Here is a 144179-nt window from a genome sequence, read left to right as displayed (position 1 = left end):
ATCCTTTAAAGTGTCACTTTGAAGTGGCTTTTGAAAATGTCTTTTTTTCCTTCAGTTCATGTAAGACTTTTTCCTTCCAGCCTCTGATTAGCACTAGAATTTCTGAGAAACCATAAGAGAGACCACTGTTCTCTTAGTATTTACAGACAGGATCAAAGTTAGAAATGGCAGAAGTCTTCTTGTGAGACCTTCCATCCAATTTTGCAAATGGAAGAGGTAAGGATAAACTATAAAGCATTCTGATTTTTGAATACCTATTCAAATCTCTTGCATGAAAGGACTCTTGTCTACTTGGGACCTGCAGGCTCTCCTGTAACACAAATCTAAATAAATAATAAACCAAAATGTTGAGGTTACCCTTACTATTTGTAGATGGCTTAAGACTCTAGCAGAGTAAAGGTCACAGTTCCTGGACCATTTTGAAACTGGATTTTACTGGTGGGATGAACAGCTTTTGAAAAGAATTGCCAAATAGGCATTTCTTCAAAATCTTGCTGCTTGTAAAGCCAATTAAAGAGAAACTGTAAGACTATCAGTGACAGTGCTATCTGGTGACTGCCAAAATGTTATAGTGGGGACCAGAAAGAAGCCAAAACAAAGCCAAGGAAGAGGAGAATCTGAAAGGGAAGGAGACTGAGGGAAAGGAAGTAACAGAACTCAGGGAGGAGAGCAGGAACCTGACAGAACTGTAAAACGTATTCCATGAGGTGGGGCACATTCATGATTTCTGTTTCTGGTTAAGCCTGTCAGCTATAATACTGGAAACAAAGTAGGGGGTGGGGGAGAGAGAGAATAAGAAACAAATGTGTGAAACATAAGAATAAATAATACTTTTAAATAATCTAGGAAGCATCAGGGATTGTGCCTAATAAAGGGAATTTAAACATTTATAGAAATAAAAAAATTAAATAGTATTTTAAATTCCTTTAATCCCAGGTTGAGATTGGTAGCACTGCTGAAGCATTGGTGTTAGCTGGGAAAGGGTCACATGACAGTCAACATGAAGGGCTTGTAAGATGCTGAGCATTCTGACCCCAATCAAACAAAGCATTTAAGGACGTGCTCAATTTTAAGCATGTGGGTCAGTGGGATTACTCACATGTCTAACATTAAGCAAGTCCCTTCATGCTTTGGAGAATCAGTGGCATCACTCACAAGCTTAAATTTAAGCATGCAGTTAAAGTGCTTTGCTGAATCTAAGACAAAGTGCTCCGTACCTTACAGGATCAAGCCCAAATTCCAGAAGCTGCAGCATATTTAGGGCAAAGACCGTTTTTAACTAGCAGTCTGTTTCTAGAGAAGTGCTGCCATGTGGATTGGAAATGTAACCGTCCAGAGGCTATAATAACCAAAGCCTGCAGGTCTGGGAATGGAATATCTGTTGGTTACTATTTCAATCTAAGAGGCAATAGTCCTTCCACTACAAACCTGAGCTCCAGTCAGTTCATAAACATCAATAACAGGAGAAAGGAATTAAAGAGAAAAATAGTTCTGAATAAAAAATGTGAAAAGCTAAAGACAAGAGATTTGGAGAGATAGTAACAGTCTACGCCCACTAATTCAGTTTTGGCTGATGCACTGGAATAACCTGCTGAATCTGAGATTTGGACTCCTAAGGGTGGTTACGGTAAATCTATCTCTGACTTTCCTTTTTCACTATACTTGACATTTTTTGAGGCTGAGCTGATTACCCAATGGCAGTGCAATGGGAAGATGAAACTTCAGAGAAAGACTATATACACATGAAGAATTGAAAAGTTGAAATTACAATGTTATATTGTAGCTGACTGTAGACATGAACTGGTATTGTAGTCAAGTCAGTCCCAGGATATTAGAGAGAAAAGGTGGGTGAGAATATTTTTCACTGTACCAATCTCACCCACCTAGTCTCTGTAGAGATGAAATTAGCTATGATATGATATATGATAAGTGATAAGGTGATAAGCTATGATATATGATAAGGTACCACACAGGATTTCAAGCAGCTTGTTGTGATGTATCAAAATAAAATTACACCTGATGAGTCTAGATCATGACTTTAGTGACCTAAAAAAAAGCTATTTATTTCTATTTCTTCTTAACTTTGCCTAAAGGATATTCAGTGACTTTGAATCACTGCAGCAAGTTGTAAATGATGTATGAAATGAAAACTCTCTTAATCCATTGTAGAGAGAAAATGCAGAGTGTGCTCTTCAATCACTTTTGAACTGTGCTATTTGCTGTAATATCAAGCACAGCCATATTAAGAAAAGGCTACCAAACTTGTATGTGCATGCTCACACATACACAAGAAACCACTTATTGGGAACTTATATACAGTGAAACTATCCACAGTGAGGTAGTGTGAAAGTCCCAAATCATTCCAATGCATTGAAGTTTCCAGATGATAATTCTAGTTATGGTGAACTTCTGCTGAAAGTGAAATTAGGGTGAATAAAATGCCCATGTAAGCTGTTTATCCTGTGCAGTAGGCTATACTACGCATTTTGATAGAATTGACCACTATGGGGTATGCTGTACATCAGTTTCCATTATAACTCCTTGTTTGCACATATTGACATATTTTCCATACTATGTCTCTGCCCAAAGGTAACTGAAAAAAACAAAAACAAAGAAATCACCACCCTTTCAGTCTATTATTGAGTTTTGATATAGAGCAGTGGTTCTCAACCTGTTTACCATTGTGCGCCACATATGCAGCTCTCTGTGTTATGTGGGCCACATCCACACACACAGTATATATATAGTGCTGTAGTGCAGGGAGCAGTGTGCATGGCCTGTGGCACACAGCAGCTCTGTGCCCCTCTCACCTGGAGTTTATCTGACGTGGGGGCAGAGCCCTGCTGGAGACTGCCCAGCTGCTATCTCTGTGCGTGGTTGAGCGAGCACTGATCTCCAGCTGGTGGTAGTGACTATGGATTGGGGTGCAGCTAGGATAAAGGGGGCTGCTCCAAGTCCCGCTCAGTGCAGTAGGCACCAGGAATGTGCACTCAGCCGCACATGTGACTCACCATTGGGGTGCTCTCCAGGCCAGTGAGGGTCACTGCTGTGGAGGGCATTAGATCTCTGGAGCAGAGATTGCATTGGAAGAGGAGGGGGAGGGGTCTCTTCCCACCCTGCCTGCAGCAACTGTCTTGATGTGCACATCCTTCCATGCCTGCTCCCAGACAATCAGCAGCATGGGAGATCCCATTCCCACTGACCGAGCCATGGGGGACTCTAGCTCTCTGGGAAGCCACCCCGCACCAGCTCTCCCCCCACAGACAGGACTTACAGGGTAGCCTCCTCCTCTGCCTATGTGCAATAGAGACGGGCAGGTGGGCACTGCCTGCAGCAGACAACCCAGTGTGTGCTGCAGCCCGGAGCATGCTCATGCACCCAGGCAGGGCAGGGGGTGCTCCAGCAGGGTTCCATGGCACCGTCTTCCCCTCAGCCAGACCTGCCCCTGTCGAGCCCTGGGAATGAGGCAATCTGTGAAGCCTATGGCTTGAGAACCACTGAAATAGAGAGAGGGGTTTACATTGTTTTTTCTCTTTTTCCTTTCTTCTCTCATTTTCTTCCAGCACTTGGCACAGGGAATTCTTCCTGTCTTAAACTTTCCCTATACAGCTTCCTCAAAGTCCACAACATAAAATGGGTAAATAATGGTGCAGATCTCCTGCTGGGTCAACTGGCACAACACAATTGATTTCATTGAGGCTTTGCCTGCCTTACTTCAGCTGGGGATTTTACCCATTCCCCCCTTTTTTTTCATTCTTACATTTTCACATTAATTAAGCAAACTTTGCAAACTTTATAAAAATATATTTTCTGTTGTAGATAGCATGACGATCACTGTGGGATAGATAATCAGAGCTAATGACCAATTTATAAATTAATATGGAAAGAAAGCAGTTACTATAACCTTGCCTTTCATGACAAAGGGAGCATTTCTCTGCTGTTTTGTTTGTAAGTTCTCTGGTTATTCAAATATTTTTTCTGATAGTTTTTCAAGTACTCATATGTTTAAACTGCCCTCTTGTGTTCCTGCTGAAGTCCTTGATAGTTTTGTCCTTAACTTCAATGAGAGCAGCCATGGCTCTCACATGGAGGGGTATTACTGACTGCCTGAATCACATCTAGACTTTTGGCATATTTTTTTAGGTTTCTTCAGTATATATAATCAGGGCCCACGCATAATTTTTCCAGGTCCAGCACAAACTTGTAACATGGGCTCCCTCCCACAAACATACCACAATCCCTCATCCCATACATACAATCTCATGAGCCATGAACAATTTTTTTCCTCATGATAATGGCGGTTGCAGCCTGGGCAAGGCCCCCTAGGGCCTCTGGGCACAGGTAAAGTGTACCCTTTCCCCCTCCCCCCTCCCATGTGGGGGCCCCATATATAATTATTGGTGAATACATAAGATTCAGACCTGCTTTTAAAAGTACACCACCAAAACTCACAAGATACTATTAATTCTTTTAAATTTTTTCTAAGTAACGTTCGGCTAAATGCTATTGAATTTATAAAGATGATGATTAACTGGGAAAATCCAATAAAAGTGTTTAACATTTCATGTTGAAAAAAATTTCCTTGAATTTCTGGAAGTGTGGGGTAGAGGTGGAAAAGTCTTTGTCCTTCAGTTATTCCCTCCTGCTACTAGGAGCTACTCTCCCTGCAGCTGAAAAGCAGCCTGCAGCTGCCTTTCATTCTTGTGCTCACTTTTAACAAATCCATGTGCTCCAGAAACGGACACGTAATTAAGAAGTAAATTACACACACAGAGAGAGCTGGCAGGCCGAGACTGGAAAGAAGGGACCCAGACAGGGAGTTAAAAAAAGTGGCTGGAGAGAAGCGCAGAGCTGGTGTTGACCTAGTGTCTGGAAAGGAGAGACTTTTGTAAGCCTTAATGCCTTGCAGACTTATTGTAACTGACCCTACTGTGGGTGTTGTGGTACACCAGTCTCTAGGTGAGTGGTGTCTGTAGCGTGTATAGGCCCTAACCTTCAATGGATTCTGTAAACATCTGGACACTTTGAGTAAGAGAATTCCTTTATTAGGGCTGCCAGGAATAAACTGTGCAAATACCCTAGGCACATTTATGCTACTGTTACAATAAAAAGCAAAACAACAATTCCAACTTAGTCCCAGGGTCAGTCCAGTAGAGGGTTATAAAGGTAACCTTTTCCTCATGACACTTCCATACACACAATCCTCTTGCCTACAGGCATCCTCCTGCCTTCCATTGGGTGAATGTTGAATTAACGATTAACACAAGCTACAGTCATGAACCATCTGGGATTGAACTACTACAGAGAGTAGGGAGAAGACGCTGGTGGAGGTGATAGTAACCACTACCCAAGATTTGTGTGATAGGTGCCTTGGGACCTGCATTCAGGGACAAATGGCTTTTCTGGGAGTAGCTGAGCGAGAAGCCTGGAAGTTGGAATTAGTTGATGGGAAACAGCAATATAGGAGTTTAAGCCCTTCCACAGCATTTTGTCAGCTCTCTTTCTGATGAGCACTCAAGGCAGTTAGGATCAAAATTTTAAAGTCACCTCTAATTTCAGGATCTGAAATTTTCACTGTCCAATTTTGAGACACTTAGGACTTGATTTTCAAAGGTGAGAAGCAACACCAGCTTGCATGTTGGTTCTGAACATCACTGAAAAAATCAGGGACCAGGTATCTAAATGCGGGAATTCAAAATTAGAGGCCACTTTTGAAAATTTAGCCGTTAGAGACAATTGTTTTTAAAAAGGAAGCCCTTCATAATTTCACAAAAAAGGGGTTATAATTGCAACCATTGCCCTGTACAAGCAAAGTGGGTAATTGCATGTTTACATGAACATTTAGATTCATTACTGGACTTTTGGGTGTCACATATCTTCTTTGTGATCTCAGTCACAGTAATTATATACACAAATCAAACTGCATAATTAAGTGTGTAGCTTCTCACTTTTAAAAAACTGGTTCTTACAATACATGAACAAAAATGCTCAGAATTTGAAAACTACCACTGAGTTATTACTATCAACAATCTACTTCCAGTCACATTTATATTTCTTCTTGTTTGAAAGCATGTACATAATGACCTGAAAGTTGCTTTTTAGTTCTTGGATGCTAGTTCAGCAAAGGAATTTCTGTAACATCTTTTTTAAAGGTGTCTTAAAGTCACCATACTTCATCTCATCTGTTTTGACAACAATTTCAGCAGAATTCGTATCAGACAATGAAGCCTAAACTTCCATTCTTAATACTATCTACATTATGCTTAATCGTCTTTTATCTTACAGCCAGACATATCTATGAGCCCAGTCCTGCTCTCATTGATGTCAGTGATAAAACTCCAATTGGCATAAATGAGAGCAGGATCAGACAAGAATCAGATTAGAGAAAGAATGTAATAGTTACAAGCTATGTCCACAACACAAACCCAAGATTATCTACTTATCTCATAATGCCAAGAGGACATTTCAGTAGAGAATACTGTACAGATCGTTCCTAGCAGCTTAAATTTGGCCTCCAAGACCTCTATTCTATCCTTCCCTATATCATTGGTACTTACATGCACTTTGATCACCAGCTACTCACCAGTACTACACGTAAGTCTGTCCAGATGTCTCGAGAGATCTTCAACCTTTGCACCCAACTGGCAAGTCATCATGCAGTTCTCCCAGTCATCACAAACCCAGCTATCTATGTTTCTAATGATTGAATCCCCCATTACTATTATCTTTCTCTTCCTAATAACTGGAGTTCCCTTTCCCAGAGAGGTATCCTCAGTGCAAGGGGATACTATGACATCACTTGGAAGGAGGGTCCCAACTATGGGATCTTTTTCCTTTGCTCCAGTTTGATGTTCTCCTTCCCTGAGACTTTCATTCTCCACAACAGTACTGAGGCTGTCAGACTGGGGATGGGACCAGTCTACTATGTCCTGGAAAGTCTCATCTATGTGCCTTTCTGTCTCCCTTAGTTCCTCCAGTTCAGCCACCCTGGTCTCCAAAGCCCATACATGGTTTCTTAAGGCCAGGAGCAACTTCCACTGAATTCACACATATGCCACCCACCCATAAGGAAGGTAATCAAACATTCTGCATTTAGTGCAATAAACTGGATATCCCTCACTCTATTGATGGACTTCTGCCTGCATTCGCTTTTTACTCCTGCAGATCTTTACTTTATTGTTGTTTTGTTTTTATCACAGGGTGTTTATTGTCTTTAGTTGAAACAGGACAAAAATAGTGAGGTGGCAAAATTTGCAGATGTTACAAGACAGTTAAGTCCAAAGCAGACTGCAAAGAGTTACAACGGGATCTCATTAAACTGGGTTACTTGGCAAAAAAAATGGCAGATAATGGCAGATAATCAATGTTGATAAATGCAAAGTAATGCAGATTGGAAAACACAATCCCAAATATACCTATAAAATGATGGAGCCTACACTAACCATTAAACCAAAAAAGAGATCTTGGAGTCACTGTGGATATTTCTCTGAAAACATCCATTCAATGTGCAGCGGCAGTCAAAAAAGCTAGCAGAATGTTGTGAATAACTAAGAAAGGGGTAGATAATAATACAGAAAAATATCATATTGCCTTTCTATAAATCCATGGTAAGCCCACATCTTGAATACTGTGTGCAGATCTGGTCACCCCCATCTCTAAAGAGATATATTGGATAGAAAAGTTACAGAAAAGGGCAACAAAAGTGATTAGGGGTATGGAACAGCTTCCGTAGGAGGAGAGATTAATAAGAATGGAACTTTTCATCCTGGAAAAGAGACAACTAAGGGGGGATATGATAGAGGTCTATAAAATCATGACTGGTGTGGAGAAAGTAAATAAGGAAGTGTTATTTAATCCTTGTCATAACACAAGAACTAAGGGTCAGCATATGAAATTAGTAGGCATCAGGTTTAAAATGAAAAAAAGGAAGTATTTCTTCACACAATGCACAGTCAACCTGCGGAAGTATTTTCCAGAGGATGTTGTGAAGGCCAAGACTACAACAGGGTTCAAAAAAGGAGTAAATAAGTTCATGGAGGATAGGTCCATCAGGCTACTAGCTAGGATGGGCAGGGATGCAAAAACATATTCTGAAGTGTCCCTAGACTCTGTTTGCCAGAAGCTGGGAATGGGCATCAGGGGATGGATCACTTGATGATTACCTGTTCTGTTCATTCCCTCTGAAGCATCTGGCATTGGCCACTGTCAGAAGACAGGATACTGGGCTAGATGGACCATTGGTCTGACCCAGTATGGCCATTCTTATGAGCTTCATAATGAGAAAATTCTGCCACCCTTACTCAAATCAATAGTACCTTACACTGCGGGGTTCCAATGAAATTAATGGAACTATCTGAGTAGTAAAGTGCTACCCAACATAAGTAAGGGTGAAAAAATCTGGCCCAATATGATCATCCGTCTTTCTTGCATGCTTTGGTCAACAGACAAACAGTTAACAATGTTGACCTTAACGTTATCTTAATTGCACTTCAAAATTAGCCCTCTTAATTGAGATAAATATGGGAAATACACACTTCTTAGAACTATGCTTTTGTCTGTCTGTGGTCTCCAGCAGAAATCACTGCATCGATTTACATTTGGTTCATGTTCTGGAGTTTATCTTTGCAACATCCAAAGGAAATGTACCACTTTGTCAAACTGTCAAGAGATGACTTAGTCTGAAGGATTGGGCCCTCACCAGCATTCTGTATGATCCATTAAATAGTTTCTAAAGCTTTCCCCATAAATTTATTTTTCCTATTAATCTTTTAACTAATAATATAGTCTTCAGGGATATTTCTGGAATTGAGCGAACATTAATGAAATTTTTGTTTTTAGCATTCTTAGTTGTTTCAATTCAACTTATTAATCATTAGTACTAGATCTTGTGAACTTTAAAGAGCCTCCGAATTTTTAATGATTATTTTTCATACTAACTGCTCATGTTCTGAACTTATTATTTTATTCCAAGAAATTTGATCTCTTATCTCCTAAAGCCCTTATGTTTCTCCTTCATTTGCAATGACAGATGGCAAACAATTAACACTGGTACAATAGCTACAGTATTTCATTTTCTTCTCTCTTTACTTCTCTGTAATTAATTTACCAAGACCAGTCTGCCATTCGTAATTTGTCAACGAAGTATATGTAAAGTCTTGGCTGTTAATCCAAATATATTGTGATTTTTGATTAATGTTCTTCCTTTTTACGTGCTGTAACTTTATGAAGACATTCATTTCTTCTGTCTTTATTTAACAATATATTACTACCTTATTTATGACAACTAGAAGTTATTGAACTGAAAGTAAATTTTAGTTCTTTTAAATGTTCCTTAGATCCTTTCTGCTTTTCTATAAAGAGATTTCTTAAGCAGTTGAGTAAATTCTGATTAGACAAATCCACAGTATTCAAACCTACTTATTTAATGAACAGACATGTTTCTCTGTCTGCTGACTTCATTCACATTGATTCCAGAATCATACAAACTCCTTATCTAAACCAATTTGTTTTACCTGAAGATTTTCAGATAATCAAGATTCCACTGCAGTATTCTCACAGGAATAGGAAAATATAGAAATTGCTATTGCCATATGATACCTCTAATCTGGTGTCCTATTTCTGATGTCTCTAGTATCAATGGCTTCAGAAGAAGGTGCAAAGTCCCCCTTAATAGACAATTATAGAATAAGCTACTTTAATGGTTCCTGCCTCTCAGGTCTGGAGAGAGGCCATTCTGCCAAACTACAGCAAGCGGCAACAGTCTGGGTTCTTCCCCCTGGGCGGGGCAGAGCAAATAAATAGTCTATAGATCTCAGCCTGCTGGCTGGAGCAAGCAACAACAGTCTGATGCAGGCCTTCTGACCTGTGGTGGGTATATATTCAACCCCAGCTGTGTGTCAGTGGCAGGGGGACCAGGCCCACCCTACTCCACTGGGTTCCAGCTCAGGGCCCTATCAGTCATGGGCAATCCTGCCATTGGGTCAGTGGAGAAAGATAAGATCATTGCCTTGCATCCTGTTAGCACAACTGGAGCAATGCTGGTTTCCTGGGCTATTTCTTACCCTAATCTGCTGGGGTCACTCCACTGGCACCCGGCTTTGGCTCACAGATATGCAGTCGGGCAACACTTCTGCTAGTATCTTCCTGGGGCTTTCCATCTCCTATGACAGTAGGGCACCTGGAAACCTTTGACCTTCCTACCTGCATTATTCACTCTGGAACATTACCAGAAAGCCCCAAAAAGCAGTCTTAGCAGGAGAAGGACTTCAAATATGATTGGGTTGGGTTAGGTTTGTGAGCTGAAGGCTATTTTGGACATTTACATTCACCCAAATCTAATTATAACCAAGCCCCTTGTAAATGAAGACTATGTTCATAATTACTTAATGATCTTAGGCATCAGGGAACAACAAGGTGTGGCAATACTATTATAAAATGGGCTATGAAGAGGATGAATTTTTTTAGCACTAACAAATGTTACCTTTCAATCTATGCTGATGTAAAACAAAAGACTTGATAGTCAAATCAGGTTCATTGCATCTGTACTCCCAAGAAAACCACTTCTAAAGTAACTAAAAGCAATGAATACTCAGTAACTCCAAGGAGCTGAAGTGCTTAGTATTAGCAGAAATTGGAAATTCTGGTTTTATCTTCAATATCATTTGCTTTGACATACCTGTAACTGGGCTATTCTCTGCAGAGAAGTTGATTTAAAGGATTTTTAAGCCATCAGTTTCTCTTTGTTCTGAGCATGTCCCATGGATACTTCAAAGACAAGAGATACTGTGGATCTCTCCATGGCATCTCCTGTCTTTGAAGTACAATACACATGGGAAATGTTCTCAAAAAAGAGTTACTGTCAGTTTTTAAATGTAGCCTTCAATGATAATTACCTCATTGATTCACTTTAATGGTTTAATAGCTGGCCTTTTAAAGTGTATCAGTGCACTTTCAAAAAAGGATTATAATAAAGCTACAAAGTACACTGGAGTCCAGTAAAACACCTGAATGAATTGGGCATCATTATCAAAATTCTGACAGTCAGAACAAAAATTGCTTTACGAGGGATTGTTCCTTATAAAAGCTGTAGCAGTAACTAAAATGAGAACCAGATGCAATACAGCAGCAACAAAAGGCACCAAGCAAGCAAACACTAAACCACACTTTGTACCACAACACAGTAACTGCATAGCAGCCTGCATCAAGAAATAAGTACCAGCCAAAAACCGTTTAGCTGTCTGCGATATGGATTCTTTGCAGGGTTTTCAAAGGGCTGAGAGATTGTGTTCTTGATAATGAGCGGCCCAGTATAAAATGTGCTATTAACTTCAAAGTGCTCAGGATTGCACCTTGGAAGGACAGGCTGGCATTTCCCCAGGTGTGAGGAATGTGAGGAAGGACCAAATGGAATTGCCTGTGGGTGCAAGGCTCCATAATAGCACATCTACTTGCAGAATCTTGACCTCAGACACCACTTCCAGAGCCTATAACTCAGCTGATTCTTGGGAATTAGGGCTTATTCCTAAAACACTAACGTCAATGGGTGTCTTTCTGTTGATATCCATGAGCTTAGGATCTGGCCCTCATTGCGAGAGTTTAATCCCAGAGCCCCCTAAGGGCACCCCATGTGTCACTCTCATTAGTGTTTATGAGAGTTGCTGTATGAGTATATTTGTAAGGAGAAATATACTCTGTTAATATTAAAGGAAAAGGGATATCTCTTCACTGTAATCATGTTTTAAACGAAGGGTACATGAATTATATTTCTTGAAGTAAAGATATTTCTAATACTCCACAACCCAGCAGAAACCCACTATGCACCAAAACCTTAAGTTGTACAACTTCTGACATTTCTTCTGCAAAGAATATTATCAGCATATGGCCAATGATAATATAAGAAGAAGGATCAGAACTGATTGGTAAAAGGTTAACATGAAAAGCTTTTAGCTCTATGGTGCTTGCTTTTTTCTGAAACTCTCACCTATCCAATGCAAAGGGACCACAGTGGGACACTGGAATTAGTCACCCTTTTTTTCCAGCAATTAATATTTTACTTTAATGATGTACTCAGAAGTTTTGAGGGTAGAGGAATTCTCAATCTGTCATGGAGCTTGAAAATGTCTATGACAGCTCACCAGCAAGTTGGCCATTTAACAGTACGCTGTGAAAAATCTTATAGGTATTTTGAGTATCTGAAGAATGAAATTCATTCCAAGGAAGCTGGGGGATTTGAAGTGAGGACAAAAAGAGCCCCACCACAACCAAACACATCTCTTTTGTGTAAAATAAATCAGTTAAGTCTGAGATGTCCTCAAAGGATCACTTCCTTAACATCCTCAGGAAAATTCAATGCAAAGAGGTGAGGTTATGATAGATGGGATTTAGCTATGTTTGGGTGTGTGAGACACACATATACATAAACCTGGTTTTTCAGGGTTGTCCCAAAATGCTATGACAGATCAGATGAAGATGCACTGCCTGTGGAAATTAGTCATTCCAAACAGTTATGCTTTCATTTAACACTTCTGTATTACCTACAAACACTACTTTTATCAAAACTCTGTCTTCCTCTGTTCAGTACCGAACTGAGCGCACAATCACCAATCAGTAAATAATTGTTTCCACAGAAAATACCTTTTTTATAACTCAGCTGAAAAAATACTAAATACTATTAAAGGAACACAAAAGATAGGCATTTACCAGATTTGGACATTTTTTGTTCTTTTGTCTATAAAATGGCTTTTATTACAGATAATAAAATATCCTAATTCACAGGCCCAACAGTGCTTTTGAATATAGCTTCTACTGATCTCAATGGGAGTAATTCATGAACATCCGAGCACAGAATTTGGCCCCATATTATTTAAATACAACCTGAAGAGAAAAACAGCTCTTGAAACAATATTATATTATGATGTATATAAGAGAAGGAATGAAAAATACCTTTAACAGTTTATACCTGGGTATATTCCTATACTTATAATATCTACAGAGACTGTACTGCACATATTATAACAAAAACCTAGAAATTTAATCTTCCAAAGTTATGAAGATGAAAAACAAGTACAACGTGAACTTAAAATTATATTTAGTTTCCTCCTTTCACACTAAGACATTCAGGTTCCAGTGCCACCAATGAACACTGGTTCAGACCTATAGTCATTAGATCCCAGGAGTTAAGGTTGTCTCTCTCCTAAGTTTCTGGGAGGTTTTGGAATCCCATTAAAGATCACTCTCATGACAGTGGCACATATGCACAGATGGCAGAACAGGTTGCTAAGTGTATAAGGTCTGATCCTGAACAGTGCTTAGCAATCTCAACTCCATATTGGTCACAACTATTAAAGTTCTGGCTCCAGGCCTGATTATGCATTTGGGATCCACAGTGGAAAAGATCTCTCCAGGTGGCTTTGATTCAGTGCTGACTTTCCCCACTTTTGCTCTTCTCATCTTCCATGACTCCATGCTCTCTTGCACATCGATCAGCTCCTTTAATGCCCTCTTACCTACCTTCTTCTTCTGTCTTATCTCACAACACTCTTCTCCATTCCCCCCTCTTCAGCTACAAGGACTTTTCATTCCTCTTCTTTTCCTGACCCCTTCCTAATCCTCTCTCTTCACTGCTCTCTCTGTCTGGTCTCATTCTAGTTTCTCTGCTGTCTACCCTGCTAATTCCTATGCCTGAACACTCTCCCAGTCCTCATCCAAACACACTCTTATACTCCTTCAGATCATTTTCTAACCCCCCCATCATTTCCTTCCTTCCCTCCCTTATCCAATAACCTTCATGCCCTCCATTAACTATGGTGCTGTGTCTTGCCTTCCCTTTATCCTGACTTATTCAGATTGCAAGTTCTTCCGGACAAGGAATATATCTTATCTATGCTCATAAACTGCCATGTGATTTTACAATGTCAAATAGCAATAACATGATTAATGCATGAGACATTCTCCTGCTTCCACTGAAATCAGTTACAAAAGTCCTATTCATTTCAATGAAAGCCTCCAATTGCACTATATATTTTTGTAGTTAAGTGTTAATTACAAATTTAATACTCCCAATGTTTTCTAGATAAACATGTACATTAGCAAAAATTTTAATATATAGTCATTACAAAAGCTGCAATTTGAAATGCAATTTGTTATTGGTTAACTGTTGCTTTTTTTCATTTTCAACTAATATGGATTGAGTAATCCTTCCCATGGCAAAGATCATGTTGCTTCTAAAACAATTGCCCTGTATTTGGATTACATAAAATCAATCGCACTCCTGTTGTGCTTTGTTGTTCAATTAAGTCTGTATCACGTTGGCAAGTACATTGGTCAAAAGGAATATACTCACACCCAATGGCTAAATGCTTGATTAGCAAGGGTTGGTTTGTGATCTGAAGGCATATGGGAAGGGTTTATAGCTGAAATCTATCATCCTGTTTGAAGAGTCCTAATTTATTGTTAGCTTCCCTGGTCATGAAAAAACAAATTGCAGAGACTTCTGAGAAATATTAAACGTTCATTTTCCTTTTCAACTACATTTTATTATTGTGATGCCATCAGCCATACTATGGAAGGCAAACAGTGTTGAGTAGATCTTTTGTATATTAGTGGAAAAAGTGTGCGCGCAGACATGCACACAAAAAGCAGAATAGAGGGTTACATATTTCCACACATTGAGACACATTCTGTTGCGCTATTATAGACAGAACTGGTAGTGCTGCCTTTAGTTAAGGTTGCCTAATAAGTATTTGCTACTGACCCTGTCAGACACGACATTAGATTAGATCAATCTTAGGCCTGATCCATTAAGGCAAGTTCTATATTTTCCTATGACCAGTGTTTTTCCTCATAATACCTCAAAAGCCATGGGTGTCTCAAGTTGGGCACCCAAAATTAGTGTACACTTCTGAAAATTGTTCTTAATTTTTCTGTGCTTCACTTCCCCAGCTGTATAACTGGGAAAATAATATCACCTCAGCTCACTATGGTGTTGTGAAAATAATTTAATTAATATTTGTGAAGCACTCAGATAGTATGATGGGGTTTGTATGCTGTATGTTAAATAAGGCCTAGGGCCACATATTGAATGAAAAGGAAACAAAGATACTGAATAATGCAGGAAAAAATGTACGTGATCATGTAGTTAAGACCACATCATAACACACTGCATGGGCAACCTTCTCGCTGGCATTTCCTAGCTTTTAAATGCTTACTTTTCAACCTTAAAGTTGTTTTAACTTCTTTTAATATAGGGTTTGTTTTGAATTTAACATCAGTATAAAGTTATCCAGATTTCCTCTGTGTACATGAAATCAGAATTTGATCTACTGTACATAGCCCCCAATTTAAATCAGCTCTGCTGAGTGACGGGAAGTGTGATAGGTTAATTGGAATTAGAACACTTATAAACAAAGGGCCCATCCTGCAAGGTGCCAGTCGCTCTCATCACCCATATATTTCCATGGAACATACCCCTTGCAGGAGCAAAACCAAAATCTTCAAAAACATTATGATTTCTGTGCAAAGGCAAACAAAAAAGGCCTTGAAACAGTAAGAAATGGAGAAACACAATGGTCACCTTACTTTTTAGCTAAGCCACATCAGAGAGTGTCATACAGCTATTCACTAAAAGCAAACATGCTTTTTAATTAATTATTTTGGATACAGAAATAACAGATAACTCATTTAACATCTTAACATATGCACTGGAAATAGATTTTACAGGTAATATATTCAGTGTTACTTCTGGGAATGTACTAGTGCAAGAAACATTGGCTGCTTGGCACTATGTCACAGTTTTTGGAGAAATAACATCTAAGTTTCAGTAATTCTGTAAATGATGTTAAATACAAAATGTTGTGGTGCACATAGATCTGACCCGTTCTTACTGTGGTATCTGCAAATAGACAATGGTACTGTATTTTAATACCCAGACATCTATTTATTAATAATAGTAAAAGTATTGTTTAGTAGTAGTAGTAGTATAAAAGTAGTATGCAGATAACTATACAAATGGGCAACAAAATGATAGCCTCCTGAAATATTACAGTCACCAAAGCTTTGAACTGTTAGTCCAATTCTCAAGGGCAATACCAAGAAAATCCAGTCAATTTAATTCTTTGACAAATACTTACTTTTATGTTGTCATTTGTCCTCATTAAATTGTGCCTAGCATACATACATAAAATAAAATATTTTAAATGAAATTAGCATCAGTTGAATAATATTTCTGAATAATGTATTCAGTGAAGTTTTCCCATCAGTCATCAATCTAATTATCATCAGATATGTGCCAGAGAATGGAGCTGCTCCAGTTTATACCAGATGAGGATCTGACTCAGTAAATGTATTCATTATATGACTAGCTTTAGTAATAATAAAGGATTTAGCAGAAGCAATGAACTCTAATAACTTGCTCTTATATAGCACTTTCCACCAGTAGATCTCAAAGCACTGAACAACAGAGGTCAGAATCATTATCCCCGTTTGACAGATGGAGGAAAAAAAGGCACACTAGAGGAAGAGATCTGTGCAAGTTCACACAGAAGGGCACTGGCAAGCCCAGCCTAGCGCTCTATCCACTAGGCCAGAAAATGCTGAGAAAGTCAGTAAAATAATGAAGCTTGATTATGCTTAAAAGAATACAAGGAAAACTCATTGGTATACCAAAGAATACCTGAATTTTATGATGAATGTCTTGATAACTTCTAATCACTAGCACCCTAGCACCAATCCAGAGAATGTAAATAAAGCAATTAGCATAGCTTTATTGCCTCATGCATAGCTCTGAGAAACTGAATGCTAAACCTGGCATTCAATTTAATAAATGGCATAAATTGAACTGAGATGTTCATTTCCTTTTGGTATTATTAAAATGTTTCCTTCACATGTTCTTCTCAAGTCCAGTGTGTATATCTTAGGTGTTTTAGACAAATGCTCTGGACTGCAGAGTTTGTAATTGATTATGTAATCCCATATTAATAAACTAATGTTCCAAAAATACTATCAATATGCTAGAGAAAAATAAAAGAGCATTCACAAACTATTAAAATGGTTGTGAGCACTGGGAACACTGCTCTACATCACAGCTGTAAGACCCACATTCACATTGCGACATGGATGGAAATATTGGGAGGCAGTAAGTTAGCATTTGGAGGAAAAGCAAAAGCCCTATGTTGCTCCAGCCATTTAAGGAGCAGAGAGTTTCCATTCAGTTTTCCAGACCTGGAAAGTTAATGGCTATAGCATGAGGCTATAGCAATAGTAGAGAGTAAAGTGGGAATAATATGGGTATCTTATGGGAACCTCAATGAGTAAAAACACTCTTGGGGAAGGAAAAATTGTTGAGTCCTTAACTATTAACTATTGAATATGGTGCTAATGTTACTTGGGTTTAGCTGAACCCAAGGCTATGGTAACTAATCTGTTTTCCAGGTGATGTCAGGACATAAATCAATGGAAACACAGTTCATCGATCTGATAAATGATTGATACACGCATGAGTGCTTCCACTCAAAAATCCTTGTTTTTACAGAGTACAAAGCACACATGAAAACTAACAATAATCTAGAAGCACCTAGATATAGTTACCCAAAGTCTGAGGTGGTATTAAGTGGTAGCATCAAGGTTACAGTGGCCAGCCTTCCTCCTAACTGATGAGGAAGCAACTGTCAGACTTCAAGCTCATAGAAATTCTCTCAAAAGAATTTCCAGGCTTCTCTAAAGTACACTCTCTAATTAAACTTTTGTACAGGTAATTCAGAACAAAGCATAACTCAAAGTAACCCCTAATGAGCTGACCGTTTTCCTAGAAACAGCAATAGTAACAGCAAAGAACTCAACTTTTCTTATCAGCAAATTAGCTCTAGCAAGAAACTTACAGACATAGATACCAGACCAAGGTCAGCTATCCTTGGTAGTAACACTGCAGCTGTTTTTGTCTGCCTCAGCAAGGCCAAGTTCTCTTTTGCCATGTGGTGTCCATGCTTCCAGCTTGTGGTGGCTAAGTGCACAAGATGGTTACGGGTTATGTCAATTCCAGTTCTCGTAACACTAATGTGCCGTTATATTAATGCTGTTTTTCCTACACCAAACTTCAAGATATTCAGAGGTTTGATTCAGTTAGTCATCTGAGTTTCTTCATCCTTACTGACATTATTTCCATCCCTCACTGACAACTGGCTTGTAATTAGAGCTGTCGGAAAGTTTTCCATCAGTAAATGCTGATTCCACAAAATCAAAATGTTTTGTAGGAACATATCGATTTCATTAAAAATTTTGACATGAAATTATCAAAATGTTTAGTTTTAACTTTATCATTTGACTATATTATTTGTTATATTATGTTTATTATAACATAAAATTTGAACTGATAAAGTCAAAGTGAAACAGTTCAACCTTAACATAACATTTCTATAAAGTCATGTTGATGTTTCCAAAATAAATGTTCATTTTTCTGTAAATTTCAACTTTTCACTATGATCTGAGATGAAAAAAAAATCAAAATTTCAGAATTTCTCACAGAACAGAAATTCCAGTTTCTTACCAGCTCTACTTGCAACTAATTCTCCCTCTCCTCTATTATTTGTTGTTTTCCCTATTAAAATATTATTATAAGTGTGGCATCATAAAAAGTAAAGATTAGAAAAACACCTTCCTGGGGAGGGTTATCCTCTGTATAGTTGATTTTTCTAGTCTTTTGTCCAGGCGTCTTTTCAGTCTTCCACATACTAGGACTTCCAAGTTTTCCCAAAGGAGACTCATTTATGCTAACTGAACCTGATCCAAAAGCCCATTGAGGTCAACAGAATGGTTCCCATTGACTTCAGTGGGTTTTGAATCAGGCAAAGTAATGAAGAAAAACAAATGCTATTATATGGAGAAATGGTTAGAGAACATCAAAAATAAAATAATTTTGCTAAAACAAGATTATGAGCTTTAAAAATGTACACATCCTTAAACCTCACTGTAGATTAAAATCCTACTTTTCTGTAGTTAAACAAACTAATAGTGTTTCTCATATTAAAGCAAAGTATATGGGTGGAGTAGTAGACTATGAAAAAATTCAGGCAGTTAAAAATATTATAAGATAAGCATTTATCATAGTCTAATTTAATGTCAGTCCTCCTATAAAAGTCCCAGCAGGCGCCAAAAACAGGTAACAGTTAAGATGGACTGAGCACATGAGATTTTGTCTGTCAAAAAGATAGACTGTGATAGAGATTTTACTAGGATTTAAAATTTAATAAGAATCCACTGTATAGCATTAGTGTGAAAATAGTAGCAGATTTTATGAAGTTGATCCATACTGAGGTGTTCACCTGACATTTTAGAAAATTCATACAGCAAAATATAGAGTTCCTTTCTATACAAGTTCGGGTGATTAAAAGCAAAAATAATTTCTCTGCCCTCAGTAGAGTTTTGCTTTCATATTTTCCCACTCACTAGAACCATTTTTTCTTCAGGTATAAGAAATGTTATACATACATACCTGATGCTCAGTAATCTACTGTTTCTTGACAATCTACTTTACTTTTAAAAATTAAATATGTTAATAGATATAAATTACGAGGGGTTTATTTAGTTATTATTTCTAAAATTTCAGCACTCATGAAATGTGCTAAACTAGCAGACCAGTAGATTGAAGTTTTCTCCTTATCCAAATAGCAAATATACCATGGAAAGCAGCAGCATGTGATTCCTCATAATTCTCCTGTTATGTACCTCAACATTAAAATGTAAAAAGATCACTTTCTATGTACATTCGGTTCTTTATTTTTCTGTGCAACCAGCTAGCAAAGACAAAAGTTTTTTGGCAGTTTTGTAATGTAGAGACACATCTATTAGGATCTGGACAGAACAACCAACTCATTTCACATATGCTACCAAACCAATATTTTTACGGTAACTTACAGTTTCTATTAACTTAGGTCATTTATATCATTGTTAAAGAGTGGAGGCAGCCAGTCTTTTATATTCCATAGTTTTTAAATAAAACACTACTAAAGAGTGATAAACAGGATACCAACATTCCCCACATAGAGAAGGCACCAACATTTGCTCATTTTTTAGGTTTGAGGGTCAAACTGTGAAGTCAGAAAAAAAGTTTGTTCATTTCAACCTGACATTTTTGTTTTTTCTCAGTGAAATGAAAAAAAAAAAAAAAAAAAAAAAAAACCCAAACAAACAAAAAAAAATACATTTAGGATCTAAAAACTTTTTTTATTTTTCATCTCATTTTGGGAGGGCATTTTTCAAACTGATGAATTTATTTTGGTTTGGTTTGGTTTTCATTTCAGTTTTTTGTTTTGGTTTTTCATCTTTTAATGAATATAGCTAAATTGTTAAATGAAACATTGTTTCAAAATAAAAGGTCTGAAACATTTAATTTTGAAATAGTCTGTTTCAACATTTTCAAAAAAAGTCCATTTTTTCCAGGTGAAGCAATTCCCCAGATTTGACCTAAAATCATGGATAATTTTATGCCCAAAAATCATTTTCATTTAATTTACTTTTCACTGAGACAAGCCCAGCTCTACCAATCTCAACCATTTTCTGGTCTGTGATTGGCCAGTTTTGAGGAGGCAGTGTACCCTACTGGCCTGCACTGTGCTCAGCTGTGTGTATTTCAAAGTTCTTCCTGGGTGGCTAAGCCAATTTCTGGTGCCTCTTCCAGCTTTCACCTGCCGGATCCAAGTTTTGTTTGTAGGGGTTGTTGCTCTGCTGTATTTCCTGGTATGCTGAGGAATAGTGATTTGCTATTTGTAGTCAGTAAGGATTTTTTTTTCTACCCAAACTGGCTCCCGTTTTGCTTTCCTCTCATCACCCAGAAGGATTAGGCTTGGGAGATGGTGCATGTTTCATATAATGATAAAATGTTGTCACAATTTAAGCATATGTCTTATGTGGGTTTGGCTTGTTAGCAGGTTCCAGTTTAGGGGGCTCCAAAACCTTCGAGGAGGTCAAAGGGATTGGTCCTGGGCCTTGGATGTGCAGGTTGTGGAGGAGGTGAACCTTCATCTGGGTTCTTAACACTCAAATGAGGAAAGGGCTGTAGAGGATCTTGGCAGCTGATGCAGCAGAAGAGTGCAGGGGTGCTCTGCCCCTTCACTTTCTAGTTGTGGCCATCATGGCCAGTTTGTAACCACACCAGACTGGGAAGATTATGCCAGTCTGGGAAGATTCCATCATGCCAAGATTATGGGAGAAATAACTAACTCCTTGTTTAGTTGCTGGCAAAAAAGTTAACAAGAGTTGCAGTTATTAATTTGATGTAAATTTTGTGTCTTATTTTCTCACTTGTCTGGGTCAACTGACAGTTGGCAGTAGTAGTTACCCAAGCAGTGGGAATGTGCTTTAGTCACTCTGGTATGCTATATTTGCAATAAACAGGATGCAGTTATCTCACTACTGAATTTACAATATTTGCATGGCCAAACTAGCAGAAAGGACGTCATTATTCACTCCTTTATTGCCAGAGGGATGATAAACCTTAATATGATTTTCATGTTAACCAAAGTTTTCATGTTAGCCATGGAAGTACTTTGCACTTTTTCTCACATGCCTGGCTTGAGTTTTTGGTTTCAGTAGCAAGTGATTCAAGGAAAAAACTCATATCTGGCATGATGTTCTTCTAGATAATGAATTAATCTCCTAAATTAGCATACATTATAAAAATAACCAATGAGAAATATTAAATTTAAAAAAGGAAATGTTCTGTGTGACGTGATATTTTAGCAAGAATTTAATTCTATGGTGTAATTTACACGCTGTTGCATATTAAGTTCATTAACAAATATTTAAGATTCAACCTTTTGATCTATGTTCCTTCATCTGGTTGACCATTATTAGAAATAAACTTATATGTAAGTGATCTGCATTCCCATGCCCCAAGAAATGGAGGTTTTGCATATAGATCCTAAAAACTAAATTAAAAGCTTTACCTTCATCCATATTTCCTGTAACTGGATGCATTATACTGCAAAGATACAAATGAAAAAAAAATCATTTTTTCAGTAGTCTTCCACCAGGAAAAATACAGTTAATGAAAGAAGAACAGAGCCTTGCTGCAGGAAAGAAAACATTTAAGGTTTGTTTCCTACAGCATTTTTTTTCATTTAAAATTGCTTTGAATAAATTACAGGATCCTGGATCTTACAAAGGCACAGTGGCATGTTCCCCCCTTCTACTCAGCCTGTAGCATCTTTCACAATACCTGCAGTTTATTTCCAAAGTGCACTGACTCTGAAGGCAGTCTTTTTAAAGTTGCCTTGGCAACTTCTGTAGGGTGCCCCCCCCCCAACCTCCTTTAAGTTTTTGCCTCATTTCTAAAAGCCTAAATGTTAATATTTAAATTACAACACAAAGTGGGGGAAATAACCATTTTTAAATGTATACTGAAGGGGCACAGCTAGGGATAATTCTAATGCACATGTCTAGCTCTGAACCGTGTGTGCATACGAGCATGCTCATGTAGGAGAGAGTAATGAGCCATGTGTTTTGGTTTGCAAAAATCTCAATGGTCATGTTTAGATTTTGCAAGGACAAAAGTACAAAAAACATGAAATGTTTTACAGTTTTCAAGTTTTGCCTTCCCACATCTGACTGACAAGTCCAAATAGTTTATGTTACCTGTTTGAACAATTTCTGTTCTACTTCTAGAACAAAGAGCAAAATAAAATTAAAACTATGTAATCCCCAGGGCTCAACAATACTAATGTATCAAGTACATAGGAGCATGCAGTAAACATCAGCCATAGCCTTATCAAAACACACATTCCTCTATCCAGTCATCTAATGTTTAGCAAAGCAAAAATGTATACAGGAACACATGTATCTAAGTCCTACGATTACAAAATGTATATAGAAACAAGCATTCAATCAGAATTTAGCACTGACAGATTCCATATAGGCACATGTATTAAATGCACCCACTTCATTGTGAAGATACATGTAAGAGCAAAAATAAACCATCACACAGCAATACTGCAGGATCATGCATCAAAACAGTCTTGAGTGGTAGCAGCAAAAATGCATTTCTGCCGGGGCCTGGTTTCCAGCATGCTCTTATGTGTTCAGTTGTTATAAGGATATACAGGAATCCCACCCCAAGTAAATGCTATGCCTGTAAAAGCATGCAATGAACTGGACTTTATATCAGTATTTCCTCTACTTTTTTTTTTAAAATATGTTCAGATGTCTGCCTGAGCTTGTTTAAAACCTGAGGGCAGTTTATTCCACTCTCATTCCTTTTTCTCTTATTCTATGCCTTCATTCCATTTGCCCTTCATTCACTCATTCCCTCACTGTTTTTATCCTCCTATCCCATGTCCAAGTCTTCCTCTCCTGAGATTGTAGGGACCTCCTACATCCCCAAGAGCAGATCTGAAAACAAATAGGAATTTTCCTATAGCTTTAGTATTTTTACCTATTTCATTTGTAATTAAATTTTCTGACCCATTACATAAAACATTCAGCTAGTTTTCAGGAATACGTTTTCTATATAACCCACTTCCATCTTCCATGCTTCCAGTGTTATTTCTTTCTATACATAATTTAAATTAATATTATACATATAAGTCTCTGTGACTTCATTGTTTAGTGGTGTTCACTCACTGAGATTCCCGAAGACATAGCATCCAAGTTAATCCATTATGGGCAGATCCGTTTGCTCCTCAGTAGCTGGGAAAAACAAGGGAGTGACAAACTTCTGACACTTTGTGTTTCTGACTATATCCTAAGGGAAAATGTGGCAGAGATTTGGGATTGGGCCTGTTAGAACGTCACTTCAAGACAGCCTGACAATTGTTTGAAGATTAATTACAGCATTTTTCATAAGGCAGCATTTTTTCCCTAAATTCTCATTTTGCCCATTGGCAGACAATCCAAAGTCTCTTAAAGTGAAATAAAATGCAATTTTATTATAAAGGTGATGTCACTGCATTCATCATTTGAGACTAATGTTGCCCATCTCTCTTCTTCCCCGACTACTTTTATTTCAAAGGAGTATGTTTGGCAATTTTATCTTCAATCATTCAGATGTTTATAAGCTAAATTTATGTATCTGTACTTTATTCCATCTTGCATCTTCCTAGTTAGGATATAAATTTCTGTGACAATTGCTGAATACGGCAATAGTGAAACTCTTGGTATAATGAAATGTTCTTGAGGTTAAAAGCAGTTTGCTATAGAAAGGTTTTTCTGCACCTTTTCAAAAGACAAGCTTCTCTTTAAAAGAACTTTAAGGGGGAAAAAAGTTATTTATGACTTGATTTTATCTTTATTTCTACCCTAAGTCTCCCTTCAAACACTACTCTCCTTCTGATAGCTGCTTAAGGATGATTGCTCTGCATTTTCATCTTAGGTAATTAAGGATTTAATAATCCTTTTAAAACATCTGTAGTTGTAAAAGGTTTAATATACAATTTTGTTGCTAGTTCAAAACATTTAGGAACATAGGAAATGCCATACTGGTCAGACAAATGGAAAGTTATGTTGATATGGGAAGTTTCTTCCTAACTCCATCAGTTAGTGGTTGTCTGTCGCTCTAAAGCATTAGGATTTATTTGCCTGTATTTTTTACTCTCTAGTATAACTATGAATGTTCTTATTATCCAATTGTCTAATCCTCTGATTAATTGAGTTCTGCCTCAGTAAGGATTGCACAATTTGACTCCATCAGTATAGCTGTGAGCAAAATCAGATTAACAAAATATTTTAAAAAGGGTGCACGAAAGTATATAAATGATTGCACCACAGAAACCACACTTTGAGTTCATTCAGACGTGCTAAGTAAACCAAGTTTAATCAGCCCTGCTCAGTCTCTAGAAGATACAGCTGTAGTCTGTCAGAAAACTATTGTACATAGTTTATCACAATGGAGCAAACTCAGCGTCTGCTCAGTAGACCCCAGAACTTGGTCATTATGCACAGTGAATTACGTCCAAGTCAGGGTTAAATGGAGTGATGTAATGAATGTATATATCTGCTCTGTGGATAATGTAGCCTGCAAATTCTCAAGCCCTTCATCTCTATGAGCAGAAAAATAATCAACCAGTTTACACAAAACAAACACCATTGGCATGTGCTTTCAGAAAATATCTCGAAATATTCTCAAACTTCTATATTTTAGGTGGTTATATTTCAAATTTCAGTGAAAAGAAAATGAGTTTAGTAAGTCTGATAGATAACAGTATAGGAAATACCTATTGGCTGGGATGGTAACAGAAAAAAATTTCACTTGAGGAAAGAAAACAGTCCTTGAGATTGTGGTACTTATATATTCCCTGGATCAAAGACAAGCTATATAAGCCCAGCTGGTGGTACTATATCTACTCGAGGCATTTTTAAATACATTGCTATTGCGTCTGGAGAAAGTCTGTTTTCATTCTATTAAGCTTCTGTTTTGCCAGGTACTTAAGCACATATTCAGCTTTAAGCACATGACTGAGAACAGAACAGAAAGGTGTGCTGTTTGCCACGAACTAAGAGAGATGTGGACCTCAGGCCAAAGAGGATCATAATGGGAGTAGAAAAGAATCCACTGACTGTCCTTCACATGGGCACAAATGATAGTGCTAGATTCTCACTGGAATGCATCAAAGGAGACTATGCCAGGCTGGGGAAGATGCTTAAAGAAATGGATGCACAGGTGATCTTCAGTGGGATTCCTGTCCCTAAAGGAGGAGAACAAAGGCGAAACAAGATAACAATGATAAATAGATGGCTCAGGCAATAGTGCTATAAGGATGGCTTTGGGATGTTTGACCACTGGGAGGCATTCATGGACAGAGGACTGTTCTTATGGGATGGACTCCACCTAAGTAGATAAGGAAATACACTTCTGGGATGGAGGTTGTCACAACTGATTAAAAGAGCTTTAACTCAGGGGAAATGGTTAGGAGATGCTCATGTAATCTCCACTTCTAATTCTAATTTTGAGTGGGAGGAAAATCAAGTATGAGAAGATACAGAAATGGAGAAAGGAACAGCAGTCGGTAGGAGAATAGACATTAAGAGGAAAGATAATGCTGATACCAAAGGAGCTAACAGTTGAGTAGGCGATACTACTAACAGTAGAATTACTGTACCCAATCAGGTGAGGAACCTGGGCGAAGCCGAGCAGAAACAACTAACATGTTTGTACACCAATGCAAGGAGTGTGGGTAACAAAATGAAGGAACTAGAACTACTGGTGCAGGAAGTGAAATGAGATATTATAGGGATAACAGAAACATGATAGAATAGTAATCATGGTTGAAGTACAGATATTGAAGGGTGCGGTTCAGGAAACACAGAAATAAAGGGAAAGGTGGTGAGGTAGACTGTAAAGAAATTAGAAGGGATGCAATGGACAAGACAGAGCCTGTTTGGGTCAAAATCACTTTGGGAAAGCTACCAGAGGTTCCCCTGGGATAGTGCTTGAGGTGTGCTACAGACCCTCAGGATGCAATTTGGATATGGAGAGAGACCTCTCTAATGTTTTAAATGAAATAAATACTAGTGGGAATTGTGTGATTATGCTTGATATGTGATAACTTCCCAGATATAGAATGGAGGACAAGTGCTAGCAGTAGTATTAGGGCCCAGATTTTCCTGGATGTGATAGCTGACAGATTTATTCACCAAATATTTGGCAGACCAACAAGGGAGAATGCCATTTTAAATTTGGTATTGGTGAGTAGTGAGGACCTCATAGAAGAACTGGTTGTAGGGGACAACCTTGGTTTGAGTCATGAGCTAATTGAGTTTAAACTAAATGGAAGGATAAACAAAAATAGATCTGCAACTAGGGTCCTTGATTTCTAAAGGGGAAACTTTAAAAAACTAAAGGAATTAGTTTGGGAAGTGGACTGGGCTGAAGAACTAAAGGGTTTGAATGTGGAGAAGGCTTGGAGTTACTTTGAGTCAAAGTTGCAGAAACTATCTGAAGCCTGAATCCCAAGCAAGGGGGAAAAATTTACAGGGGAGGGTTGTAGACCAAATTGGATGAGTAGCAGGTGGTTAAGAGAAATCCTACAGGGAGTGGAAGATGGGAAGAATCAGCAAGGAAAGCTACCTCTTGGACATCAGAAAGTGCAGGGATAAAGTGAGAACTGCCAAAAGCCAAGCAGAGCTGGACCTTGTAAAGGAAATTAAAACCAATAGCGAAAGGTTCTATAGCCATATAAATAAAAAGACAATAAAAGAAGGGGGACCACTAAACACTGACGGTGGGATGGAGATTAAAGATAATCTAGGCATGGCCCAACACCTACACAAATATTTTGCCTCAGTTTTTAACATGGGTAATGATGAGCTCAGGGGTAGTGGCAAGGGTGGCTAATGGGACCAAGGATATGAAAGTAGAAATTGTTGGAGTTGGAAGATAACCTCAAACATGTTAATGGGACTAAATCCAGGGGTCTGGATAATCTCTATCCAAGAATATTAAAGAACTGGCACATGAAATTGCCAAGCCCAATAGCAAGGATTTTTAATGAATCTGTAAACTCGGGGGTCTTATCCTATCACTGGAGAATTGCTAATATAGTATCTATTTTTAAGAAAGGGGGGGGAAATGGAACCAGTAAATTATAAGCCTATTAGTTTGACCTCAACTGTATGCAAGGTCTTGGAACAAATTTTGAAGATAAAGGAGTTAAGGACAGAGGGAAATGGTAATTGGGATAGTTTTACAAAAGGTAGATCATGCCAGACCATCCTGATTTCCATCTTTGGGAAGATAACTGATTTTTTTAAACAAAGGAAATGCAGTAGTTCTAATCTACCTGGATTTCAAGAAGGCATTTGATACAAATCCACATGGGAAATTATTTTTAAATTGGTGAAGATGGGTATTCATATGAGAATTAAACGGTATATAAGGAATTGGTTAAAGGGGAGACTACAGCGGGTCATACTGAAAGGTGTACTATCAGGGTGGAGGGAGTTTCTAGTAGGGTTCCTCAGGGATTGGATTTGAGACCAATCTTATTTAACATTTTTATTAATGAACTTGGCACAAAGTGGGAGTGTGCTAATAAAATTTGCTGATGACACAAAGTTGGGAGGAATTGCCAATATGGAGAATGACTGGAATATCATACAAGAAGATCTGAATGGCCTTGAAAACTGGAGTAATAAAAATAGGATGAAATGTAAGTGCAAAGTCATGCTCTTAGGGACTAACAACAAGAATTTTTTTGCTATAAGCAGGGGGACTTATCAGTTGGAAGTGACAGAAGTGGAGAAAGACCTGGATGTATTGGTTGATCGCAGGATGACTATGAGCTGCCAATGTGATGCAACTGTGAAAAAGGCTAATGCAGTTCTAGGATGCATCAGGCGGGGCATTTCCAGAAGAGACAGGGAAGTGTTAGTAACAATATACAAGGCACTGGTAAGACCTCATCTGGAATATTGTGTGCAGTTCTGGTCTCCCATGTTTGAGAAAGATGAATTCAAACTGGAACAGGTGCAGAGAAGGGCTACTAGAATGGTCAGAGGAATGGAAAACCTACCTTATGGGAGGAGACTCAAAGAGCTTGGTTTGTTTAGCGTAACCAAAAGAAGACTGAGGAGAGAGATGATTGCTTTCTATAAGTACATCATAGCAAGGCAGTGGCGTCATTTAAGTTAAACACCAATGTAGACACAAGAGATATAAACTGGCCATCAACAAGTTTAGACTTGAAATTAGAGGAAAGTTTCTAACCATCAGAGGAGTGAAGTTCTGGAACAGCCTTCCAAGGAGAGCAGTCAGGACAAAAAACCTAACTGGCTTCAAGACTGAGTATGATGAGTTTATGAAGAGGATGATATGATAAAATTGCCTACAATGGCATGTAACCGATCTGTGACTGCTAGCAGCAAATATGTCCAACGAGACACTAGATGGGGAGAGCTCTGCGTTACTACAGAGAATTCTCTCCCAAGTATCTGGCTGCGGTGTCTTGCCCATGTGCTAATGGTCTCACTGATTACCAGATTTGGGGTCAGGAAGGAATTTTATCAAAATCAGATTGGCAGAGACCCTGGGGTTTTTGCCTTCTTCTGCAGCATGGGGTCACTTGTAGGTTTAAACTTGTGTAAATGGCAGATTGTCTATAACTTGAAGTCTTTAAATCATGATTTGAGGATTTCAGTAACTCAGCCAGAGGGTATGGATCTATTGCAGGAGTGGGTAGTGAGGTTCTGTGTCCTGCAATGTGCAGGAGGTAAGACTAGATGATCATGATGGTTAATTTTGACCTTAAAGTCTATGAGAATACATCAGGGGCAGAATGAGTTTTAGGTGATGATGGAATCTTGCATAGGTAGTTGTAGAAAGCCCTTGCGAAATAAACCATATTTTAAGGAGGCATTTGAAGGTAATGTTTTCATCAGTAATAACTGGAAATCTCTCTACTCTGGTCATGTATCTTAACAGTGAAAGGAAACACTTTTTCTTTCTAAACTAACATTCTAGAGGCGAGAGAAAATTAGAGAGAAAATAAACCAAAATAAGACCAGAACAATTACCCACCTCCTGTGACTGTATAATCACTCATTTTCCAGTTACACTTTTTTTTGGTGAGTTTGCCTTCTTCACCAGTGAGGATGATGCTGTCTGGTAGATTTCCATTCATAACAACATGGACAATCAGCTCTATAATCCCTCTGAGGAAATAATGTGGGGTCCCTATGCAGATGTTAGTCATTCTCACATGTGGTGGACATCAAGCACAGTTCTCTTGGGGCCTCTCTCTGCTTCTGGGAACTGGGTGGTCTTTAAGGATTTTCTTACAGCACAGAAGAAACCAAGTGGTGTGTAATATGAAGAATCTGAGAACCAATGTGTAGCTGCAGCACTGGAATTAGCGTCTTTTGAATTCCCCAAAGTCAGTAGGGTATGTACATTTAACAGAGTACGAGGTGCTAAAATTGCACCTAATCTTTAATTAACACAATTCCATTTTCATGCAAACATTAATACGTTAATTCCTAGTCTATAACCAGATGGCAACTTTTTCCCATCTACTAGGATTCCCTAACTTTTCCCTAGATAATAGAAATGGCAATACACAGCAAATGCTGAACTAAACTATAGGTAACATACACAGGCATAATTTCCCCTTTGCCAGTCCAATGTATTATCCACCTTCCTCTGGAAACTGTTTTATTTGAAAGATTCCTGATGGGACTTTCTTTAAAGTTTCATATGAGCTGCTTTTTCTCCCTAGATACAAATCCAGGAATCATTCATTGCCTGCTTTATCAAACTGTGCTTATGCTACTGCTGCTTACACCTCACCTGGATTGACCAGTCTTCATTTTGGAACTTGAAAGGGTTACCACTTTCTTCCAGTATTTTGTGATGGATTTGCAACTTGTCTGGAGTAGGATCTTCAGCTCTTTCAACCCAGTCTTTTCCCAATCGTGGCCAGTTCTCTTATACACTCTCTCATTTTTGTTTTTGTACACAACATTCCACACACTTCTCATGTGTTCCAAGCCCGATTAACAGAGAAGGAAAGGGTTGTCATCTTAAGTTCTCAGTCAGTTGGAATAGCCCTTCTTCAAGCACACTGATGTCATGTGGGACTGTAAGCAAATTTTAGACACACAGCATAACAATTAATATTGAGATAATCTCTTGGTATTTGACCTACTACAAGCAAATAGTTGGCTTTCTTCCTACCACAACTCATGTGCAGTTTACAATAGTTACCAGTTGCCATATGACTGATGTAGACTCACAAGTGACCACTCATTCACTAACAAGTGTTGCCTCTCCAGTTCAAATTGCCAACTGAATAATCACTTGGTATTTGTGCATGTACAGGAGAAGCACGGCAGCTGTTAACTGCAAACCATGCAAGACCTGTGTTGGAAGGAAAAGCAAAAATCGTGACTTTTAAAAGATGTGATGAAAGATGAAGAAGTTGCTCGGCACATAGGATTTGAGAGGCTATCCGCAACATAGGATCTGACCATGCAATCTGATCCATGTAGGTGGACGATTGTGCTCTTGTGGAGTTCCATGAATTCAATAGAACTCTGTGTGGATGATAGGATTCACCCAAACAGATCAGACTGCAGGTTCAGGCAGTGACATGAAAAAATTGAGCCTGGGGGAAGACACTCAAAAGAAAGGATTGGGCAGGATGGTAGGAGATGTGGAAGGAAAAGAAAGCAAAAGTATGAACCATTCACCTGAAAATCAAAAGCTCAGTTTCCTTTGCAACAATACAGTGTTCCTATGTGGATAATATGCCTTAAAAAGCAAACAAATAATGTTATACTAAGTAATTAAAGTATTATGCTTCCATTTAAATCAACTACTAGTAATTACATGTAACAAAATTTACAACCCTAATTACAGGATAGTTACACTGTAGTTAACGTACTTGTATTATGAAGTCTATTCAAAATATAAATGGATTTGAAATCTGCCTGATATATTTGACAATTTCATTGTCAGTTTTGACCTTGTCTTCATCTGATTTACACAAAGGATGTATTTAGTCCAATCATTATTAAAAACCAGATACACATCTATAAACAGCGCAAACCCAACATATAGTGCATACAAATGCAGTCTATATTTGCAGAACTGTGCATCTTACAAAGGATTTGGAAGAATTACACAGAAATTAAATACATCAGAATCATTAGCTCAGATCAAGGCACCTGGGATGACAGCTGGGTTATTAGTAGCAAATCACATGAAAATACCCAAATTATTTTAACTGCAGTAGTTCAGCATGTTGGGATTTTTCTCTGAGCTCTTTTCCAGTCGGTTCCCAAAAATTAGCTTGAATTCAGATTCCTCACTGAGGTTGGGAGGGGGACAGTTTATTAGCTTACAGCAAAATTACACTGAGGTGATTGAGCTCAAAGGCAGTGGGGTGGATTATAGGGTTTACCACAGCTCCAAAGCACATAATAAATTCAATTATATACATATTCTAAAACAAACACACACGTGCATTATATTTTACATTGTATCACGCTTTATAACTGCCTTCCACATTTTTGCAACCAATCCCTATGCAGATCATTAACTTCTTCACGAGCTGCAGAGTATGCTGGCAAGCACAGCAGCAACTACAGGTTTATCACACATTACTCTTCTTATTATTCTTACTTATCTACTCACTACATGTTATTTACAATTCACTACGTGAATTTAGGACTGTTAACCTCTGTTTCTTTAATTCTGTTTTCTTTCATTGTTCAGGCAAGGCCTACACAGTCTGTATCTAGGAATCATTTTATAGGATTATGAAGAAAATTCTCTATGAAGTAATGTACAACAGAGCTGGATAAATGTATGTTTGAATATCGCATACAACAAATATGTTAAAACAACATTATTTTGGTCGCAAAGTTAAGCACACAAAAGTTAGGATATGTCACAATTAAGGTTCCTTGTACAACCTTAATTTGTCCCCCTTTTGCATATATATTTTCTTTCCACAGCACCCCTGCCTCATTTGGTGCAAGGATTGGATAGTGCTCACTTAATAAGCAAGTACGGAATATTTGGTTTTCTCCTTATTGTTCAAGGTATGGTCCTAGGCCCTATTTACTGCAAAGTATTCAAACCCTCCTCTAAAGACCATTACTAATTTCCTCATGGGCTTTTCCGTGGTGCTCATCACAATAGTATCTGAGTGCTTCACTCTCATTAAACAATTAATCTTCACAAAACCTCTGTGAGGTAAAAGGGGGGTTGTATTATCATCTCCATTGGGAAAATGTAGCAGAGAGAGAAAAAGATCAAAAGTATCCAATAATTTTGGATGCCTAATTAGAGATGTCTGATTTTTCAAAGTACATAGTATTATACAGAACTTGACATATTCAAGTACAGCGTACCAATTAACTTCAGTTGCAGGTTTGAGTGCTCAGCATTTCTGCAAATCAAGCCCCAGAATCTCATGTCAGGCACATAATTAATAACTACTGATGTAAAATTTGGTTTAAATTATTTGCCCAGAATCGCACAAACTTTGTGGTAGAGGCAGGGATAGAACCAGTTCTGGAGGGCAACATTCAACTGCCTTAATCATGGAACCATCTTTTCTTTTCCTACAAACCCCTGCTTCATTCACTACACACCTTCCAAATGACTCCAGGCAGAGTTCTTCTGTCCACTGACTCCTTAAACGTCTTTGAACACTGTTAGGGGTTCTCTGCTTGGTGTCCCTTTTTGGATACCTGATATTTAACCTTTGACCTTCCCTCCCATTCTTGTTTTCTCATTCATTGTCCCAAGAAATCATTTGTGACCTGGACTCAGTGATTCCTCCTTCCCAGTGGATGGGCCTTTGTTTTGGGCAGACTAGGCCCGCCATTTCCCAGCTACCACAATAGGTACACATCTTTCAACTTCTGCAACAAATGAGGCAGGAGTCTTCACTACACAACCCTGATTCATCACCAGAGCAGGTCCATCCTGTATACTGAATCAGACAGGAGTCCTGAGGAAACAACGGTATGTGATCATGTAATTAAAGACATATAAGCCCAAAGGGTCTGAATTAAGGTTGCACGGACAATATTAATTCTGGCATTTCCTAAATTTTGTTCATGCTTAACTCTGAAATCTTAATAATGATGTTTTAATGTAGCTTTGTTGTGTGACTACATTACATTCCCAGCTTTAAAAAAAAAAGAAAGAACTGAAATTCCATCACATTTGTAACCGAGGGACCCCTTGATGCCAACTGGCAGAGAGTACAGTGAGTGCATAGGATGGGTACAAAGATCCCCAGGATTAAATATCTGTATAACAATTCACCAAAGGATGGCATGTGAGGGCTCTACTGAGAGCCATTAGCCCACTGGTCGTCATAATCATTGCGAAATATATGTACAGATAATTTTTAAGTATTATATATCTATTCTGAATATTATGCTCTTAAGGTCTTGGAGTTAAGGCAAGTCCCCCAGAGGTGACATATCTCAGAGATGTTCCCTTCAGACAGGAGGTAACTGACACCAGTCTTCCTGTCTTGCCCTTTGTGTACTGTATGCTTCTGCACCATGTGCCTATTTGCAGGCTGAGCCAAGTCTGAATTAAGAGACTGAGACATCTATGAGAAGAAATCTACAGGAAGAAACAAACGGTAAGGAGATGTCCTGTGTGTAAATCAAGACAAAGGATTGGTCTAGCATATCTCAGCATGCAAAGGGACATACTGAATCCTTCATCTGGGAGGCAAACTGACATCATGCATGTCTCATGAAAGAAAGGTCACAGGTTCCTGGCTGTAAAGAGCTGCAGGGATTTGGTGTGAGCAATACTTCATTAGACATGAGAATACCTTGTTAATTAAGACTAGGTTCTAGAATGCGTGTTATGATCTTATTTTATATGTAACCATTTGTTTCCAATACCTTTACTTGCTATTACTTGAGTCTATGCTTTATTAAATAAAATTACACTTGATTTCACTATAAACAAATCCAAGTGCTGTGAGATAAGCAGAGCAGTGATTTGAGATGAAACTGGTAAACTGGGATGTACAGCTTCTTTGGAGAAAGCAGATCAGTGAATACCGAGAAAGTCTAATGGCCAGGGAGATGCTCAAAGGGCTCCGGGATCAGAATATGCTGATCACTAACCCGTAGAGTGACAGAAGGGCTTGCAAGACCTAGAGGCGAGTACGTGTATTGCCCATGGAGTTGTGTATCTGACCCATGGCAGACACAGACAAGGCTTTGTCACATTAAAGGCAGGTGGTAGTGAGATGCCCCCAGCCCTAAGTACCCTTAGAAAGCATTACAATATTGACACTCACATGGGTCATCAATAGGGTTGGAAGTTTTAAATCCAATGTACAGACCTCTGCCACTTGAACTGAGTAACAGAGAGCAGTAGTAGGTTATCTTCTCTTTGTGGATCAGCCCTAGAGGGGAATGGGACACTTTGCAAGCGCATTTCAGGTATTTGCTGACAGCAAAGAAATCCTAAGACGCAGGACTCTTGGGTCCTATTCCAGGTTCTGGCGGAGAGTATTCTCTAGTGTCACAGATTCTTCTACTATTCCCACAAGCTTGAGCCCTTCTGCTCTGTCCCTTCCAATCTGTCTCTATCTCAGTCCTGCCTTTAACCACCCCTGGCATATTGTCCCAGTCCCATTCTCCTCGCCTACTAATGTCTAGTCCCTCCCTCTCATGCTTCTCATCCCAATCCCGACTTCCTTGTCCAGCCAGTCCTAATTTACCCCTCTAGGCTTGCTGTCCAAATCTCTATCTTCCCCCTGACTCCCAGTCTCTCCTCTTCACACTCAGTCCCAGTTCCTTGCGAGATTTGCCTCATGCTCCCTCTCCACTGCCTCCTTAGCTGCTTGTCCCAGTGTTTTTTGCCTACCCACTGCCAGTTCTGCCTCCACACTCCAGCATTTGTCTCTTCTCCAACTGCCTCCAACTCCCACTTCTCTGGTTTCGCATTCCAGCCCCTTACCAGCTCCTGGTCCAGTCTCAGTGTCCCTCCAAACCAACCAGCTCCCAGTCACCCCTACCCACCATATGTCTCACTGGCTCTCAAGTCCCAGTCACGCCATCCAACCAGCCCTAACTATAATAAATAAATAAATAAATATATATACTAGGTAGCTGAAAAACTGAATGAAGTAAGGAGAGGACATACAGACAAGTAGTATTGAAATAAATTCTTATCTTGCAGTAACGTAAGAATGTGGAATCACATTCAGATGCAGGAAAATGTACCATCTCACTGCTAACAGAAAATTGATTAGATTCCCATCCATGGATTTTTATAGAGAGCATAAATCAATGCGTAGTCTATTCATTATAAATACACTTTGACACTAATCAACATTTGGCTCTACATATGTCAAATCTAGATATCAGAAATTCAAACAAACCACAATGGAGAGAGAGAGAGAGAGGAGGTGGGGCAGATGGGAAGGAGAGAGGCACACCTAGCCAAAAACTTACATCGTTGGCTGACTTGGTTGAGTGCCAGAATATGGTCCAGGAGTGAATTTGTTCACATGAAAAAAAAAATTCAGCGTCAGTCAATAGGCTATCAGCGGAATTAACCCATATGTCATAGATGTGGACTGGGTGCCTGTAGCTAGTTGGCCAGTCTTACTTTAAAAATCCCACTCAATCACTGTTTCCTGCTATTGGGAGGTCTCCTCCATCCCCTCAAATTAACTGATGGTAATGCCCTTGAATTACTATAAATTGTTCTTTTATGATTTTCATATTTCATTAATTATAAGGTAAATCTAGGATATCCCATATCCCATCTATCAGCAGCTCAACAACCTCAAGAAGTGCATTTCCATTTTCTGAATCTAGCTAGTTTGATTATTTGAGCACGTTGATGCATTATTTGTTCTACTATTGTGATTCTACCATTCTCACACCTCTTTCGATACAATAGATGATGGGCAAAATCCTGACCTGTGCAGAATGCATGCAGTGGGGAATGAGGGAGTGAGGATGAAGAGGATTTAGAAGTAAACATCTCTCTCCCATGCAAGCAGCAAGTCAAGATGCTTCCTTAACACTTTTAGACAGTTTAAGAAGGGAGACCTGCAACCACCCTGTCACCAATCTATATTCACTGAGAGCTTAATTTGCTGTTTTGTGTTCTATCTAGTCTGTGTCCACCTAGTGAGTCTGCTACAGACAAAGCACACATACTAACTACAAGACACATCACTCATTTTTAGACCAACAGCAACATGGGTTGCTCTCCACGTAAGTTAATCCACACTACATCAGCAAGGATAATTTTAGTGCCATAATGCATATTTGGCACTGCTCCTCTTTTACCATGAGTGGCTTCCTAAGCTAACAGCATGTCACCTCCCTCTCACCCATGTTTCCTTAAAAAGCAATTAAGAGATTTGCATCCCTGATAATGAAGTGTCATTCTTCATTAACAACAATCAAGACCACTGTTACAAAATACCTCTCCTTTAGTTAATTCAGGTCTTACCAATTTTCAGAGGAAGTGTAAAAAATGCATGCGGGACCAAAAAGAAGTGGAATCAGTAATAGATCTGCCCACAGCCAGTGTACGCACTATTAAATAAAGGAGAAGCTAAATAGGAAGGAAAGGAAAATCATCCACATTTATGTTTTGGAAAGTTTTTTGTTCTCCTATTTAACATAACAAGTGCTTATCAGTTTGCCATTCAAGCTTTATATCTGAGTTCATCAATTACTGACATATCATACATTAACCCTCAAGAATAAACACTTGATTCAAATCAACTTCTGATTTCTCTATTAATTCATCGGAAGATGTAACCACAGCTAATTTGTAAATCTAAGTATAATTTAAAATAAACTTTTAAGTTAAACAGTTAACATTTTAAAAAGTTTAACTCTTTAGTTTATAACTCAGAACTCATTAATTCAAGCTTCTGTCTCTTGCCTGAAAAAGCTGTATATTTTATATGATACCACAAATCACGCGCTGTCCAAATATTCTCTGAGATCAAGAAATCATGCTTTCTTTCAGCTGTCTTTTCACTGTCTACAACTATAGTCCCTTGTTAAATTAATGCTACACCTAACCAATGTAATGAATTTTCCAGTCTTAGCACTCTCAACCACTTTTGACTCAGGACTATTTCTAGACACTGCGGTGAAACACAAGTACATATTTTATGATTGTCATTTACATTTGTTATGAGAGAGACAAGGTGGATGAGGCAATATCTTTTATGGGACCAACTTCTGTTGGTGAAAGAGAAACTTTCAAGCTTCATAGAGCACTTCTTCAGGTTAGGGAAAGGTACTCAGAGCGTCACAGCTAAATACAAGAGGGAACAGATCATTTAGCATAAATAGTTGACACAACGTGAAAGATCATTGTCTCTTTCACCAACAAAAATTGGTCCAATCAAAGACATTACCTCACGCACCTTCTTTAGGGCGTTGTCTACACTAGAAAAATAAGTCGACATAACAAGTCGATGGCCACACTACCCTCCTTGGGTCAGTGGAGTGAGTCCTCACCGGAAGTACTTCCACTGACCTAAGAGGAACAATGTGGGAGTCTCTCAGCTCCCCACATTGCTCCTCTTAGCCTAGTCTCTCAGCTCCCTACTGGGAGCTGCTCCCCCACCTCGTTCCCCACCATGATCCAGGAGAAGATGCCCAGGGCTTCTCCTTTCCCCACTCCCTGCCCTGAGCTGAGGAAAATTGGTCAGGGCTTCTCCATTTCCTGCTTCCCTCAGGAACCATGTCAATTTCATGACTCAGCCATGAAATTGACAAGGCTGCTCCAGCTTGCAGCAAGGAGCAGGGACTAGTGCCCAGGCTTCTTGCCCCACTGGCAGGAGTGGAGATCAGCTGCTATCTGGGGCTCTTTCACAGCTGGAGTGGTGAAATTGACAAGAATGACAGCCCCACAGCTACATTGACACTGTGTCACCCTAACTAAGCTGATATAACCCTACACCTCTCGTTGAGGTGGATTTATTATGTCGGCATAGCAGGGGAGTTACATCAGTGGGAGGAGCATTTTATTCTGTACACCTCCACTGTTTTGTCGACAAAAAGCGAACTTTTGTTGACAAAACTCTCTAGAGTAAACCTATCTTGTCTAAGTATTTTCAGCTAGTGGAAAGCTATTAGATAACAATATCAGGTTTCTTTTGTTCAGTTTAAAAATCATCCCATTGTCAATTCCCTTTTTTAAAAGCTGAAATGGACCATTTATGACATCAGGTTCACTTCATGTAAAGAGCTCAGGTGGTTTTACCCAGGACAGCAAGATGTGCTTCAATGATGACCACTTTCTCATATTCCAATGATGAAACAGAATGTCTCTTTGGTGGTTTTATATTTTTTAATTATCGACTGTTATTATGGGTTATATTTCTAGAGCTCAAAGTCAATCAAATCTCATTGCACCAACATTTTGGGCCATCTCAGTTCTGCTTGTGGCATTTCAACAAGCTTAAGGAACTATTAACATCTGCTTCTTTGAGCTTGAACCACCTCCTTGACCTCCTGCCTACTGCTGTCTTTACTTTACTTTGTCTTGATGCTTCTGTAACATCCCCTGCAGTGACTTAAGAGCATGAGTACCAATGTCAGGACAGACTGTTAGGAAGCAGGGCACAAACCCCAAATTGGCTGTGAATTCTATACTTATATTTCACCAACCAATTTTCAAGCATAAACTCCTCAGGCATTATAACGGCCTTAACATGGAGTCCCCTTGGGTATTCCAATCTGTCTCGCCACCCAGGTGAGCGTAACTTTGTGACAGATGGTCCCTTACACCAAGGATCACACCAATATTCAGGTTACTCCCAGTCTCAAAGGACCAGTCGCTTACCCCCAAGGTCAATCACACTTTAGATCTTGCACCAAAGACAACGCTGGTAGCCAATACTAGAATAAACTGACTATAGATTTATTAACTAAGAAAAAGAAATGAGAGCTATTTACAAGGTTAAACCAGGTAAACATATACACACACACACAAGTTACAGTCTTAGATTCCAAAAGGTGAAAGAAGCTGCTGTAATGTGAAAGTTCCATAAGTCTTTAAGGGCTAACTCAGGCTTGGAAAATCTTTGAGCCCCTTTTTCCCCCCACTCAAGTCCAAGCAGCATAGAGAAAATTAGTTCCTTCTTGTTATGGGTTTTATTCCCCTCCTGCTATGTGCTCTGAGCTGCAAGCTCAGCTGATAGGAGGAGTCCACTTGCATGACTCATCTTCATAGGGAGGAAGGCAGAACAACAAAAGCCTTTTGTCCGCTTGTTAACATTACACAGAATAATTCCAGTTGCAACGTCCCACAATAGTCCTTCTACTATCGATGGACCTTTCTTTCCTTTTGGGAAGGGCATAACAGCTTCTCAGTCTGTAGTAGGGGCTCCTGCCTGGCCTGATCGTTGCAGCTCTTCCTCGGGCCCAGGCTCTGAGGAAGGCCACTGCACCATCCAAAAAGGGGAATGTTAGCATCTGGATAAGTCGCAGTCTGGGCCCTCAGGCAGGGCGGGCGAGCAAGGCAGGAGTCTATCGCCCCGGCCCTCAGGCAGGGTGGACGAGCAAGGAGTGTCCTCTGGTCAGGAGAGCAGTATACTGTAATCACTCCCTGGATGGCAAGGACAAGGGCGGAGGGGAGGGGGACGCAGGCCCACCCGACTCCACTGTATCCCAGCCCAGGACCCTAGCAGTGGCAAAGGCATTGCTACTGAGTCGGGGGGAGGCTCCCGCTGCAACATGACGACGGGGTCTTGCTCCTGTCTCAGCTACAGCTATGGCTGTCCCTGGGCCACTTCCTCCCCATATCCCCAGGTACCTGTATCAGTGGGATCCTCGATGTCACTGGGGTACATGGCCCACGGCAGGCTCGCCAGTCCCTCTGCATCCACTGGTGGCAAGGTGGGGAGCTCCTCAGCAGAGGGCAACTCCTTTAGGTCACAGGGCTCCTGGGGTTCCTCAGCAGAGGGCAACTCCTCCAGGTCACAGGGCTCTGGAGTTTCAGTGGCAGGTAGCTCCTCCAGGTCCAGACTGGCCTCTGTGAGTTTCCCCCAGCCCTCAGGCTCAGGAGGCTCAGCCCAGTTGCTTGGGCCCAGAGTTCCTGTCCAGTCCTGGGGGATTGTGGTCCAGGCCAGTCAGGAGGCCCAGAGGCTCTATTCAACCCTTAGGGCTTGGTTGGTTGGGCTGTTCCCGGATCCTATGCTTCGGGAGGCACTCACTTGGGACTGCAGCCAGCAGGACAGGACAGGACAGGACAGGACAGGACAGGACAGGACAGGACAGGACAGGACAGGACAGGACAGGACAGGACAGGACAGGACAGGACAGGACAGGACAGGACAGGACATCTGCCTCTGGCAGAAGCCTTTCCCTCATTGAGCTGTGGGACCTGATCTTTATACTCCCAGCCCCAGCTGAGGCTCCGCCCCTCTGTTGCCAGATTGGTCAGCCGGCAGGGCCTATCACTAGCCAGCTCCCCGGTTGCCAGGCAGACTGAGCTGCTGACCCTTTCAGTGTCTGCTCTGGCATTGCGGCCCTTCCTCGGGCCTAGGCCCTGAAGAAGGCCACTGCACTTTCCTACACAGCCCCTTACACAAATCAATATCTCTCTCCTGTCTGGTGATTACATAGTGATAGAGGCCCATAATACAACTGTTCAAATATTACCTTACAATATGAGATACAGCTGTTATAATTGAGATTAATGCATGCAGCAACTCGAAACTTTCAATCCAGTCTAAATACTAAACACATTCTTATAATGCTAATATTTATTTTAACAATAGTAACACATAGGTGAGCCAGCTATGCAATTGTCAGTGTTCATTTGTCATGATATGGCACCTGGTCTATCACAGTCAACGTACTTGCCCAATTTTCATTTTTAGATCTTGAAGCTGAAGCTTCTCACGATGCAGATTTAAAGATTGTTTAAAAAAGGGGGGGGAAATGAATTATATGAAAAATAAGAACTTTAGTTGGGAGCAAAACCACATCAGCTGAGTTTCTACAGGAAGTGTGAGCAGAGGTGGACTAAAATGTATTGGGCCATGGGCACAGAGAACATTTGGGCCCCCACACATACTCCTCACCATGTAGCCCCACCCTCTCCTCCTCCTCTTCCCAGAAGCTGGAGCAGGGCCATAGTAAGAGCCGCACAGGGAGCCCAGACCACTGTAGGAAGCACTGGTCCCTCCACCCGCCCTGTGCAGCGTGCCCGGAGTGTGGGGAAATGGGCCAGAGACTGCTTTCGAACACTCCAGCCCCCCACCCAGGGCAGGTAGAGGGTCCAGGGTTCCCCACACAGCAGCCCGGGCTCCCTGGGCGGCTCTTACCACAGCCCAACTGCAGCTTCTGGCCTGGCAAAGGCACAGGGTCTCAGAGGGAAGAGAAGCAGTAGGGGCAGGGCTACAGTTCCAACACTGGTGCCCCCCCCATTTCTACCCAGGTTCCGGTGCTCCTACAGGGGACTCCAAATTGTCCACAGCCCCTGGACATAGGCCCAATGGGCCCATGCGTTAATCTGCCGTTGAGTGAGAGTTTCATACTCTGAAGGAGGCTGTGGTGAAATATCTGCCAAAAGACCAGAGCAGCCTTTTGTTTTTAAAGATTGTTACTCAGGGTATATCTACACTGCGGAGTGAAGTCAATTTATTTTAAATTGATTTTCACCCACCAAATCTTAGAAGTTGGAGGAGTGTGATCACACCACACTCATTGCGTCAGGGGATTGAGTCCCCACTAGCCGTGCTTGGGTCAACAATCAAAGCAGTGTACCAGGAGTAGCTATTTCACAGTGCAATTAACTGCAGAGGCTTTTGGGAAGGTTGTCATCCTCCCATGATGCAACATACTCCTCTCCCTCTCTTCTTGTCCTAGTCCAAACAAACAAACAAACAATCTCCTTTTCGCACCATTTCTTCAAAACCTTCATTCTCTGCCACGTGCACACCATTGCCTAAGAGGAATGGAGCCCGCTCAGCTCTGCATTATTATTGTGAGCATAACAAAAACCTCACGACTTATTCTGCAGTATTTTCAGGGGCAGGATAGGAGCTGCACCACTGAAAATTGCGATGTTACAGGGTTGTCTGGCTACAAGCCATAGAATGAAACAATTCCCGTTTGCTGCAGGCTGTCACGCACCATCTGTAGTCAGTGGAGCTCCACTTCTGGTCCCGAGAAACAAGCAGTGACTGGTGGGATCACATCATTATGAAGGTGTGGGATGATGAGTAGTGGCTGCAGAACTTTTGAATGTGAAAGGCCAATTTCTTTGAATTTTGCGGAGGGCTCTCCCCAGGCCTGAAACACATGAATACTCACCTGAGACCAGCTTAGACAGTAGAGAAGAGAGTGGCCATCACTCTGTAGAAGCTAGCAACGCCAGACTGCTACCGGCCAGTTGGGAATCAATTCAGAGTCAGTAAATCCACCATAGAAGCAGCTGTGATTCAGGTTTGCCAGGCCATTAATAGACTTCTGTGACTTTGGGAAATGTGCAGGACACAGTGGAAGGCTTTTCTGCAATGGAGTTCCCAGACTGAGCAGGGGTGATAGATGGCACGCACATCCCTATCTTAGCCCCAACCACTTGCCATAGAGTACATAAATCAAAAGGGATACTTCTCAATGGTGTCACAGGGGACGCTTCATCGACATCAATGTGGTTGGTCTGTAAAAGTGCATTAAGTGCATATATTTAGGAACTCAGGTCTGTTAAAAAAGATTTAGGCGGGCATTTTCTTCCCTGACCTAAAAATAAATATTGGTGCTGTTGAAATACCAATACTTATCCTGGGTGATCCTGCCTACCCCTTGTTCCCCTGGCTAATGAAGCCCTACACCAGGCACCTGGACAGCGAGGAGGAATATTTTAATAATAGGCTCAGCAAGTGCAGAATGGTGGTGGAATGTGCATTTGAACATTTAAAGGTGCGCTGGTGAAGCCTGCTCACTATCTTAGACCTCAGTGAAAAAACATCCTAATAGTTATCTCTGCCTGCTATGTGCTCCATAATGTCTGTGAGACAAAAGGGGAGAAGCTCTGATTGGGTTGGGCTGGGGAGGCAGATAGACTGGCCACATATTTTGAGCAGTCAGATACCACTGCAATGCTCAGAGCCAATTGTGGAGTGCTGCGCCTCAGGGAAGCATTGAAAAATCGTTTTTGCAACAAGACACAACAGTAATGTGCGTTGCTTATCTGTGCTGTGCTTTCACTTCGCATCCCCTACCCATTCCCCACCGAGCCAGTTTCCCCACCTTCCTCCATACCCACCGTTTCAGTCCCCCCTTCCCCCTCCCTTTATTCCCTTCTTATCTATAAATACACAGTAATGAATTGTGAAGCAGTATGTTTCTCCCCCCCCCAACCTTCCCTCCTCCAATCCATTCTCCCCCACTTCCCCCTCCCTTTATTCCCTTTTTATCAATAAATAAAGAGTAATGAATTGTAAAGCAGTCCTTTCTTTACTGATTATCCTTCACAGAGGGGTGAAATGGAAGAAAATGGAATGTTCCACATGTATTGTGTGGGGCCAGGGATACAGAGCCCATTTTGGCTGTGCACACATGAAAGAATCACACATTCCCACTCCTTAAAGGGGCCATTGCCTCTTTCTGCTCACCTCAACCGGCAAGGAGTGCAGCATGTACAGCACCCTGCTCAACCTCCTCCTAGATAGCTTTGGGGTGGGGGCTAGGAACGAATGTGTTAGCTCAGAGCTTTTCAGGGGCTGCAGAGGGAGTCTGTCTTGCCACTGAGCTTCCTGAAGCTCAACCAGATGCTTCAACATGTCTGACTGATCACACATTATACGCAGCATCTCTTTGTGTTGAACGCTCATACTGCTGTGTTGCCTTCATGTTGTCCATGTCCATGTTCAGTTTGTCAGATAATGAAATCCTCCACGCTCTTAGCTCTGTATCATTAGGTGTGAAGGTGTTCATTAGCTCATTAAAAATGTCATTCTGTGGGTTTTTTTTCCGCCTTCTTATCTGCGACAGGTGCTCTGCAGGCGTATGAGATGGTGGTGTGTTGAAGGCCACATTGTCCACTGTAAGGAAGGCAAATCACAAGGTACCCATTGTTAACTCATCCCATGGACAAAAAGCAATGTTACAATGTAAAAAATAAGTCCCCTGAACATTCCCAAGGAAAGGCTACAACCGCATACAATTGTATGACTACTGTAGGAGTTGGAGTGCCATTCCAGCCATGGTAAGTAAGGGGCAAATGCATCTATGTTAGGGAAATCCCCGGGGCCCATGTTGCACAAGTCCACGCTCCCTAGAGCAGCATGGATGTCGGGTTCTCAATTGATCAGGCTTTTAACAGGTGGTAGAAAGGGTGAGGGGTGGGTACAGGTTAACTATCTCTGGAGGAAAACAATGGGAACCCATTTGCAGATGCCCAAGGCTCATAGAAACAACGTCCTGCTTAGGGACTTGCGGTGTGCTGAACCAAGAAACCATCCCCAGCTGTGCAATAACACACACACTTTAAAAAACTTTCTTGGTCGGGTACTGTAAATGTGCGCCATCTTCCCTAAGTATATGCTATCTTTCCTAAGTAACCATGAGTGATATCAGTCTGCTGAGGGTCACACGGAAGGAAAGGGAGGATTTGCTGCAAATATCTGGCTACAGGCCTGGCCCTCATGCTGCTATGCTGTGTTCCATGATGATGCCTGCACAATTAATAACAGAGTGGTGGGGGAAACTGTCCTATTGCTGTGGAAGAAATAAGGCTGCCCTCTCAAGAAACCTTCTGCAAAGGATTGTAGAATACCTGCATGAAAGTGTCCTGGAAATATGCATGGAGGATTCTCGGAGCAACCATGTGCACATAAATAATCTTTTCTGGGGTGAACCCAATGCTTAAACACACCAAGTACAAGGAAGCACAACCCCATCGCCACACACACCAATTTTTCCCACTGGTACAAGATTCTGGACAAGGAATATAACCAAAGACGTGCAATTTTCAGTACATACTCACCAGATATGCCCGTCCCGGCATCCTGGTCAGTCACAGTTTCCTGTATCTGGGTGGACTGCTCCTGTGTTGCAAACAGCTCCAGACTTTCAGGGAGAAGGGATACCCCACTCACATGCCCCCTGTTTTCCTCATCATCCTCCTCCTCCTCATCCACAGACTCATCCTCATTCATCCTGGCCTCAGATTCCCCCGAGGTAACAACGCTGAATGGTGGCATAGTGGTGGGGTCTCCACCGAGAATCACATGCAGTTCCTCGTAAAAGCGGCATGTTTTGGGTAAGGATCCAGAATGGCTGTTAGCTTCTCTAGTTTTCTGATAAGCCTGCCCATAGGCAGCCAGTGAACCCTCTGCTAGGGGAGGCTAGCCCATGGCCCCACCCCTTCCACCTCAGGATACGTCCCTCCCACCCCCAAGCCGAGCCTCCTACCACAGCTGGCAGTGGTAGGGAGGAGAAGCCCCTTTCAGCTGGCCCAAGCCACCAGCCCCCCCAGCTCCAGGCAATCCGGGCCCTGGGCGGGCATGGCCCCAGTTGCCCTGAGTCCCAGTCAGACAGCCCCTGAACTGGGTGGCCCCAGCCGCCCCGAGTCCTGGCCAGGCAGCAGGAAGCCCCAGTTCCAGGAGTCCCCAGAGTGCCAGGCGGATGTGGCCCCAGCACCGGGAGGTCCCAGAGCGCCAGCCAGACATGGCCCCAGCTGCCCTGAGTTCCGGCTGGGCCACATGTGGCCCCAGAGCTGCTTTGCCCTGGCCATCCCGACTCCCGGCCATATGGCCCCAGCACCGCATGGCTTGGCTGCCCCAAGTCCCAGCTGGGCTGCATGTGGCCTCAGCACCGAGTGGACCCCGCCGTCCCAAGTCCCGTCCCCATCCGTTTCTGGGGAGGCTGAACAAGAAAGGCAGGAAAAGCTGCAGCGCCTGTCTGTCTGGCAGAGGCAGCAGGAGAAGGTGGGGCCCCACACAGCTGTTTGGGAAGGCTAAGCCTACACATGCCTGTTATTCTGACCGCCCATGAAGTGCCTCAGCTCTTTGATCTTAACGCGGCACTGCTGCGTGTCCCTGTTATGCCCCTTCTCCAAAATGCCGCGAGGTATCTTCTCATAAAATATCCAAATTTCTTTTGCCTGCTCAGAGCTGAGCCAGAACAGACTCTTCACCCCACAGATTGATGAGATCCAAGACCTCAGGTCAACTCCAGGCTGGAGTGCATTTGGGCCGTGCAGTTGTACAGGCAAGCTCACTCCACACTGACCAAATAGGAAATGGGAATTTAAAATTTCCTGGGGCTTGCAGGGAGGAGCTGGCAGACTGCAAATGTGCAGAGCGGTCACAACAGAGCATTATGGGATATCTGCGAGAGGCCAATGACATCGATTTACATTGCGCTCTGCCTATACTGATGCTCATTTGTCCCACAGAATTCGACTTCAGTGCTACCCACTTGCAGAGGTGGTTTTATTAAGTCAAATTTTACTGCGATTTAGGTCGGCGGGACTGCCATGCCAGTGGAGATGCATACTTTATGTGGTTGATGTAAGCCACATTACGTCAACCTACATTGTCAGCGTAGACCAGGCCTCAGGAAAGAAACAAAAAAATTAAATAGAAGCCATTCATCTAAATTTGAAATGGTGGTTAAGAGCATTTAACACCAATTTTATCTAGCAACAAAACCGGTCACAGGTGTTTACTGGACAATATTTCTTCTATCTTCTAGGTTCTGTCTAATATCTCCAGTCCCCCAAGATACCATACCCACTACCTTCTGCACCATATTTATTGCTCAGTGGAGGCTGAGGAAGCATTTCATGGGTCTGATGAATCCAGAAAAAATGGATTTCATAACATTCCTACCAGAATCATTAGTTAGCCCAGACTGTAAGATCAATCCTGAAAGTATTGCCTTCAGGTGCAGCTATGTATCACCACATAGCTAATCAGCAGGTACGTGAATACAGGCATTATCAGGCCTCAGGAGCAATAACATTCCAGCACATTTGTGAAAGAAGCCACCTCCTAGTAACTTTTTTGATGTATGGTATCCTATTAAAAGTAATTTCCATTCTCACAACTTTGACATTTAAAACTCAGCGTAGCTTGGAACTCTTGCTTCACTAAGCAACACGATGTGACTGGCTATAGCATAATGTGATTCCATGAAGACTCATCAGCACATTGACTTTATCTCAGCCTCGCTACTAAAGAAATTGTTCATTTTTGCATATAAAACAAATCCAAAGGATCATGCATAAATGTTTACAATATAAAGGAAGGAAAAGCAGACAGTGCTAAAATAAAGCAAACATGCACTACTCATTTAAAACACCTCACCATCGCAATTAAAAAGCAGGCATAATAATGTGAACTACCGATGGTTTGTTAGCCATTATTTTGATTCTCCTATATTGTTTCATCTGCCCAACAGCTATTCTACAACATGAATTATTTGTCTAATACATACACAAGCTGTTTAAAATTTTAAACAGGAATTTTTATGTAAATCTATTTATGTTATTAGCTAAATATATAGCATTGAACCTCCATAGTTTTACTGTACACATATGTATATAGCCAAATATTTTGATAAAAATACTCTTTGTAATAGCCAATTTTCAAACATGTTTGGCAACCCAATCTGACCACTTTTAATTTAAATAAAAATAAATGTGTTTGGAGTGAAATCTTGAATATCAAACTGAAGCCTAGAGTGAATTTTTTTTTTTACAACCAAGTTATAAACCCTCACAAATAATAGATTAAACAACTGTGGACACAAACTTCACCTATAACGATTTGAACAACACCAATGTGTAACAATTTTCAGCAATGTGGTTTTATTTGGGATTACAAAAATGTCCCTGAGGTAGTCTCAGAAGCTAATATATGGAAATGTTTATAGTATGGTGTTAAAATTATTCTTGAACATTTAAGCTCCAAATATAATACATGCTTAAGCACCCCTTATTCAGGAAAGTACCATAACACCTGCTTAAATTCAACTGACTTCAAAGGGATTCAAGGATATTCTTCAATGTTTTGCTGAATCAGTGCCATAAAGATATGAAGATAGAAACTGCAAAACACTAAAAAAAAAAAAAAAGAGAGAGAGAAAAAATGAAATGTTCCTTGAAACAAGGATATACATTCCAAGATTTGATTAAAGGCATTTTCTTTTATACTTGTACTTCATTCAGGGATTAATAGATGAATAATTCAGACATTTTCTTACATACATACTGTAATTCCTGTATCTATACTCCTCTAACCTCTCCTTCCCCCCCACTTTGGCAAACGTTATTGACATGTCTCCATGTTGTATTATTATTATGACATGGCAAATCCTTATAATCTGCCATGTTGCAGCCGTGACGAGAAAGATGCTGTGTGCCATGGACAGTTCAGCAGATTATTGAATATATTGAATTCACTTTTGAGAACTACAACGATTTGCCAAGTGTATTTGAATGACATTTGAGAAAATGAGATATGGAGGTCACAGAGAAGATTATATATAAACCTTATAGAGATCTGATTTTGACAAACTATCTTTGTTTAGTACGGACATGATACAGAAATATGTGTCAGATGTAATTTGTGTGACATGTGTCCCTGTACTAACATTCAGGAAGTATACAAGTCATTTTGACAAGTAGTTCCCTATAAAAAGGTGATATTTCTCCAAGATGGCAAGGTACAGAAGAAATTTCAGAAAAAGGATAAAGCAAAACATGGCTGCCTTTTATTTTCATGCTAGTTCACTCTACTATTTAATTTCTACCTTCTCACAAACTAAGAGGAGTACCTGGTGGATAGATATTACAGAAACTAATATTACAAAACTCTAAAGATAGCTAGGTAGAATCTTTCATCTATTTATATTTAACTATTAATCCATTTGTTTCAGTTCTTTGGGTGAAATCCTCAGCCCTGCTCCAACCCCTTTACACCAAGTAAAAGGGCTAGGGCAGCACAAAAGAGTTCTAAAAGTCCTGCTTCAAGCTAGAGAAGGATTCCCCTGGCATAGGCACTGCAGAAAATAGCCCCAGGTTTATGTCCTAGGCCTCTGTGGCAAGCCCTACTGTGGGGGAGGTAGTGCGTTCAGGGCTGGGCAGGAGGAATATATAAGAGCAGGACCACAGCATACGGTTCTGTAGAGATTTTGAGCAGCACATGGGGCCATTGAGCATCCCAAAGAGGCTTAAATACATCCTCAGGGCTGCTTAAGTTATACCCGGAGCCTCTCTAGCCACTGAAGCAACCCAAGATAGAGCATGAAAAGGCGGTTTAAAGCCACCTTAGCATCTTACCCTTTGTGCTGTGAGTTCTGCCATGTCTCTGTCCATCCTGCAATTACAGGGTCTGATTGCAACTCGAGTAAACATACTTGAGCTACCTTTAATCTAGCTCGCTCAGGTACCAAGACAGTGAAGCAGTGACAGCACATGCCCACCTGGAATCCTGGATAATTACTCACAGGACCAGCTTGCACTGAACCACATGCTCCTGCAGCTTCACTGTTCCAGTACCCCAGATAGCTACATTCAAACTAGCTTGGTACTGCAGCTGGGTGCAATGTTCATGGAGTGGGGACTGAAGATCTGTTGGGTTTTTTTTACCCCAAATTAAAACTGGTGCACATTACAGTAGCCTTCAAAAGAAAGGCACAAACTGGATGAACCACCACAAGCCCCTGATTAGAATTATCCCTTTATTAATTTCAAGGTATAACGGGAACATTTCTTTCAAGTTCGTCTTAAGTGGTGGGGAATAAATTGACCTAAAGATTGGAATTCAGTTCAGGCAGTGTATCTTTTCAGTTAAGACTTCTGGTACTACTATAGAAAGTATCAATCTGGAATGGTAAATTGCATTATCAGTTCTTCATTGGACAGAGGGAAAGAGTGCAGATACTATATACTGGAAGAGGAATGCTCAGTCAAGAAGGAAACAGATGGCTAAAGTAATTTCTGAGTAAGTCAGATAGATCAAATGCCTTCCTGTGGATGTGAGATAAAATGGGATCCCTCTACATACAGTAGCAGTTCAATAATTACTAGACTTTTCTATCTAAGGCAGCTAAAGAAATATTTGCTTTCTACAGGAAAACCTAACACAGTCCCACAGCTGTCAAGTTTTAAACATAACACTTATTTATAGCACATGAGTTGATTTTATATGGGTCTGTGTATATATATAATATCAGATCAAGTTATATAAGACATTAATGTCTTCTCCAGAATTAGAGATGCAATGAACAGTGAGGGGGTCACAAGACAGAGTTTGTCAGCTGAAAATGTAGGAAAAAATGTTATCCTTTCTTTCTATTTTTCACAGAATAATGTATAACTTTCTAATTTTTAACTGTGTTTTTAAAGCAATCAGCTATGTCCAGTGGATGAAGTACAAGATTGGAATACAGTTTTAGTCCAGACTCTGACGCAGACTGACTGACTGAAAGAAACAGAAGATAAGTGATATTACCATGGTCAGTTTCCCCATCTCTAAGGATATGTCTATACTGGGACCAGACAGCGTGATTGCATGTCATGTAGCCATACCTGAGCTAGCTTTATTCTAACTAGCTTGGCTACCGGTATCAGTGACGCCAGAGCAGCAGAGGCTTCAGTGTGGGCTACCTGCCCAAGCAATTACCCAGGGTTCCAGGCAGACTTGTGCTGCCTGTGCTGAAGCCCATCAATATCCCATGATTGTATTGCAGACATACTCTAAGAAGGGGACAAGAATTACTGTGCTTAGCTACACAGAAATGTGTGGTGAAGAATGGCTTAATTAGTTAATGTTTGTACACTGCTTTGAAGATGTGAAGTTCTATATAAGTGCAAAGCATTCTTATTACTATGCATACATTTTGTTGACATTTTAATAACCCCACAGTCTTATTAAAAGTGTAGACAAATAATGCTGTCGATAACCCAGAACGAGTAAAGTTATTTTGGAGGAGAGATTTTTACTATTTATCCTTCTCTTTTCTGCTCTAAAGCACCAATGGATAACGTCTTTTTTTGACTATCTATACAGTAGAACCTCGAAGTTACAAACTGACAAGTCAACCACACACCTCATTTCAAACTGGAGGCATGCAATCAAGAAGCAGTAGAGACCCTGCCCAAAAAAAAGCAAATACAGTACAGTGCTGTATTAAACATAAACTACTAAAATATAAAAGGAAAGCAGCATTTTTCTTTTCCATAGTGAAGTTTCAAGCTGTATTAAGTCAATGTTCAGTTGCAAACTTTTGAAAGAACAGCCATAATGTTTTGTCTATTTCCAAGATGTTCGCAACTCTGAGGTCCTACTGTAGCTTTACTATAGTGGTAAATGCAGAAATACTATCTATTCTATATGTCTCTATAAGTTTTTATATCAGGCTTACCATGGTAGTACCTTCCCACAATGCATTAAGTAACATGATTAATGTAGGTCACCTGTTTGTTCTTTCATCCCCTCCCCAGGGGAAGAAGTGTATGTAGTAGGGTGTTTTCATTGCTATGTTTATGTTAAAGAAGGCAAGAAGTGGGAGCTGGGTCACGATTGTGATAGAGTTTAGTTCCTGTGGGAGTTCATTCCACAGTTTTAGGCTGTCCCCCAAGAAAGCAATCTCCTGTACAGCAATATGTATATTAATCTACAACAATACATAGCAGTTTTCCAGGTAAATTTACTCAAGATGACTTCATTCTATAATTCCATCTTCCTCACGAAGTACTAATTAGAGTTTCAGGGAATTTTAATATAGAAGGTCAGTCTCAAAGTGTATATGAACAAAAGCTAATTGTTATTGTAAAGAAAAACATCCATCTGATATATTTTTTATCTAAAAGACACGTCAGAGCTCTTTGGCTATGCAGAAAATGTATAACTTTGTCTTTCTCTTGCTTATGAGGCAGGAAGGCTTGAGTGTCACATGAATGGCAGGATTTTTCCTTGCTGTCATCAAACTGAGAAGCAGACTCCTAGCTCCACTAAAGCCTCCCTATTTTTAAGAGAATAATGGTTTGTTTAAATGTTACTTACACCTCCTAAATATTGTCATGACATAAAATGCATAATTATTGAGATGCCCAGTTCTAACAGGATCTGAAAAGCATTACTTTAGAGCTTCGACAGGTCTAGAGCCCAATGACTCTGAGCACCTCCTGGGAGGTAAAGAGCCCTCCCAGCTCCAAAACTTGCTACGACTTATCCTGATTTTTGTTAAATTTCCCTTTAAAATGCCCTCCTTTCGCTATGAGTGTGGTAGCTTGAAACAAGAGCAAGAGTCTGGAGTCAAATACATGTCCCAGCAAGCAGCACCTTTTAATTATCAATCTCTCCTTACTGCTTGACAAACACTACTTGTGAAAACGAGCAATATTGAACCAAGGAAATATTATGGGGTTTTTTTGCCTTCCACCACCCCCTTCCTTGGCAAACTAGCCCAGCAACAGTTTCGCAAAGCACAGATAATTAATTCCTAGTGACCTGAGGATCATCTCACAAGAAGTGCTCAGCACTTCGCAGGGTGCACTTACATACGATAGAGGCACGATTCCTCCTCAAATTATTAGTAGTACACCTAGCAGAGGTGATCAGCTGGGGCACTTCTGTGATGTCTACGGGATCTCAAGAAATACAAACATTGAAAAATTGAGGAAAATCCATACAAAGTTCTGTACATTTTACAAACTTTTACTCCAGTATTTTCTTGCCTACCTCTGTAATTATGCCTAAGCACAGCCTTAAATGCTGATCAAGTGCTCTGTAATCCTGAATACAATCTATCTGTATTCTGCAGCCACAAAGCATATAAATGATATTGAAGAAAGTAAAATACATTTAAATACATAAAACTTGCTTAGAAAAAGTCTGATCACTCTTCATATTTGAGTATCTATATTGATTATAAGCAGGCTAGAACTGCAAAGTACTTGGAGACAATTTGTTGAAATTTTTAGATAGGACATGCCTGAAACAAATTTATTTTTTTCCCCTTAAGTGCATTTGAGTTATGGAGTCTACTTTCAGAAGTATTCATGGACAGCAAATCTAACACTTCCATATTTGAATCCTTGTGCAAAGGTAATTTTAAGTGTGTGCATGTGAGTGTGTTAAAAGTACTTGTACACTTCTCTAATCAAAGCACAGAAATAATATGTCACTAATTTGACAGCTAACAAACCACAACTAACTAAGGTATCTCAAAGAGTGAATTTGTATAGCTAACTGATTTCAATAAGGCCATAGTGTTAAAAAAAAGTGTTGAATAATTGCAAGAAAAATAAATTTGAGGAAATTGCAGAATGTTCACATTGTAAGCTGAAAGAACACCAAATTCATCAGCTAACTTCTTCTGAAAATTAGCAACTCAGCTCTAGTAGTAATACTGCAAACATTAATGTATCAAACATTACTTATTTAAAGTATTAGTTGGTCGGTTTTATGAACAATTTGTTCATTAAACACTTACATCTGTATAGTTAAGTAGGTAGTTATGAGTAAGTACCATGTTAAAGTTAATATAATTAACATTAATAATACAATACATTACTTCCAGTAACAGAAAAAAGCAGATTAAAAAAGCAGAAAAGAGACTACCTCTGACTTTCTTGTATGGTACTTCATTTGTGGCATCTAACCATGGATGAAAACTGTATCTTAAGCTATTTTCTTATTCTGGTTGTGAATTATTCTGTAATTTCCTATTAGCAGTTATGCAGGGATGTGTTACTTATTGATATTTACATTTTTATAAATGCACCCATGAAATTTTCCCCTAGCACATGTCCATGAGGTAACAAATGATACAGTGTTATGTTATCCAATGTAAACTAAACTAGAAAACTTTCAGTTTCAGAATCAGCAGTAACTGATTCTCGTGTTCTCCATACTATTTTTCTCAACCCTTGTGTGTCATTCTTTGCTGTAGAGAGACAAGGTAGGTGAGGTAATATCTTTTTATTGGACCAACTTCTACTGGTGAGAAAGACAAGTTTCCTGCACTCATCCTTTGCTGTACTAAGTGTAATTTAGAATGGATGATCCATGGAAAAATCATCTATGATTTTTAGTTGTTTCTGAATTTCAGTAAAGAATTAATATGCTGCATTATTAATTATATAAATACATTCATCTAAAATACCATATTCCCCTCTGGTAAATTCCTGAATAGATAAACAGGCTTTAATATTGGCTTTGCAGACCAACAAAGTTGAATTATGTTGGTTTAACATATAAGATTTGGAAGAAGCTAATTCTACCATTGTAAGCATTTCATTAAAAACGCATTACCCTTGTATAGAGACTGGCAAATCTTCATATTGTAAATGAAAGTTTATCTTCTTATTTCTAATGGTAGGAATGGACATAGGGGGAAATTGGACTCTAAGATAGCTAGGATCCAAACATGTATCATCACCTTCAATGGGCTTAGAAATAAAAAGTCATTGCAGTATTTGGAGTACATATATATATATATAATATGATATTGAAGGTATAGTTGCCGCTTGTGTATCAGCTGCAGCTTCTGAATGGTCTTCAAGGGTAGTCTCCTGTAGCGTCAATGCTAATAATCTACTCTAGAGCTGACAAGGGTATGGTTAACTGTTGCAGAATCCACACTGACATGGAATAATCATAATGTTCAAACTAAGCACAGATTTAAAGTCTTCTGGCCAGTACAAGCACCTGGGACTGCAGGAGCAGTTGAGGATTCAGAAGTACCTAACAGCTATATTCCTCACTGAAAGAATATGGGCAAACTACCACAGTCATTGGGGTAAATGTCAGTTCAGCCATACTTTTAAATGCTTCCTCCAACCAATCACATTTGCCTTTATCTTTCCTGGACTGAGCTTTGTTCAGCTTCTTCTCAACACACTCCCAATCTTGTCAGTCATCAGGAAAGTAAAGACACTACATTGCCTGGGTTTGCTTAAAAAAGATTTCACCTGCATGATGGCACCACAGCCAAAAAAAAACCTCTTTAGCTCCCCCAGCAGCTTCACATGCATACATGAACATGAGGGATAACAGAGTAAACCCATACAGCACTCTGCACAAGAGTAACTTCATGCCAGATGGGCATTCAACAAAACATGGTTCTCAAGATAGGAATGAAATTTACCATTGTCAACAAAGCCTCATTGCCAACAGCATCAAAAGGCTGCCAATAGTTCCTAAGGAATCAGTATAGATCTTTGCTCAGCACTACATTACACTAGTCTTGTTGGAGCACAATTAACTTCCTATTTTATCCAGTCTGAAAATCCAGTTGAAAGGGATTAAGGAAATCCGAGGCCTCTAGATGTCTGAGTTGTCACACTATCACTTTCTTGATGTTCTCTCTCAAAATGGGGAAAATGAGAGAGCACAATAGTTAGCAAATATGTCATTGTCAAGAGGTGGTTTCTTGAGAAAGGGACTAACATCCATTTAACAGTTAAACTGGCCTCTTGCCACTTTAGGGATATATTAACAGTTTTGACCAAAAATAGACACCCTGGTTTAGGCCTTTCACCCTGACAGGAAGTAAGGTGAGCCCTGACTTCAAAAGGAAGGAAAGCGTGAAAAGGCTAGACAGCGAATCATTTTGAAATACTTACGACATTATTTTTAATCACATTTTTCATACATGTCAAAAATACTTGTTCTCCCCCTCTAAGAACCAAGAGAGGATACCACACAGACAGTAGCAACTCTTCTATTGGGGAATAACCCCACTCAAAGTGGAAAAAGAAATCAAAGTAAAATGAATTTACCTCTATCCCACTTCACAACTTAGTGTTTCCACTTTTTCAGATGAAGAATGCATGCAGGAATATTTGGGTCATTTCCCCAGACCATGTAAAACTTATTGTAGTAGGGACTCTAACGCAGTGGCAAGGCCTAGGAAAGGGACCAGCACTTTTATGGAACTGTCCAGCAGCCACATTGGAGAAACTTTCTAAGGTGCTTAGATTTAATGAGTGCCTGCCCCATTACAAAAAGTTATGCCTGACATGTTGCAACCCCTGAAAATAAGGAAATGTTACTGAACTCAAATAAGAATATTTTTAAAACCAACTATAAATACTCATATAGATGTCATTTCCAATCTGCATATTAGAGTGGGGTCACTTGGAGTCATGGATATCAATCAGCTAACACCGAAAATAGAAAACAGCTTGGTAGGTTCCTGGGAGGCAAAGATGACAGCTCTGAGTTTCTGTCAGAAACAGACTCAATCTCGCAATCTTCTATATATTACTGAAATGCTGCTAAATTATAGGCAGAGGTGATGCTAGCCCATTGAGGGCCCTAAGCAGAAATATTTTGCTCCCCACACATAACACATACTAATAATGAATTGGGGGGGGGGACGGAACTTGAGCTGCTTGGGGCCCTAAGCAATTGCTTAGTCTGCTTATGCTTAGTGCTGGTTCTGATTAGAAGATCCACTCTGACTTTATCTGGGAAAAATAAGTAGAAGCCTGTGTTCATGAACTTGCAATAAGCTTAATTGGTTGAATCCTAATTATCCTCAAACACTTCAGCTCATATCTAATTAAGATACTGTAGCAGCATGAGTTATTATCACATTATAGCCAGGGTATCTTTTAAAAGCTCACATTAGCAATAGGGTGGAGATAGTGAAAAATAATTATTTCAAATTTAAAGTATAGCTGTCAGAAAAAAACACGGGCTCATTTAATGCCAAATAGTATTTTTCTTAAAAGAAAATGACAGCAACTAAAACTGCCACTACCTTTGATTTCTGTTCTCTGGATCCTAAGCAGAATATTCCTGCAAATATAAATGGGTCACTGTTCCTCCAGGTCTTCATAATAAATAGACCTAGGAGTCAGTTATCTAGCCAACATTCTTGTTTGTTGTAGATAATATATTTGTTTACATCTAGACCCCAGGAAAATGTGGCTCAGTTTAGGGACTAGGTCATCTAAAACCTCTATGCTTCTCTTTGTGTTGACGAGGTATCAAAGCAGTGGTGTGCAGACAAATGCTCTGCTCTGGAAGACTGCACATGCAGCATAAATGTTCAATAAAAATAGAAACCCGAAGATATAGTACAATGGGGAGTACTATGAACTTTTAATATATTGAAGACAGCCATGGTTTCCTTTTGCTTTATAAAAAAATATGGAAAAATGCTATTATACTTGGGTCTCCATGAAGTGTTATTCAGAGGCAGCCTACTCAAACCGTTCATTACCAAATAAGCATAATTTTTAGAAGCCCTTCTGCAAAATTCAATGTCTCCTTTCTCTGGAGCTGAGAAAGAAATCAGAGACACCAACAAACGTGTCTTGCAACAGACTTTTTCCATGTGGAACCATTTGTTTACATTGATTATGTATCAAATAAAAAATAAGGACTCCATTTTTTGTGGAAACAGAGGCTGTTTCCCCTACTATTCAATAGAGCTTTGCCTATTTATGCCAGCTGAGAATCTGATCCAAAGATATCAATGAAGATTTTCTCTATACATTTCATTAATGGTATCGGATTGGAAAATATCCGTGAAAACCAAATTTTGATATTTTTAAAATATTATGATTTTTTTTCCCAATATTCACACACACATGGTCAGCCAAAAGTCTCTTCCATGACAAACTGGTAGGAACTGTGTTACTCTTCTCTTGGATGGAATGCTTGTGCTTCTCTCTGTATAGTTCCAGGTCCTTCAAATCACACTTTTGTTCATTAAAGGGGGTCAGGAACTTTCCAACAAAATTGTTTTTGTCAGAAAATGCCAATACATCTAAACAAATTTTAATGGAAACATATCAGTTTTGACAAAATTTTTTCTATCTTGGTGATTACAGATCTCACCTAAATCAGGCAGAGTGGGGACTTGAACCTGGGTTTCCCACATCCTAGGTGAATGCCCTCATCATTGGGGTATTTTGGGGGTGATCAGTCTGTCCATCTCTCCTTTTTGTTGTACTCATTTTTTTGTTTATTTGGTGTGGGATTGTTTTCCTTCCACACAAAAAAAATAACTCTAATGGGGAACTTCTAACACATCACAAAATGGAGTTCTTGTTTTCCAACCAAACTTCTGTCTCAATCAGAATAGTCTCAATATTCCAAAGCCTGAGACGTGCTGAGGAACTGCAACTCCAGTTGAAGTCAGTGGAAGCTGCAAGTGTGAAGTTTTTCCCAAAACTAGGCTTTACTTCTTCTGCTTTTCATCATAACCAAGATTCTTAAAATCTACTGCCATTCTGGCAGGAGCTCTTCTATCTAGTTACATTTGATGAAAGAAGATTAATTGACATAATCTGTCTTGTTATTCCACCCAATGCATATTCAGCTTTTGTCTTCGATATATAAACTACACTCCTCCTCTCAGCTCTTAGACACATTCATTACATTGACATTCATTGGACATTCTATGGAGCAATAATACTATTCCAAATATATATGACAAAACCCAATACAGCATTATAAAATACTGCCTTAAACAATAATGGTACAATTTCTATTGATTTGTATTCCTGTGCTGTTCTGTTGCATCCCAGTACAGTTTCTCTTGTTTACTATAGCTATACTCTGTGCTAATGGTTTCAAGAAATTTTACACAATAGCCTCTAAATCCCTTTTCTTGTCTGTATACAACATGATGCTTCCATTCAATACTCCCCAGTGTGGTTCATTGCTTCCATACTTCTTATTTTACAGTTCTCTGCATAAAACTACGTCTTCCATTTACTGACAGCATTGCCTACATGATACAAATAACTCTTTATCTTGGCCAATAATCTTTGGAGTAGAATTTTAGCAAATGGTTTTTGCTTTAAAAAAAAATTCCTCAGTCCACCAGGTCCTTATATAGTTCCATATTGGTTTAAAAAGTTCATCCTTTCACAAACTCACCCTCCTTTCTTTAATTCAAATAAGATGTTTTCAAACCAACCCATATACAAACATATTTATAATACTTTGTAGTTATTTGAATAGTGGTGTTATAGTTGCTACTTTCTTGATCTTCAGGAATCTGAAACCTGATTTATCTTCAATTAAATTAGTAGCTGAGCATTCTTCTAATTTCTATCCTCATTACCTTAAGGAAATATGTTATTCAGGTTTTAAAAAGTTATACTATTTTTTCATTATATTTTCATTTTCATATGCTTGCATAACAAGTACACTATTTAATTCCCTGGTCTGTGCAATATCTCTTCCTCTAAATGGAAAGACAAAAGGAAATTACTTTAATACTTAGGCATATTTCTCTTTCTATATTTGAGAATGTTCAGCAATTTGAAAGTAATTTTGTCATCTCTAACTATCTTGCACTAATATAGGGAAGAGATCCCAGCTTGTTAGCAGGTTTATTTATCTGGTCTTTTTGAAGCTTGGGTTGTTTAAATCAGAATTTCTGCAATACCTTCAAAAAATTGTACAAATATTGTTAGGTCTGTCACTACATACTATACAGACTGTAATCTCAACTATATTACAAGAAACTAGATTAAAACTTTCTATCCTCTACACAGAAAACTTATACTAAACAAACGAGAGAGAGAATCTCATGTGAAGGAAAACAAGTACTTTCCACAAGATGTAAACTGCAGTGAGAAATGCCTGCAATAGTTCAACTTTCTGCAGTTATTTTTATAAAGTTAACCTTCAATAAAAGTGTATATTGAAGTCAACAAACGGTAACAAATGAGTTTGCTGAACCCTCATGCGTGGTCAAATATGCAGCTCCAGCAGAAAAGTATCATACAGATCATGTAGAGAGGCTTGCAGATCAGTTAGTGATGTGCTGTATGCAGTAGCATTCATATTGCGCTTTTCATCTTTCAAAGCACTGTTCAAACATTAACTTATGAAGATTTAAAAATGCAGCTGAATTAGTAGAGTATACACTTCATTAGTAAAGTCCATACAATTATTACTATTAGAAATAGAGCATTTGACAACAGTTACCATACAGTCATGTCTGAGATTATCATAGTTTTGCCTCTTCAGACTATGTGATTGGTGAATCATGATTTTTAGTGACTGTAGCTCATTTGTTAGAGTCTACTAAAAGTAATATAGGATTGCAAAATGATTGAATATAGTGGAAATCTTCATCAAATATATATAAAAAACCCACCTTTGCAAATGGTACCATGACCAAATATTTGCTTCCCAATGAGTATTCTTCCCTTCTTCTCATCTCCTTTATTTCATAATTGTTCTCATTTAAGTTAACCACAGTATGGGCCATATTTGTCTGTTTCTGCAATGGAGGTATAATATGGATGCATTTGGTTCAGTATCACTAAGCACGTTACTAACTAAGAAGTTACTTAATTATATATATTCAGAGAATCAAGCAAGGCTCTCGTACGTCATTATAATTGTGTTTATAATGAAACAACCGTGCTCAAATTCAGAGACTTAACATTGCCATTGAAGGAGGAAATTCCACAGTATAACAGGTCACATCTAACTCTGTCAGCAAAATCCACAAAAAAAGAAGTGAGGAAAATATGTATTCTGATAATCAAAACTGATTGATATGTAAATTATGTAGCAGTCATTGCTATTGTCCTAAATGGCATTTTATACCATATTAATGTCAAACTCCCATTTTGTTGTCTGCCTATCAGTCTTTATTGATAGTGGCCCCTCTATCTGGTTACATTTGATGAAAAAAGATTAATTGACATAATCTGTCTTGTCATTCTACCAAATGCATATTCAGCTTTTGTCTTTGATATATAAACTACACTCCTTCTTCTCAGTCCTCAGACACATTCTTCATTACATTGAATAGATCATGTAAAATAAGGTGACAAATGCACTTGCACCTAATATCTATCTGGCATTTTCATCTTAGCCTTTCATGTCCTCTCTTCTAAACCTCATTTCAGCCATCATTAGTCCTTACTGCTATTTTGAATTGCTTTTGAACTGCATCCAAACTATCTATTTCTGCTCAGTTGAATTCACCCTCTTTTTACAGTACAAACCCTGATTCTTCTACTACAGAAAAAGGAAGTTATCACACAGTAGAATTATCTCAAAGTTTGGAATTTCTAACAAAATTATAGGTCAGATTCATCCCTGGTATCAATACTGAAGTCAATAGAGTTACATCACAGATTAATATGGCCTTTTACTTTTAGTCCATTCCCTTGAAGATTACTGAGGTTGAATAATAATATAATGAATACTTTGTACTTCTAACACTTTCCATCTGCTGGGTCTTAAAACACACTGTAAAATTTATGCTCACAATTCTCATGAGTACCAGGGAAATATTATATGCATTTCGTCCTGCAGTGATGAATCTTTGTACTGTGAACTTGTTACATCTTTATATAACTTAGCTTGCCTATCTCCCTTTGAATGTGCTTACATTGACCTACTGCAGCCTCTAAACAGTGCTGTGTTGACGGGAGACGCCTTCCCATCGATGCAGCCTTACTCCTTTCAGGGAGGTGGACTTATGGCGTCGATCGGAGATCCCATCTCCTATTGACTGAGTGGGTCTTCACAGAGCTCTCAGTGTAGACAAGCCCTAAGACAGTAGCAGGGTGGGCCAGCAATAAGACAGTAGGCCTATATGGAATCTCAAGGTCATGGTAGAAGTGATGCAGTAGATTCCATCCTCTGGCTCAGTTCCACCAATGCCCCAGCATGGTACTAGGAGTGTTATCAAAAGGGGAAAAAACTGAACATAGATCCTTCAGTGCTTTTCATAAAAGAAGATTTGTTAATTCCAGTATTCTGGACAAATTCCAGTAAGGGCAACTACATTCTACCTGCCTAAATCCTCTTTGCAATTAACAATATCTATGGTATCTTTAATATGACATCATTCTAAACTCACCAATGTAAAAGGGAGGCCCCTAAATCTCCTAAACTTTGGTGTTTGCTCTTGAACAGTTATTCTATTTTAGTTCAGTGGCAAGACAAGCAACCCCTGAGTACACTTGCAGAGCTATTGGATCCTTTGGGATACAAAAGGATATATTACATGTAAGATCCAGATAAGTGTTTTTTGCTAGTCTTCACAGTGAGTCAGTTACAGAGTTGGGACTAGAACCCCAGGGATCTGACCACACCCCATTTCTACCCACTAGACTAGGCAAAACTTCCTCCTAGAAGTCCCTTTGATTTCAGCCAATTATATGATAGGAAAAGATATAGCAATAAATGTATCAATCTGGTTTCTGTCAACGTGGCTTGTTATAAAGTCATCAAACTTTTTCGCATTTTGAATCATTCAAGCTGTTCATTTAATTAAATAAGTTACCAAATGTCTCCGCCTCTTCAGAAAATTTCCTTCTAATAGTCTGAAGTCATATCTGTTCAAAAATTAATTAAAACAAGCAGAAGTGCCATGGAATTGAGAAACAGGCACCTAATTAATGGCATATTGGGTTTTAAATCTATTATGTAATTTCCCACTTGGAAATATATATCATGATAATTTCAATAGCTCAAATTTAATTTGCAGATATATTCGTCTATTTTTTTCTCTGTGTGCTGTATGTATATGCTGTTTCTGTTGGTTCTTCTAGAACAGATACAACATAAAAAGTAGTCAGGCTACAGAACAGTTTTCGTATATTAGAAAGAATGAAAAATATACCAAAAAAATAAAATCCCCATGAATTCTGATGATAAATCATTCAGTCTCCATGCTGTCTCAGATACATCCACAAAAATATAGATCATCACTCCCATTTGGGTGCAGTGTGGCCATCTCAAATGTATGGTGATAAAGCAACTGAACCAAAGCCCACTGAAAACAGAACACAGTTGTGTTCACCATCCACTGTTTTGAATGGGGTGACTTGGAACCTTTGCTTCCTCAAAGCAGTTTTCATCACACTGAAAATAAAAGTGGTGCATATTTCAGAACAGAACACTGTTGGTGCCAACAAAGGTTCATTCAATTACATGTATGTGCAATATCTGTCTATGAGCAAAGATTCTTCAAGTTACAGCATAAAAATGCTAAATGCAGCTTCATACGAAAACTATGGACCAGATTCTTTCTGCTTCAGAATTCTGCTTAGCACAGGAGAGTGTGGAGTAGGTGTCTGGCTCCCACATTCTAGAGGCCAGTCCAATGCAGTTTAGAGCTTCCATTGTGCAGTTCTAATGTATGCCAATGGCATAGGACCCTTAGTTGTTTTTTCCCACTCCTCCTTCTAGCAAGAGGGATTGGCTTGTGCAGTGCACCGTACAGGCCCACTTTTACACCAGCAGAAAGTTCCACTCAGAAAGAAATTCACTGCTGGCCATTTGACACTACTTTTCGCCTCTGGGCATCCAATATATTTGAATCAATCACTGTAGTTCTGCCTACTGGAGAAAGTTCCTACATTTCAACACATTTTGGTCCTGCATACTAACTCAATTACATTTTCATAATAGATTATGTTACAGATATACCATGCTTTGACTGAGAAATTGGAGGAGTGAGTATGTACAGAACATTCACATTATTAATAAATAAAGACTACACTGAAATAATCAGAACTGTGTTTTTGTCATGTTAAATTTAAGAAAAAGGCATGGGCTTGATTGTCCCTTACATGTCAAAAATGCAGTGGGAAAAGAACATTCCAGAAATTCTCCTGGCATTTTCCAAATAGGGTTCAGACAAGGATCTGCCCTCTGTGAGATAAGGTTCATCTCTTAAATATATGGAACTCCCAAGAGTGGCAGAAGCCAGAGCTCTCTGTGAGAAGGCCCTCTATCTACTGAATGTTTCTCAACTCCTTTAGCTCTCTCCACCCTTCAAAGTATCATGACTACAACAGAAGCCATGATAGCATAAATGCCACAACCAGTAATCCAGATGCCCCCTGTAGGTGGTCAAGGGGACAAATAGTTCCTTCCCTATAGATTTCTGTGTGAGAGAGAGAGAGAGAGAGAGAGAGAGAGAGAGAGAACATCACTTGGACTGACTCTTCCCCAAATATTGATCCTGATGCAAATCCCATGGTGGATGAGCATATAAACAGTCAGGGATAGATGGATGAACATTGGGCGGAGGCCATTCTAGTCCTTCTCTCCCCTTGGATCATCTAGACCTGAGTCTAGAGTCTGCTGGTCATGGAATCAGAAGGAATGATTTAGCCCCATTCTAGAAAAGCCACAAGTCATGAAATTCCGGCAAAAATCATGAAAATTCACAGATGTCTTTTATAGCAACTAGCCTCCTTATCAGAATCAGCCACTAAATTTAACTTTTTGTATATACTGTTGGAGGGGGGAATTTCATGACCTTTGCGGTATTTAATTACATCCCTATTCTCTCAATTTTTCCTTGTAGGATGAGACTTTTCATTTTATTTCTATTAATGTTTTAAAGATGTTAATACTTTACCTTCACCTACTTGGTCCTGTATCATCCCAAATGGCAACAGTTATAGGCAATTATCATTCTAATGGCAGTCATCACAATATATAGTTTGAAATAAAATGTATAATATATGTGAAAACAAATCATTATAGTGGTATCAGAACATTCATAAGATCATAACAGTAAGGGGACAAGAGTCATAAAATGAAGTTTGTCCACTGATGGCTAGAGAGACAATACCAGCCATTAGCTGCTAATGACCTATTTCTGACACAACATCTGACAGCATTAGAAGAACAGTTCCAAGAATAGCACAGTGAAGTGTTTTACCTCAACATAATTTTCTGGTAACACACAAATTCAAAGGCAGGCTATTTTTTAAGCAGCTTTGTAAGTTGCAAACATGAATATATTTGATGCTTGCTACAAAAGGAGATCCACATTATATATCTGTAGAACAGGTTAGAAATACAGGTCATGAATAAAACATAAAATCAGATTAGATTGATGAGAGTCTCTGTTAAATATATCATTTTTCATTGCAGCACAATAAAATTAATGCTTCATTTTTTTCAAATAAATCATACTGAGTAGCACTCAATGTATACATAAGTATATGTGAACAAAACACTATAATGCTGAGTTAGTATAGAATAATATAATATCCCACTGGGCTACAAGTGCTTTAATTAAACAACTACAATACAGAGGAGAAACTACAATGCATTAAACTTCTCTCACTGATGGCCTTGTTTTTTTTATTGGTCTAGGGAATCCACTATTACTATATATTTTAGTGTACTCTATTTATTGATATAATAGCAGAAATCACTCATTTTAATCGAATCTAAATAAGAAACATACTAGTTTTTCCACTCTCTCCCCTGCATAATAGAAGGGTCTGAGATATTGCTGGTCTGAGATATTGCAGATTGATGAGGTTCAGCCAGTAAAAATGAAAGATCTGTACCACATCCATTTGTCAGTCACAGGCAAAAGTTGCACGAACTCATAACCATTCAGTTGCTAATATAGCATTCTGTTTATGGCCGAAGAGGTTCACTTATAGTACAAACAGGCAATAAGATCCTTGTTCTGCCAGGAGTTCATAAATTCAAGACACATATGAAGAATTACAGAGGGATGTTCTGCTTTCCAATTGCCTTTCCTAACAGAAGCAGGGCCTTGTTATTTTCCTGTGCAAGAACCAACAAAAGTTGGTATGGCTCTTTGGCCACATGTGTATCAAAGGTATTTTTATCCTCAAAGCAAATTCTGTTACCAACCTGTATCATTTAGACCTGTTGCCATTGTATTCATACCATACAACATTCTGTTCTTGAAAATTATATTTTAAACTAAATATAAAAATCAGAGACAAAATTCTTTGTTGCACATGGGTAACCCCATTTAAGTTAATGGGTTTCAGATACATACTTACTATTTCTCTTGAAAGACTATTTCACAAACTAAGCTCACATTCCGAAAAGTTTTCCCGGGTACTTACCATAAATTTTCCCTTTCTTCATTCCATTACGCACAGTTATACCAATTCCACTTTAAGTCATTTCATCTCTTTCATTGCTATCTTTACCCTACAAATATTTGTCTACTACTTGTAACCTTCCCATAAGGAAATTAGTAAAACATGGTCTAGGTGAACCTATTATAAAGTGGGTGCACAACTGGTTGGAAAACCATATTCAGAGAGTAGTTATGAATGGAGGAGGAAATCAAGTGGAGTCCTACAGGGATCTGTCCAGGATCTTGTTCTATTCAGTATCTTCATAAATTGTTTGGATAATGGCACAAAGAGTACATGTATATAGTTTTTAGATGATACCAAGCTGGGAGCAGTTGCAAGCATATTGGAGGACAGGATTGGAAATCAAAATTATCTTCACGAACTGGAGAAATGGTCTGAATTAATTAGGATGAAATTCAATAAGGACAAATGCAAAGTACTACAATTAAGAAGCAATAATTAATTGCAGAAATACAAAATGGGAAATAACTGCCTAGGAAAGAGGATTTCAGAAGAGTACAGGGGAGTTATAGCGCATCACTAAATATGAGTCAACATTGTAATATTGCTGGGGGGGGGGAAATCAAACATTATTCTGGGCTGTTTTAGCAGGAGTGTTGTATGCAAGACACAAAAAGTAATTCTTCCACTCTACTCATTCTGATAAGGCCTCAACAGAAGTAATGGCACCACAGCTTGGTAAAGACTTCACCTGGAGAAAGTCCAGAGGAGAACAACAAAAATGATTAACGGTCTAGTAAACATGAGCTACGAGGAAAGATTGAAAAAAATGAGGTTTGTTTAGTTTAGAAAAGAGAAGACTGAGGTGTGATAGGATAACAGTCTTCAGGTATGTAAAAAGTTGTTATAAAGATGACGGTGATAAGTTCTTCTCCTTATCCACCAAGGACAGGACAAGATGTAATAGGCTTAAACTGCAGCAAGGGAGATTTAGGATAGACATTAGGAAAAACTGCCTACGTGTCAGGATAGTTAAGCACTGGAACAAATTACCTAGAGAGACTGTCGAATCTCTCTCACTGGAGACTTTTAAAAACAGATTATACAAATACCTGTCAGGAATGGTCTAGATGATACATAGTCCTGACTCACTGTAGGGGACCAACTGAGGTCACTTTCAGTCCTACATTTCTATGATTCAGTGATTCCACATACCCCGTTATGGTATTATAACTGAGACAGCTATATAAGAACTGAAGTATTTTAAAAGTATGGCTAAATTATCATGCCCTAAGCCCCTTCCAGTTGCTAGTTAGACACTTTTAATCTTTTCTCAAAATCACTCTCTCCAGCTCAGTGATCATTTTTGTTTCATTCCTCTGAACGTCCTCCAGTTACTCAATATCTTTTTGATAATAGGGTGCCCAACAACTCAATATTCCAATAGTTTCATCAGAGCAGTAGAAAGAGGATGGTAACATGCCTACACTACGATGTGATGGCTGTGCATATGCTTCCCAAAACTGCATTGACCTTTTCTCCAGCCATTTCACATTCCAAACTCATGGCTAATTTACTGTCTACTATCATGTCTCCTTTGTGCCTTTTTTTGGCATTACTGCTTTCCAAGTTCTCTTTCTCCCATCAGATACCTGTGTTCTCTTTTACTTTTCCCCAAATCTATTAGCTTCATTTTTCCCAAGTTTATGATTATTTTCTGATTTTCTTGCCCATGTTTCCAAAAGTTCTTTTCCTTTGCGTTATTTCTCTGTTATCAGTTGCCTTTGTAACTCCTTCTCATTTAGTATCATTTCATTATTTGCTAATTTAATTGTGTGCTTTTTTTACTCCCTCTTCTGTATCATAAATAATAGAAGTTAAATAAGGCCAGGCTATTCAAAGACGACTCCAGTATTTTCCTCACAGCTTGATACACACTGCAGCTGATCATTGATACCTGTTTACAGTCTCAGATAGTTTCAGTCCAAGAGTTTTTATCCAAGTCAACTAGAATTAATTGTTCAAAAAGATCTTTGTAAAACAGTATCAAAATCCACACACTGAGTATTATATCAACTGTGTTCCCTTTATCAACTAATGTTCTAATTTTATCAACAACAAAAATTAAGTTGTCTGGCAAGGGAAGCAGAAGAACACTGCATTCCCAGCTGTGATTCCCTATTATATAACAGTGGCAGTTCTCTAAGGAAAACAAAGGGTTAATGTGCTGCCCTGTTTGTGACATGCTCAATTACTATATTATCAATTAATCTAGTTAATCAACTGCTGAAATGCTGATCACAAATCTATCTAACAACAGAACCTTTAAATGAATATTCCTGAAGGGTCGATGTGATGGGGGAGTTGTAGCTGTATTTAATGTGAAAATATCAGCCTTCAGCATTGTGAAATACCATGAGGAAACTCTGTGGTTAGATTGTCTGAGGAACATTCTCTGAGGAACTATTGATGAGAGTGTGCCAGCCCAGTGACCACTATGTTTAGAAGCAGAATACCATGGGAGGATCTATTGTATTTCAAGAAATCCAAAGGAATATTAAAAACTGGATTGGACAGGTGGAACAATTACTGGACAGAAGAATGGTGTGGAACCAAGAGACGATTGTTCATTTTTAAGTCAGTGATTAAATGCTGGTTCTCTAAAATAACACACCAGAAACGGAGATGTGGTAGGAAAGTGGGCAAACACTTTTTTTTAACGCTTTTCAGGATCAATCCATTATAGAAGGCAAACACAGGAATACACTCATAGTATCTTGATGCACACACAAAGAACATTCCTTAAAGTCATATGATTTGTCAAAATTTTAAAAAGGGCTTTCTCCTCTATAATCTTGGCATATCATGACTATACCAAGTGAAGTGTTTTATCTGGAAACACAGTATTAACATTTAAGCAACTGGCAAAAATATAAATCACATTTTATTTGATTATTAATGAGAACTGTATATTTGAGAGCCAGGATGCATAAAGTGTGAGTTGAGGGTCAAATGAGGAATCAATAAATGTGGCGCAGACTTACTCTTCCAATAATTGTCAAGTGAGGACTATGTTGCTCAACTGCAGGCTTCAGTTGCTGGTAAAACTCAAACAGCAAGCAATGCTATTCATCTGTGAAAGATATAAAAGTAGAAGCAATGACTCCTTGCTATTAAGTAGTTTATTGCGTTTCACTAGTTTAGCACTAAGCAGTTTTGCAAAAATGCTCCTATGGAAATTGAAACTGACATTTCTCCTTCAGAGTAATAAATAAATAAATCATTTTTCCCTTATGTAATTTTTTTCTGATTTTATCCTAAAGAAAAAATGAATTTGTAATCAGTACATTATGAATATCATGATGACAGTGACATTTCATTTTTGTTTTAAAAAAAAGCAAAATAATTGTGTGATAGATTTCTCAACAAAAATATGTTAATTTAGATTCAAATTAGCAACAGCTCTCAGAATCCTGACAAGTTACAATTGTCAAGATTTTGAGAACTGCTGCTAATTCATAAAACAAGGTCAGGTAGCTCTCTCTCTATATATATATATTTTACTACACAAACACAAGTGTGCTGAACTGCAGCAAATAAACAAGCCATTCTGGATTATATTTATATTCAGACACAAAAATCTTTGTTTGAGAAACAAAATATCTGATATAAACATCAGAACTTTTAAAGTCAAGCTTCTCAGCAATGTATACCTTCCAATCCTCTACCCATATATCCCTCACCAATATTATAACCACTGTACACCACAGACCACTTGAACTGTGCTTCAATAGTTCCATTCTGGATCCCTTTACTGGCTTTTTTCCCCCATCACTAATAGTTTTGGATGCAGGTGTAGCCTGATTTTGTGTGTATTGGTTATTTAATAGGGTTATAGGCTTGCCAATTGATCTGATCAGAAGATAATGAGGTTCTTGTCCCTGAACAAGGCTCCAGAAGAGTTTTATAGGGATGCACAACAGGAAGGTTCTTAGTGATAACCAAATTTGTATAATTTTATAAGCTTTTATTAAGATAACATAAAATGATAGACAAATGACTGATATAGAGAAAATGAACAATCAAATGGATAATGGATAATACAATCTTAATTTTAGAGACTCATATGGTGTATATATATTTCTACGATATGCTTTGGATTAATATACTCACATCCTTCCCTGATGACCTGGTTGAGAGAGATCTCTGGTTCCTCAACTCTTGACTAGAGGGGTGGAGTAGGCAATGCTCGAGAGCTAAGAACTATAAGACTAAGACTAACACTACAAATAATACTAAGTATAAAATGAAGAAAGAAAAATCTTAACACTAACTAAAACTTCAAGCAGGAGTAGCTGACGATCGCCCCGAATAGCACGATCTGCCCCTTCTTATACCCCAAGAATATGGGTCCTCCTTCTAAGTCCAAACTTGGATTTACCACCCCCAAACTATTGGGGTACACATCTTCTATAGGCTGGCAGGTTCGTGCGTATTAATGACATAGCCACATCCTTTCCAGATGGTTCCAGACAGTCTGTTCATCTCACCTCTGTTATTTCTGGCTCTTTGTGGGTTCTGTGGTGTACTTGTAAAGTTCTCTTGGGGCCTAACCTGTGACAGTACCCCCCCCCTCCGTTTTGATGCCTCCTGACTTATCTAGAGTGAAGGTCCCGAATATGTGTATGCTAACTGCGTAGCTGTCATACAGGATGTGGCCTGTAAGGTACCTTGCATTACAGCAAAATATATAAATTTATAACTCTATTATAATCAAACAATCATACTTAAATCTATAAGAAAAGATCTCTCTATATATAATGCAAGTAGGCAGGCTAGTCCTATGGGTTACACAGGCAACTTCAGGCTTTCTCCCGTGTTGCCCATCATACTTGGGAGGAGCTACCCATAAACATACAAAAAGCTACCTCATTATCCCCTTCCACATCCCTCCATAAAACTGAACTTTGCCATGATGCTTACAAGAAACTTGATAACAGCCAGGCTGCTGGTATACCAAGCCTACTTACCAATATTGTCCCATCGTGTCCCTGTCTGTTGGTCTGTATCCATCTCATGTTTCTTCTTTCATACTTAGATTGTTAACTCTCTGGGCAGGGACCATCTTTTTGTTCTGTGTTTATACATCACCTACCACAACTGGGTCTGCGTGCATGACTGGGTTTTCTAGGCGCTACAGTAACACAAATAAACAACAATAATATTAAAGTAGTTGTTTTTGTTGGCAGAGGGTAGAATGGTAAATGGTTGTGTGCCAAAGGGCATTTAAAGACTGGCATCCCTTGGAGGACAAGTTAAGCAGTAAGTAAATATAAGGACCTAGGCACTAGAACATGGGTGTGCAGAGCCCGGGGTGGCGGATATTCCCACAGTGCCACTGGGAGGCCATGCAGAAGCATAGTCCAAGGAGCTATCCTGCAGCTCTCTGATTGACCCAATGCTCCTACTTAACCCCAGGGGCTGCTCCTGAAAGTTGTTTGGGAAGCCACACAGACTTTGGTCTACTACCGTTCCAGATTTTCTCCTGATCTCTGGTCTCTGATTCCAACCTGACTGTCCCGGAATCCTGCCTCTCGATTCTAACCTGGTTACTACCTCTGATCTTCAGTCTCTGATCCCAGCCTGACTCTGAGTCTTGTTTACAGGACCTGGCCTTGCAATTCCTCCAACTCCTGTCCCTGCTGTACAGACCTTAGCTGTGACTGTTAGGCCAGAACACCTAACTCTGGTCCCTTACAGTAAGGGCCTGACTCACTGCCCCCTGAAGTCAATAAGAGTCTTCCCATTGACTTCAAGGGATTATTTGCTTTATACTGAAGATTATTTCACTGCTTGAACAAATGAACATTAAAAATATATGTTAAGCTGTACAAAGGAATATTATTCCTTTTTTTGCACAGTATCAGGCATTGGACTATAAATCTAAGATTTACATTGCAAAGAGAGCTGAGAATGGAAGCTATGATTCCATTCCATGATTCTATTATTCTAATCAAACTCAGAACAAATCCTGATAGCCAAGGAAGTGTGGTGCAAATGAATTTTAGCAAGCTTCCAGAAAAGATATACTGGCACAACTCCCACAAAACAAAACTCTAACAAACCACTGTTCACTTGCAGATGTATTTTGAACTCAAAACAGGGATGGTTTTAGGCATATTTAGGCCTAGATTTTCATTTGAGATTAGTTTGTGTTGCTGAAGCACATGGACAATCATGTTATACTTCTTGTACCCCTGACTGACCAAGCCTGCCCAATGCCAACTCAGCTGAAGCCATTTCACCTGTATGAGGTGAGTGAGTGTTCATTTAATGTGAGCCCCGAGTAATAAAACTGAAAACATCAAAACCCTCTTCCCCAGTGGCAGAATTTCTTCCTAGAGTCTAGCTTAAATGGGGAACTTATTTCCTAAACTTTTGAAAGGTTGTTTTATGTCATCTTGCTAGAGGGATATATGCTGTTCAAGGGCACCTGGAGTCCTAAGATTACTACGGCACACCCTGAGTGATGGAAGACACAAGAAGCTTCTCTTGAAATGCACATATATGTATTGGATTTTTTGATGGGGATAGGGTTAATCCTCCCAGCTTCCTTATTTCTTAAGTACCAATCAAATTCTGTGTAATTTCCATAGAGTTACATAGTAAGTGTGTGTTCCTTGTGAAATAAATAAATCAAAAGGGAGTAGTACCACATAGAAGATATGGCAACAAGCTGGAAACCGGAACAACTCTGGCTTTGTTTCTATTTCTGGCTCTGTTGTTCATCTACTATGTGACCTTGGATAAATCACTTCAAAGGCCTGTGCTATCACTTCTCCTACCATCTTTACCTTGTGTATGTAGACTGTAAGCTCTTTGGGGCAGGGACTGTCTCTTAATATTTACGTATACAGTGTGCCAAGTACAATAGGGCTCTGTTGGGACCTCTAAGCTATGTGGAAATATAAATATTCAATAATAATATGTTTTCATATTGGTTTCTTGCATCAGACAGTGGAAAAAGAGAGAGACTATCTGGTTGGACAAGTCTAGGACTGTGTATATATCTATAATGCTATGCAAGCCAGGATAGTCTTTATATTTGAAACCTGGTAAGAGACAAGCTTTCGAAGTTTTCATTTAATGTAAGTACACGTACACCTCCTGTATTTACATAATTGGATTGGCTTAATTTGTTCTATGCTGCAGCTTTTTCATGGTTTATTTATTAAAACACAAAGTCCTGCCTTTAATAAACCCCCGAGTCGTATCTGTGCCTCTGTATTCGATTGAATTACACAGAATTCTTTCCAGACTAATAATGAACAACAGCAGTCAATTTTTATTACATACTAAGTTTATATTTTAAATTTTAAACAATTGATGACTGAATTGAATTTTGCATCTAATAGAGATACAAATCCTATAACTGCTAGTTTTAAGCCTATTGAGAGCTGACTATTTTGCTTTTAGGAACCATAAGCCAATTATTGGCAAAAGTCATTTTATGTTCAGTGCTCCCTGGTTACAAAGAGCTGTATTATAAAAGACTCCAATATTTGTATTATATTTTCTCTTATCTAGAGGTCAAATCTATTGAAATTCTCTATAGCTACCGTCTATGACATGTTATTTAATATGGCACACAGCTGCTTAACAAAATAACGTAATGATAGATAAACTCAGACTCCACTGCACTAACTGAAGGAAAACAGGGTGATGTAGCCTAACATTTTCCCTTTAATTGGGGTGGCAATTAGTGTTTTTATCACTTAGAAAATTTCAGAATTACAAGGAATTTAGTTCTTATGAAAAGTGTTGAATTGTCAGACAGTGATGGGATGCTCATTCACAGAATAAAATACAGCTCATACTGCTGCAGCACAGCACTCCTTCCAGTACATCGCCTTTGAGCAGAAGGAACCATGAACTAAGGACAAGTCTAAGGACTTGTTTACCCTGGAGAAAATTGGTCCCTCCAAGTGGACAGAGCAGAAGTGAGGACTTCACCCACAATATTTATCTCCTAAGCCACCTTTGCATTTTATGTTCAAATAAGCACCCTCCACTGCATTCCTTCTGTTCTTTGTGCTAGCCCAACAACATTCTTTTACATGCACTGATTGGATGCATCAATGTGACTCTACTTCACTGTCTTTCTTTGAAGAGTTGGGCTCCTATTTTCTGACAATTCCATACTTTATTCTGCGCTGTATCAAATATGAATTGACACGATAATCAGTTCACAATCCCACTACCACTACTATTCAAGCACTGAGTAATATCAGCCATCACTTAAACTTGAAATAATAAAAGGCCTGAGTGATTTAGACATGTTCACAAAAAGTCACAACAACGGAAATATGACCATATTAACACATCCATGTAACAACAAATTATAGTGGATGTTTCCCCATTTTGTTGCTGACGTAAATCTATTTTTTTATCCAATCTGTGTCTGACAATTCTTTCAAGCATTCTGAATAAACTGAAGATGTTAGAACTCCATATTGTGAATATTAAATGCTTTACTACCAATAAAGACATCAGTACCCAACCCATTCCTTGATATTTGCTGAAAGATGTAATTCATCCACTAATTGCTCATTGCATATTTTTGCCTAATTTTGTATTTTTGATAAATGATTTAAAAAGCAAAACACTTAAGATACATTATTCCTCCTCCCTGCTGTTCTTACAGACATTGATTCCACAAAGTACACATAAATGACAAATGCTTATTTAAAAAAAAAAAAAAAAAGATGCCTTCATACAACTGACATGATGCTGCAATACATTATAAAGCAACTGAAAATTCTAAGTCAAACATTTATGCATTGAAATACAATGAGCTCGAGACAAAAAGTGTTATATGAAATTATAGAATATATTTAAAATATAGTTAATTTAATATCTTTTTATTCTGGAAAAAACAACAAGCATGTTACAAACATAGAGAATTCACTCCTGTCATCACTGAAATGCAGCCCATTCTGGGAGAAAATGTGTCAACTGTTCACAGTGCACAGTAGTGAAGGAAGGAAAGAAAAATGTATAAGCAATTGAAATTACAAAGGCAATTAGATAAATGTAATTACTCAAATTAGAGTTTGTTTTCAGAACTCTACTCTTGTGGAAATTTCACTATGATCTTTTATGAACACGTTGGACTTTATTTTTACCATCTCATAAACCCCAAACACTGAACTGGGTTATTAGTTCATCAAGGACTCTTAGAGAAGAGAAAAAAAATTATTGAATTACCAACACCACCTTCTACAATACTCTGATTTTTCTTAATTGACCAGGCCTGACTCTATTTAGCTTATGAGGTGTGATGAAATAGAGCACAGACTGAAGAACTGTATGCCAGACTTTTGATTCTTTTATCCCTCAACAGCACAATAAGTCCATTAAAATTAGGAAAAAAAGTTATCACATTATTCACGATGCCCTGGTTACCAGTATGCTAACATGTTTATTAGGCTGCTATCATTGTTCTGTAACTGAAGTTCTTTCACTAAAGGTAGGCAAAGCAATTTTTCTGAACCAAATAATATCAGACTGTCATCTATGGCACACAACTTTGCACAGTTGAAAAAGCAGTTTTATTTACTGCATACACTTTGGCATACAAATTTATTTGTAAATATACGTAAGATCACTCCTAATCATTGGCACTGAAGTACTGAGATCTTTGCATTTTAAGGTTCTTTTGTTTTGTTTTTTTTAAAAATAAGAATTCCATGATGACAAATAAAAACAGCAATACAGAAAATTAAATTTGCTTACAAGACAGTAATTTTCTATTATATCATTGCTGTTCAAAGTGGTCTTCATTCCATTTCTATGTCTATTTAGAATTCAGACCATTAGCTTATCATGATTATCCTTCATAGTAATATGCCAGAAGTAGTAGAAACAGTATAGACTTTATTAAAACTGACATTGCCAGGTGATTTACACCCAAGTTTTGACTGCAATTAGTCAAAGGTTTCCAAGCAATCAGAAGATGTGGTTGCAGCTCATGTAGGCATTCCCAAGCTAGCTTTGATCTAGCTAGCTCAAAACTAACTCAAGTAACAAAAGCACTGGAGTCACAGCAGCAGGCGGGGTGGTATGGGCTCTCCTCTTGAGTACAATCCTGCCCAGGATCTTGGTATATACTCAAGCGGCTACTCATGCCACTGCCCATGCTGCCACAGCTCTACTGCTATAGTCCCTTGAGCTAGCTTTGATCTAGCGAGATCAAAACTAGCTCAGATATGCCTCCATATGATGCAATCGCAGCTCCTGATGGCAGTGTAGACATATCTTAACTCTTGGGGCTATTAAAGTGAAGCAGTTTATGCTCTTCTCCATGCTCAGGACTGTATCTAAAGCAAGAATGTCATAGATCTTAAGTTGCTGGCCACAGGTTGGGCTCTCCAGCTCCCATACTGAGGCCCAGACACTCCAAGGTAATTAGGTATTGCTCCACTGAGCATCGCAATGCCCAACCCCAGGCAGGCTGCTGCATAGGGGAATCCTCAGCTCTGAGCTAGGGGTCCAAGAACATCATACATGGGGAAAGATAGGCACTTTGGTACACTAAAGGCTCAAGGACACAGACCTGCGCTAGTTCTGATCGAGCTACTGTGCTAAAAATAAAAGTGTAGTCACAGTGGCATGAGCAGTTAGCCTCACCCAGTGTACACCTGGTGTCCTACATGTACTGCAGTGGCTAGCCTCTCCAATCACTCGCACCACTGTGGCTACACCTTTATTTTTTATGGCACTAGCTTGATCAGAGTTAGGGCTGGTACATCAAGTCAAACTGGAAATTACTCCTCCAGCTCAAAGTGTAGACATACCTTAAGAAGGAAATCCTGAGCAGCCAGCAAGCTGAGCAGGGAGCCACTTAAATTAGCCAGGAGCAAAAATACCAAGGAGAATGGTGGGGAGAGGAAAAGGACTTAAGGCACCTGCATGACTGACCTAGTGCAGCTGGCTGGTGGCTCAGAGATAGGCACCTCCCTCTGCTTAGGCTCCTCAGACATAAACCTGGAGTCAAGCATTTAAGTCAGACTCTCTCTCTTTGCCTCTTACTCAATACTACTCTCACCCTTGGACTTCATTCCCCTTTGCCCCAGCTGTCTTTTGTGTGGGTGTTATGCTGCCCTCCACCTACAGGTGGCCTGCATCTGGCCCTCCTGCTGTGGGGTCTGACAGTAACAGGTCTTTGGTGTGCTCTGCACATGCCTATGGGATTGGACTCTACTTGCATTCCCCTGCCACTTCAGCCATCACTTCATCTTGATCAAGGGCTCTGAGCAGCTCATTAGCTGAGAGGTGGCATCAGTGCGTGAGGTGGCTCTGCAAATGCTGACTGGTGGATACTTAGGTGCCTACAGGATTAGGCAGCAGCTGAGCAGTGGTTTTGAAAATGTGAATGGCACCTCAAGAGTCAGATAGGCACTTGTATACGTTTGAGGATCGAGGCCTGAGTGACTAAGAGTCCAGTCCTGGGATACTTAGCACTTACATAACTGGGCCTCTCACACACAAAGAGTCTCATTGACTATATTTATAACTACATGCCAGTTAGGGCCGAAGGATCACATCCACAGCATGTTCCTACTGTTACCACAGTGTCTAAAAACAAGATTTTCAAAAGAGCTCAGCAGGTGGTGTGCTCAGATCTATTGACAATCTCATCATAAAGTGTCACACTGGGAACTGGAGAGTACTGAGTACCTTTGCAGATCTAGTCCTAAGTGCTAGCCTAAACTAAGTGCACCACTGATGAAGGATGAAGAACAACTGAGAAATGCTCACACATGCCAATAACTTTCCAGGACCAACATTTACATTTATTTTCCTTTGTAAATGTGACCCCTTTTAATTGTTTAACAACAGCTATAGAACAAGGTGGTTCAAATAAGCCACATCAGACCCAGGAATTTAAAGGATTCATTTTTTCACAGCTCATAATTTGTGAAAAATATACTTGTTTCCTCAAGTTGCAGTTCATTACTTTGGTGTTGTAGACCTTAAAAAGAAAGAAAGAAAGAAAGAAAAAGAATTTTTCACCAATTTCAAAATGCAATTCCATGAGTGACAATCAGCACTGAGAGCACTGGGGCCTTAAACAAATTACTTAGTATGCAAATACTGTCCGTTAGGCACATTACAGAGCTTAAAATGACAAAAACAAAGCTTTTAAAAAATGTACCACATCAAAAAAACATCTTTGTCCTTTCTATCCTTGGCTGAGTTATGGCTCCCCTGTAAACAGGTTATTCTTGTAGCATGTTCTGAAGGTCACAAAATACAGGTTCTGACAAACCAGGGTGTGTATGTGCATGAGTGGGAGGTGAAGGGAGAGAGCTGTGTGATCAGCATCAGCCAAGCTTCAGGAACTTTTCCATATCTGGGCTGACAATAAAGCTTTTGGTTTTCTGTGTAATGAGAATTTACATTTCTAAGTATTGTCCATGTATGTGGATTTCAGTAGTCATTTCGTTCTCAGAGTCAGTGCAGACTGTCAGAGACGATAGCCACACTCTGGTGCTTGTACATAGAGACCTTTGTTCTTTCTGAGTGTCTGTTTTCTCTCTGTCTGTGTCTGTGTGTGTAAGAACATCACACACGTGAATTGGGGGACACAAAATGCCTGGAGGGCATTATTATTTATTTAGATATGTAACCGCATGCTATGCAATTGTAGCACATTTATGAAGATTTCCAATTCTCATAGTGGATCCATAAAGAGGATAAGCATCCTTGTATTTTGAGATATCAAGTTACGAACTTGAAGGTCTGCATCCGCACCGTGTGCTGGGGAACATGGATTTGAGAGGGTGTAGGTTCTGATAGAGCAAGCTGGTCCAGGACAGTGAAAGTTGCAGGTTATCAAAGGGCTTGGGGATGGGAAAATCAGAAAAGGAGGGAATGAGAGAGCAAAGCAAACTGAAGAGTCAAGTGTGATAATGATACTTCAGAGAATAGTGAGCCGCGGTGAGCTGTAGTGTCAGAGAACCATTTTAATATGAGTTACAGAATAATTGACTGAGAGAAGAGATATTCTTATACCTTCTGACTTTTTTACTTTTATTGGCATAGTTCCCAAATATTAAAAAAGAGACAAAGACATGATACCAATACGGATGTGCAGAGAGAATCTCGTTATATTAAAAAAGCAGCAAAGATTTAGGGGGGTGAAATCATCTCCTCCGCTCTGTCTCCTCTACACCATGTTAAAAGGCCAGACAGCATAAAAGGTCCCTAGGAGCCCCAAACCTGACAGTGGGGGAGTGCCCTGGCGCCGGCACTGCAAAAGACAGCTAATAAGGCTGCATTCTAAAGACTCCCTCTCAATACCGGAATAGGGTACACACCAGGGGCTGGACTATAAGAGGGGATAAGCATGTAGCACTACAGAGATTCTGGGCAGCATTTCAGACAATAAGGCCCCAATAAGGCCCCAAGGCTTCTCCAGCTCCAGCTCCCACAGAATCCCAGTACTGGGAGGGTGAAAATACTGATTAAATCCCCTATGGGCTTCCCAATGAGTCCTGTCAGGAAATGGATCAACCGCATAGCATACAGACTCTGGAGCAAGTAAGCCCAGAATTTTCAGGAGGACTGAGCATCTACAGTCAGGGCAACATTTTCAGAAGAACTCAGTATGCTGGGTGATAAACTGCTTTGAAAATCTGACCTCAGTTTTTAAAATGTTTGCTGCTGGATGCTGAGAACTTCGAAAAATCTATCCCATAGTTAGACAGAAGCCTAAACTGGAGTTGAGCTCTCTTGAAATTCTAGTCTCATCTGTGTATCAGTGATGGTGGAAATGTTTCTTTGAAAGCCTTGATGTCTATTTTGTATTTAGAGAGAGACGTTCACAGATTATTAGCCATATCTAAACAAAAACTCCCTGGAGCTTCCTTTGACATTAAGAAATTAATATCACTATTTTAAAACAAATATATTTGAATAAAACTTCCTTTCTGCTGTTTAAATATTTGTTTTTACATTTAGGTATCTTAATATAGTTTTTTAAATTTTCTTAGTGCTTTCTACAGAGATATTTATAATGTAGGCATTAAAATACTCATATTCTAATGTAGAAATAAATCAATATACTCTATGATATCTGCTTCACAGGAAGTCAAAAACTTCTGCCAAAAACATGAATGAAATGTTGATTTTCTCTCTTCTAATTGCCATTGTATATATTGTGTGACTTTATTACCATTAATATTGATGTCTTAGAAATCACTACATCAAGCTAAACAATAATGTAAGCGCATTGTGAAATAATTGTGTTGAGATAGCATTTGATACTATTGCCTACAACATTAGAGTTAAAAAACACACACCAAATCCTATTATCTAAAGCTTTATTCTGCAATTTTCAGCTTAAGAACAAAACATTCTGTAATTCATTGGGATAAACATTGTGAAGAAAGCTTTCTTTCTTTCTTTCTTTCCTTCTTTCTTTCAATAATAGTACTAAAAATAAAAAATAAATCCCCATAACACATGAAGTGGCTGAGCTTTCTTTCTGATCTGAACATGAAGTTCTCAAGCTCCAGTTCATCCAAGTTCTTTTCCATTTACAAAGGAACTCAGTAATGAGATATTTTTACCTCTCATTTTCCCTCTTTCTATATCACTTATTAGGAAATGAGCTATTTAACATCCCAGGGTTCATCTATCAAGTGTATCTATGGTATCCAAACCATGTGTTCCCTAGAAGGCAGTGGATCCTGGCTCTTATCAGCTAATTTATTCACCACACAGGACGAAGTCTAAAGAAAAAAAAATAAACATAGGCTCCAAGTTACTACATGGAGGAAGAGAGCCCATGCATATTAACTACCTGTATCCTACATTCCACTATTCCATATCCTCAGAACATTCAAATTCCATTCTATAACACAGTTTCATGGCGGTGGATGGGATAGAAGGATTGGTTTTGTTTTCTTTAAAAGAACTTTGAGTCTGATCCTCATTTTATTGTCACGGTAGAGGCTATTTGTTCGCTATTATGCTTTGGGAGGGCCCCCTTTCTATTTAAAATGGATGAGTCCCCTATCTTGCCATGCTTGTGTGAATTACAAAAGTTGACAGTGTGGAAGAGACCAATATTTTCTAGCTCCTACACTTTTTAAAGCTTCTTTTCTGGCTACCTGATGTTTTGGAAGTCCCTGAGCATGCTCACTAGCTTCCTTAAATATCATTCCAGAAGCATTTCAAGTGAATCTTAGAGGAATGTAATTTATAGAAAGGAATCCCTCTTAGAACCTGAAGTAACCTTAGAAGCCACAGTGTCAAGCTGGTCCACTGAATTTCCCTAGAGGTGCAGCACTGGTAAATTTTAACTGGAGTGAGTCCCTGAGTGAGGAACCCTTACCCAGAATGCAAAATGTGTCTAAAAGAAATCTCTCAGTAGTTAAAAAATAAATACATATGTTCAGTATAGAATATTATGCTAGAGCTGGACACAATTTTTCAACAACAACTTTTTTCAGTGAAAAATACATGTTTGGGTTGATTGATGCATTTCACAAATTCTTGTCAATTTTGCCAAATTGTTTCAATAAAAAATTCCCCCCAAATTGAAATTTGTTTCCTTTCCTTATTTTCAAAACAAAACATTTTGATTATTCAATTCAAAACAACTTTTCATTTCAAAATTTGCTTCCATTTTATTTAAAAAAATAACAACACTAAAAGCTTGAAATCAAAACAAAATGTTCTATTTGGATCAAATGAAATGTTCCATTTGATCTGAAATTATTTTACTACTACTTTTCAATTCACTGAAATTATTTTAAAAAAATGTATTTTGAGTCAACCTGAAACAATTCTTCCCTCCATATTTTGGAATGACCAGTGAACTTAAATATCAGTTATTCACACAGCTCTAATTATAGTACTTTAAAAAGATAACGATATTAAGCTCTTATATAATGCTTTGCATCAATAGATTTCAAAGTGCTTTACAAAGGAGGTCAGTATAATTATCCCCATTTTACAGTTGGGGAAATTCAGGCACAGAGGTGAAGTGACTTGCCCAAGGTCACCCACAGCTCAGGGATAGAACTCAGTTGTCCTGAGCCCTCCTCTAGTGTTCCATTCATTAGGCCAGTGTTTCTCAATTCTATTTCGCCGTGGAACCCTTGTGCGGCCATGCCATACCCTCCACCGACAAGTCTGGGAAATTTTCCCCTTTTCGGAGGCGCGGTGTAGGCTGTTTTCGGTGGGGCAGTTTTCCCCGGCTCCATCAGCTGTTCAGTGGCGTGGTTTCACTTTTTCACGGAACCCTTCAACTCGGCCCACAGAACCCCAGAGTTCCACAGAACACTATTTGAGAAACACTGCATTAGGCAACACTGTCTCCTTTTAAGTGAACTAGTGAGATGTGCTACAATACAGCTATGAATACTATTTGCAGAATAACAGTAGAACACTGCCTGCTGTCTTTCAGGCGTTCACATGAAATAGCATAGATGATTTGTTAACCATATTCCACCTTTTTCTCATAAATTAAAACTAATTATCTGAAGTATGTATAGGTACTTCTCAGTTCTGTTAAGATACAGAGCCTTTGTAAATTGATCTGTTTGTGCCCAAAACCATCAATCAGGATAAGAAAGGCACAATGTTTTAAGTACGCATGAGTTTGGTGGACCATCCCCATTTTGATGTATGTAACATTTGGAGCATTAACCTCCTCCCCCACTCCAAATGTGTCTTTTTGGAATTTTTAGAAATTTCATCATAATCAAGCAAAGTGCTAATATTTTGTGTCATTATCTTCTATGGTGCCATCATAGCCTGACATAACATTAAATAAATGTTGATGCACAGCTTAAACAGAGCGAACTACAGTTTTTAAGTGAGTTAGTTACTTATCATACTTGGCTTTACATCATGGCTTTTTAACCCCAAACTGATTGCTGCAGCAAATAAGACCATATAATTGGAATAAGCGTCTGTCTTGTTGATGATTTGGCAAACTACAGTGCCCCAACTTTCCAAATTAAATGTAGGTTCTTTGGCAACAGTGTATAGCAGCTGTTATGTCCCATTTTATGAAGCCTCAATATCAATATCCATTAGAAACTTCCTACTTATTTCTGCTTTATTTAAGGCACTAACATTCATATTTGCATTTCACAACAAACTGATTTTAAAATTATGAGGAAAATGGTAGGCAGTTCACTAACTACTTCAAATCCTATTGATTCACTTTGGAAAGAAAGGGTTGTCTCTTGCATTTGTTAAGCTTACAAAACTCCAATATGCTAAATTTGCCCTAAAATCAACTCATAAAAACAAGCAAAAAAAGCAGCACTACGAATATACAGAGAATTTTTCAGTGATGATTGATGGGAAAATAAATATCTAATATTGCCGGCTCAGAAAGGGTGGTGTTTTGATCTGTTGTGCATATAGGACATTTAAAAATGGCTTGTACACTTACCTAAGATGCCCAAATTAGGGAGACATCATTTTCTTTTGGTTAAATAGTGCATTTCCAACCTTCTTCTACAGCCTTCCTGTGAAATATTTAAACAGCACACACATAAACAGAGAGAAACTTTTCCCAGAAAAATCAAATTGTCAATGTGAAAAGTAATCTGTGTTTCAGAAACTTTCATAAAAAAATTTGTGTGAGGCTAGGCGTTGGCATAACTGCTTCTGTTGATTAATAGTATAGTTTCTGTTGATTTCAATAGGAGCAGAGAGTTGGGCACTGGTGTGCCAACACATACTTTTAGTTTTTTACCTATATATATTATATATGTATGTATATGGAAATTAAATGTAAAAATATATGCTGAAATAACATTTTGGGATAGAGCCTATATGCCCTATATGCCTCAGCAAGGGCATAAAGGAGAAACAATAAGGCTGCTTCTACCATGGGTTGCAGCATGGAAAGGGAAACAGAATCTACAGAGATGCTACTCCCCAAATCATTCCGGTGAGTGAGACAGGTCAAGGACTGAGACTCCACTGTCCCAAGCCGTTGCTGTGCTGGTGCACAGAGTGAAACATATACTGCTCCTGGTCTGGTGGCAAGGTACTTTCTTCATCAAGCAGTGGGGACACAAGGATTGAGAATCCGTAATTTTGCAGATTGCATAAAACTTCTGGGTAAGGGCCTGAAAGGGTTGCCTTTACCATGATGCTAAATCCTCTACCTCCTTCAACTCCAGGAAATCAGAAGTGCTTTTATGTCTGTAAAATGAGCGGAGAAAAGTATGTTGTCATATTGAGAGGGAACTTGTACTTTATCTTTACTTTCTTGGGTGGCACCTTGCCCTTTTTTTGGGATTACACTGTGAATTGTTTTTAGCAGTCTTGTTTTAAAGCACTCAGAGGCCATCAGACATTAGGCTTTAAATTGTACTATTGGTTGTATCATTTCCAACATGCAAAAATGAGTCATGCAATTCATCATGTAATTTCTCATTGCAGCCTTAGGCTACCAGTGTTCATTATAAAAAATAAGAAATCTGTATTAGGAATACAGACATTTTAATAGGCCCTTGGCATTGCACTTGTAGATTATATTTGTAAATACATATGGTTTTCTTTAATCAACAAAAAAAGAGTGTATGGCCATGGGCCAAGTGAGTGCATCCATCTAGGTACATTTAATAAAGCTACTTCAGGTTCATGTGGGTCACACTTGTTTCCAGTATAACAGTAGCCAACTGTACAGGCTTGCAATTCAATAAGGCTGTGCAGCTGATCATCAAATCCTATAGAGAAAGAAGTGCTGGTACAATTTGATGGCAATTTTCCTATTAATTCCCAATTTCTCTGGAGAGTCATAGAATCATAGAATATTAGAGTTAGAAGGGACCTCGGGAGGTCATCTAGTCCAACCCCCTGCTCAAAGCAGGACTAACCTCAGCTATATCATCCCAGCCAGGACTTTGTCAAGCCTCAGCTTAAAAACATCTAAAGATGGAGATTCCACCACCTCTCTGGGTAACCCATTCCAGTGCTTCACCACCCTCCTAGTGAAAAACTTTTTCCTAATGTCCAACCTAGACCTCCCGCCCTGCAACTTGAGACCGTTGCTCCTTGTTCTGTCATCTGCCACCACCGAGAACAGCCTTGCCCCATCCTCCCTGGAACCCACTTTCAGGTAGTTAAAGGCCGCTATCAAATCCCCCCTCATTCTTCTCTTTTGCAGACTAAACAAGCCCAGTTCCCTCAGCCTCTCCTCATAAGTCCTGTGCTCCAGCCCCCTAATCATTTTTGCTGCCCTCTGCTGTACTCTCTCCAACTTGTCCACATCCTTTTTGTAGTGGGGGGCCCAAAACTGGACACAATATTCTAAATGCTAAATATTCACCAATGCCGAATAGAGGGGAATAATCACTTCCCGTGACCTGCTGGCAATGCCCCTCCTAATGCAGCCCAATATGCTATTAGCCTTCTTGACAACCAGGGCACAGCTGACTCATATCCAGCATTTTATCCACTGTTACCCCCAGGTCCTTTTCTGCAGAGCTGCTGCCCAGCTCGTCGGTCCCCAGTCTATAGCTGTGCATGGGATTCTTCCTTCCTAAGTGGAGGACTCTGCACTTTTCTTTGTTGAACCTCATTAGATTTCTTTTGGCCCAATCCTCCAGTTTGTTTAGGTCACACTGTATCCTATCCCTACCTTCCAGGGTATCTACCACTCTCCCCCAGCTTAGTGTCATCCGCAAACTTGCTGAGGGTGCAATCTACCCCATCCTCCAGATCATTAATAAAGATGTTGAACAAAACCGGCCCCAGGACCGACCCCTGGGGAACTCCGCTTGTGAACGGTTGCCAGCTAGACATGGAGCCATTGTTCACTACTCGTTGAGCCCTATGCTCTAGCCAGTTCTCTAGTCAGACCTGTGCCTTTCCTAGTGCCAGCAAAATTCAACCATCATTTTCATGGATCTAATTTCAATCTTATAGTTTCCAGTTTATAATCCATTGATAGTAACCCAAATAGTCCACTTCCAATTTTGTGCAGTATTTTATTACCCGAGGCTATCATATTTCCATCCATCTCAAACTCACCTTCTAAATTTGTTTTTTGACATCAAGAAAAAGAGCATTTTATCCTTTAAAGAGATGATCAAACTAAGTCCAGGTTTTTAATGTCTTTGCAAATGTTTGTACTATCTCTGGATATAGCTACAGTAAGTTTGCAGATTTATATACAGAGGTCCAGAATGTTGGCTGAATCCTAACCTTCTCTAAGCACAACAGACCAGGGGGTGTGCAGGACAAACAAGTCAATTGCAACTCCCTGACTATCCAGGCAGCCCTTCCTTCAGCCTTAGAATCAAGCACTCAAAAGTCTGGAAATGCCAAAATTAAAAATTACCTGTGCAACCTCATCTCCTCCCCTTTGTTCAGTATGATAATATTGTCCTTGAGTGGCAGAGCCAGGGAGGTAGAACCCACTTCTCTGGCGCGTAAGACCAGATAATATTTTTTCCACTTCTTGGAAGCCTCTACCTCCATCATTCACAATCCCTCCTGTGCACAAAATGAAGTTGCTGTAGAACAAGTAGTATGTGATCAAATAATTAAAGATTGTATTAATGTATGCACACAAATGGGCAAAATTAAGGCTGTCTGGGCATAGTAATTTTGTATTAAAAAAGATCCTGCTTTGTTTGTCCAATTTTAAACAGGCACAAAGAAAATAGGATATAAACCCACAAACTGAATGTCTTCAATCTGTTTAAAACTAGGTAAAGGACATAATTCAGCCCCCATGGAAGTCAATGAGAGCTTTGCCACTGATTTCAGTAGAAGCAAGATTGAGTCCATAATTAGAATTCCTTTAAATTATGTCTTATTAAATTCACCAGAAAAATACCATAAAGATAAAGATGGGCCTGAACTAAACCAAGCCCCAGAGAACCTTGAATTTTGGGAATGTGGAGATCCTAATAGACCAACTGGACATTCCACAGAGACTTAGATTTTCAAAGCTGCTTGAGGGATTTGAATATGCAATCTCTGTTAATTTTAATGAGAACCAGTCATCCATATCTTTAGGCAGCTATGAAAATCTCACCTTCAGTGTCTTTGTGCCTTTCATTTTGCTCAAATGCAAACTTGAGTATAATACAATATATTAAAGTACTATCCAGTTACTACTGCTCAGCCATTTCGTGTGGCACACAGCTTCATACAGGGTTCAGTCTATTTACTGAATAACCACTTCATCAACCTGCTTATTAGAAGAATAAATCAATTTCCTAATCTAAGTTTCCAGGTCTTAAAGCAGTTCTGTATAGACTCATAATAATGTAACAGACCTCCACCTACCCCCAGCTTCCCATCGGTCTTTTATAGAACTGATCCCATATAAGCAGTGGTAGGTACTGGTAGCCAGTACAATTATAGCCTTTACACTGAAGGCAAGCGCTGCAGGGACTTCAACTGTCTGAGCTTCATAGGTATCTAACATATGGTGGTTTCACACAAGAACAACTTGCACACAGATGGATCATAGCCAAAAAAGGAATCGTCACTCTTAGTTTGGGAGAGACAAGGTAAAGAATATATGGCCTAATATGCAAAGCAGTTCAACAGAAGTTGCACTAAGTAGCTTTAAAAGACATGATAACCGTTCCAGTTACAACTGTAAAGCTGTCTGGAATGTGTCAAGAGCATAAGTAATGGTTTGCCCTGAGATTGATAAAAGGCGGGACACAAACCCCAAACAGGTTGTGAATTCTATAACTTAGATTTTGCCAACCAAGTATCAAGTGTAAACTCCTCAAGCACTATAACAGCCTTAATATGGAGTCACGGACAGTCCCCTTGGGTATTTTGGTCTGTCTTGCCACCTAGGCAAGCTTGCCTTTGGTGATAGATGGTCCCTTAACCAAAAATGACAACAATATTCAGATTACTTCCAGTCCCAAAAGACCAGTCACTTACCCCAGGTCAATTACACTTTAGATCTTACAAAGAATTCTTGTTGCCAATCCTAGAATAAACTAAACTAAAGATTTATTAACTAAGAAAAAGAAAGAGTTATTTACAAGATTAAACCAGGTAAACAAACATACACAAATGAGTTATAGACTTAGGTCCCAAAAGGTGATAGAAGCCGCTGTAATATGCGAGCTCTATAAGTCCTTTAGGGCTAACCAAGGCTAAGCACTGAGGACTCCTTGATTATCCTTAGAAATCTTTGCCTTTCAAAGTCCAAGTGTGACAGCATGCAGAAACCCTGTGGTAACGCCTGGTAGCTGGGATACCACTGAGCCCTCTGTCTGACCAGAGGATAGTACAGAGCTGAGCAGGCTCCATGCCTCTCTGGCAATGGCGTACGCATGGCAGAGATGGAAGGGTTTTGAAAAATGGCATGAAAAAGCGATCTCCTGTTTGTTTTGGACAAGAGGCTTGGGGAAGGGAGGATGTTGAATCCTGGGAAGGCAACAACTTTCCCAAAAGCCTCTGCAGTTAGTTGCACTGTGGAATAGCTACCCACAGTTCTCACCTTACAACATGTTCTAGAAGCATTTACACTATTTTAGAACTTCACATACTATGGTAGCACATACAGTCAAACAGGATTTTAATGTTTAGCAAATCAAGACTTCTAAAATAATACCACATAAGGCAAACTTGTTACAGAACATATTGTAATTACATGACATTGGTGAAAATGCAGTTTCTGGGGTGTTGTTCTCACACACTGAGTGTAACACCAAGCAGCATAAAGAACCAGTTTCTTCTTGTCAGGGATTTTATTCCCTTCCTCCCAGAGTTCAAGCTGATGGGATGAGTTCACATGCAAGGCTCCTCTTCATGGAGGGTGGGGAGGAATGCAATTAAGAAAGTCTTTGTTCTTTGATGTTTCACAATGGCTCAATTGGTTTCAATGAGCTTTCTTGGTGGGCAGGACCCTTACCTTCTGTAGGAAGCCAGCATTTTACATTAGTTAATGCTTTGTTCCTGTTTGGGAGTTACACCATTACAGAGGTTTACAATGCAAACACTCAATATAACCTTATAACATGGGTTACAGATGCTATATGTAAGATTACAACATGCAGCTCCTACAATTCTAAACGTTAAACACATTCTTATAAACTTAACATCTGTTTTAACAATGCTAACACAACGGCGATCCACAATGGTTTGCAGCTATGTATTGGTCAGTGTTCAGTTGAAGCCTATAGGTCTGCCAGCATCACAATAATCCCTTAGGGTAACATGGATGAGCCCTTTTAGTCTAAACCCGTTTGAATATCTAAGATTCCATGCACTCTCCAGAGGAAACACATTTTAGTAATAAAAACTGTTCCCAGTAGGGACTCTCCAGTCTCAAGGACCTATCTGTCTGGACAGGCAATTCCCCCATAGCCACCACCCTCCTGATTCTCTAGGGGGAAACTGCAGCTGTGTCACCCTGATCTCCCTCCTAAAGGCTGGAACACCAAAGCACCACACACTTGTGGTAAGACACCAAACCTGCTCATTCTCCCTGGTGACTGGAACCTAAGTCTAATCCAAGTCTCTCAGTGACATTTCGATATCTTGAGCCTTTGGACTTCAAGACTCAGTTCTCTCCACACAGGTTCAGGCAGGTCATAGTAGTTTAACAGCGCGTTAAAATGAGACACCTTTTTAAATTCAGTCTTTCACCACTGAATGACATGTAGGGCAAGCACCAAATGCCATATGGGAGGGACCACCCTCTCTCTGAGGGTATCTGGTCCCTAGCATCCCCAGTGATATGAGCTGTGGGAGAAACAGCAGAACTCCTAGCACATGCAATGGTGCAAGGTTAGATATAAAATAGCTGTCTTTTTTTAAGCAAACAAGATAACTATTACAGCAAGTCAGACGTCCCCCTGCTCACAGGTCTCAGAGCACGTTCATTTTCTACATTTGTCAATCTTTTTAACAAACAGATGCAGCTTGTCTAATCTACATGGAGTGTTTATATGACAGAGCTGTCCACGAAACATTTCAAGCGTACACCACAAAGCAAGCAGAGAATAGTATAGAGGTACATGTTTATTTATTTCAATTATCATTTCAATTTTAAAAGCTTTATGGAATTATCTTTGAGGAGATAGTTATCTCCCGATGGGGATGAAACAATGGTAGTCCTCCTTGGCTTGCTTTGCAAGTGACCTTTTTCCAAGTTCCTAAGGGTCGGTCTATAATGCAATGAGACTGCATCTGGTGTAAATACACCCAAGCAGGCTTTGATATAGTTACTAGAATAACAGTAGCAGTGAAGCCACAGCAATACAGGTGGCAGTGCACCCTAGCTGCTTAAGTACGTATCCAGGGTCCAGACAGGGCTGTACAGCCTGTGCTGCTGCAGCTTCTCTGCCATTGTTATTAGAGCCACCTAGCTCAAACGTGGCAGTCATACCTCTTACTGAAGTATAGGCATGCCCTTGAAAAGGGATGTTCAGAAAACCTTAGGAAAATGGCACAAAAAGGTATCTTGGGACTGTCTCTACTGCATATCTTGGCCCCTTTGGGCCACTAGGGAGATGCAAAAGAAGCCGGAAAGCAGCTGAAGCTGCTCAGCTTAGAATTCTCTAGGGAAGGAGGAGCTCTTGGTGAGTGCAGAACCAGTGTACGTGGCTCCTCACTGCTGCACTGCAGGAACCCCAACATGGTATTTGATTCCTTGGGGGTCATGGCCAGCCAGGGATGTGTGCATAAATTTGTTTGACCCCTTTTGGAGGGGCACTTTCTGTGCCCCCCGCCCCCCAACCCACACTGGATCTCACTCTTTCCACACCACGCCCCAATCCCGGGAGGAGTTTGCTCTTCCCTCCCTGCCTCAGCCTGACCAGAGTTCACTCTTTCCTTTCCTTCCACCTCCCCTCCCCAGCCGGAGCTCACTCTTCCCTCCCACCCGCACCCGGGGGCCCGAGGAGTTTTGTGCCTCCGATGATTATTGGGGGCTCTGTGCCCCTGCTTGCCCCCCTTCGTGCATAGCCCTGAGGCCAGCTGATATAAGTTAGAGCAGGGCCTGCTCTAACTTGTACAAGGGATCAGAGCCAGCACAGATCTGCCATGAGAACTGGGAGCCATAAATGGTTCCCCAAGAGCTCCTTCCTCACTACAAGAGAGAATCAAGACCAGTATGTTTTATCTCCTCTTGGAATGCTAGTTAGTGTTGTACAGAACCTTGATCATGTATATCAAAGCACTATATGCATTTTATGTCAGACTTTGGTCACGTCACTCCACTTTAGGTTACCCCACTCTGTCCTAAATAATTTAAATGCTGCTACTGGAAAAAAAAGATACTATGATCTCCTGGGTTCATTCCCACTCCTTCCACACAACAAATCAGGCCCTGAATATTTTCTCTTTCAATGGGCTTATAAACTGAAAGTGTGCAATTACTGCAATCAAGCCAGATTTATGTTTGTTAATTATACTTTGCTGAGAGAGTATAAGTGTTGGACATTCCCCTCTCAGAATTCTTTAATGTTAATTCCTTCCAAGGCATTTCACCCACATGTAACAATATCACTACTCACAAGTATTCATATTCCCAATGCAATAAAATCTCCAGATTTTATGTAGAATGAATGCTGAAATTATCCCTTGCTCTTGATGATTATGCCTGTAAACTGCTAATTATGCCTTGAGGTGTTTTGTTCTGCATTCATTAAAATATATATAAATTTGAGAGCAATCATTCTATCACACCACTAAAACATACCTTCAGACCAATGTTTTCAGAAGTGCCCACTGTTTTGAGGTGCCTTGGTTTTTGAGTACTCTACACATTAATGTTTCGTATTGAGCATCCAATATCAGTGAAGTTTGTTAGCATGTGTTTTATACTGTATGTTATGCTACAATGTTCCTGCTGTGGCCCTCCCCCTTCCTCCTTCTGCCTGAGTTTCATCTCATGGAGTTTCCCACTCATTTTTTCATTAAGGGTTGATTTGCCCCCTCTTCATGAGAAGCTCCACCTCCTCAACCTGTGAAACTAAACTACACAAATCTCAGGGTGTCCAATGGAGGCAAGGGACATCCACATGCATGGCTTTAGCTCCACCCTGCCACCCAGTTCAGCAGTTCCCACTTGCCTCTGGATGGAATGACTGCTGAAGGACTTGTGCTTGCAGATCTCCCTTTCCTGATCATAAATGCTCTTACAAACTCCTCAACTGCAGGAAGTGGAACTTCCCCTAGCATGCAGAAGAAAACAGTGCATTCTGATAGAGCATCAGCCTGTATTTACTTCCACGCCTTTTACCTATGGAATTGAGTCAGTAAAGATTATGGAGGAACCAGCCAACTCCAACACCACCTCTCAATCAGAGTTGTCAGGGCTTTCTCCAGCCCCACAGAGCCAGAGCCAAAGCTGTGGAAGGACTTCTGTTGGGTGAAAAGGAAAAGAGGAAGATGTTGCGGATGTAAAACTGGCTTCTCGTATAGATACAGGCTTCCTCCGTGTATAGATGCAAAAGGGATAGGAGCTCATTCTAAGTTCTTCAGGACAGGAGCTGTGTCCTGCAATATAGCTATATAGAACCTAACACAAAGAAGCCCTGGTCCTGACTAAGATTTCTAGATCCTACCATAATATTAGAAACAATTATAATTTTAATACATTTGTTTGTGAATTTATATTCAGTCATTCTACTTATCAGAGGCAGACTATAAATGGTTAACAAAAATGAACTGACCAGGAAAGGTCAGATGGAGTACAGCTATCACATACCCCAAGACCTATACTGTTAAGCTACAGCTCAGTTTAAATTTATGGTACCACACTCCCATTTATCTTTAGCTAATGTGAAAGTGCAGTACATAGCACTGGTTATGATGTTAGTCCAGAATACAAAGATTAAAAACTAAAAGATTTGAGTGATGTTTTTCAGTGGACCAACAAGAAATAAAATAGGCCAGTTTTCAGTATTCACTCTCTCTCTGGGCCTTGGAAGACAGACTGGAATTCATCTGAATGACAAAGATATGCCTTTAATCTAACAGGCATTACATTTAAATATGAGCCATGAATTAACGCCTCCTCACTATGGCCCTGATCCTGCCATTGGATTGATGCAGAGAATCCTTATACACACACAGAGGCCGCACAAATCCAGCTGCAGAGTTGGGCCTCTCTCTACCTCTCCCCTTCTCAATTCTGCTCTATTTTCTGTATTCTGGTGACCAGGATGTGTTCATTCTTTATCTTATATGAAACACTTTTGTATTTGTTTAATACAATATGTTCTTATTTCAATGATCTTCCCTTTCCTCCAAGTGTGCAGAAAACATGACAAGAACAAAAAAGATTATTTGAATGGTAATCATACAGAGCTGGAGTGTAACTTTACTATCTGCACTAAGCAAGGGGCAATACCAGGAGATTAACTATGAATCTTAAAGTAATAAAAATTCCCTCCTTGGTTTCCTCCTTGTTCCAGGGCTCTCTTCAAGTAGCAGATCACTTCCCATTCTGGGCCAAGTCAGCTGTGCTAGCAAGGCCTTTGGATAGATTCCAAAGGCTCCACCCATTTATTATATCTATCCAACTACCCACTCCTTACCCACCTGCAATGGATGTTTTCCCCATGCTGTGACCTATCTGCACCTGCAGTGTCTTAAGGGCAGAGCGCAATCCTACCCACAGCAATTACATGACTTTTTACATATTGTGGCTGATGGCCGGCTTCCCCCTAGTGGATCTCGTGCTTCACTCCCGTTGGGGGCCAGGAAGGTGCCCGTCACCCCGTCTTCCCTGGGGGAGTGGGGGAGGGACCCGGGCCCATCCGCTCCTCTGGGCCCCAGCCCAGGGGCCCTATGATCAGCAGCTGTAGACTGCTGGCTCTGTACTTTGAAGCCGCAGTCTCTTCCCCTGGGCTACTTTCCCCCTCAGTCTTTCTGGCCTCTCCGGCCCTATGTCCTTGCCGCCCCTTCCTGGGCTCAGTACCTCCTTTTGGGGTTTGTCTGCTCTCCCCCACTTTGCTTCTCCGATCTGCTACTTTACTTCGCTCTGCTCCGCACAGCACAACACCTCTGCTTCCTCCAACTTGTGCCCTGTGTGTTTGGGGCGGAGCCCTTTTATGGAGCACCTGGCTGATCACTAATTGACCTCAGCTGGCTCCTAATTGCCCCCTCATGACTCCAATTAGGCTACAGGGAATAAAGCCCTGATCATCTTGGGGCTGATATACCTCCCTTCGTGTACTCTCCTGCCCCCTTCACTTCCCCGCCCTCGCGTCCCGCCCCGACACCAAATGGCAGGACCTGCTGCCACCCATTGAGGGTGGGGACCCCCGGTGGGCCAGCCTGTACTCCACCTTGACCCCACGGCCCACCGGGGACATCAGTTGGCGGCTCCTGCACGGAGCCGTGAGCACGGGCGTGTTCTTGGAGCGGTTCACCCCCCGTCCCGACACCTGTCCCTTTTGCGGCACGAGGGAGACCCTGGCGCACGCGTACCTGGAGTGTGCCAGGCTGCAGCCCCTCTTCCGGCTCCTCCAGAACTTCCTGCTGAGGTTCTGGCTGCACTTTTCCCCGCACTTGTTTGTTTACGCACACCCTGTCCGTGGCCCCACAAAGTCGCGGGACCTCCTCGTCAACCTCCTCCTGGCCCTGGCCAAAGTCGCCATCTTCAATACCAGGGAGGGGAGGTTGGCTGGGGAGGCGTCCTGCGACTGTGGGGCCTATTTCCGTTCCCTTCTCCATTCATGTCTCTGGGCAGAGTTCTTCTGGGTGGCATCCACCGGCTCCATGGACACCTTCCAGGAGCAGTGGGTGCTGTCCGGGGTTCTCTGCTCAGTGTCCCCTTCCGGTTCCCTTCTTTTATACCTTTGACCCTCACGCCCTTTCCTCTTTTTACATTTGTTGTCCCAAGTAATTAGTTGCTCTCTAGGTCCGGTGGCTCCTCCCCTTGGGCTGGGGGAGGGGCCTTGAGCGGTGGGCGGGCTCAAGCCCGCCCGCCCACCCTAGTTTGCAAATAGGTGTACTCTCCTGCCGCCCTCTGCCCTTGATATATCACAATATCCAATCTATGAATAAGCCTTTCATAGCAGGGATATCTCTTTTCTGTGTTTGTGCATTGCCCCAAAGCCTTTCATAGCAGGGATATCTCTTTTCTGTGTTTGGGCCTTTCAGTGCTATAAATATTTAATAATAATGAGGCAATTACAACTGTCTGGATTGCAAATGTTATCTACTTACACTAATACATATACGTTTAAGGGTAGAAATACTACTTGCTATACAAATTGTAGCACTTGAAAGAACCAATTTTAAAAATGTTGTGTCCAAAGGACCTCAATTAAGGCTGCTCATTTCTTTTTTCTTGGTGCTTTAATAAAATTCCTAAGAAACAGAATAAACTGGCATTGGTTTATATTGTTCAGATTGCATATATTTATATCACTAAGGCAATCACAATAACTCTTATATAAACACCTGTTTTCCAATAACCATAGTATAAATTCTCAAATCACTCTCTGGATCGACTCATCTTGCACCTCCTTCAGCCCAATAAGCTCCATTTGTACCAATGACTTCATAGTTTCCATAGTAACAAATATACTTTGAATGGGAAAAATGCCCAGGACAATGTAAAAACAGGACAAAACCTGATCAGAACAAGAGGCACATACAAAAACGTGATTATGATGAATACTTGATTATTGTAATTTGGCTTGGAAAGACCTGCATAGCTCATGCATAAGAATGTGTTCATCCTTGAAACAGCAGTAACATTTTCATGGCATCACTCTCCTGTCTTTTTTTCCTACTTTTCCTCCCTCTAATATAACTATCTGTCTATGGGGTTTCTCACGCACTCAGCACTATAGCATCTGGGCATCATATTAGGATAAGGTGGTAAAATTCATGGGAACTCAATTCTTTCTATTAATGAGATCTAAAACAAATAATTTCATTCATAGTGATGATGGAATTTGAAATGTCATCAGATAAACCACACAATCAAACAATCAGTGGGGGCCATTGCACAATCAAGGTGCTAAAGGAGAACTCAAAGAAGACAAGGCCACTGTGGAGAAGCTACATGAATTCTTTGCATCGGTCTTCACTGCAGAGGATGTAAAATCATGAATGGGTGGAGAAAGTAAATAGGGAAGTGTGGTTTACCTCTTCACTTAGCACAAGAAGCAGGGGTCACCCAATTAAATTTATAGGCAGCAGGATTTAAAACAAACATAGATAGGTACTTCTTCACACAGTGCACAGTCGGCCTGTGGATGCCGTTTTCAGAAGAATGGTATGAAGGCCCAAAGTATAACTGGGTTCCAAAATAATTAGATAAATTCATGGAGGATAGGTCCATCAATAGCTATTAGCCAAGATGGTCAGGGATGCAAGATGGTTCATGCTTGAGGTGTCTCTACACTTTACTACCAGAAGTTGGGACTGGATGACAAGGGATGGATCATTCAATAATTGTTCCATTCTTTTCATTTCCTCTGAAGCATCTGGTACCGGCTACCATCAGAAGACAGAATATTGGGCTAGATGGACCATTGGTCTAACCCAGTATGGCCATTTTTACGTTATGTTCTTATATTCCATAGCAAAACACAAGATAGGTATGTGTAATTAAAAGGGCAAAATTGCAATGATGACCTTTTTCTACGTAACACTACAGTAGTAAAGCAATTTCTACAAAACATGTTAAGTCAGATGCTGTCTTCCCATTGAAATAAAATCAGAACAGGAATAGAACCTGAGAAGTTTAGTAAATCCAGAAATAAAAGCATAAATACAGAATATTGCCTAGTAAAAACTTAAAGGATATAATGCTGGAAGATGATTATCTTTCACTTACCTTCCTCTTCTTTACTGGCAAGTTTCATGAGCTCCACATTTTTACATGAAACCCCTCAAATCCTTTTTAGTGAATGCATGGTCAGAATCAATGAGCCTGATTCTGGATTCCTGGCAGAGGCAAAGGTCCTATTGAAGTTAATAGCAAAGGACTCCAGAATTGTGCTCTGTAACTTTTTGTTGGAATTCCTGAGTGTAAATCCACAGTACTGAAGAAATGGTGGTACTTGGCGGCCTGCTGTTCTAGCAGCTCCAATTCCATCCATTAATTTCTTAATTCTTGTTTAAAAAATGGATTTCCTTTTCAGTCAAAGGGCCTGCAGATATTACAAGAATGTCTGAGATTATGAGCCATGTCTGCACAGACTGCATTCAATCCTGCTTCCATTGGAGCCTGCTTCAATGGGAGCTGCATTGCTCAGCTCCTTTGAAGATCAGGCCATATAAAGTATATGGCATAATTTCCAGTAATTTCAATGGGAATTGAAGTAGGCCCTGTACTTTGTCCCATTTCCTAGACTATAAAACTTGCAGCTGTAGCAACAGCAAACTAAAAAGAGGATTCTAATTTAGATTTTATGAAACAAAATATTGATAAAGTTGTTGCAATCTTCCCCTCACATCAGAAGAATGTTGTAGGTTGCACAATAAGATTTAAGTTAAGATGTTTCATGTGAATTTGTTAATAGGTATAACTTATGAAAAAAGCACTATTCACACACTTCAAATTAAATATGCCTAGGTGTTTTCAGGGTCGAGACTTGCATACAGTGGATCTTATTGTATTTCAACTCCATTTATTATTTATAAATACTTATGCACATAATATTATGGTAGTTTATTTACCATTTATGGACACCAAAAAGAACAATATTATGCATTTAATTCTCACCCTTAAAAGTTAGGAAAATCAGAGATAACATTCTCAATTCATCCTTAATTCTGTCCCCTTTTCTTAATGCTTGTTGGGACAGAAATAAGAGAAGTTGAAATCTACAGCTCTGAATCTCTGGGATATTTGAGTTTCTTGATAAAGACAACAGAAGTTATTAACAACATTACAATAAAATACCAACAGAGAACCAAGTATAAAGACTTATAATATCCAGCGCCATCAGGAAAAAGCACCAAGAGGAAGGGAGATCACTTGTAGGATAGTGATTCATTTAACAAAAGTTGTTTTTACTCATGTCTCAAGGCTGGAGGTGTCCTGTGTCGTCATTAACACTGTCTTCTTAATGAGACACTAGTTTGTTCTTTTTACCTGCAGCATTATCCTCTTAGCTGCAATATAAAGTCTTTGGTGATCACAGTGCACTCTTAATGGCATCTATTAAGAAGTGTAATTATAATTTACAGCTGTTTGTTATCAACAACAATGAGTAAGTTGTCAAAATAAAGCAATATGGTAACCTACATAAATTCAGGTTAAATCCAGCCTCAAAAAGAAATACCCACCGGAGTTTTCAATTAAGAAAAAAATTAATGTGTGATAAGGAGCCAAGCAAATGAGTTCATATATTTTCTTTATATGAAAATCCCCAGACAGAGCTGACAAACGTGCATTAATTTGAGAAAACTAAAGCAGGAAAGAAAATTTCATCACAATTTATCAGTGTTGGTAGAAAGTTATTGCTACCTTAAAATCCATCTCCACTCCCCAAGAAAAATCAAAGAAAGATAGAAATTGGCTTCCCTTGTTTCATTCTATGAAGAGGAAGAGCTGCATAGATACATTTTATCTGAACTCTCTTCCAGAAGCACATTTATACAAGGAGATATAGCTGAACACAATACCACATCTGCTGTGCCTGTAGTGCCTTTATTCTGCCACTCAGAGTAGACAGCATTCATCTTAAATCTTGGTATAATGACTATTTTAATAATCCCCACACATCTGCATTATTAGTTAGAAAATTAGTAAGAGAAGAAAAACAGGCTATTGGTTACGATGGACATGATCAGAATTCTCTATACTTAACCCCAAAAGGTATTGTATATCTTTATCTAAAATGAGGCTAAACTCAAACCAGTCTTTTGATTGAATAATATCAGGTACTACCACAGAAACTTGTTATTGGGAGATATATTGTAATATTGCCTGTCTCTTTGAAAAGATCCTTTCTGACTTGACTAAGTTAATCTTTAAATATCTGTTCAAAGCTAGGAAGAAAACTAATTTTTAATATGTATTGAACTTGTCATTGTAAGGATCATTTACTCTTTTGTTTCTCACTCGAAACATTTAATATGCAAAAATAGACTTCATAGAAAAAGAAACCACCAGTTCTCTGGTCCTTATATTCCCTACTTATTCTGCTATGTACAGTGCTCATAAAACAATGCTATAGTCTGCAAAGGTAAAAGCCATACATACTTTCTTTTGCTGGAGTTGCAGTGAATTTTCTGAAGAGCTCTCTCTCTCTCTCTCAAAAAAAAAAAAAAAAAAAAAAACCAAGCTCTCTGCCAAATTCCAAAAATCAAAAAGAACAATTAAGACAAGTAGCATATCCCCCCCACCTCTTCTTTTTTACAACCCAATATTTCCCCTGGCAAAAGAGGGAAAAGGGGGGAGGAGGAAAGAAAGTACAAAACAGTCAGATCTACTAAGTGGATTGGTTTTCCAGGGATAAGCATAATGACTGTTGTATAGGGTAAAGAACTGCCATTTGACCCAATTATTCCTGATTCTTTTTCCCATTTCCTCAATGGAAAAAAGTCCTAAATAGCTGGTCACCGCAAAGTGGAAAACATGAACTGAATAGATCTAAAATTTTAGCTATGCTGTGTCACATGGATGAAAATGTTCCTAAAATAGCACTGTCCATTTCTATCACAATCTAGTTTTTAATCTTCTTTAAAGGAAAATGTTGGCTTTTGAAGAAGTTTCTGGGCAAAAGATAAAACATCTATAACAATAAAAAAGGATTTTGGTGTATATCCCATCGGAATTATTTTTTTAACCCCCTTTCCCCCCGCCTCCCCCAAGCCAAACCAAACCCTCATTTTGGAAATCTTACCCAGCAAGGAACTTGATGGGATCAAATACCGAATATTCTAGTTCCTACAGTCCACCTAGCTGGTGAGAACTAGGAATGACATTGTTCTTATAGATAGGTCAAAGTTTTATTATCTATCAGTACACATATGTATCAACCCAACATCATCATGTCATTAAAACACCAGAAGCAGTCTATTATGCTTTGTATAAAAAACACCCATGTAGTATGGTTTGGATAGTTGCTACCTGAATTAATATTCAAAATTAACATCTGAGATTATACTAAGTATTATTTTATTAAAAGCCAAGATAGCACCTTCAATAAAGCTTTAAAATAAGGAAGCATGAAGGAAATATTTGTAGGCAAATAAAGAACAGAGTCCTTTAAAAACATAATTTAAGCCAGGGAATGACCATGTGAATCAGAGAGCCTATAACTTTACAAACCAGTATCTCTAACTCACTCATTAATTTGCATTGTAAGACCCCTCTATGCTCAATCCACGGAGGATAAAAGTCAGTTACAGCCCTCAGCTACTTATACGATGGCTGCCATCTTGGCCAACACCACAAGGATCAAACCACGGACCTCCAAAGCTAAAAACAAGAATCTCTAAAGATGGAGCTAAAGATACTTTTAAGATAGCTAGAACAGATTCACACCCTCTGTGGTTTGGGAATTGAGGGGGACATGTAATAAATACTTCCTAATAAGCTACAAATACACACAGCACATCTGGACCTAAGTGGTATGAATTTATTGGATATGAATTTGTAATGGTACAGATCACAGATGGAAAGATCTGCTTTGACAAACTCTTCTTTTGATAAAATATTTGAATCCTCTTTTCTTGGTAAAAAGGGTGGCCAATGAATATACTGAACACTAGAAAAATCTGAAGAGCAGGGTGTGCTTGAACATCATGGAAATAAATTAATAAAATTGAAGAAGTGAAGATTCTGCTCACAAAGTTAACTCAGCTTTTATTGTTTCATGGTTTCCTTATGCTCCACCTGTCTGTCTGTGGTATGCCACATGTTATATCTTGTTTCATACAGTACTTAGATTGTAATCCCTGTCAGGACAGGAATCATGTTTTTGTTAAGTGTTTGTATGTATTTTGGTCTATGACTGTGGTCCCCATGCACTACACTACAATACAAATAACAATAATTGTTACACATTTCTATTTGTGTTACACGGTTTAGTTTATCGTTTATTTTTGCTCCTACATCTTATAGTAGAGTGTGCAGTATTGGAGCTGTGGTTGGATGAAAACTAAGGCCTGAGCAGGCACTGCCAGTTCCCACTAGTAAAACAGTAGCTAGAATTTATAAAATATGTAAGACAATAGCTTTGAAAACACAGCTTTACATCTTAAAATAGAACTTTGCAGTGAATTTAAGGAAGAGCTGACATGAAAAACTTTCTCAGACATTCCCTGAATTATATTAAATAAATCCTATTAACATATATGGAAGTTTAGAAATATGATTAATTACAATTTTTGTAAGAGCTGGTTTTCACCAGAATGAATTAGACCCACATTTATGGATTATTTTGCATTTTTATTTCATGAGTGATCTATTTTGTTGGTAGGTCAAGAGGCTGAGAGACTAGAACCAAACTTTTGCTGCTTTCTCAAAAGCTTCTGAAAAGATGATATTATGGGTCCGATCTTCAGCTTCTGTTAAAACAGGATAGCTCCACTAAAGCTAACCATTATTGTTATTACTATAATGATTAGTTTTCAGAAATTGATTGAAATTCTCAAAGACCAGGTCTTCCAAGAAGCTGAGCTCCTCTGACTTTCATCATTGTTCAGTAAAGACAAATTCTTACACAACCTGACATTTGCCTGCAATAGGAGTTGAAAGTATTCTGCAACTCTGACATGCAGAAGTAAGGGAAATAATTGCCTTATTCCTACATGTGCCTGTTCAACACTGATCTTATCAGTCCTGAGGAAGTAAGAGCAACGCAGAATCCCTGGACTGAAATCTACAGAACAGCTCTGGAGAACAGGGACCTCCTGGGAACGCTGCTTTCTGTCCTTCAAGGACTCTTCAGAGATTCTTCCTGTTCATACTCCATGGAATATCTTCACAAAGAAGCTGTATGGGAGAATGAACCAGAGTCAGAGCAAAAATTGTGAGTGAGGTTGAAGCAATGTGCTCTCCACTTACACCCTGACTGCACTGAGCAGTGTGCAAATATCCTTCCTCACTGGATCTAGGTGTTATGGCCCATACAGTGTTCTAGCTGTCTGGCAGCTGAGCACCCTGCCTCTTCCCCCATCCCTCCTTTCACCCCTCTTCCTCCCACAACTGCGCCCCACCTGCTCAGACATTAGAGAGTGCACTGCTACAGCCTCCCAGCTGTCACTCCCCAACAGCTATCACTGTCATAAATAATAATGTAAGCACCAGATGAGTTCCACCTCCTCTGTACAGGGCAGCCCTGGAAAGCTGCTTAGAAGCTATGTAGCTGCTCATGGGAGGATCAGGGCTCCATTTCTCTTCTATTGCCACAGAGCCCAGGTAAATTGAGGTTTTGGAGGAACCATAGTTCAGGGATTTGTCTCAGAGTAAAGAAGAATCAAAGATTCAGCTAGCTACCTTTGTCTATAAATTTGTTCTGCTGTATATTGAAGTTTGTCTCTTGTTAGTTTTAATGTATACTGTGTCAGTATCTTTATTTGTAAGTGTATCTCTGAATTTATTTTATATCAAAAACAGTGCTATCATAATTTTACTAAGAAAGACAGAATTCATTGCTTTTCGTAAGCTGTGGAAACTGTTGTGGTCTCAAATGTAAATTGTTCATGGATCCAACTGGAAATGCAATTACGAGGCTTTAGCAAAACTTTACCTTCTGCTAGGGTTAACACAGAAATGCTGTGTTCATGGATTTAAAAGAAGTTTCTGCATGACTCACATATCCAAAAGTCAGGCACAGAATCCATCTTAATCAGGGCCCAATATTCAGGAGGTTTTAAGGGAGGCTAAAGGAGGATTTCCTCTCCCCCCAAATATATTTACTTTATTTTTTAAACTGTCAAATAAATTATGTATATAAAAATGCTATATGCTACACTGCATATAGAAGCTCCTCCATGGATTCTGCAAGATCCTACAACTACACACTAAGCCCTATTCATTCTATAATATTCCTTGCACTTATACGTCAATATAATGGCCTAGGAATATGGAACATTGTCATTCTATAATAAACTGAGTCAAATTAATTACTATTAGCACACTTCATTAACTAGACTGTAGCACTCTGTCTGAACCAGTCTGCATGGAGTGCTGCTAGAAGACAGAATTCTGATTTCCAATATTTTGGGTGAAAAATGTGGATTATTTTATGAAGTCTAACTGATTCTCTATAGTAGGCTAGGCAAAAAATGTCTTCCATTATCTGAATCAACTGCAGGTTTCCAAAGCAACATTTAAAATAGCTTGCACCGGCATATATTTCACCATTCTGTAAAGGAAAAAAGATGAACTTAGTGGTGGGCAATCTTAAAGAAGGTTCAGACTCAGAGATCAATTACAAAAAAACCTCTGCCCCTATTCACTCAAATTAAAAGAAGCAGAGAAAGAAAAAGAAATTTGCTTCATCTTTGCTCATGTTTCTTTTGTATTTTGCATTCTCTGAATATTGTAGTAAGAATTTACTGAGAGAAATGTTAATGGAATCAGAAAATGTCATAAGCACATTTGAGAATATTCATGGAAAGTGAATTCTGAACTTTGAAACACACGCATTCACACTGGAAAGTGACCAGGAAACATAAATACTCCAATTTCTTTCTAAATCAAATCATGTCCATTAGTCAAGCAAGTCCAGCTTTCTATTATCATACTTAACACTTACACAGCACTTGTCTGCCATAGATCTCAAAGCCCTGTACAAAGAAAGGGAAGTACAGTCCCCATTTTATAGGTGCAGCGACAGAGAGGTTAAATCCCTACCCACGGTCACACAGCACATCAGTGGCAGTGCCTAGCCTAGTGCTCTATTTACTGGATCATGCTGCCCTTCCCAGAAGCTTGTCTATATGAACAACTAGTGTGTGGCAAACTTGGGGTGTAAATCTCCCTCACTGTAACCTGCTACACAGGAAGTGTCCATATGGTCCCTGCTGCCATTCACTAAAAGTTCTGTAGTGCACTTTGATCTACCCCATTTTGAAACTGGAGTAGATCAATGCACACAAGCCAACTTTTAGTGTATGGCAACAGGATCCACACAGCCACTTAGTGTGCGGCAGGCTAGTGTGAGGTAGATTTACACCTCAGCTTGCTGCACACTAACTATTCATATAGACAAGCCCTTTGATGCAGTTTGAGGTATCCAACCCAAATTCTGTCATGTGCCCCATCCTGCCCTTCTGCTAGTACAATCAGCTTGCACTCTCTCTGATCCTCACTATACAGTTCTAGTGACTTCCAGTCACCATTACTTTCTATATTTCCTCCACACTTCAGCCCAACTATTTTCACCTCTCTAGCACACAACCAGTTCCATTCTTTTCCCAGAGCCATAGTAAACTGCCTTCTACATTGCTGATATTCTCTGACAGTCTTTTCTGGACATTGACTGCCCAATAGTTTCAAGCCTCTCAAACCAGGTCAGTGGTGTATAAAATTTGAACGTAGTAACCAGCAGAGGCAATCATAACAGCAAAAACCCCTTTGTATATAACATTATCAGCAAAGGTAAAGGCTGTGTTTGGGACAGAGTCTTAAAATAGGTAAAGGGGTTAATTTTGGTTAAGTAATCCACACCTTCAAAAGCAACTGGCTTTGATCAGGACTGTTCTTATTTTCTCCATACCAGTTTGACCATTTCAAATTTCTGTGGGCCATAGCTTTAAATTGTTGTCTTGTATCAAGTTTCAGGACACATGACAAACGAGTAGGACTTGACTAGACTTTGGAAAAAAATAAAGTCACAAATTGACAGGATTTGCAGGGGAGAGAAAGTTGGTACAAACATCTTCCACACAGATCAGAGATCTTTAGCTCTCCTTTCTTCCTATGTAAACTTTCCCGGTGGCTTATGGAGCCTCCTTCAATGCATAATTGGGAAATAAGGATTTTCACAATGATTTTATAGGAAGTTCTCGCTTGTGGATGAAGCATGGCTGAACTTCTGTTTTATCATAATTATTTCCAAAGTAAATGTAAAACTCTCCAAATGGGGGGGACACTCTCTCAGCCATTTCCCACTATCTTTTTCTGTCTGACCCAGGTTCTGTTGGACATTTCATAAAGCTAAGTTCTTCTCTGAAAAGTGACTCTAAAGATGGGACAGTAGGACTCCATGTTTATTGGGTTTCACTGATTCCTTACCAGATTTGCTCAGATTGTCAAGTTTTAAAAAAAGTCAGTTCTAAATGCCAGTCCTGGTAAACTCAACTTTAGATCATAAAGCCCATTCCATGTGTCACCACCAGCAGAATGCTAAATTATACCTTCAGTTACATCTGTGCAATCCCACTGAAGGACAAGGTGGCTATAGATGTGTATATCGGAAAATAGAATTTGGCCCATGCTTTCTTTACTAGTACTGATGATGTGTGAGGAGGAAAGAACCCCAGCTGGACTCTCGGACTGAAGGCTAGACTCTTCATACTGGCCAAGTTCTCCTTGGCACAGGGAAGTAGATTACAACTCCCTGATCCAAAGTCTGTGCTAGACCAGAGTTAGAATTAGAGCAGTCTAGAAGAGCTGCTGTCTTAGGATCTCAAAGGGAACATACAGTTTTGGAGGATTAGTGTAGCAGGGCTATACTCTAACACACCACACTCATCTAGCACATCTCATTATTATTTGAATTGCAGTAGCACCTAGGAATCCTAGTCGCAGATCGGGACCACATTGTGTTTGATGCTATATATAGAACAAAAAAGATAACCCCTGTCTCAAGGAGCTTACAATTTAAGTAAGTGGTCTTATGTTGGCATGGATGTGTATGAGACAGCTGAAGTTGGAGCTGGCTCTGCCAGCTGAGAGTTCCCCTCTACCAGGAGGATTATCCACTGGCCATTTGCAGGCAGAGTCTAGCCCCTTTGTGCTTTCTAAGCAATACATCATGGGGCCAGATCATAACTGAGAAACTGACACTGAGTTTGCAGTGCTGGCATTTGATGAAGGAAAAAATCCAACATGTTTTTAATTGAAAACCAGTCACATTTGATATGGCATCCTCAGGACACCATCATGGAATCAAGATTGTCATTTTTAGAGAGTACAACAGCACTTTAAGATGCACTTGAAAGACCTGATAGCTCCAGATTTTCAATTCTCTTTCATGATGTAAGTAGATCTCATTCTGGTAGCTATGCTTGTCGATTCACAGTAGCAGCACATATTTTTAAAATCTGCTTGTGTTCCAGAAGCTATATATTTGAAAGAAGTTGAACTTCCAGTCCCCTAGCATACACTAATGGCTTGTTCGATTTAAAAGAAACGGAGACAAAGTATAAAAAAAAAATCTATGAAAATGTATCACAATTCCTTCATTTTCATTCTATATGTATAATTACTTCTACTAATAATTTCAGACTCATTAGTTCAACATATCTTATTTACCTAGAGGAAAGAACAATAAATAACCAAATGGTTTACATGCAAAATAGTTCAAACTAATCAATTTTTCCCATGAAGCAAAGTCCCATTGAGATAAGAAATTCGCTGTAGCCTTGATGCCATAGTTGGTGCATTACACTGTAATTTACAGTCTCTTTGATATTCCACAAACCAGTTGCAAAACTAAATTAAGTATAGCGGGAATTCTGGGGTCTTACCAAGTGTGGGAGGGGGGCATAGCCAGAGAACACTGTGCTTCAGAGATCTTGGACCAGTGGAATACAAGTTAGAGCAACCCAGCCCAGCCCCCAGAATTGGAAAGTGGGGGGAGCAGCAAGGTGGCAGAAAGCTATTTATATCCCCTACTCTTTCTTTCTCTAGGGTGTCTACCAGAACTCAGAGGCATCTGAGGATCTAAATCCTGGATTCTTGAGGGTGGGGTGGGGGGGGGGGAAACACATTCAACTGTACTTGTTGTCCTATTAAATATCTCTATAATGTTCATTCATTTCATAGCAAAGCTATGGTATAGCTAATGGTACTTCCAAGAAATTGCTATTATAATCAATAGTAAGATTAGCTAGGTGTCCAACAATAATACCCCTCATCAAGAAGTCTGTGGTTAGAGGTGCACTTTCAACTTATTATACAGGGATTTAGCATTAAGACACCTAGAGGATTTGTGCAGCTAAATCCCCATTCACTAAAGTGAAACTTTTCCCCTTTATTTTTAGTATTAGCCCAATCAAGCCCATTTCAACTTGATTATACTCTTAGAAGTACAGGTAAATACATACCAGCACACCTCATGATTTATGTACATGGTATAGCCTCCATTATTGTTGCTACCATGAGTAATGTGTCTTAGTCTGCAATTAAGACTTTAGTTTCTGTTGAGACCTGGAATTTAACTCACTTTTGAATCATATGGTGCATGCTTTTTGGAATGTTAGTGAAGTTTAGAGCATTGGTGAGTGTGTACTGACACATACCGTGAGCAATTTCAGCTGTCCACTAAAGCTATTTAACATGTTGCAGGTGGAACTTTTTAATTAATTCTTGTGATTGGACTGTCTAATTGCTATATTCACTTTAACAACATTTTTTGCACAGACTATTTCAATGAGGTTAGTTATTGACCTCCTCCTTGATTTATTTGCTTTGAATTGAATAGACATGATTTTTTTTTTAATCCAGGCAAATGTAAGCAATTAAATCAAAGAAATTCAATGTGATTTACTGAAGAAGTGGCTTGTTCCATGTACTGGCATCCAAAGTGACAGTAATTGTACACTGCAGCAAGTCAGGCTGGAAATAGCCCTCCTCTGAGACCACAACCCAGGAATCACTCTATCTAGCAGGAAGCTGAGTTTCAAACTTCAGAGTGTTTTAGAAAATTCCTCTTAACAATCTGACTCCATTTCAACCAACATGACCATGACACAGCCTCTCTTCCATGCCAGACAGATGGGCAAAGATAGACTGAGAATGACTTTGGACTTTCCAGGCGAAGGCTCTTGTAGATGACATCATAATTAGACACTGTGGGTAGCGTGTTTTATTCTATTGGGGTTGGGGGTTTTTTTTGTTTGTTTGTTTTCGGGGGGCGGGGAGATTGTTCTCAATTCATTCCTTCGTTCTCCTTGTATTAAAGGAAGATGGTAATAATGAAACAGTAGCAATGTGATTCACACTGCTAGACTTAATGGGGACCTGCTCCCCCACACACTTCTCTTCCCCAAAATCTTTGCATTTCTTACAAACAGCACCTTAGGATACTAAAACAAACTATTTCAACTATTTCTTTTACTTTTTATTTCCTTTTTTACTTGCACTATTTATGTTTCTTTATTCTGGCTAAAATTTACCTTGGTGTGAAGGACCTACACAAGGCTCTTCATGTCACCTTATTTCTGCTGTGAGGATGATCAGGGAGAGCTGTAATCAGAGCGGTCATGCAAGGGGACCTCTATCTCTGAACTGGCATAGAAAAACTGCAGCTTCTACTCCAACTCTCTGAGCCTATTCCCACAGAGAAAAGAGGCTATAATGTCATCCTGACCCTGAATTTCACTCCTGCCCCCAAAACACCTACACAACTTACCTGCATAAATCCCAATTACTCAGGTTTAATACAGGGGAAGAGAATTTCACTCTACAAACATTTTTCTCAGCTTGGATAGTCTGTTTCATTCATTTAATAGAATCATAGAAGATTAGGGTTGGAAGGGACCTCAGGAGGTCATCTAGTCCAACCCCCTGCTCAAAGCAGCACCAACCCCAACCAGGGCTAACCCAGGGCTAAATCATCCCAGCCAGGGCTTTGTCAAGCTATACCTTAAAAACCTCTAAGGATAGATATTCCACCACCTCCCTAGGTAATCCATTCCAGTGCTTCACCACCCTCCTAATGAAAAAGTATTTCTTAATATTCAACCGAAACCTCCCCCACTGCAACTTGAGACCATTGATCCTAGTTCTGTCATCTGCCATCACTGAGAACAGCCTCGCTTCATCCTCCCTGCGACCTCCTTTCAGGTACTTAAAGGCTGCTATCAAATCCCCCCTCATTCTTCTCCTCTGCAGAATAAACAAGCCTACTTCCCTCAGCATCTCCTCATAAATCATGTGCTCCAGTCCTCTAATAATTTTTGTTGCCCTCCACTGGACTCTCTCCATTTTGTCCACATCCTTTCTGTAGTGGGGGCCCAAAACTGGACACAGTACTCCAAATGAGGCCTCACCAGTGCCGAATAGAGGGGAATAATCACTTCCGTTGATCTGCGGCAATGCTCCTATTAATACAACTCAATATGCCGTTAGCCTGCTTGCCAATAAGGGCACATTGTTGACTCACATCCAGCTTCTTGTCCACTGTAACTCCCAGGTCCTTTTCTGCCAAACTGCTGCCTAGCCAGTCAATTCCCAGTCTATAGAAGTGCATGGGATTCCAAGACAGAAGAATCCCATTTATATGTATATAGTGTCTCTCATTTATAGTCACTTTCTAGTCAGTTTCACTTTCAGGCTCTCACACTATCTCAGTGCTCAATGTTCTTATATTCCAAGTTCAGAATGGACCATTGTGATCATCTAGTCTGACTTGGTGCATAACAGAGGTACAGAACTTCCCCAAACAATTCCTCAAGCACAGCTTTTAGAAAAACATCCAATCTTCATTTTAAAATGGTCTACCATGAACGTTGGAGAATCTACCATGAATGTTGATAAGTTTTCCAATGGTTAATTACTCTCACCATTAAAAATCTATGCCTTATTTCCAGTCTGAATATGTCTAGCTTCAATACCCAATCATTGGATCATGTCATATCTTTCTCTGCTAGATGGAAAAGGAGATTATTAGATATTTCCCCATGTAAGTATTTATAGACTGCAGTCAAGTCATTATTCTTCTTTCTGTTAAGCTAAATAGATTGATCTCTGAGTCTAGCATTATAAGGCATGTTTTCTAAAACTCTTTTGTGGCTCTTCTATGACCCCTCTCCAATTTATCAGCAACCTTCTTGAATTGTGATCACCGGAACTAGACAAAGTATTCCAGAAGTGGTCGCACCAGTGCCAAATAGAGAGGTAAAATAACCTTTCTACTACTACTTGAGATTCCTCTGTTTATGTATCTAAGGATTGCATCAGTACACTTGGCCATAGTGTCGCACTGCAAGCTCACATTATCCACACTGCCCCCCAAATCTTCTTCAGAGTCACTTCTTCCCAGGACAGAATCTCTCATCCTGGAAGTATAGCCTATCCTCTTTGTTCCCAGATGTATGCATTTACATTTAGCCAGCAAAACACATATTGTACTCAGCTTATCAAGTGTTTCAGATTACTATTAGTGATCTGTCCTCTATTATTTACCCATTTTTCTGTCATCTGCAAAGTTTATCAGTGATTATAATGTTTTCTTCAATATCATTAATAAAAATGTTAATGTTTGGATTTCAAACAATAATGGGGAATGTTTAATTATTTAAATAAAAACCCATATGGAATTTCTTTTTTAACTCAAATTTCTAGAAGTCTTAAGCTTTCTAAATGCTTATTTTTACAAAGAGAAAAAAACCACACCACTTTAGGCTAAATTTAATTGAGCAGCATCTATTTATGGTTGTACCAGCATTTTCATTATTGATCACAATTTTGTTTTATTTTTTGTGGGGCAAGAATCTAAGACTGTAATAAAAAAGATTAAAATTTAGCAGTCTGGTACTTTTGCCTAGGAACAATTTTATTTTTTAATAAAGTTTGAAAGATCTAGCATACCTTGCACATTCCAAACTTCCACTCATATGGCTTTTGCCTGTTATTGTTTGTTTGGGTTCTTATGAGTTGCAGGAATAACTGCAATCCCTCAACAAAAACTACCACGTCACAAAGAGTTAGTTAATGGCATGAGGCACTTCAAGATCTTTCGCTTTTAAAAAAATGAGGGTGTTATTTTTAAAGATGCAAATTGACAGGTGGCAAAGTCTATGATATGGTCTAATAAACTGCTCCACCAACTCAGCAGCAACTTTTCACAAAATTTGCCTGATGATTTTAATGATGATAAATTACTGAGCTTGCACCAGCCAAAAAGCACAATTATACAATATTAGATCATTATACAGTCATTACGTATTTTATCATAATTAAGTTTAAAAACGGCATGACTGTACAATTCTACTTTTAAATAATTCACAAATGCAGGAAATAGATTCCAGCAGTAATATCATGACAGAAAGAAATGAAAATAAGGAAACACACATTCAAGACTGACCTGCAATACTTAAGGCACCTCCTTAATATATTCTGTTGTGCCCATGCATTGCCCAACCCAAGGATCCCTGGGCTTTCATTAGCTTGTATAACAATTCACTTTACTTTCAGTGTACTTTGTGCTTAGTGAAATTATTATTGTGCAACAGACTTCAGCTGTTTTTATACCAGAGAATAATAAAATCCCCATTTACCAGAGATTTGTTTTTAGCTAGTATATCACTGTGTTTGCTAGCAGTGACAGAACTGGTAGCTAAGCTGGCAGCTAAATTGGCAATTAAGTGAACTATAAGCCTAGCATTTATGTTAAACAGTCGCCTTTTCTTTCTTGGGGCAGGTTGTTTGATACATGAGACTCTCAAACTCATTTCAAATACATTTTTCATCAGACAGAAGCAGTTCACTCAGCCAAAAGCCTACCATGCCCACAACCCAGTTCATTCTGGCTCTCTTTACAGGGTTTCCAGATACGGTATTTTGAGCTCATCAGCCCAGAAAGGAGGAACTGGGTCAGGAAGTACTTTAATTCCTAAAGGGAGGAAAGAGTAAGCGATTCAGAGAATGTGCTCTTCAAGCAGAATGCAACTATCTCACCTCAGTTTCCCAACTGAATTTTAAGGGGGAACAGCATTAGTAATTTATGTTGGATAGGTCTGTAAAACAAGCAGGGGATTTGGCATGTACTGTTCCTTGTAAAAATGACAACATTTTCTATATTCTAGTAGAAAGGACTCCTAAAACCATCAAGAAGATTACTTTTCTCTGTCATATTCCTTTGAGGATTTTTTTTTAAAACTATAGTTACAGTACATGAGAGTTGTACATTTTTTGAAGAAAACATTACATGTTGCTGATCTTGGAATACTAGAAGGTTTCAATTAATTTTCTGTTCTCATTGTGCTGTGATATCTGTGCAGCACACTGGGAAATCCACTGGAGGCACCCACTGTGCTCTGCAAAATGAAAAAGAAAATAATTTTATAGTGCAAGTGAACTACTATCATAAACAAATTATAACAATTTAATATGTTTATTGAAAGCTCAATTTTCAGCATTTTCAGCAGACTCCTATGCCCTTTGGGATCTATTGTATAGCTCAAACAACTAGCTAGCTGTCCCCTCCAGCAATAAAATGTTAATAGACTGAAGCTTTTGGATTGCATTACTATGTGAGTGATGCAATTTAATTTTATAAGATGCCATCAATAATACATTAAAGGTTTTGTATAACACAGTGTGGTTATTTTAATTCCTAAAAGCAAGTCTGAAGAAACAGACTGAAATACCGTACAGTGTAGGTGATGACATTGTTAATATATTCATGTTAAATTTGTTATGTGGAGAAATGGCCAAAGAAATAGGCAAGCAACTTTAAAAAAAAAAAAAAATTAAAAATCAGCCATATTAATTAAGGCATAATTATAAAAAATGTTTTTTTTCCCCCTAACTGAAGCTACAGCATCCTCTGACTTTTTGACCTCCAATTAACTCTGCAGAAAATAGATTGCAAAAGTGTTAATTTCAATAGGCTTAATATCTGCATTAGGACAGATTCAAATAGATTAACACCTTGGTAAACACGATTTTTTTTATCCTGGCAATGCAGGCACTGAACTTATCTTTTTCATGATGACATAATATGAGCATGTTATCTATTTGTCACTATGGACAGTCATAAGGATAAATTTATACAGATTTCTGAGAACTTTTCACCACCAGAGGGATCTGGTTCTTAATGACAGAGATGAGAAAATAGCTGGGACATACAGTAACTAGTAGTCTGAGGTCATATTCTGAAATACCAACATCTCCTTTTCGTGAAAATACATGTCTCTGACTCACCAAAGACAGGCTTAATCTCTCTCTTTCTCTCTCTCTCTCTCTTTTTTTTTTTTTTTTACTCAGCTGGGTGAGGTGAATGGTCAAGTCATTCCGTTGACATTCCCTGTGGCTAGAGTCCTCTCTAGTGATGGGGTATAGAAGGGCCATTGCTCACCCAATTTTGAAAGCCAAGAATGAGTGGCTCACAGGATGCAATGAGTGACAGGACAGGGAGAGGAGGATCTTTCATATCCAACACAGATAAGATGGCACACCATGTTAATGTCCATTTCTGGACAAGGAAGACACTACCTGAGGGATTTCATTCATGAGATATTTCACATTGGGGGGCCTATCTGGGATCCTAATCTCTAGTCTGGGCCTTTTATGGGCAGATGTCAAAGAGTTAACTATTGGAAGTGTGAGTACGAAGTAAGCCATGTTGAGGCTTCTTGTTCAAATAAATAATAAAAGTTGTGGCTAAACACGTGTAGAATCCTTATTTGCCAAGCTCTGAGTAGCAGCACCAGGTTGAACTCCACAAATACAGTTGTTAGAGTCCATGTTGTTACTTAATGTGATGCGCAAAATGTTGATGTTAGATGATGCATGTATCAAAAGACATTAAGGCTACAATATATAGTTATTAATAAATGTAACACTAAAAGGTCAGTTCAGTAAACTAATTCCAGATCTAGAACATTTGCTAGTATAGTAATGTCAATCAGGGGTGTGGCTCTACAAGTATAAAGTATTTTTGCTTGTATTGCTTATTTCGCCTGCCAAACCATCTCTCGCTTATACCTGATGATCTACAGAAATAGACATTTTGGTAAAATTTAAAAAGAATATTTCGGACAAAATTTCAACTGGTATAAATCCACACAGGTCCAGAGAAATCAAAGGAACCTTGCAGACTTGCTGAAGTTCTGGTTCTTACTGTGCACACTGAGTGCTTTACTCAAAAAGGAAAACTGAAGTTCACACCTGCATATCTTTTTAAGCCAACATCCACAGATAAAGTAGGTACTGAATAATGTACAGAGATACAACAGTGATTGGGCATTAAAGAGCTGGCACAGGGGATAGCATCACATTTTTAGCCGCATACAAAAATATTACTAAAAGATGTAGTTTATTATTCTAGTTCTTCATGTGCATAGCACTTATTGTCATCTCAGAACATTTTTATAAGGACTATCAGGTGTGAAATATTCTGCGGAAAGTAGGGCCAAAAATAAAAGCACTCTTTATAAGAATAGTCTCTGAACCATTCTTATGAGAAGGCCAGGCTTTTCAAACTTGCAGCTGATGTGCTAGGTTGTGACATCTGAAATCAGTTTTTAACATGACATGAGAGATCCAACCTGACAGGATCAATCAGCTGAAGAGGCAGCAACTGAAGTCTTAAAAAACATGTTTTTTCTGTGCACTGCAATTCTAAGAAAAGCACCATTTAAAAAAATAATAAAGTTGCACATCCAGTGTCTACAACAACACTTAGCTGAATTTCATAGTCTAAGTAGGTCACACAAACATGGAATGTTGTATATACTTGCAACGTAAACAACATTTCTTTATTGCTTGACTATTTCATCGTGTATATCTATTTCAAATACTAGACATCATATATAAATGGTATCAATTTCCTTAAGGGATATATTTTTATATGAATTTTGTATTTGTAAGAAAGTGACAAATTAACCACCTTGGAGACTGAAAGGGAAGCCCAGCTCCCACTTCACCCTGCCTTGTATTGTTAATTAGTATGATTAATTTTATATGACCTACAAGTGTGTTAGTGCATCATAAAAGGGACATTTCTGCCCTGAAGAGCTTACAGGCTAAACAATGAACGTTACAGAAAAGAGGAACATAACAGATACCAGAGAGGGTGAGAAAGGATGCAGATTAAAGATATACTATTAGATGACCTTTCAGTTTAGGTATATGTGGGACAAATTCAGAGCTGATGAGTAAGGTTGTGTAAGTTAGTTCCCATCAAATGTACACTCTGTTACAGTCCCTTATGCCTACTTACACATCCATTCTTCTGGTATGCGAGAGTGCAATTTACATGTCTGTAACAGGTTCACACCAGCCCCCCTGCTGCTCAGGTCCTCTGCCCCACAAACCACACACAGATCACAGCTTCGTGCTCTCACTAGTGCTCTTTATTCACAGGCTTTTCCCACCACCAACTATTTACAAATACAGTCCAGGTTCAGGGGCCACACAGTCTCAACCCCTAACTCAGGGCAGCTCCCCTCTCACTGAGGCTTCTCCCTCCCAGGCTGACCGCTGACCACTCACCCCTCTCCCTCCAGTTGCTCCTGCTACCCTCCCTTCGGGGAGTCCCTGGAGAGCCCCCTTTTGAGCACCTTCCTATGAGCCTTTATAGGGCCGGTCTAATGAGTGTAACAGCTGCTCCCATTAGCCAGTCCCCACAAGCTCTCTCAGCTGGCTCCACTCCCCCTTTGATCAGAGTTCCAGGGGCAGAGGGCTGGCTCAGCCTTCAGTTCCCAGCCAGCACCCTGTCACAATGTCAATGAGTCAACAGAAGATACAAGTTAAAACAAAGTGGCAAATAGTTTAACTGACACCTAATTAAACCACCTTCTGACTCCTCATTACACCAGAACAGATTCCATTGCTATCGATTGTATAGAAATAGGTCTAAGGAAGTTTGAGTGTAAGACTGCATGTAATGGTATCTAATTTACAGTATCTTATACATCAAATCTGAATTTGGACCATATGAGACATCAGTTAAGATTCTGTTTTCAATTTAAAGTACATAAGCACACATTCACAGTCAGGTTGTCTCAGATCTGGCCTGAAAAAAAGACCTATTTCCAGGGATGAAAGTTTACTCCACTTCATGTTCTAAATCCATGCATTCCTTGGTCTCTCTGAAGTGTAAACACTAAAAAAAAGTTCACTAACTCTCAACAACCTGTGTCATCTCCATTAGTATGTAACTGAACAAATTAAAAGAAAGGACTTTTGTCCGTCTCTCTCTTCTCTTTCCTTGTATGGGTTCACTTCTTGGCCTAAGCTGAAGTCCAGCAGATTTCAGTGGCTATAACACTGATGATAACAAAAATGTATTCTAAAAAGAAGCAGTAGAACAAAGGGCACACTGTCCATTGCTAAGAAATATTGAAACTGGTCAAGGATGAAGAAAAAGTGGTGGTTTACAGCTCAGATGGGGCCAAATCCAGTTCAGCCCAATGGCCCTCCCATAACAAACCATGGCACTTCCAAGCTCCCTACCCTGCCGAGAATCTTTCTCCAGAATTCAAAGATGGTTTCAACAGTATGGCACTAAGTTCTTTTGGATCTAAAAGTTGTGGGTCCGTATGCACCTTCTCAATGCCAGGTCCTAGAACCATGGAATAACTGATCCTGCCTTAATTAAATATTGATGAAAAGGAAATGAGAGGTGATTAAATTTGCATCACAACCCCCATATTCAGTAAATTAATTTGGATAAACATTATTTGCTGCAATATCATCAGACTCAACTATGAGGCTCGGTGCTGTAGTTTGATTTTTTGGCTTGATAAGGAGAAAAAACACCTCCAATTAATTCTCTGGTGCAATTCAAGATGATGATAACAGAGGACAGAAAGTGATAGAACTGGGAACAGCCTACTTATTAAGGGCCTGATTCATAGCCCAAAGCATTGAAATTAATGGAACCTCAGTGGGCACAGTTAGATCAAGCTCTAAATTAGTTTGCAAGACAAGTCCCACATCCCCCCAGCCTCCTCCACCAAATCACTGTGATTTTAAATATGACTTTAAAATCTGATGGCTTTAGGAAGAAGAGCATGCAGGGATATCAAACTCTTTCCTCATAAGTTTTCTTGCTCACATATTTTTGATATTTCTCCCAACTCAAAAACTGTTATTAATGGAGGATATTTGGAGCATGATTTCTGTTAATGATATACTCTCAGACCTGACCTCAAATTCATCAACTGTTGTGCCATAGCCATTATGTTATAAGCATAAGCACAGAAGATTAATAAGTAATTAACCCTTGGGCTGTCACAGATGCCTATAAGCATCAATCCACCATATTCATGTATAAGGCAGGAAGTATAGCAGCCTTCTAAAATTCCAAAATCTGCCTTTGAAGATTTCCATTTAAATTGAGGAAGTTGTTTCAATCACGTAAAAGTGATTTCTGGGATATGAGGACATATGAAAGGAGAGCATCATCATTTGTCCTTCTTAAACAATACGTTTTAATTTTGGGTCATATTGTCGTTTCAGAAACAGTCAATATAAGAATATTATAGTGATCTGAATGGAAAAGTTGCAGAAACAGCATATATCCAGAGTCCAAACAGCAAGAAAGTAAAATACAGCTTGAAAAAAAAGATGACTAGTTCTCAGAACAGTGGGAAAGATCTCTGCTCACCAAAAGCAACAGACCTATGTCATCATTAGTTCATAATTACATATAGGTGTGATTGCTTCTTCTATTATTAACTCACAGTATCAATGCTGTTTTAGAAGATTTTTAATTTCTATTTTTAAGATGTCTAAAAGCATTAGTAGACAGGGATTTATTTCTCCATCCTGGCATTTATACTGATTCTATATTCTACTATTTGAATGGCTTACAGAAGTAATATGAAGTAAATCAGCAGATACTCTGGGTCAGATCCTGGCCCAGCTATAGCCCCTTTGTGCCATTCCAGTGGCTATGAAACTGTCTTTACTTGACAGTTAAAGATTTCCCCTTCATACAGGGAAGTCCCTATGTGGTATATAGAACTAGCTCATAAGAACCTAACCTAGAAGGAGAGCTGAGGTGTGGCCAAAGGAAAAGTTGCAGGAAGCCTTTGTACTCCAGTGATCCCTGCTGTCATTACCACTTGCTTGAAGCTATTACCAGTTGGTGGAAGAACCAGTTGATGGAAGAACTGGAATCTGGTCAACTCCACAATTGGAAGGGGGCTTATAAAGGTGACAAAGCCACCTTTGCACCCCACTCATGTCCTGCACCAGTCGGAGCTTAGATGGATCTCCGTTTCTATTCTAATTCTCCCTTCGCAGTAGTTATTCACTTTCCCAAATATTTTATTTTTGGCTGAATTTTCTCATGGTTGACCTCAGCCTCAAAAAGGGTATAAAAGTGTTTATTACTGTCACATACCCATGTTTTCTATTCAATGCTTTGAAACGTCTAGAATTTTCCAACTTTTGATTGGGAAACTGTTTGAACCTTAATATTAGGGGAGACTGTGGATTCATGCCTTCCTGCTTTTGGCTCCAAAAAAGCTGCCTCAAATCCAACTGACCCTCTCTGTGAGATAAAAGCCCTTTTACAGTGTGTAACAGTTGATTCTGAGACCTATCTGAAAATTTAGAGTGACTGGGACTTCCTTTAAGGACAACTTTTGAGATTCCACCACAATCTGACAACAAGACGAACAAGTGGTCTGATCCTCCGCTGGTGTGAATTGTCTACACTCCATTTCAGTGGAACTCTGATAATTTACACCAGCTGAGGATTTCCACAACAGGTGCATGGGCCAGAAGTAAAATGCAGAGTCTCCAAAACTTTGGGATATATACTGGTGTACTCATAGGAACCTCATGGACCTATTTGGTAGTCACATCCAAAGTTTTCTGTGCCAGATCCTCAGCGGAGCTGGTGTGGCTCCACTGAAGTCTATGTCAAATGAATAGGCAATATAATATGTACTGCATCAACTGTGCTCAAACTTTTTTGAATGAAGCATAAACCAAATCACTTATGCCATTTCTCCCACTGAAGGAATTCAAAATGGATGTACCAAGTGCAAGTTAAAAGTAAACTGAACTGATAAAAACAACTTGCAGTTTTAAGCCCAGTTAACAGTACTCTGATTTTGTTGTTATACTTGGTATTGAAAATGCCAAAATATATAAGAAAACATTACTTCTAGATGAGAATCTTATTACTAGTTCAGACAGGGGGAGAGCAATTCATTTTTTTAAAAGTAGTTGGAAAATTGGATATTTTTGAAAAATGAGCTGTGTGGATATAAAATAGTTTACTCCCTGCAGATCTGTAATTTCCTGAGGAAACCTCTGAATCATGTAAAACATGCTGTATGAATAATTTGTAAAACAATTATCAGCTGAAGTAAATGTGGCCTCACAATTTGAAATATGTGCTCAGGAAGATGAGGGACTAATTGCATTGAGACAAATTCATCTCCACGATGTGACTCTTAAGTTCAATGGAATCACACCAGGGATGAATTTGGCATGTTGGGGTGTGTATAGTGTAGAGAGAGGCTTTGCAAATTTCCCCAGGCAGCTCTGACAAAGCATGTCAATTGTAAGCCACAGCACACCCCTTATTGTAGTCCTGGGGCTCCCTTGAGCGCTGGCAGGCCATTTTACCAAATTATGTGGGGATTTTGTGATGCTAATAAAAGGCTAAGATGTGATCATAATTCACTTGAGATCTACAACAGGATGTGATGCCAGGTCCTCAGAGGCAAAGACAATTGGACTATGCCTGTGCATTTTCTAACCCTCAGAAAAGGCATAATAAATTATCACACCCCACAAGGCCAGAGGAAAGGAAGACATACCACAGGCATTCATCAGTGTGCATTAAGGAACTTTTCTACTGTGCTTCTAAAGAGGCTGTAATTTTCTGAGTGAATATCAGAAGAAAAATCTTGGAATTATAAATATTTGTGTCTAACCTAGAACCCCCAGTGCTGCATAATTAAAATATAAAAAATAAAAATTAATACTCTATTAGGGAGATTTTCCAGGACCAGTGCTTGGAAAACTTCTCTGGTAAAAAAACAAAAACAAAAAGAACCTGATCTGCTACTATACTACACAATTAGTATAAGTAGTTAGCGCGTACAACAATGGAAGATATCAAATTTAGCTGTCTGGGTATTAACTGTGATATGGATTTGGTCTATTATAGATAATTCACATCAAAATGTAAAAATGCCATGCAAACACTTGCATTTGTTTACACAGTTTAACTAAAAGCATCCCACAAACCATTAAACTTCTATTTATATGCATAGTTCTGTTGCATACATAAATGGCTTTACAATTACTTCAACTGTGAACTAAGAACATATGCTTTCCACATTGATACTAATAATTTTTTCTTGTTTCTTTCATTGTTTTACTCTCCCCCCTTCCCCCCCACCCCCGCGCACGCACGCACGCACACACACAAACAAGCTCAAACTTAAAAAAAAAAAATCCATAGCGGCTGGATTATTCCCACGGAGCCCAGGACCTGATAGGAAGACGCAGATCCAAGTTGATCTCCTTGCGAGAAAAAGGCATGAAATGGGGAAAAACTCAGTCTGTGATTTCATCTCATCCCTTTCATCACTAAATTGAGGCTCTTCCAGATTTTGGATACAGAATGGAGCAAAGCACCAGCTGTTTTTTGACATCATCCCCAGGTAAACACAGATCTCCAAGTGGATATCTGATTGAGACTCAATGGTACTGAAATCAGCATTAACTCTCCTGAGTCTCTCCTCCATAACTGCTACTAGGAAACCACAACGGGGACCAATCTGAGAACCTGCAGGACTAGAACCTGGAGGGGTTCCAGGCCACTGATACTTCTGTATTGCCACAGGCTAGGTTTATACTGGAGGACTCTATGAAGCTAGGCTCTGCAGGAGTACTGCCCAGGAGGGCTAAGTCGCAGCTCCTCACAGCCCACTGATTGGCTGATGCTAGTATTTAAACCAGGAAGCCATCATAGGGAGCTCTCTAAGCAACAATGCAGAATATCAGTCTGCTTCCCCTCCAGACTCTAGACTCTGGCTTCTGACCATGGTTTGTCCTGGACTTTGCTATTTGCTTGCTGTCTGTAACCTGGCATCTGACCCCAGCTTCCTGATATCCTGTCCCAGCTCAAACCTGCCAGCTGCCAGCAATGTGGTGCCTGACCCCAACTTCCTGGCATTCTGATCCAACTCACTGCCAACTCTGCTACTTGTCTTCTGACTGCAATGTAGCAGCTGACCAGTGCACACAGGCAGCCCACAGCCTGGCCCTGACACCCAAACCAATTGCACATTGTTCCTGAAGGAACCATACTGCCAGTAGTTACAAAAGCCAGGGGAGCAGCACGTAGGCCAGCTATGGGGCTTCCCTTTTCCAGTCAGACCCCAAGATTTGTAGGAGTGGGAGGTCAAGCCCTGGTGTCTCTGAAGACATATCTAATTACAGGGGAGAAAATGCTTGGAAATTTAGCAGGGACAGCCATGGAGTCTTCTGGTTCTTGTAATCCTTGAGAAAACCAATAGAATAGGCCAGAAACTTTATTGGGAGTCACTTTTGTGAATGCTTTTCAGCTTTACTGTGGGCCAATGACTAGTTTCAGAAGCCATCCTACTGTTGGTAATTGGCATAGATGAAACAAGTAGATTGCTCATGAATTGTTCATTTTAATATATATTGATGATGGTGTTTCCTTCCAACCACTTAATATTGGAAAAAGCCCAAGATTTCCTGTGAGTCCCAGTAAGTAGTTAAGTCTCTCAGGTTCAGGTAAAACAGAGTCCAAAAGGTACAGCCTAATTTTCAAACTTGAAGTTTAATTAAGAGTTAAAGTTAAAATTCATATTTAGCCTTACATTAGCATTTTTCAACTGTGGATCTCAAAGCATTTTACAAAGAAAGTTAGTGTCTGGTATAAAATTCCAAAGGGGTAGCTGTGTTAGTCTGTATACAGCAAAAACAATGAGAGTCCTGTAGCACCTTAAAAACTAACAAATTTCTGTGGGCATAAGCCTTCGTGGGCTGCAGCCCACGTCGTCAGATGCATGAAATGGAAATCACAGATAGGAGGTATATATATAAATCCAAGGGTAAGAAACAACCCTGGGGAGGGCAAGTGCAAACAAAATCAATTCAGTTAGGGTAGATGAATTCAGACCCAGTCTGATTCAGGGACTTGGAATGGTTATCTCATTACAAGAAGTAATTGTCACTGTTCAGGCATTCTCCCTTCTAATCAATGGTTGTGAATAGGCCTCATCTACCCTAACTGAATCAACTTTGTTAGCACTTGCCCCCCATTGTTATGTTTCTTACCCTTGGATGTATATATATATATGTCCTATCTGTGATTTCCATTTCATGCATCTGACGAAGTGGGTTGCAGTCAACGAAAATTTTGCAGTATCTGGTATGTGCTTAAGTCAATAGGATTGCTCACATACTTAAAGTTAGGCACATTTTTAAGAGTTCCGCTAGGATATGTGTGTACAAATGTTTATGTGTAGGACCTGAAATAAGTGCAACTTTTGATTTTTCTTGTTTAATTTATTACCCTAAATGTTTTTTTAAAAAGACAAGACAAACTAACCATCTGTCTTGTTTCAAATCCAGCCTACACAGCTGCCAAAGATATTGCCATTATCCTTTCAATGCACATGTATAACTTTTATTATCACTGTTAATAGGAAATAATTTACTCATTTGAGACTAGGTCCTGAAACCTACATTTTAGGTGCCAAAGCACTAACTAATATTGACATATATAAGCTCTGTAATTTAGTAGGATACTGAGGACACTTTATCACTTGACTATTGGAAATGAGCCATAAAGTTCAAGTCTAGAGTAACAATAACTATAAAATCATTCACATGAATTAAGGGAAATCAAATTAATCACTAACTCTGAAACCTGATCTTGATACTATATTTCTTAATTGTCAGTAAGATGTGCTACACTGTGAGACAAAATACGGAGATATGTGCAGTTTGTGTGTAAATTGATGTTGAAGAAAGACTAACATTTAGTGCCCAACACTTCTGACTTCAGTTACTGATGAATTAGAATGTTCTGAAATCTTCCCAACTGCCTAAAAAGGTTTGCAAGTACAACACCAAAGCTGATTTTCCAAAATACACTGTGATACAGGGGATCAGGCAAAAAACTGAAAATATTTGAAAGTGACTTCTCTCAGAAAAGTTATTGTACTTCCATTCCAAGCTTTTTTTGTGGTTTTGAAATATTTTTGGAAATGTTCATGTTTTGATCTTTGAAATTTCAAAATTCAAAATTTTGAAAAATTCAAGTTTTCATTCTACATTTGTGCTTTTTCTGAGAGGACAAACCATTAGATTTCAGTTTTCAAATGTTCTTGTTCCTCAAAAGCTGGGTGTCAATTCAAATCTCTTTGCAGTGTAGAGCAGCCTCAGGCAAAAGCTGGAGCATAGCAATGTTCTGAATCCCAACCTTCTTTCTTTGGCCATGTTTTTTACAATATAAATATGAGAAAGGGTGGCATGAAGTTGCTACATTGATTCTGTGATACTTAAGGATTCTTCCTACAACTGGTAAATTCCTAACTAGACAGACCTGTTAATTTTACAGACCTTCTTTTGTAGCATGCTAGCCACAAAAAGGTCATACCAGAAATCAGAACTGGACCTGTAGAGCCCCGTTTTCAGACGTGGCTGCCTAAAGTTAAGCACAGATTTCAGCCTTGATGATTTGGGTCTTTAATGCATATTCATAATTTTGTCTCTGTAAGACTTAAAGCTAAATCTTATTGCATTGTTGTGGGAATTATTTAGCACTGGGATTATCATATCTCAATAAATTAGAATATAGATAATATTCCCTCCAAAAATGTACAACCTTAAAGCACGTTACTTACTTAAAAGAATGGCCACTATCATTACATTGTTCATGGAGCAGAGTGTAGAACAGCAAGAAGCAGAGTTCACAGAATCCAAAATGCAGCCATTTACTTCTCCTCAATTGAAAAGCAGAAGATTTTTCTCACCGTGCAATGCCTTGAATGTTGGTGGTGTAAAAAAGAGGAAATTAACACCAGAGCTGTTCCTTTAATGTAACTGACAGGCCCTTCAGGAGAGAAAGAATTGGATTTAACAAACCTTGGTGCAGCATTGAACAATAATCCAGGTTTCACCTCAAAGTCTTATCAATGGAAAAAACCAAATTGTTCAGGAGAATTTCCATTATATACAAACTTAGGGAGAGATTCTGTTCTTCTATTCACCATGTGGAATAGCGTTTGAAAGAGGGCAGAAGGAGAGAACTTTCATACATAAGAGGGAATTGTAATATTGGCTGGAATATTTTGTTGATGTCTGAATTAGATGGTAGACTCCTTGGAACAAGGATGTACAGCTGATGTTCGAACACCACCAAGAACATTGCCAGAGAAATATTATTTATGTCAAAAAACTTGTTACAATCCAAACTTCTTCCAGCAGACAACAGAGTTCTTCAACTCCCTGATTGAGTTTCCTTTCATATTTCAATTCTGCTTCTTGGTAAACAGTTGCTTTTAGGTACATTAAAATGATTTACAATCTTGATGCCACAGTGGTATCTAGTGGCTAGGTCTGAGTGCAAGTCTAACTATTGAGGTCTATTTCCAAGTTCTTCCAGTCAGATGTGATGTTTAATAACATTGGTGAATCAACTGGAGATGCTCAGATCAAAGATGTTACATTGCATGAATCAATTATTATAATATTAGTCCTATACATACTGTTTTTCCTTCTCTCTAGAGAGTCAGTATACTGTGTTTCAAGAATAATATGATCAATAAATAAATGGTTATTATGTGAGTGTCATTAGAAGACTCTCGGTCAATTACTCTGAACTACTAAAGCTAACATTACAAATCTGCAGGGACAGATGTTTTTTAAAATGAGCATTAACTATAATCACGTAGGTTAAAAATAAGAAAGTAGAATGAGCCTCTTAAATCAAATGAATTGTCACTAAGAAAACCCATATTTTTTTTAAAAAATAGCTCAGGCTTCTTGAATCCAGAGTTTAGAATATGCTGTCCAAATGGCTCATTTATTTACACCCCATTACTCTCAGCCTTTTGAACATTTAGAAAAAAAATCTGTTCTATTTCACCATCATCAGTATATCATTAAAGTGTACAGCTCAGTAGACTGCAGAGTTTTATGTCTATATCGACCCTTCAAAGCTATTAGACAAAATGTGTTATTTCCATAAGTACTCTTTTTTTTTGTATTCTAATTTTTTGTACAAGAATATAGGAGGGTTATTTTTTCTGTAGAATCAATGAGATCTCTCTTCTATACATGGTCTATTCTTAACAGTGTACAAGGAAAAATATTGTAAAAACAATACAAAATATGGCCTGATAACGAGAGAATTATAGTACCATACTAACTGGTGCAAAAGTTCAAATTGCTATTAAAAAAACACTGAAAATCTATTACTTTTTAAGCTGGATTACAAAAGCAAAAGCATTTTTCTGCAACTATATATTTAAGAATAAGGGAATTTAACTGACCAAATTTTAATAAGAGGTTTATCTGATTAGAGATGCAGTGAATCATTTATGATGCTGCAGTATTCTCTTTATTTTAATTAAATGTAGTTTGCAGGCAAAACACAGTAAACCAAAGATTCACTTTATAGCATATCAGATTCTGTTCTGAACTTTACCATTAAACATGTGACCACTGTCTTTGAATAGTACACACTACTAATTTTTTCAGTTGGAAGTGATGGTATTAGAAGATATGAGGGGTTTTTGTGTTGGATAATAAAAGAAATTAGTGATTTTTTTGGTTTACTGTTATAATTAGTTTCAAAATGAATGAGAAGTGCATGGAGTTTAGTTTAAAGTTAATAGACTTGACATGAAGATACTTATGTGTGACACTGATCATAGTCCATGATAACTGTCAGATTCACAACAGCAGACAAGAGACAGAAATCGAAACCTGATGGCCAAGATCACACCTTCAAGAAGCAATGATGCAAGGATTTCTTTAGCACATCCACAACACCTTCTCCCCACTCTGTGCTCTCCACGTGGGCCTGAGTGGGATAGTAGGAAGGGAGAGAGAATCCATTGTTCCCTGCTTTGCACTCAAAGAGATAAAAAAAAAGATTATAAGGTACTAGAAATATCTCTTTTATGGACCCCCCACTTCCAAGGTACTGGGGACACCTACAGAGAGGGTGATGACTAGGCCAATTGGCTCCATGAAGCCACACTATCAGAGACAGAACGGTGTTTGTGTGGGATGGGTGTCAAAGTTGGTCCAGAAGTACAAGGTTTTCTTCATCTGATCCTAATCTCCTGCAGATATCAGAGGATCTGTGGAGATTGGGTCCCATCTGATGAGAGGGGGGATCTCCCAATGGGAACCTTACAGAAATGTCCTCTCTCTAAATCTCTTCCCTCTCCCACTAGTTTTTCCGGGGGCCTACAAATTTCTAAGAACTGAGTTTTAAAACATATATCTGTATCTCAGAGGTGGTGGGGAATTAAACTATTTCTTTAATTAGTCCACAATAAGCAATATATCAGCTTAAATTGACCCCAGCCTATGAATTCTAACTCCCTTCTCCCAAGGAGCCATCACTGAGAACTGAAAGACTATTGAAATCTTCAAGACTTTTCATGTTTCTTATTCATGTTGAGAGCAAGGACTTTTTTGTCTGCAATTACAAATAGTTGTCATTATTAAAGACAAACCAAAAAAACCATGTGTACTGTAGCTTTAGAGTGCTAATTATTATGTTCTGGTCAGTTGCAGAGTTCCTTGAAACAGTATTGTAAAGGATGCTGTATAAATGCCTGCTATTAGTAATGACTAGCAATTAAGAATGTACGAGTGCCATCACCCAACAGGAGTCTCTTTTTAATAAAAAATAAGTTGCATTGGAGCTCATAAGTGGTCTCCTTGGTGAAGCAAGGAAATTTTAGTCAAGCGGAGAAGTGAGGAGGTGCCACACTCGGTTTAGCATACCTCCTAAAATGATGCGATACTTTTCATGTGCCAGAGTGGGCTTTCCAACTCAAAGGCAGAGCAACAAGCAAAAAGAAACATAAGCCCAATTTGGGGAAAGAAGCATCTGGCAACATTGGAAAGAGGAACGCAAAATTATCCAAGGAGACATTGCAGAGAAGCAGCTTTGGCTGTTGGCCTATTTGTATAAGCTCAATTTGCGCTGCTAAACCCACATCTAGCCAAAATCCCTAAGAGTAGGAATGGCAGATTTGAAAATAAAACAAAACTGGATAAGGAGAACTATGTATTAATCTTATGTCTGCTGTCTGCATCTGAAAGAAATAACTAATTACTCAGGTCCAAAATTCACTAATTGCTTGGCACTGCAGCAGGATTTTTTTTCCCAGAAAGTATGTAAGTGATTAGCAAGGCAGAGCAAGTGATACACCATAAATACTGTTGATTAAAAATCTTTGTTAAATGTATAAAATGAAGCTCTTCACTCTTTGGATGTCATCTGAAATATGTGCAGTTAAAATGCAGTTTGTTCTCTTTCTGCAGTTCATGCCATATGTAGGAATTATTCGTATAATAATCTATACATCTACTTAGAAGTTTTGTGAACTAGCAGTAATTGTTTTAATAAATTCTAGCCTGGAAAATAATTTGCTGCAGTAAGCCACTGGAACTGATATTAAAAAAAACCAAACCAAGTAACCCAATTAGAGGAGCATATTTTATCAACTAAAATAAATTAAAAAAATAGTCCTTATTGTTTACATTAATTCTTTCTATTTCTATATAGAAGAATGTATATTAGAGGCAATTGTATTCAGACAGATGTTCTAAGTGAGATTTTCACTGTTATGCTACTGAAAGTGAACCATTATTTTATAGTGTTCATACTTTAAAATGTTATTCTAATATTTTAGAATAATTTCAATGTAGTTAATCACAATTTCTCCGCAAAGTCTCAGAATCTGCATGTTGTGTCCACCCGTTGGTGGCCAGATACTGAAGTAGACATGTCTAATTAACAGAATCCCTGCACACACAACTGGTGGCAAGAACTGTTGTATATCCTGCACAGTGATCTTGCTAAGACTTGAACCACGACCCTCAACATCCATTGTCAGCAACTCTAACAGAGGACACCTAAAGTGTCTTTTGCTATGAAATATTGTTGTGTGGTGGGTCCTTCTTGGTGGGTTAGCACAAGCAGGCAGTCCCTGAATGATGACGTTGTCTGCAGAGCTCGGGCCTGAGTACATATGTATTACTAGAAGAGAATAAAGGCAGCTACCCTCCTGTTACTGATTTCAAAAATAGTTTTGCTTTCCCTACAGGGAGGAAGCACATTCCACTCACCCTCAACTTCCTGAGAGCAGGTTCCTTCCCCTCTGGAAGAAGCTACACCCTTTAGAGACTGTCTGTGGATGTGCACAGCACAGCAACTATTATAATGCATTAAGTTCATATTAATGTAGCTAAAAATTTACTAGATGATAGCTTTGGTCTTATGTCTCTCTCATTCGAGAAAAAAAAATACTTTTGTGGCTAACCTATAACTGGTATGTCTTGAACATACTCAAGCCCCAAATTTATTGCCCCACAAAGCCAGTAGGAGCAGTACTAATCTTGTCTCAGCAGGAAGTCACAATCTGACATGAAAATTAGAAAGTCATCTGCAGTCCACTTGCCTCTCAAACCACTGACAGCATGAGCTGGCTTACCCAGTATGGAGTTCTGTCTTTCTAGAATCAAGATGTGGCTTTCTGATGGTATCTTTTTATTTCTGCTAACTAGGGCTAGAAATCTAGGAGCATTTACTGAAACCTGAACTGTGAACGTCTCACAGGACTCAGAGTTGTAGATGCTCAGCATCTCTAAATATCAGGCCATTTTTATTAAAGTACTTTAATATCGATTAAGGACACACAAATATTTCAAACACAGCAGCCCAAAGTTAGGTTCCTAGATACATATTTAGGCTCCCAAATAAAGTGATCCGATTTTCAAAGATGCTCAGCATGCACTACTCCCTATTCACTTCTGTTATGGCAGATAAACATCCCTGAAAAAATCAGGTCCCTTTTACCTAGACTGCTAAACAGATATTTTGGGGGTTAACTTTAGGCATGCGAGTTTGAACACTGTGGCCTGACAGCAGAGGATAGGCTTAATTTTTTTAGACCTGTCATTAAGAATGGTTATTTCAGAAAAAGACACGATAGTGTCAGCTAATTAGCTTCTGATATTGAAACATCGTTCCCAGAATTACTGCCTACACAGTTATCCTTCCTGAATCACACCAATATGCATAACAGCAGCATCACCAGATGCTTCAATTACTAAAGCAAAAAAAGGAGTAGTGTTGCAAAACTTTTCCAAGTATTTGACCCTCAGGAGCACTGAGTTAATGTTAGGAAGCCGAGCCAAGGAAAATTAGATTACAGTATGCTACACTAAAGATTTACCATCTACCGAACATAGATAATTCCTCCAAAAATGGAGATATCTGGTGACTAATGAGGAGCATAGTTGTTAATCCTCCCATTATACATCCCCTAATAAAATGTGCTACAATTGTTACAATAACGTTGTGATGGAAAGTCACATAGCTGCCATCACTCACATGCCTGATTAAAGCTGATGGGTTTACTAAGGTTCTTCCTTCAGGGTACATGACAGGAGCAATTAAATGCTCCTTTCTAATATGCTAATTGAAATAATGGAAGCTATCACCCAAGGCATAAGCCAGTATGGCAAAACTTGAGCAGAAGCTATGCCCCGTGGGCCAAGGGGTTTCCCTGGGGATTGATTGTAAATACAGCGATTAGGGCACTATTTGTCTGTGGGTATCAGAAGCAGAAAATCAGAGAAGCAGAGGTGAGTGTGACCAGGGAGAAACCAAAAGAGAGAGCTTCTTTTGGGCACAGTACTCACTGGAAAGGCAGACTTTGATTTCTGTTGCCGAGAAGTTCAGGGAAACAGGACATTGCATACATTCTTTGTAAGCAAATAAGACTGCACCAAAGGAATATCTGACATGTAACAATAATTTCTCCTCCTAACAGAAACAACTCAGCAAGTCCCTAAATACTAGTTAACTGATTAACAAAGGGGAAACAATAAATAAAGTTACATTTAATTTGCTAAAACAATTATATTGATAATTGGGTGGAAGGAAGGTTAGTCATAGTTCTTGTTAAGTAAACCATTAGCTTTGATTTCTGGGTCTTGCTATGTAGTCAACATTTAGTTTTTATTAACAAAGTGAGTTAACCATGAAGGGGGCAACAAAAAAAAAAGCATCCAGCCTGTCTCATTTGCAACTATCAGACCAAATCCTGGAACATGCTGAACTTTACACAAGTGTGGTCCCATGGATTTCCCTGAGCTTCAAATCTGTTCCCTAGTTTGGGTTTACAATGCATGGACAGCTATAATTCATAGATTCCAATGCCAAAAGGGATCACTGTAATCACCTAATATGACCTTCTGTATAATACAGAACATAGAACTTCCCCAGAATAATTCCTAGAGCATATCTTTTGGAAACACTGCCAATCTTTATTTTAAAATTGTCAGTGCTGGAGAATCCATCATGCCTTTTAGTAGACTGTTCCAATGGGCGACTACTCTCACTGTTATTTACAGTCCAAAAACAACATTAACGGTCTAGCGAGTTCCTTGGCCAACACTTTTAGAACTCTTGGATTTAAGTTATCTGGACCTGCTGATTTTAAAATGTAATAAAAATGTGTAGCTGTTGTTTAACATCCTCCAGAGATACTAGCTGAATGGGAAAGTGCTATCATATTATGTGTCTATATCATCTGTTTTTTACCCAAACACAGAACAGAAATATTTACTGAACATTTGTCATTTCTACATGATCATTATTGATAATTCTACCATTTTCATCTAGTAATGGACCAATAACATTGTTCAGATTCTTTTTGTTTTCCTAATTTACTTAAAGAGCTCTTTCTTATTGTCCTTAACTCTGCTGGCCATAGATTTTTCCTTGTGTTCCTTTCCTTTTCTTATCAGTTTTCTACAATTCCTAGCTTCTGTTTATGTTCATTACTTTCAGGCTCCCCTTTCTTCCATTTTAACATATTATTTTTTTATAGCTGCCTTCACTTCCCCTCTAAACCAGTTTTTTAACCAATATGGCCTTCTTTGTTGATTGTGTGATTGCAGCTTTTGAGGCATCCAAAAGAGCCATCTTGAACAATGGCCAATTATCACAAACATTTTTCTAATTAAATTCTTTCCCCTAGCAGATTTGGCTCATAATTGTTTTCAGCTTTGTGAAACCGGCCCTTTTAGCGCAACAATTATATTATAAATATCACTGTTCTGGATTTTATTCTGTTTGCACATTATAGTGATCAAATCATGATCACTTATACTTTAGTTATCATTAATTTTTAGTTCTGTGATCAGTTCCTCTTTTATCTATCAAGAGGAGATCCAATGTAAAATTTCTGAATGTTGGATGCAACATTTTTTCAGTTAAGAAATTGTTATCTATAATATTTAGAAATGAGATACACAGTTTAAAGTAGGAAAGTAACCTTTTTCTACTTAATTATCTTAGTATTTTATTCTACTGCCCATCATCATAGTGTCTGAATGCATTCCACATGAAATCAATGGTGAAGTCCCTATTGGACTTCATGGAACAACTAGTTCTCCTTCCTTTTCAGGATAAAAATTCTGTTTAATAAATTTCCGAATACTACATTATTTTGTGGTACATCCTGTTGGTTGCTCTCCAAAGCTTTGATCCTGCAAAGACTTATGCACATGCTTAACTTTACATACCTGAGTAACCTGCAGAAAAACACATATTAATACAACAAAAACCTGCTTGTTTACAAAAAAAAAAAAAAAAAAATCCAGAAATATCTTTGCTGACTTTTGAAATGAATTTGTTTTCACTGAACCAGATTCAGCCACCCTTGAATAGTATGATACTATGTAAGCAGTCCCACTGAAGTCCTCTTAAGCCAGCTTTTCTCATCCCATCTAACATCTGTATTTTTCCCCCAGCACGCCCTGATGCTTGCATAGCAAGAGAGGTGTGTATTGTATTTAGAGTTGAATAACTAATGCATAATCACTGGACCTACGTGCATATTGTAAACCTTCCACTGACTTAAATAACCACAGAATAAAGGCAAATTCTGAGCACTTTTGAATTATTTTTTTAAAAAGTCCTTTTCACATGAGTAATGGTATCAAATCCTGGCTCTCAGTTAACTTAATTGCAAAAAAACCCACCACATTTCTGTCTAATGTATGTCTGCCCTGCAATTTAAAATCTGCAGCTGGCCTATGCCAGTTGAGTCAGACTAGCAGGGCTCAGGCTAAGAGACTGTTTAATTGCTCTAGGACCCTGTGAGATGGGAGGATCCAAAAGCTCAGCCCAAACCCAATGTATATACTTCAGTGAAATGGCCCCTTAGCCTGAGCCCCATGAGCCCGAGTCAGCTGACATCGGCCAGCTGCAGGTGTCTAATTGCAGTGTAGACATACCCACAGTGAGCAATGTGAGCAAAATAAATTAGTCATTGTTTTAAGAATTAAATTTTTCAAATTGCTCTAATAGCAGTTCAAAGAGATTGTTTGCCTTTTCCATTGTTGTCCTTCATTGTTAAAATGCTTTTAGTTTATTACCCACACACACCCTCAAGTATTTTTCCTTTGTTCCATGTTGAGCTTTCTGTAGCATCAACAATTATTTATGATCCCTGGTGTCACTGCTCAATATTTTTTCCCACTGTAAAATATAATCCACATATAAACCATGTCATCAGCAAATTTAGCAACTTCTAAACAATGCTTTATTCAAGGTCACTGATTTACACTCAAACAATAATGATACTGATATTAGCCCTATGTGTCACCTCGCTTGTTTTCTCGCTCCCTCTTCTGAACTGTTTCCTTTGAATGAAAAGCCCTTTTTCTTGTTTTTAATCATGTATTATTATTATTTACTATTTACATTATGGTAGTGCCTAGAGGCCAGGGCCCCATTTGGCTAGCCACTGTACAAACATACAATCAACAAACAATCCCTGTCTCAAACAGTTTATAATCTCGGGGTGAAATTCCAATCCCATTAAATTCCCAATTTAGGGAATTTAGGTCCAGGATTTCATTCTAAGTGTAAACCTATTTCTGTATTTTCCCAGTACAGCATGTTAAATGGAAGTTGTTCCTTCACACTTAGATCAGAATTTCCTTTAATTTTTGTATCTTCAGTGTTATTTTAAACATTTCTGCTTTTTTTTTTTATACACTTGTGTAATCATTTTTTATCTTCAAATCATAACACACCATCCATAAACTTGGAACAAGACTGTAGTTTTGTCATCTTGCTCATATTTAGTTGCATAGTCTCCAGAGACCTACATTAATACTTCACAGCAAGAAAGCAGAGTACAAATATTCATTCATTAATCCTCCCTGCGGCCCGGTGAGATAAATAATCTTTGCAGTATACAACACGGTTGGTCATGAGGTCCTGCTGTGTCACCTGAAAGAGGTGACAGGGATCCAGGGTAATTTGTTAAAATGCTCTGAAGGTATGTCTTCATTGACAGCAGCAAATTCACCGCCATCGGATCAACTTATCCGGATTGACTGAGTGGAAGTGAAGACCCACTCAATCGATCTGAAAGTCGATTTAGTAAAACCACCTCCACAAAAAGCTTAGATGGGTACACATTTCCCGTCGGCGCAGTGTAGTGGAGACGGCTTGGAGAACGGACTTTAGGAAGTCAATGTAAGTTATGCAAGCTACGCTGTGTAGCTTGCGTAACTCCTGTCGACTGCCACCAAATTTGCCAGTAAGTATAGACCAGGCCTGAGTCTTTCCTGGAGGAACACTCCCAGTGTGTAGTGATGGGAAATTGCAAGTTCATCCCTAGACCACAAGGACCAATGAGGTGAATTGATCAGACTATATCCCACAAGCAGTCTGCATTGCCTTTGAATTACTAATAAGATTCTATTAGAGCTCTATTTACTCCTTTGCTGCTTCAATGGCTGCTCCTTATCGGAAGTTCCACAGCTCCCTCTTTGAAGGGTTCTCCCTCAAAAGCAGTTGTGCACCACTTTATATGACTATACATGCCTTCAACACATCAAAGGCACTGATATGCTCACTGTTCCTTCCAAAGACCTGGGATAGGTTGTTTCTCAACTGACTAGGATTGGGGAATATCCATAAAAGATCCAGCCCTATATTTAAAGAAGGATTGATTGTCTCATACCTGGCATCTCTTATACCAGGCCAATGCATGACCTCAATACATGACAACCTGGCCCCTTTGTGAATGTATGTTGTGGGCATTAGAGACGCAAGGTGGGTGGTGTAATATCGTTTATTGGATCAATTTGTATTGGAGAGAGAAACAAAATTTTCATCTTACACATCTTCAGGGCATCTTCAGGGCATGTATAACAATATATTTTTGCATTAACAGCCAATCCAAGATCTCTCTGAGCTGGGAAAATAATATGCTGCCCACTCATGAGGAGCCAATTGCCACATTTCAGCCTGTAGTGAATTTTTATGACCACATTAGTAGGGGAAAATTGTTTGGGGTTTAGAATAGAATTGCCAACAGTCCCTTAGTATAAATGGTGAAATATTATACATAAACAGCATATTCTTCTTCCTAGGAAGATAATATTCAGCATAGTTATTGGTAATGTCGCACATAACATACTTTATAATCTCATATATTAGGAGCATTTACGTAGCAATTTCTTCAGGACAACCCCCTAACAAATGAGACAAATAAATTACTTGGATTCCATGTGTAGGATCTAAACTAAATTCTTTTGATTAATAAACCATTAATGGTAATGAGTATGCCACTAAGTATTCTATAAAATATGTAAAGCGTGGCCGATCCTCAATAGATCTCTTGGCAAGCGCCTCATTTAACTTTCACAGTTTATAAAAAACTGTTTGAACGTCTTAGGTTTAGACACGAAAACTACTGATTGTTTACAGCATTGAGAGACTTTTTGTGACAAACAGGAAAATTTATGAGATATTAGGTTATAATTTAGTCATACAATATGCTCTAAATTATGTTAGTTTCAAATTCTGACATTATTTCTACACATGTATTTTAATTTTGGGTCTCATCTAGGCTGAACCAGTCTTTGAAGAAGCTACATATAAAAACCTAATTCAAACTGAAATGCTCCTTATAAAATCCTGAGTTCAGATAAACTGCTAGATCCAAAGTAATCTTAGCCTGAAAATGAAAAGAAACTATTGTAATCAAGGAACATCTAATTAAATGAACTTGAGAGAAAGAGGCTTTGTATACTAGGCACTATGTTTTTTCTTCAGGGAATTGGCCAATTCATTATTATTTGTATTGCAGGTGGGCCTAGAAACTTCAGTCCTGGACCAGGGGCCCATTGTCCAGCAAACACATAACAAAAAGACAAGTCCCTGCCGGGAAGAGTTAATGATGAGACTGTAAACTGGTAAAAACATAATATACTTCAAACAGCGGCATGCACAAAGGGGAGGCGCAAGCAGGGGCACAGCCCCTCCCACCCAATAATAATCTCTACCACCACCCCCAGCTTCTGCCCCCCTATTCCCCGCCCCGGGATTCTCTCCCCCAAGGCCATCCTCTCTGCTTTCTGCCAGGGTGGGAGTTGGGCTGAGCACCCTTGAAGTGATGTACCTGGAAAGACACAGCAACTAGCGCTCCCGCTAAGCCCCATTAGATGGCGCCCGGAGCAGGGAAGCCTGGCTGGCTGGACAGCTTTGCCATAGGGGGCACCGGGAAGCCTGCTGAGTCCCGTCCATGCCTCTCCTGGTCTGCAGTCTCCAGTAAGTGTTTGGAGCCTGCCTGGGGTGTGCAGAAGGGAACTCAGAACAATGGGGGAGCAGGGGGAGGCAGTGGGGTCCAGGTGCGTGGGGGGGGCGGTGTTTAAAGTGCCCCTCCAAAAGTAGTCACATTTAAATCCCTGCACACACCCCTGCTTCCATATACTAAAATCAGTTCCTATCTAGTAAGGCAAAAGGTCACTACATTAGACCTTACCCATGAGATCTTACTGTAGCTATTGGGAGTTGGGGGCATTCTGCACCCCACAGGATCTCACCCAGTGCTTGCAAGAATTGAAATATGCATTGCTTAATTTTCCAGCAATCAAACCTTATGGGAGCTCACTCATCTAGCTCCTAATTATATCTTTACTGTTCACTTTAATTCAAGCTCTTTTATCATCAGAGCTGACAGACTGTAGTGATGGTAAATTACAGTATGTTTCTCTGAGCCCCATAATTACACATAACAAGTGACTGTTGAAACTGTTCTTTGCAAGATAAACATCAGAAGAAAAATATGGAAATTGGGAAGTGGTGGCAGAGAAATATCTTACTGTAGTTTCTGTTAAACCATCCTGCAGTATCTATTCGAACTGGAACCTAATAATTACTTACTACCAACTGGTATGGTCACTGGGAACAGCGTCAGTTCTTTGAAAAACCTTGGAAATACACTATGATGTATAGTTTCATAATGGTAGAAGACTCTGTGGACACTGTATGCAAAAATTTTAAATGATCAATGATCTAGGTTTTATTTCAAATACTTCCATATAGGCAGCAGGTTAGGGTCAGTGGTTTCTCCCACAACTTCAAGTCAGGGAAGCGCTATCTGCAATGCTCAGAGTGCCTCGTTCTCTAGCTGGTCAAAGACAGGGCCCTGCCAGCCTTCTCCTACCACTATCACCCACCAATTGTCAATTTCCATACTCATGGACAGCAGAAGTGATAGGGGTCAACTGGGAAGACTCTAGCCCAGTAGAGCTCCTCTCTCCCAGAAAGAAATCAATCTCTCCAACAGGCAGTAGAGGGTGATGCCAAGGCCCATGGGCTCCCAAGCTCCTCCAACCCCACTGTCCATCTCTGGCAATCTCCTGACATTAAATTCACCAACATTTTTAACTGGAAGCACAGGGGGTCTACGTTTTCTACTCTGACATTGCTTGCTGGTCCTACTGTCATTCTCCTCCTTTTCTACCATTGCAATACCTCTGCTATTTAATCACTATCTCCTTATACTCCATGTTTTTCACCTTCTCTTCTTCCTTCCCAATCTCCGTTTCCTACTAGTCCCCCATTCTTTTAATACTACAATCATCTGTGACATTCCTCTCCTACATCTCAACCCAAATGCCTCTTTATCCCCTTGCAAAGGGTCCCCTGTTGTGGGCGGGGTCGGTCATCAATCTTCAAGGGACACCACATTTCCTTGTGCCTGCGCCCAGTGGGGAGTTTTAACAAAAGGGGGACAGTCTCCTGCCCTTATTAGGGCCAGTCCTGGTTTCAGGCCCTGACCCTTAGGCAGGGCGGGGCAGGCCAAAAGGAAGTAGTCTCTAGCCCTCAGCAGGGCGAGTAAGCAGTTCTGAGCCCTGGCCCGGAGGTGGGGTGGGGACAAGCCGAAAAGATGCAGTCTCTAGCCTCAGCAGGGCAGGGCGGTAGTCCAAAGCCCAGCCCTCAGGCAGGGCGGGGCAGGCAGCGGAAAGGCTGTCTCTAGCCCTCAGAAGGGTGAGCAAGCAGTCCCAGAGCCATGGCCCTTAGGCGGGGGGGGGGGGGGGGGGCCGGCAGCGGGGAACAGGCTCTGGCCCTTAGCGGGCTATCACCCCAGGTCGGGGTAGGAAGGGAGGAGGAGGATGTAGGCCCACCCATCACCACTGCGTCCCAGCCCAGGGCTCTGACAGTGACGGGGTGTCTCATCACTGGGTCAGCAGGGCTCCAGCCGAAACACGCTGACTTGGTGCGAGCACAAGCTCAGCTAGACTGTAGTCAGCTGCCCCTGGGCTACTTCCTCCCACCTTCTCCCTAAAGTACCTGGTCCTTTGAATCACTCCCTGTCTGCTCGGGGCACTCTGCCCAAGGAAAGTTCCAGAATCCCTCAGCCTCGCCGCTCAATGGCAGGTCCGGGACCTCTTCGGAATCATCTGCGGAGGGCAGCTCCTCTAGGCTGCCAATTTAAGTGAAGGAAACTATAAAACTATACTATTTTATAAAACTCAAACTATAAAATGCTATTTAAGAGAAGGAAACTCAGCCAGTCATCCCAGGTTCTCATTTCTGTGAATCAAAAACATGAGGCAGAAATCTTATTCTGTTTGGCAAAGCTCTAATTTTCCTTATGTGCATCTGGTCAACCATATCCTTCTATTGAGATCAAGGTATGGGGCCAAACTCAGTTCTTCTATAAGTGGATACAACTCTCAGACCTTCAGTAGATTTGGTGATCCACACACAGTGGTACACCAACAGCAGTTAAAGCAGATCTGAAGAGCCAACAGCATACTCAACAGAACTGCAGCTGGTGATGTTTACTGATGAACAGAATGTATATTTCCTCATCTTTTTTCAGTTGAGATACTCATGGAAGTTAATATTATATATATATGAACAGAACTGAACTGTGTTGTAACAGAAATTAAAAATCATGACATGCTATAAAACAGTAATGGTTTTGGTCAATAAAGAAGCTATTAGTCTAAGGGACTGGGTATATTTAGTTTAACAATACATTGTTCCTATCTTTCTACACATTTGGGTATAATGAATCCTGATTCTCCTACTGCATAATGTAGAGCTGATTTATAAGAAGAATATTACCAGTATCAGTTCTGAGCTAATTAAGGTAGTCTGTCCAAATAATTAGATCATTCGGTAACAGTAAATCTCTTTTCCCTCCCCACCAATACAGTGGTACAATCAAATATTCCAGTACAGTTCAAGATGATGCTGTTTGTTACGTTTAATATTCCAATGACAAATTTAGTTGAAAATAACATGATTTCTCAGGATGAAACATACAAACTCTTAACCCATGAAACATATGCATGTTCAATCTTCTAGACAGCAAGGTGGTTTAATCTAGGTCTATTTTAAGTATTTGAAAAATAATCCATAAATGCCATAGTCAAATAAATTCTGTGGGTTCTAGGCACACACACTCCTGTACAAACACCACTCACTACTGCCCAGCTACTGGAGTTAGAACCTGTGCAAAAATGCTGTCATAGAGGTGATCATCTACTGATAAAGTTTGGGGAGCAAATCAGACTAAAAAGGTGGATAGTTATGCAGAATGGTGGTCACCATTCGTGTGGTTTCATTCAGTTTTGGGAAGCTGATGAAACGTTGAAAAGACTAGTCAGAGATTATTGATTCTGGTATTTAACATCAACAAAACTTCCTGGCTGGCTGGCTAGAGGTTACTTGCCTATAGATGTCAATCTTATATGTTCCATGTTCCTGGACTTCTACCTTTGGGTCAGGCATGGTGGGGTTGTGTCGCCAAAGCCTGCAGCTGCAGCATAGCAAAGATGATGATTCCTGACTGGTTCCTCCTCCTTGGAATTCCTCTCAGGAGTTTCTTTGTGAATCAGAATGGGGCACTTTCCTTTTCTGAGATCATTGGTCTTACCAAATGGGGTCCGATTAGGTCATCTTTATGCAAGTGAAGTTCATTCCAGTAACTTGGGCAAAGAAAGTCCATGAATCCAAAAATACACCCAGTCAATCAGCAGTAGCTGAATAATTGAATAATTGATTTTTTTTTGATTCCTGGGCCAAACTGAAAAATCTCAAGGGTGGAAAAAAAGGATTCATCTTGAACTGAAACTGAATGTTTTTGTTTGTTTCTCAAGCCTAGTCCACACTTACCGGGAAATTCGGCAGCAGTGGACGGGAGTAGCTTGCGTAACTCCCGTCAACTTTTGTAACTTCCCTTTAGTGCACCGTCTCCACTGCACTGTGCCGATGGGAAATGCATTCTCGTCGATGCAGCACTAAGTCTTTTGAGGAGGTGGTTTAATTGAATTGACATCCGGATTGATTGATCAGGTCTTCACTTCCACTCAATCAATCCAGATAGATTGATCTGATGGCGGCGAATTTGCCGCCTCAGTAACATGAGGTCAATTCAAGACAACATTTTCAAAATTAAACATTGGCATTTCTGAAAAGGGAGGGGAGGAGATTGGTCAAAATTAGTTGCTGAATTGAAAATTAATTTGCAGTTAGTCCTGGCACCCCCCAAAATACGTTTATTGGCAAATTTACTATTTGCACCCTAAAAAATTGCCTAGCTATAGCCAGCCATTTATTAGAAATGTTACATTTGAGGTCATGCATCAGTCCACAGGCATTACTTTCAACCATCCTAAAAAGTCGTAACTCAAAGATATCTTTAAAAATGCAAAATCAGCAAAAAGATGGAACTGAAATCATAGGAATACATCAATCACACATTCCCTGAACTATGCTCAAAGAGGAATTGTTCCTGCTTTCAGACAGATGTTTATAACTTTCCATTTATATTTTGATAGTCAGCAGCTCAACTTCGAACAGCGTTTCTTACACAAAAATCTGGGACAAAGGTCAGACTTCAACTCTGACATATTAAAAAGACTTTTACTCCTAAAAAGTCTCAATTTTGTTGGTCAATTTTTATGCTCAGGCTTTCCTGTCTCAAACCATAAAGCTTCACTGTTATTCTGAAAGGATGTCATGTTTATTATAATTGTAGGTGCACAACAGACAGCTCAACTTGCCAGTTAACTAAGATACCATGTTGTTCATCTCCATCCTACATAACTGCTGTCTAATTGCTGCCTTGTACTTTCATGAGGAACATAATCACATCAGGTTATACTGAGGCCTCTTTCCTAGTGCTGGATGAATACAAGGAAAGGTTATTTGCAAACATTTAAATAATTAGAAACCAAAAGGCCAGATCCCATGTTCCAGTACAGCTGCTTTGTGCTCACCCAACCTTAATTTTGCCTGCTTGTTTTGTTCCGTAATGGAAATATCATACATCCAAGAGCACAATATGACCCACTGATCTGTGTGTGTTACATATCTCCCTCCACCTGGCCCACAAAGGACATGAGTCTGCTACAACTTTCAACCAGCAAGTCTGGCTTTTCAGAGAAGACTCTTGTTTTTAGCAGTGGAGGTCCTCGGTTCAATCCCTGATAGAGGACAAGGTGGCCATCACATGTACCTTGTTGAATATTTATAACAATTCTGGGTGCAACTTTCAAATACAATCAACATAGGCCTAACTCAGTTTTCATTGACTTCAGTGGGAACAGTAAATCCAATACTGAGCACTATTGCAAATCCAACCCTGTGGAGGAATGTAGTCTGAGGCTACACATTAGCCTTGCCAGGGTTCTATAACTTCTCCTGGTGTGACAACAATATGAGCATGATTGATCTATTTGTTATGAAATTTGGTGAATAGATGATGTTGTGAGTTAATAGAAGGCTACAATTTTGTATTTTTAGCTGTATTATGCAGCATGCAATGATGTTGGTAATTTTGTAGTACCTAATGTTATAGTATAGGAGAGATGGATCCTCCTTGAAAAGGAAACAGGGTTTCATACTCTTAGTAATTTATTAGTTTGTCCTTTGAAAAAAATATATATATACACACTCACAGAGATATATATATATATGTATGTATGTATATATTTCCAATTTTTAGGTCACATGAGAGGAAAGGCAGTGTAAGCCAAGTGGGAGGATAGTGATTTGTGGAGGAATACATACCAATAGTAACCTGGCTGGCTACTGAACTGTTCATTTCCAGAAACCTAACAAATGCCCTAATGCTCAAACAGACTTTCTTGCGATTACTTATATCTGCTCTAACAATGTCTAAAGGCATCTAACTTTGGTTAAACTACACACTGAGGAGCCAGAAACAAAGGTGTAAATGAAATCAGTCTGTACTTTATTTTAATTTTTACTTTCCCTGGCTCCTTGATATGTATTGTAGTGTCAATGGGAGTACTTGCTATGTAAGGTGTTTGCAGGGTCCCCTCCAAGACCATTACATCTTCTCCACCCTTTCTTTAGACCTAATAAACAAAGGGTAGCAGCCTCAGGAATTGTTTTTTAATGCCTCCAGGATTCATTGTATATAAGTATTAGCCCAGTTAACAGAATTAGAAAGTATCATTTTGCATTGATTGTTATATGTGTATGGGTATGTGTGCACATGCATACCTTTTCAAAATTTGCAATATAGTCTTCCTTCCTTTTTAGTTTGTGAAAAAGATAAAATTTCTCATCTTCTTTTTTTTAATTAAGGTTCATGCGGTTCAAGTAATTTCATCCTCCATAGACTTTACAGAGCATCCCAGTCCTATTGACAAACTTGATCTTTAAGAGGATGAAGGCAAAATTTTGGAGGACAAACCCATGTCCAAGGTTCCCTCCCCAATTCTGCTTATCATGCAACTAATACAGTGTCTATTTACTTTTTGTTGAAGAAATTCATTTGGTAATTTTTCTTCTTCTAAGCCATAGTTAAGAAGGGAAAAAAAAAAAACACACTCTCACCTGAGAAATCAAAGCTGAAAAACCTGTAATTTCTACGTTACTACATTAATTATATCATTGGTCACTAAGGCCCAGATTTTTCAAGGTATTTAGGCATTTCTCCACTCAACATTGCAAGGCTCAAGTGATTTAGAGACAGTTAAGTTCCATTTTCAAGTCGCTTTGAGCATACCTATGCTGTCTGTTAGCAAACAGCAAGCCAGGGTGTAAATCCACAGCACTCTCACTGTTTCAAACAGCAGTATGTCAAAGCACACTAGGGACTGCTTAGTGCATGGCAGCAGGGTCCACATGGACAAGTAGTGTGCAGCAAGGCAGAACACTGTAGATTTACTCTCTGGATTACTGAATGCTAACAGATCATGCAAAAAAACCTTTAGGCAATTAGAAGACGAAGTCCCTTTGACTTTCAATGAAAAGAACTGCAAGCATTGATCGGCAATGACTCATCGCATCTTTAAGATTTACAAAAAAACACAAACAAAACTCATATTGACTACACACATTAACTTTTAAATGTTATCTCTATCAGTAATGCAAATAAAGTACCCTCATATAAAATCATATAGTTTAGGCCAGAAGGGACCATTGTGATCATCTAGTCTGACTTTCTGCATAACACTGGCCAGGGGAATTAATTACTGTTTCAAGTCCAATAGCTGTGGTTGAAAAACATCCAATTTTGATTTTAAAATTCTTGTGATGGACAATCCACCACAACCAATCGTGAACTGTTTCAATGTTTGATCACCCTCACTGTTAAAAATGTGCACCTTATTTCTAGTTTTTAAATCAATGATGCAAGGGTGCTCAAGTGTTACACTTAGAGAAGTATTCTGCAGTACACACAATTCCCATAACTCAGAGTAGAATATTATATGTCTATCACCACATGCAGGCATAGTTAAAGTGTTGATTCATGATTTGAATTGTCCATCACAACTTTTGTGTTCCTAAAATGTTTCTTTTTTAATATAGTTTATTAGTAATATCTATACAGGCACTGACTGAGATTTTCAGTACAGTGCAGGGTTTTTAGTAATTTAATTTTAAATGATGTCTGTCTAAAACCTATATACTGCTTTGAAAATTCTCAACTTACTTTTTTTTTCTTCTCAGCACTAAGCAAGTATTTTCAGAAATTTCATTTCTTCTTAATATATGTACTGTACACAGAAGGTATATTTAAAAAATGGAGAAATAAAAATTCAGCTCTCGTGTAAGCAAGTGAAATCCCACTGGAGTGAATGGGTGTGTAGCAGGACTTGAATGAGGCTCAGAAAGTGGCTCCGTATTAACTGGACATGAGCCCAAAACAAAACCCCAGATAAGTTCAGTTCCAGATTTGGCTGTTGCTGTTTGGGCCACTCTCCAATACTAGTTAACAGTAGAACAGCAGATGTATCTTAATATATGATGAGAAAGTAAAAGAGGACAGAAGAGGTAAGAAAGGGAATAGAGACCCAACTGGAATCCTATCAAAGGCGATGCAAAAACTCCATTGATTTAAAAGGGAGCTGGACTGAGCAATTTACCAAGGGTCGTGGTGGATTCTCCATCCCTGGCGATTTGTAAATCAAGATTGGATGTTATGCCCTAGGACTTTGAGGAAGTTTTATGATTTGTGTTATACAGGAGGTCAGACTAGGTGATCACAAGCATCT

This window comes from Emydura macquarii, unplaced genomic scaffold (genome assembly GCF_026122565.2).
Source record: "Emydura macquarii macquarii isolate MOO-44397 ecotype Brisbane River unplaced genomic scaffold, CSIRO-AGI_Emac_v2 contig_3343, whole genome shotgun sequence".
Taxonomy (NCBI): domain Eukaryota; kingdom Metazoa; phylum Chordata; order Testudines; family Chelidae; genus Emydura; species Emydura macquarii.
Note: the sequence above shows the minus strand (reverse complement) of the source record.